Source organism: Mercenaria mercenaria, chromosome 4, assembly GCF_021730395.1.
Source record: "Mercenaria mercenaria strain notata chromosome 4, MADL_Memer_1, whole genome shotgun sequence".
Classification (NCBI taxonomy): domain Eukaryota; kingdom Metazoa; phylum Mollusca; class Bivalvia; order Venerida; family Veneridae; genus Mercenaria; species Mercenaria mercenaria.
Window position 1 is genome coordinate 52,016,632 of NC_069364.1, and position 110,419 is coordinate 52,127,050.

The window sequence follows — 110,419 nt, forward strand, 5'->3', positions numbered from 1 at the left end:
TTTCTTTCAATAAATGAACAATAAATCACGATAAGTGACAATTTTCCTGCATTCTGAGTTTACAGATGAAATTAAAAAAAAAAAAGATAATGAAAATGGTCAAACAGGTGTCTCGAACTCACAGTCCCGAGATTGGTAGCTGAACGTTTTGTCAGCACAGCTATATCTGCATGTACGACCTGGCGGTAAAGAAATGTTTATATTTTATTTGGTTTTCAATATTTGTATTTTTATTTATGTTTGGGCACCGAAAATTTATTTACGGAAGCATACGGAATATTCTTGAGTGGGAGTTCAATAATTTCGGACAATACTAAATAATTCTCAATACTATTATAGACAAAATAATAATAATTAGTTAGGTTATTCAACTGTGGGGAAAACCAAGCCACCAGTCAAGAGTCAATTGAGGTGGAGATCCCCTGATAATAGTCGTAACAATTAATCAGGCATCACCTTTAAATTAGACTTAATAGTTATGTTAGCTACAGGCTTATTCCCAGATGTATAATTTTACAGAGTGGGAATTCAAAATGTATTTATATAATGTCTGAAATATCAAAACTTATTCCTCAATTAATAAGTTCCAAAAGTCAGATTTTAAAGATGCTATAGAAATCACTTTCACCTTTTACAAAATTGAAATCTATGGCCTGGCCTGGCCTGGCCTGGCCTGGCCTGGCCCAGTCGAAAAATGGGCTCATCGGGCCAGGCCAGGCCAGAGATTAGAACATGCCGTAATTTACCCCTTTGGTTGTAGTGTTTCACTGATGTGGCCATGCCCATTTTATGTAACTAGAATCTACTGAAGTATATGAATGATCTGACAGTATGTTTAAAATAATAGCTGTCTGGAATCATGTTTTATGCCACTGGTGTTGAAGTAAAAGGATTTTCAGCTTTGTTATTTTCTCCATGTCTACCATTTCGTGACACTATCTTGTGTCAAGCAAATTTAAGTAAAACTTGGTATATATCATCATCAAGTGAACATGTTTTAGGACCTTCATTTGCGATTATTTTTTCTGACCCATTTGTCAATGCCATTGTGTCGATGTCGGACTGGTAGTTTTACTGTTAACACTGTTGAGGTTATAATTTTTGTCCAGACTTGATTAAGAGTCTATGGAATCTTGAATGAGTTTGAAATTGGGTTATCTGGAGTAAAAAACTTAAGTAATTTGGTCAAATAATAGAAAACTTTGAGGCCTTATTTTCAACCTGATGTTCATAAATGAATGTTTTTATGTATGAAGTCTAGGTCAAGTTTGAAATACTAGAAAAACCTTGTAAATATTCTAGAGATGATCTGCTAGAAAAGCCTTGTTAACTCTAACTCTTACCCTGCTAAATTTCTATAACGAACTTGTCCATCTTTCAATTTGGACAGTACCATTAACTGTTTAAAGGGGTGCTTACCAAAAAGATATTGACTGAGTGACGGATGTGCAGGCTGATCATGATCTACACTGATCGCAAAGGTAGAATCAATTGTGTCCAGCAGGATAAGGGCTAAAGGCCATATTTTCTACCTGATCTTTATGAAACCTGATCAGAATGTTAGTATTTACAAAATCTAGGTCACCTTGTTAACTCTCCAGAAGTCACATTTTCTACCTTACTTTTAAGAAACTTTTATGAGAATGGTTGTCTTTCAGAAAACCTGTTCAAGTTGTCAGCAAGATGTCTGGTCATGACCCTCTTTTTATGTCCCTGGGCTTATATGGATTGAACTGTCTGTCCATCCATATGAACCAGACTACAATATGACCTTCACCTATATGAACTTTAAACCTTAAGAAACAACATTTTTGGTCCTACAGACCACACAAATGACCCAATTTATTAGACCTACAAACTGACCTATATAGATGACCTTGACCTTCATATGATCTTCACCTTTAAACTTGAAACCTCAAAAAACAACATCTTTGGTCATACACCCAGGAGCATGAGTTCGAGTTTTGAAAATGCAGCTACTTGTTAGAGTTTTGCCCCTTTTCTGGACACTTCGTGTGTACCCTATATATTCAACTTCTACTAAAGTTTCCATCAACTTCAAATTAAACAACCACATTAAGTAAACATGTGTATATGTTGAGAGTTTTATTTCCAATTGTTTGGAATTATTGCCCATTTTTATTTAATTTTTAACGGCAGATTGTTACATACACGCGTTTATAATAGAAGGGAGACAACACTAGTCACTCCTTGTTTTATACCTTAAAGAGTTACTCATAATTATGTGTTTCTTTGTCACCAGAGCCAAAAAGAAGCTGGAAAATAAACAAATATTTCATAAAAGTGATGTTACCTTGACCAAATTTTGCTAACAGGTAAATAAGTTAACAGACCTGATCATGTGTGGTGATGTCTGTTTGTTATTGCAAGTTTAAAATGACCTCATATGTTCATGTGTTGGGGCTAGTTTATCCCCTAAATGATTATAGGAGAATAGGTGAAGCAGCTTTTGAAAAATGAAACATTTTATGCTTTAGCTTTATCAAACTTTCTTAATCTGTTTTAGCTTAATTTTGACAATTGATTGGTAAGCCATTCAATAAGTTTTTCATTAATACATGACATCAGTAATAGATAAAGAAGATTTTCTTCGCAAGTTTTAATCTTAGCCCAGAAAACACGATAAACTAAAGACTGGTCAATAGTAGAAACTATTTAATACTGGCAATATATATAAGGTGTCATGTAACAGTTTCTTCTGTATGAACAGTCTATAGTCAACACAGGCTTGCCTGGCTGAGGTGAAAAATGTGTGAAAATTTATTTCTAATGTCATGTAATGAAGCACTTTAATATAGAATTGTTTGCCAATGGAAAGTCAAAACTATTTTTCTTAGGTCCAAATGGTATATAGTTAAGTAACATTACCAAGTTAAACCTATTTCCTAAACCTAAACAGATTACTTAATCAAAGCATTAAACAATAGCAACTTTATATTATATTTTTTATACCTTTTCATAATATCTATTTTGTAACTGACAATGTTTCATAAAAGTCAATCTTCCATCAAGGGCGTAACTACTGTTACGCAAAATACGCATGTGCGCATAATTTTTTGTCAAAGTACCACCCTAAAAAGCAACCAGACTGCATCAAATGAAGTCAATATTTCAAAAAATGTCTGGGGGAGGTCCCCTGTACCCCCGCCGGTGGGAGAGGGTCACCCATGGCACACCCACACCCTTTTCTGTGCGTATAATTTATATCGCCCTTAGGTATGCCCTTGTTCCATCATTTGATTTTTACAATATTTAAGAAATTTCTTTTATTTTTCAAATTTCCCTAGTTTTTACAGCATAGACTACCTAATCTTTCTATAATTTATATTTTCAAATTTAGAATATAAGTACATATAAATTTGAACTGTCAATGGAAAGATTTAGATTTTTAAGGAAATTCTCAAAAAAATATGCTTGGAAACCCTTTAAACATTGGTAATAAGTGATGCAAAAATAATCCAGGCTTTACTCATGCACACATTGGTCAAAAGGGCTAAGTCGCTTTCCTACAGCTAGAGGTGAAGGCCCCGGGTTTGATTCCTGTCTTCTCCCATTGCGGTGTGTCCATGGGCAAGTTCTTAAAATTGGGTGGCTCAAAAGCTCTACAGAGCTTATGTTCATTGTTTCACAAAGTGATAGTAAATAAAATTTACCTTTACTCCAAAGCTTATAAAGGGAATGAAAACTGGCTCCATACATCATAAGATGTTTATTCTTTGATATTTACTTGACAAGGTAAAGGATGTTGTAGATCTATTTATTTGAAATACTTATTTGATTCATACCATAAATGTACATCCTACTTAATTTACATCTGACTCTGGCTCTCAGGCTTTTACTTACGTTCCTACCCACTACACTGCACTAGAATTGGTTGTTGTTAAAAAAATCCACAGCTATATATTTCTCTTTGTTAGTTATTGTACTTTTTGGTAGTTATTTATCTTTATGCTAGTATTTGATGTTTTTGGTATTTTCCAATAAAACCAGTCAAAAAATGAAGTTCCGCGGGACAATTTGACAGCAGAAACAGAATGAATATATTCATATATTCTTACGAACAACCAGAACTATCTAGGTAGATGCCAGTAAAAATGAAATTAGTGCTTTAAACGAACATCATTTCTTTTTCAAACTGTAACGTTTTGTACACATTTTCTTGTAGCGGCCCCAGGCCCAGGGGCATAGCGTTACCAAATTATTTGGAAGTTATTCAGGTGTTTCTTCGGGAGAAAAAGGCCCGCGGAGGCTGACAATGACAGTGAAAGCAAGGAGAGTGACCCCAAAGAACCTAAAGCAACATCGGCCGTTTCAACGACGAGGAGTGCTTTGGTTCGTACCGCTCAAACCACAAAGTCCCGGTCTGACCCCACGGCATCTGTCAAAACTGTAAAAAAAATGGGAATCCGAGCTAAATATAAAACTTTTGTATGAAACAAAAGAAAATGATGACAATATAAGTAAAAGCGTTACACTGGTACCTTGTGGCTTTATTGTTAGAAATTTTCATGTAATAGTCAGACAGTGAATAAGTTTGTATGAATAAATAACAAAAGCATTAAAGGTTTTTATAGTTTACTTTTAAGTCAGTCAGTAAACGCAACAGCAGAGCTGTACATAAAACAACAAAAAATATCAATTTAGGTTATAAAATTTAGTGAGCAAACAGCCTCTAAATATATGCTAGTGGAACCAACCATTTTGCTAGTGGAAAAAAATGGCACTAGTTAGCAACAAATTGCTAGTGGAAAAAAAAGTTAAATTCGATCCCTGTTTTAACTCTTTTATTTGAAGAATAGTTATAATTATTGGTGTCAGCGTTGTCTTAGGCATCCAAAGTTGTATGAAAGCTGGTATCTCGACCACTTGTGTGAATGAATTGAAGCTTTAGACTTATTTGCTATGAGAAAGTGACTAATATTGCACAGGTTCCACAAAGCTGTTTTTTTTTGTTTTTTTTACAAAATAATGCCACTTTTTTAATTAGCAATTTTTTGCTTAAGTGTATGTAATTAAGCTGGTATCTCACTACCCTGAGAATGGATTGAAACTGATTACTTTTGTTTACTGTGATGATTAATCATGCAGTGCACTTGTTCCAAAACTCTTTTTAATATTTGACAAAATTTATGCCCCTTTTTCAATTTTGCAAGTTTTAGCTTGACTGTACGAAGTATATGGAGAGCTGTATATCCTACTCAAGTCGGCATCCGCGTCCACATCTGGGTTAAAGTTTTGATGGACTTTCCCTTTACCTCTGCAGGGCTCGCACAGACCTGGAAATATGGAAAATCACTCTATCATAGAAATATCATGGAATTTCGAAAAGATAGATTTTATCATGGAAATATCAAGGAAATCCCAAACAGATCATGGAAAATCTAAAAATTGCCTTGAAAAATTCTCGCAGGCAGTGTATTTCACGAGAAAGTTTTTTAAAGATTGAGTATCGAAGGTTGTTTTTTGATGACAGACGTCTGAACTTGCGTTTTCAATAAGTACGAATAGTTTTGAGTACGAACTTGTGACTCACGCGGCGTATTTTACCTCGACACCGGCTGTTGCTACAACAACATTTCCAGTAAATGGCAGCGCCCACGATAAGTGTGAAATATGAGTAAATCTAAAGGAAACTGCAAATTTAATTACGAATGGTGTTGGAAGGAACACTATAAAGCGTGGTTGAAACCATTCAAGGCCAATCTCAACAAAAAAGCCAGTATCGCTCTTCTGGATTAAATGAAGTGAAATTTTTTTGCGCGAACACTTAAGAAAGCAAATGTTTCTAAGTACATGGCTATAGTACAGCAGATTCTACCAAACATCCAACTTCAAGACTTTTATGACGGAAAGAAATACAGGTGACCATGTTGTGTACCATAGCTGTTTGGGTAAATTTCATTAATTTCATTACAGGTCATCTTTAAGAAAAATCTATTAGAAAATCTGACTTGTAGATGGTTATCTCGGTTTGACAATAATCGGCTTTCACCTACCATGACCCATTCTCTGATTTATTTTCAATACAGATCACATACACTCTGAATGCAATATTATAATTATTATGAAAATCAATAAAAATATGACTGGTAAAATGTCAATAAGGTTTGGAAAATAATGGGTGTTGCGCCATTAAAATGTATATGTAAACTGCTAGTATGGTTTACAACAGTCATTGCAGTATTGTTTTCCCACACAAAACTTTGTTTACTTTCAACACAAAACATCTAGCTGTTTTCATCAGATAGATCGGTAGGTAGTAATGTGAAGTCATTCAGCTAGACACTATCATTGTTTTGAAACAAAACTCTTGCCGAAGTCTTTAGTTTCAGTCTCTTCTTTTGTGGCGAGACCCTGTAAAGTGATGATCTGTAAGCACGCTTTTGTATGGATTTAATTTTTGGGCTTTTCGGGATTTTCATCGGTGAATGTGGATAGCTTGATAGTGCTGGTATTGTTAACACCTTTGACTTAAATATCACTGTGTGCGTGGAAGCTGTGTCTTTCCTTCTTTGGCCACAAATTTGACTTTTTCTTTCTCATTCTGCAAGTAGACAATATGCCATAATGACTTAATGGTTCGTTTTTGAGCTGTTTAGACAAGAATACATTAAACCTTTTGAATTTCATAACAATAGGAGTTCTTTTATATATCACATTAATTTAAAGAGGACAGATAAATCAGCATTCAAAGAAAATTTTTATTTTTCAACACAATCGACAAAGCGGTCTCGAATATGCCATAGGAATCAAAATATGACGATGGACTGACATAGGAATCAAAATGTTACGATGGACTGACAAACTGACATAAGACACAGGCAGGTAAGATAAACATTTTAGCCGTAAATCAAAGTAGAAAAGTGGAAACTCCACAGGCCGCCAAACACGACAAAAAAAGAAAATGTTGCAGGTTCGGTTTGACAGAGCCTGTTCATGGACGGTAGTGGAAATGCATGCTACGTTCCACACCTTGTAGCCCTGGGTTGAGCAGAACATTTACACATGCGAAAAGTACAAAAATCAATTTAGAAACATCCGCAGATGTATTCATACGGCGGTGCACAGGGAACCTTCAATGATACACTCCCATGCATATGTTTTACCAATATGTCAACCAATGACCCGAATTATTTCTTGATTTTTTTTTCTCATTCAAATATGCGTCCGATTAAGTTTTCAGAACATGTTACATTACCGTGTGCGTTTGAATCTCAGCCGCAGTATGGATTTTAATCCACAAAGTGGTTCTTTAGATATTCTTCAGCAAATAATAATAAGTGGTATTCAAAAAATAGTCTTGCTTACTTGAAGATTCTTTTGAACAACACCGAGGAGAAGGTGAGAAGGGTTTCTACAACGACGCTGTATGCAGAGTCCACAAATGGCCCTGAAAACAAACAACAACATAGCTAAATGCTTAAAGAAACATTTACCTTCAATCTTGTGAATATTTTGTAATATCTGGAAACAGCTTGCAGCTGGACAACAACATGATAGAAATGTTCGTTCAAAGAACTCTTCAGGAAAAAGTTCGTTGTATGCATCCAAAACGTTTCTACAGCAATTCCTTTATATATACCGTATTTTCCTGAATTAAGGCCCCCCCCCCCCCCTCTAATTAACACCCCCCACCCATTTTGGAGGGAAAAAAGTCAACAAGAACGAAAAAAAAATCACCTACCCCATTTTTATAAGTCCACATAATAAGTAATTTACAGCAGCGTGTCAAACCACTGACATTGTGTATTGCTACCCGCATGTACTAAGGAAAATATTATCGGAGTACACAGCTGTTTGGGTATGATGACGTAATGTGTAATGTCGCGAGCGTGTCACGGAATACATGAGGTACCGTATTTAAATGCATAATTTTAAGACACACTGCATTAAATTGGATGCCAAATAATTACGTTTTGGAGGAATTAAACAACACAGAAACACTTTACAGATGGTTTGAACGATGTTTTTAAGTTTTGTAAAAATTTTCATTTTTTATTTTTTTTACCTCAAATGAACCTGTTTGGAAAATGTATCGCCCCTGGGGGCGTTTATTCGGGAAAATACAGTATGTAATTTTTGCCCAGGCTTAGCATGCAGACGTGTTTTGTTTCAATGGAGGAAAGTGTTTTTAAACATTTGGTGTGTCAGCTACGCCACTTTCCAGCAACACAGCTCAAAAATACAAAGAGTTTGTTCAAAGAATCCTCTTGGTTTACAACAGAAAATACACGTTTGCGACTTTCAGGAAAAAACGAGAGGGATTCATGACAAAAGAAAGATATTCTGGAAGCACAAGGAACGGCACATTCTGTAGACATACTCTTTTTTGCAATACGTAAATAAATAAAGAGAAACTTACGAATTTTTAGGTTGAATCAAGAAGAAAATGTTCGTTGGAGGAACTCTCCAGGTCACATGATTATCCTCACTGAGTTTTGCACACAAATCGTAAAACTGAATTTCATTGACCATGAATGTGACCTACTGACTTTCTTAATATTTTATCATCAGTTTGACATTTGAAACATGTAGCTCATATTACTCAGGTGAGTGATCCCGGGTCATCATGACCCTCTTGTTTGTTATACCCCTTTTATTTTTGAATCTTTCAATGATCTGGTATCTATTATCTGGGTCCCTAACATTTTTTAACACTTCCAAGGTTTAATTTTATTGTGTTTGATTTGCTCTCAAGTTGAGTTTGTAGAGAAAATTAATATTGTCATAGCCTCACAGGTACTACCACTTACCTGACTTTATTGTTGCATGTCTTTTGTGTACAACAAATTAATATATTGATTTGTAACTGTTGTCCTTAACCAAAGTACAAATGGTTTTGATTGGAAGGAATGATTATATAATTGTTGGAAATATCCAATTTCTGGAGAAAAATGTCTTTAACAGTTCTTATCCGGAGTGTTTCATCCATCGTGCATTTGAGCAGTCTATTAGGAGTTAAATAAATTTATTTTAATGAATGATAGTTAAAACTTCCACTTGGAAGTACTGGTGAATTTTGTCATAGATTTGAAAAAGAATCTACTAACTAAAGACAGATCCAGAAAGAAAGATTTTCATCTCATACTTCTTTTATCACTGGTATGTATATTTGCTTAAATTGTTTTTTTATCTTGAAAATAATGAGATCTAGTCTAAAATGATAGATACAATTTTTAAATATGTTGGCTAAGTTGGTATTGCTTAGGTTTGCTTCAGTTGTTTCAATCCTATACTATTTATATTTTCATCATTAAGATACAGGGATTTGTCCTTCATAAACTGACTAAGGTAAAGGGTGTCTGTCCATAGCTGAAAAAGTATGTCTTTCTCTTCCTGAGAAGGCAAAACTTCCCCAAATACAGTTGACAAAAAAAACAAAGTTGCATCTGGAATGGTTATATAAACATTGTCTTTTAACAGAATCTTTATTAAAACATATTCCAATGCTGCCAATGTTTCTGTGGCAGACAACACCTGGTATGTGCGCAATATACCTTGTTATGATGCCAATGATATAATTTAGTTTTTAGCTCGACTGTTAGAAGAATTAAGTACAACTATCCTACTCACCATGGTGTCGGCATCACACCTTTGTTAAGTTTTACGTACCAATTCACTTGCAAATCTTGAATAAGTTTTTCATACCAGTTCATATTTTGTGGAAACTGACATAATATTATGGCTTTGAAACTTTTATCACTTGTTCGTTATAGCAACAGTCTCTATCTGTAGGCAAGGGTACATAACTCTCTCAACTGTTTTGGCTAAATTATGACCCTTTTTAGCTCCACTGTTCGGTGTCGGCGTCGGCGTGACCCTTCTTGGTTAAAGTTTTTTGGCAATCTTTGTTTTTCTGTCATATCTTTGTTACTATTGCTTATATCTTACTGTAACTTCACATAAACATTGTCCAGTATACAAACAAATTATGTATAGGGGCTGAGCCCATTATACCCAAGGTCAAGGTCACCAAGGCGCCAAGGTGTTATACTTAGGTTATTTTTAAGGTTAAAGTTTTTCGGCAACCTTTGTTTTTCTGTCATATCTTTGTTACTATTGCTTATGTCTTACTGTAAGTTCACATAAACATTGTTCAGCATACAAACAAAGTATGTGCAGGGGCGGGGTTTATTATACCCAAGGTCAAGGTCACAAAGTTGTTATACTTTTTATTTTCATGTTAAATTGTTTTGAAAGCTTCGTTTATAGACATATCGTACTTTAAAAGATATTGGCTTGAAATTGAAAATATTTCTTTATAATCATCATCTGCTTGTGTGGTTACAAACCCCATAACTCTAATTGTATTTTTGACAGAATTATGCCCCTTTTGTACTTAAAGTTTTTTTGCAATCTTCGCTTTCTGGATATAACTTTAATGCAATATAAGATAAAGACTTGAAACTTAAAATGTATCTTTATCATCTGCTTGTGTGGTAACAATCCCCATAACTCTGATTTGTATTTTTGACCAAATTATGCCCCTTTTATACTTGATTTTTTTGATACTTTGTTCCCTGGACATAACTGGTACTATATAAGATAATGACTTGAAACTCAAAATTGTTACCATCATCATCTGCATGTGTGGTAACAATCCCATTAACTCTAATTTGAGTTCTTGACAGAATTATGCCCCTTGGTGTATCTTCCTTTTAAAGTAGAGGTCTCTTATTGAGACATATATTCATTTTACTGTCAAATCGCCGAATAGTGGAGCGCACTGTCTTATGGACAGCTCTTGTTGGACTTGGAAAATAGTTCAGTTTTCATACAACTCCATGTTTTGTCTAAACTATTTGACATGTGACTTTAAAACTTTGAACACTTGTTTATCATCCTGATCTCCAACTAGTGTAGGGAAGAGTACATAACTCTGTCAAGTATTTTGGCTGAATTATGGCCCTTTTTGGACTTGGAAATCAGTTCAGTTTTCATACAAGTCCAAATTTTGTCAAAACTCTTTGACATGTGGCTATGAAACTTTGAAAACTTGCTATCATCATGATCTCCATCGGTAGGCAAGAGTACATAACTCTCGCAGGGGTGTAAAATTCCACTCGCCCGCTCGCATTGGCGAGTTAAAGTCTGGATAGGACGAGTGGATCTCGCTGTATACTCGACCGATCGGGCGAGTGGTTTTTACGTCGTAGCTTTAATAAAATTCAAAAATTACATCTTGAAAAACGTCAACAAACATTGACTTTGATTGACTGGAATTTACCCGCGAATCGTAAAGATATCAAAACGTCATGCCGGTAATTTTCCATTCCGAGAGCACGTGCGACCTATCCTAATACCAAATTTACATCTCCGTTACTTTTATCGACACGTACACAAAAAACGCGCGTAGTGCATTCATTTTTTAACATTATCGCTTCAGTTTTTTAACACCGCTTGAGAAGTAATACAATTTGAATTCTATTAATATTTCAATAAAATATCGACGGAAATGTAAGCAAATTTATATTAAAACGGTCGAATTTTCATATAATCAGTTGTTAAATTTCAAACAGCGCGATCTTAATTACTGATTTCCTTCTAAGAGAAAATAAGTGATACATGCTATGGGCATATATTCAGACTTTTGACTAGAAAGAACAAAAAACAGAATTAAAAAATCTTAAATAATGAAAAAGCGGCAGTAATTTAAATACATTGAGTAAAACGATTTTTTGGTAAAACGGTTTCTGTTAGTGCGGCGGAATAGGGTACGTGACCTCGTGGACGTAAATAGAAATGTGGTTTTAAAATAAAACAAAATGATGTTGTTGCAGTTTTTAATAAGTTTTAAATGAGTCTTTGTACATGTAGATGTATTTTTTTTATATAAAATATTCTTCTCAAACGATACTGTAAATTCCTTGAGGGCAAATAGGTAACATGGCGCGAAAACTGTAATATGACGTAATGCCATGACAATCTCGTGCAACAATACCGCTTTGATATCCACTTCAGATTTCATGATACCGACATACTTTTAGCTCTTTGAGAGGATGTTAATTGATGATGAAAACAAACCAGTTACTTAGTTTATCAACAGAATAATTACCGATGATCGTCAACTTTTTTTGCGCTTTCAAGACGGGTAGGTGGATGATGATTATTGTGTCCATATTTTTAAGACACTTTTCAAAATAATTATTTTTCGGGAAATAGAAAAATCTAAGTCTTGAGAAAATGAAAATAACTGATATTTAAAACTTTCCAGACACTTTGAGAAACTACGGTAGGGGTTAGACTGTAATTATTTTTATTATCAATGCAGTTATTATGGAGAACAACTTGATGGTGGAGATGACAAAATTAGTGAAAGAAAAATGTCTGGTGTGAAAAGAAAATTTAAGAGTAACAAAAATGAATAATCAAAAAGGAAACGTAGTGTATGAGCTATGTGTTATGTTTGAAATTTGCTTGTTGTACATAATACTCCTTCCATAAAACGTGACAGTATTAAAAGTGTCAATTATTAGGGCGAGTGACTGTCCACTAAGGGCGAGTAGATTTTACTAGCAAGTAGTCCTGCAGGGCGAGTGGTGTGAAAAAGAATTTTACACCCCTGTCTCGCAACTATTTTGGCTGAATTATGGCCCTTTTTGGACTTTGAAATTGGTTCAGTTTTCTTATTCCATGTTTTGTTAAAACTATTTGACATGTGGCTTTGAAATGTTTATACCAGTTCATATTTTGCCTATTATAAGATCCTGTTTGTCATGAATATGGTTTTGAAACTTTGACCACTTGTTTACCATCAAAGCAAGACTACATAACTAGGACAATGACGTTGGCTCAGTTATGGCCCTTTTTTGACATAGAAAGTTATGTTTCACATATCATTCCATATTTTGTCTAAACTGTTTGATATGGACTTTGAACACATTCCCGTATAGTGCAGTACTCATGCAGGTACATTGTTTGTCTTATCTTTTTTTCATCTTTTGCCTGAAATTCTGTGGTAATATTTTGACCCCATACTTACATCAGTTCTTCAAATAGTCAAACTTGCTGTCAACAAACAGCTCTTGTTGAGACAAAGGTGGGATTTTCCGTACTGTTTTTATATTTCTGGAATAAACGCTGTGTTTACTGGACAAAAACTCTTAAGTTGTCACTTACAGGTGGTGCCCTTACTGAGACTGGTAGTAAATTCTGTTAGTGACAGTTGGTTTTGAATAATATGTGTAAGGCCAGCACTTTGTTTTTTATGCCCCCGAAGGGTGGCATATTAAAATCGCACTGTCCGCGCATCAGGTAAATTCTTGTCCGGGCTGTGACTCTTCCATCCATAAAGAGATTTTGTCAGTGACAAGGAGTGTCAAGCGCAAACCGCAGGTTCCTATCTCAAAGGTCAAGGTCACACTTGAAGGTCAAAGGTTAAATTCAATAATGACTTTGTCCGGAGCATTTCATCTTCATGCATGGAGGGATTTTGATATAACCTGGCACAAATGTTCACAACCATGTGACAGAGTGTCATGCGCAAGAACCAGGACCCAAGGTCTAAGGTCAAGGTCACACTTAGGGGTCAAAGATCAGATACAAGAATGACTGTCCGGAGCATTTCTTTTTCAAGCATGGAGGGAATTTGATGTAACTTGGCACAATTGTTCACCATCATGAGACGGAATGTCATGTGCAAGAACCTAGAATTACTTCCCTTTGTTGTTACTATAAATAGCTTATATTGTAACTTTTTTATTACTGGTCTTAGGGAAAAATCAAGACCACTTTTCTGTAGTACAATATGCATGTTACATACAATTTTGAGGTGTATTTTGACCTATCTCTACAGGTATCTACTGGTAAAGATTTTTGTTTGACTTAGATATTTTTAAAGTTTACTTCCCTTTGTTGTTACTATAAATAACTTATATTGTAACTTTTTGCAATCATTTTTTATTTGGCATATTAAATGTTTGCCTCAATGAGACAGGGTGTTATGTGCAACTCCTAGTCCTTTTGACAGCTGGCGGGCTCACATCTTGCCTGTGGGCATCTAGTATAACATTTCTGACAATGTTGTGCAATTTGATGCTATGAGTCAAACTGCTATTAGTAGCTATTCTAACATTCAGTAAGCAGCAATAATCGTGTTCTTTTAAGTTTGAAGATAGGATGACCAGTAAGGCCTAAATTAAAATTAAGTTTGTTTGACCTTTACCGACCCAGTATTTTTACAGTGGGTAGGTAGGTAAGTAAATAATTTTATTATATTTTAGTTTTTTTTAAATGTTTGTTGTCTCAGTAATAAAGCCTATTTATTAATACCTATTGCTTTTAGATAATCTCTGAAGATGCTCTGTTAAATGTATGCTTGTAATAGGCGGACAATCAAAATCCCCTTGATCAAAATCCCCTACGCTGAAAAAAGACAGGGTGTTACAAAATCCCCTTCACACTTTTGAAGGTGGTATCAAAATCCCCTCTGTGAAAGTAGCAGGGGTATCATAATCCCCTTCATGAAAATTACAGGCCTATGAAAATCCCCTCTTTCAAATCAAAACGGAGGTAACATCTTAACTTTAATAAATAGGTACCAGTAAGAAAAAGGCATTATTCAGTATGTTTCATTTGATTTTTCACTTCTACCATATAAATTTCATTTTAACATTTTTTTTTTAACTTGTTGAGTTTTGGATATAAAATAGTTGTGTTGTACTGCTTATCTTTGATATCAGGCTTTTTTTTCATCAATTTGGGAATGCCACCGACACCGATGGAATTGGGAAAACGCTCTTGGAAACTGTCTTAATTGGGACAATTTGCAAATTTCTACATAAATGTGTTTTTGTTTGAAATATTACTGAATTACAGTTCAGTAATTGTTCAACAGTATTATAATTTACCTAAATATAGTACAAATTAGCAAAACTATCTTGAAACAGCAAAAACCATAATCATTTGAGAATTTTAAATTCAACTTTGGGAAAAAAACATACTTTTTGCATTGGGATTACCTCCTTTTACCGGAGGTAAATTTATAGGGGAAAAAAGCCCTGGATATAATACTTAAAGTTAGTCCATTGGTTATTATCACTTTATAAAAATAGAAACCACAATTCTTTAAATATTACCTTGAAAGTTATCCTTGTCAATATTTTCTGCAGTAGAGGGGATTTCAATCAAAGGGATTTTGATAACCCTGTTACTTTCGTGAAGGGGATTATGATAGTCCTAGCATTTTCATGAAGGGGATTATGATACCTCTGCTATTTTCACAGAGGGAATTATGATACCCCCTGCAAAAGCATGAAGGGGATTTTGTAACATCTTGTCTTTTTTCAGTGAAGGGGATTTTGATCAAGGGGATTTCGATATACACTCCTTGTAATATATAAGCCCCTAGCCCTATTCATGCACACACAATATGGGCACAGGCTTAATTTGCACATAAGGCAAAGTTGACCAAGTCTTTGAGTATCTTTCATGTCTATACTTTTTCTTTATATATATATATATATATATATATATATATATATATATATATATATATATATATATATATATCAAAAGTGTTTTCATGATTGTTTTCACTACATCTGCGCTTAAAAGTACAAAACAATATAGTCGCGAAAATACGCGATATTTGGCATCTAAACACACTATTGAATTACAGCTTATTTTCAACAAGTGTCTGATGCTTAATTCTAAAGATAAGAACTTTTATGAGTTTTAGAAGGTTTTTACAATGGTTATGGCAGTATGCAAGCAAAAGTGATGATTTTTTAGCTTCAAGCTACTTGCACGTATTGGTCATGTTACTAAAAACAGAAATAAGATTGGGTTTCCTGACATCAGACATTTATTATGCCATTGTCCTGGCAAAAGAAGTATAAGAATTTTATAGCTCTTTGTCCTGGCATAACAAAATTGAAATATTAAAACTATCTAGCCTGTAATATTTCAACACATTTCCGTTCTTGTCAAATTCTTGAAATTCGAAAACTGAGATTTTCTCACTTCGTACAAATGCATTTCAAAATGATCTCTGATTAAAGACATTTTGAAATCAACAATTAAGTCAGTTTATGATATATTTTCACAGATAATTAAATTAGTGGTAATTATAGACTGCAATCTATGTTTTCGTCAGGAAAACCGCCGTACAAATCAGGGGTGTAAAAAAAAATTTCACACCGCTCGCCTGTCAATTGCCGTAGATACTGTCACTGTTATGAAAGCAGTATTTTGTACAAGCAAATTTCAGATATAACACATAGTAGACAAATAATACTCTCATGTACACTACGTTTCCTTTGTAATCAATCATATTTGTTCTTCTTAAATTTCCTTTTCACAGCAGACATTTTTATTTCACTGTATTTTTGTAATCTCCACCACGTTGTTGCTCTCCATATTCTAGCCCCTACCGTATTTTCCAAAAGTGTTAGGACTAGTTATTTTCACTTTCTCAAGACTTATTTCCCGAAAAATGATTATTTTGTAAAGTGTCCCAAAAATATGGACACAATAATCATAATCCACCCAGTGTTGAAAGCGAAATAAAAAGCGTAAACGATTATTGGTAATTATTGTGTTGATAAACTTAGTCATTGTCCTTGTTTTCATCATCAATTAACACCCTCCTCAAAGAGCTAAAAGAAGTGTATTGGTATCATGGCATCTGAAGTGGAGATCAAAGCGGTATAATTGCCCGAGATTGTCATGGAATTACGTGATGTTTTCGCGCCATGTGACACATCACTGTTTGATCGTACCGCCTCAGTTGTTTAAATTAATCAATAAAAAAGTTTCTTCTTTAATTTGTTAAAGCGAATTCAGTATCCTGTATAAACTGACAGGTAAATGTGTCAAATGATAATTGTGAATATCCTACCTCTGTGAGCTATTTTGCCGCACTAACATAAATCTGTTTGGCAAAAATTGTTTTACGCCATGTATTTAAATTGCTTAAGCTTTTTTTATTATGTAAGTTTTTTTTATTCTGTTTTTTATACTTTCTGGTTTAAAGTCTGAACTTTATTGCCTATAGAATGTAGCATTTATTTACTCTTAGAAAGAAATAAGTAATTAAGATCGCACTGTTTGAAATTTTACAAAGAACTAAATTTAAATTTGACAGTTTTTATAGAATTTTGCCTACATTCCTGTCGATATGTTATTAAAATCGTTATAGAATTCAAACTATATTACTTCTTAAGCAGTGCTAAAAATATTGAAGCGATAATAACAAAAAAAGAATGCACTACATGCGTTTTTTGTGTATGTGTAAACAAAAGTAACGTCAAGGGATGTTAATTAGATATTACGATAGGTCACACGTGCTCGTGGAATGGAAAATTACCAGCATGACGTTTTGGTATCTTTACGTTTCCAGCACACAAGATAAGATGTCATGCACTGCAGATAAGATGTCGAGTGCTCGAGATAAGATCCTTGTGCTTAAAAAAAGATTTTGTGTGCTTGAGATAAGATGTCGTGTGCACGACATAATTTAATCTAAAAAAATAAATGCATGTCCTAAAGATACTACTATACAAAAGGGTACATAATTTATGTTTAATTCTTGTACACAGTAGAAAAGAAAAGCTTTCAAGTTGAAACCTATATTCATCTAATGGCTCATTGTCACCAGGGGCAAAAGAAATTTCAAAATGACTTTTGACATTTTTTCCCAGAGAAAACATTATAACTACATAATATATTTAAGTGTATATGGCTCATGGACACAGACTGTATCCTAGGTACATTACTGCCACCAGTGATAGGTGGAGGACGAATGATTTCAGGCACAACATTTTTTAGCTCATCTGATTTTTTGAAAAAAAATGATGAGTTATTGTCATCACTTGAGCGGTTGTCGGCGTCGGCGTTGCCTGGTTAAGTTTTATGTTTAGGTCAGCTTTTCTCCTAAACTATCAAAGCTATTGCTTTGAAACTTGGAATACTTGTTTACCATCATAAGCTGACCCTGTATAGCAAGAAACATAACTCCATCTTGCTTTTTGCAAGATTTATGGCCCCTTTTGTACTTAGAAAATATCAGATTTCTTGGTTAAGTTTTATGTTTAGGTCAACTTTTCTCCCAAACTATCAAAGCTATTGCTTTGAAACTTGGAATACTTGTTCACCATCATAAGCAGACCCTGTACATCAAGAAACATAACTCCATCTTGCTTTTTGCAAGATTTATTGCCCCTTTTGGACTTAGAAAATCAGTTTTCTTGGTTAAGTTTTATGTTTAGGTCAGCTTTTATCGTAAACTATCAAAGCTATTGCTTTAAAACTTGCAACACTTGTTCACCATCATAAGTTGACCCTGTACAGCAAGAAACATAACTCTGTCCTGCTTTTTGCCAGATTTATGGCCCCTTTTGGACTTAGAAAATATCAGATTTCTTGGTTAAGTTTTATGTTTAGGTCAACTTTTTCTCTTAAACTATCAAAGCTATTGCTTTGAAACTTGCAACACTTGTTCACCATCATAAGCTGACCCTGTACAGCAAGCAGCGTAACTCGATCCTGCTTTTTGCAATAATTACTGCCCCTTTTGGAGTTAGAAAATCATTTTCTTAGTTGAGTATTATGTTTAAGTCAACTTTTCTCATAAACTATCAAAGCTATTGCTTTAAAACTTGTAACAGTTTTTCACCATCATAAGTGGACACTGTACATCAAGAAACAACTCTATCCTGCTTTTTGCAAGAATGACGGCCCTTTTTAGACTTAGAAAATCATGGGTAGGACAATATTTCTATTATACAAAAAAAATCAGATGAGCGTCAGCAACCGCAAGGCGGTGCTCTTGTTTATCAAATCGTTACATAGAGAACATACCCTGAAATCCCGAAAATAAGCCGGCGTATAAAATTGCGTATTTTTGAGTACCAAAATACTGCAGATACGGATGTCTTATTTTTGTTTTTTAGTAAAAACATCGACATCGGTAACATTCCATCCCTGTTTTGTTATAATTTCTTAATGAAAATTTTCCGATGCTAACAGATAATTACTGAAAAGGTTTGTCTGGCCTAACAAACAAATATATATGATTGACTAGGCGTTAACAAACAAGTCATGCGTATTTGCATAATTTAAAAACTTTTGAAAGATGTTTAACAAGATGGCACTTTCATTAAAAACAAGACTGTAGGTTGGTGGTAAAAACATTTGACGCATATAACCATCCTGTCTCATTAGCACATGTATTTCTGATACAAAAAAGGTGGATGGCTTATTTTTGAGTCCTTTTTGTATACATGTATTAAAATGGTGGCTTATTTTCAAGACCGGCTTATTTTCGTGATTTCAGGGTATGCCCCGCCTGGAGATTGAACACACAACCCTGCGATCTGTAGATCTGCACTCTCACTATTGAGCTAAGCGGGCGGGCTAAAAGCTATATTCATACCCACAAATATTTAAAACTGTTTTGAACTGTTTTATATCCAGTTATTTTTTTCTTTCGTGCAGATTATATGTATGCTATTTTTGTTTAATTAAAAAAAGGTAAACATGCCAGTTAGTGCAATACTAGCAGATAGCTAATCATGCTTAATTCTACAAAATGAAAGGGCATGGATCTTTTAATCGGTTTTGCACTAAGAACTTTACACTAGTATTTCAATTAATATTCTTTTTATACATTTTATTGGATTTGAACATGACAGGATTTCACATCAAAAAGAAACGCCTTGATTTTCACCATGTTGCCATTCTGCAGGCCAGGGCTCCAGAAATTTTGAGAACTCAATCGGTCCGAAACGAAAATCCAGACATCGGCACTACCCCACCCACCGCATTACCAATATACCATATTTGTAAAACGTGATAATAAGCATGTCATGCATTAAAACTGAGTTACCGATCAACGCGAGTTACCATACAATGAAGACAGTTATTCAGTGTTATGTGTGATCATTACTTTGTTTAAATTTCGATGTTTTTCCGAGAATACTTGGAAGGATAAAATTACCGAGGCATACACCGTGTACCTAACTAGTCTAAAAGCCAACGCACGTGACTTCGGTACCGTATACACGGCAGATAATTTGTCATGTTTCCTCATTCTTTGACGTAATTTTATAAAATACAGTGCGTCAAATTGAATTACACGACACATATTCTCTGCTATACATCCTCAGTATTTTAAGAATACTCTGCCGCGGACCGAATGTGAACGTTATTTGAACGCTGAGATCGAATGTGTAGTACCATTTTGTCACGCGGGTTTGCCATGGATATTTCATTTCACTGGCGTTGTACTTCAATAACCAACTACATTTGATTAAGTTATATGTTCTCTTATGTAAACAAAATTTCGTTTTGAAACGTTTTTTAAAAGACTGATTTGATAAACAGCGCCACTCCAGTTTTCTTGATGAGTTATCATTCGTGTTTGTCAGTCCATTTTTTTTCTTTCTTTTTTTTTTTTTGTACAGTCGGGTTGCAAAGACGATTTTCTGCACTTGTTTCAACTGCAGCCCCAACAAATGTATCATGTGATTTTTACAAATCAAGTAATTATAAAAATTATTTATATCTGTTTCCCGTGTGATGTCTCATTAAATGCAGTGACCATTTGTTTTTTTACCCGTGATCAAACATAGCCTTTTGAAATAAACCATCCGTCGGATTCTAAATAAAAGAAGTAGATCCCCGTCGAAAGGTTTGGGATCCAGTCAGAAACATTTGGAAACCAGTCAAAAATGTTTAATACATTGCAGTCGGCTGTCTGCAAACATTAAAGGATGTGCCGCACGAGCACTGATTGCGTCATGTGCTAATTACGGACCGATTATCAAGGTGACAATCAGACCGTTTGACACGTTTATTGATTATCTGAGGTGCGACCAACAATTTTCTGCTTGGCAGGTGATCGTGTATTGAGATTTCAGACCGAAATTTATACTTTTCTCCATTTTTACGGGACCAATTTTTTTCGTTTTTGTCAAAAATCGGTCCAAAACTGACAAACCGGCAAATTTCCGAAGCCCTGCTGCAGGCCAATAGCCACACTGAGTCGCACTTCAAGGCAACTGCCTCGGTTAAAATTTCCGAAGCAGAAAAAAATGAAAAAAATCCTAACAGTTATGTATAAAATGTTGACTTCTGATAGGTCAGTACATGATAATTCTAAATTCAATATTAGATTCCTCTTATATCCTACTAACTGAAACCAAAATGAGTTCGTACATGATTTATCAATGCTAGATAAATTGATGTCAACTGCATACACATGTTAACACTCAAATGACCATAGCCAAACAGTTTTAATCCGATCTTCACCAAACTTGCTGATAAAGTTTGTGGGCATAATATCTCGGCCAAATTCCATATAATCAGCCAAATTGCCTGAGGTACTCTTGGATTATTGCCCTTGAATTTAGTCTTGTTCGCTCTCTAAGTCGAACAGTTTTCATCCGATCTTCATCAATTTTTCTGAAAAAGTTTATGGGTATAATATCTCGGCCAAGTTCATAACCAGCCAAATCGCCCCAGGCACTCTTGGATTGTGGCCCTTGAATTACTAAAAATCTTTTTATGATATGTAACTGAATATTTAGACTGGCATATTTTGTGACAGTCTGGCACTCTTATTAGCATTTGGTAAAATTAATTGATATTAACTTTGTTTTTTTGTAAATCTCAGGAGAAAAAGTGAAATATGGAATGACATGGTCAGTGTTCCTGTTTACAATGTAAAAGTATCTTAATACGCAATAAAACTGGATTGTACGCAATTTTGTATGCAAATTTCAGCTCGATTATAAGAAGTATTTTTTTATAAGGAGAGTTATCCTAATCGACCTGGCGTTGGCGTCTTTCCGTGTCCCCACCTTGGTTAAAGTTTTTTTTACACTTTCTCTTTTTTCATCATATCTCTGTAATTACTTGATTGATTTGATTCAAACTTAAAATAGTTATTCCTTATCATCAACCACATCATCTGACATAAGGGCTATAACTCCTGCACCAATATTTCATGATTTATCCCCCCTTTTCACTTAGATTTTCAGGTTAAAGTTTTGATGCACTTTCACTCTATCTCTGTTATTAGTGAATGGATTTGTTTCAAACTTATCATAATTGTTCAGCATCATCACCCACATCATATGACATAAGGTGCATAACTCTGGCACAAATTTTTCATGAATTATTCCCCCTTTTTACTTAGAATTTCAGGTTAAAGGTTTGATGCACTTACACTCTATCTCTGTTATTACTGAATGAATTTGATTCAAACTTAAAATAATTGTTCAACATCACCATCCACATCATATGGCACAAGGTGCATAACTCTGGCACACATTTTTAATGAATTATTCCCCCTTTTTACTTAGAATTTCAGGTTAAAGTTTTGATGCACTTTCACTCTATCTCTGTTATTACTGAATGGATTTAATTCATACTTGAAATAATTGTTCAACATCATCACCCACATCATATGACACAAGGTGCATAACTCTGGCACCATTGTTTCATGAATTATTCCCCCTTTTACTTTGAGTTTAAGGTTCACTTTGATGCGTTTTCACTATACCTCAGTTATTACGAAATGCATTTGATTCAGACTTAAAGTACTTGTTCCATATCATCACCCACATCATATGACACAAGGTGCATAACTCCTGCACCAATATTTTTTTTAATTATGCCCCCTTTTTGTTTAGAATTATAGTTATATAGTGTTTTGATACTCTTTATATCTACCTCTCTTATTACATAATATTTTTGACATAGACTCAAGCTATTGTGCAATATCTTCATCCACCAACGGAGTCATTAAACTCTCCAGTGACAGCTCCAGTTTCACTATCCAGCATCGAAATAGTCGAGCGCGCTGTCTCCTGTGACACCTCTTGTTTCAAGGCTATGCATACATGGGACGCAAAGTATGTCGTAATCCCAATTTCATTTTCAGCAGAATTATTTTCTAATAGTAGCACAGAATGACATAGCCTATTGTCATTCAGACTGCTTTAGCGTATTGATCAAAATCACTACTTAATATCAGTGTAAATTATATGGAAACAGGGCTGTTACTCAGAAATTATTGAAAACAGCTTACTTTCACATTGCAAACCGAAAGTAATATGGAGTCTTCGGCTAAAAAGAAAAATCACATTTTCAAGAGGGTTGGCATTTAAAGGATCCTGAGTTTAAAGAATGGCTTATAAAAGAAACAAAATTTAATGTTAAGAACAATGATAAAGCTTTGTTAAGTTGTTAACTTGAGTTATCCCTATGTTACAGAAGTCAAGTATTGTATAAAATGCTAGTCAAGTATTGTTAGCTGGACTATTCGAAGAATAGTCTAGCTATTCTACTCACGTCGGCGTCGGCGTCACACCTTGGTTAAGTTTTTGCATGCAAGTACATACAGCTATCATTTAAAGGCATATAGCTTTGAAACTTATTTATTCTTTTTCTTGGTCTATTACCAACCTCACTGGGTCAAGTTCCATAACTCTGACATGTATTTTGAGCAAATTATGCCCCCTTTTGGACTTAGAAAATTCTGGTTAAAGTTTTACATGCAAGTTACTATCTCAAAAACTAATGCAGATATTGAATTGAAACTTCACATGTTTCTTTGGGGTTATAAAACTAGTTGATAGCAGCAAGTCCCATAAATCTGGCCTTCATTTTGGCCAAATTATGCCCCCTTTTGGACTTAGAAAATTCTGGTTAAAGTTTTGCGTGCAAGTACATACAGCTATTACTTAAAAGCATATAGATTTGAAACATATTTTTTCTTTTTCTAGGTCAATTACCAACCTCACTGGGTCAAGTCCCATAACTCTGACATGTATTTTGGGTAAATTATGCCCCCTTTTGGACTTAGAAAATTCTGGTTAAGGTTTTACGTGCAAGTTACTATCTCCAAAACTAACGCAGATTTTGAATTGAAACTTCACATGTGTCTTCGGGGTTATAAAACTAGTTGATAGCAGCAAGTCCCATAACTCTGACCTTCATTTTGGCCAAATTATGCCCCCTTTGGACTTAGAAAATTCTGGTTAAAGTTTTGCGTGCAAGTACATACAGCTATTACTAAAAGGCATATAGATTTGAAACTTATTTTTTCTTTTTCAAGGTCAGTTACCAACCTCACTGGCTCAAGTCCCATAACTCTGACATGTATTTTGGGAAAAGTTTGCCCCCTTTTGGACTTAAAAAATTCTGGTTAAGGTTTTACATGCAAGTTACTATCTCTAAAACTAATGCAGATATTGAATTGAAACTTCACATGTGTCTTCGGGGTTATAAAACTAGTTGATAGCAGCAAGTCCCATAACTCTGATATGCATTTTGGTCTCAAACTATGTCCCCTTTTGTACTTGAAACTCTTGATATTTAACATTTTGGGTTATATTTTCCTGCTTCTGGGACAGTATTTCGAATAGTCGAGCTTGGATGTCTTACGGACAGCTCTTGTTTTATCTTTTAAAGTAACTACTAACTAGTCAAACCCATCATATTTGATGAAATTTTATAATTTCTTTATACTTGTGTTGTGTTTATCAGAAGAATACATTTATGAAGTTAAATAAGGTGTTATTTATAGTAAAACCTGAATAACTAAATATTTTAGCCACAAAACCTTGGACTCAATCATATTTGGCTGGGACTCAACATTTATGGAAGATAAATTTTCAGAAAACGGGGAACACTGCATGGTTATATTATGAACAAGGTTTGGTCAATTTTAATATTGACTTAATTGGACTTAGTTTCTTATCCAAAAGATTTTCGTTATAGATGAGTTGACTGGTAACTGACTTCAGTCAGGAATGGATGAGGAGGTGGGCATGTCTATCTCGGAGGAGGAGATGATTGACAGCTTGTTCTATAGATGTGATACACTAGGAGAGGGAAAAGTACATGTCTACAGTGTTATTCAATTCCTGAAAAATTGCCTCGGAAATGGAAATGTAAGTTCTATTATTATTAATACAAACTTAAGGTAGTTCTGCACATTTCGATCGATTTTTTTTTTCTACAATGTAAAATTTGATTAAACTCCAATTTTTCAAAACTTCAGAATATTCCTAGTAAATTCAGCAAGACAGATTTGAAAAATGTGAAACTTGCGCGATTTGAAAAATGTGGAACTCGCGCAATTTTTTACAATGGGAGTCTATGTGAAAATCATAACTTTCATAATATTTTCGCGAATAGAAATTTTTCTACATTAATGAAGATTTTGATGAACCTTCTCACAGTTGTAAATCAACATATGGCCTATAATATTTTGAAATAAAATGTATAGGTCCGTGTGCTTATTTTTGAGATATTTGACCATGATTAAAGTGAACCGTATATTTTACGCTAATTTTGAGACATTATTTTGAATTATTTAACTCGACATGTTTTAATATGATATTTTGACGTTAGAAATATAGTAACAGTGCCATTTTAATAAATTTACTAACAGGTTGTCATTAATTATGTCTCCCACCACACAGTGGTGTGGGAGACATATTGATTTACTCCAGTCTGTGTGTGTGTCTGTGTTTCACAAAGCTTGTCCGCACTCTTTAAGTCGAACATTTCTCATCCGATTTTCACCAAACTTGAACAAAATGTGTTTGACCATAAGAGTTCGGCCAAGTTCGATAACTAGCCAAATCGTTCCAGGCGTCTTGGAGTTATGGCCCTTGAATTACCAAAAATTGGCCTTTTTACTCTTGTCTGCTCTCTAATTCAAACATTTCTCATCCAACAAAATGTGTTTGACTATGAGACCTCGGCCAAGTTCGATAACTAGCCAAATTAGTCCAGGCATTTTGTAGTTACGGCCCTTGAATGATAAAAAAATCGGCCTTTTTACTCTTGTCCGCACTCTAAGTCGAACATTTCTCATCCAATCTTCACCAAACTTGAACAAAATGTGTTTGACCATGAGACCTTGGCCAAGTTCGATAACTAGCTAAATCGGTCTAGGCATTTTGGAGTTACGGCCCTTGAATTACCAAAAAATATGCCTTTTTACTCTTGTCCGCTAAGTCGAACATTTCTCATAGGATCTTCACCAAACTTGAACAAAATGTGTTTGGCCATAAGACCTTAGCCAAGTTCGATAACTAGCCAAATCAGCCCAGGCACTTTTGATTTATGGCCCTTGAATTACTGATTGGATCCACACATCCAGACCATCTAATCGGATCCACTCGTCTAAACCATCTAGAGACACTAGACATTTTTCATAGGGGCAGTTGTGGGAGACATGCGCTTTTCTCAAAAGCATCTCTAGTTCATAAAATAATTTTCATTTCTGTATGCCGAATCCAGGCGTTATTCTACGTTTTCCGGATAAATGACATTATGCCATCACTTACGGTTTATCAAACGTGCAGAACTACCTTTATACCTCAGTCACACATACGGTGCAGATAGCTGCGTCTAGCCACGGATATAACGTAGTAATCCATATCGACCATACCTGAGCCGTACCTAAAAGTAGTAATCCGTATTAGTCTGTACCTATCCGTACAGCTCAAGTACGGCTCTGTACGGATTACTACGTTTCTATCCATAGCTAGACGTAGCTATCCGCGCCATATGTGTGACTGGGGTATAAGCTAAAATCCTGCACATAGGCTGTGGATGAGTCAATGTCCAGTTCCTTGAGCAGTTCAATATAATAAAAAGTTATTGTGGTAATTGCAAATACATACAAAATGGTCTACTGATAAAAAAATAACGATATGGTGTTGTTAAAAAAAAGTAAAATAAAAAAGGTAATCTGTTTCCTGACTTGCCTAGTAAAGCAAAATTTATATATCCCTTGATTTTACCCTTTTATTTCACATAAAGGTAGGATAAAAAGATTTTGGTAGTAAGTTAGAAAGGCACATATGTCCTAAAACAACTCCATCAGTTCTAGTTCATATTCCTTCTTGTACTCAGGGTCGTACTTGCAAATGTGGGCAGATGTAAGATACAGAATCAGATTTTATATCTGTTTTTAGCTTGACTATTTGAAGGATAGGTAGAGCTATTGCACTCAGGGGCCTCCACGGTCACGTGGTTAAGGTTGCTTACATGAATCACTTGCCCTTCACCGATGTCCGAGCCTCACTCAGAGCTTGAATTTTTCGTGTGAGGAAGTCATCCAGCTGACTTATGGAAGGTCAGTGGAGATATTGCACATCCATGTCAACAACTCGTTTCAAGGTGCATTTTCTTGGCATTATTTGTATGATACTAGCATACAAACAATCACAAATGTCAGAAACATTCAGATTTTTCATGTCATGCTGTTTATGTCAATGTAATGTAGTTATTTCCCTGTTTGAAACAGTTGTAATTGACAGGATTTTCAAGTGATTTCTTTTCCTGTTGTATTTTACAAAAATAAGCAGTTTAGTCTTACCTTACAGTGTTTAAATATCGGTCATCAGTGATTTTGTCATACAGCCATTACTGACTGTATTTTACATTTACAGAATTGAAGTTCTGTATTAATACTAAGTAAGTTTTTACATTTTTTACATTATTACCTGAATCCTGTTAGTATTGTCATCACATGATACTGATTTTTTAAGCTGAAAATACTCATTCAAAACAGGAATTACAAGACATGTTGACACATTTAATTAAAAGAATGTATTTCAGAATGAGCCAGACTTGCTGGAGTTGGCAGCCATCTTGGAATCTGACTGTACAGATGGTAAAATAAACCTCACTTCATACAGACAGGCTGTCAGACAGTGGGTCTCAGAAATCAGGAATAGATGGTAAGAGCCAAATATATTTTTTCAAAATAAGTAGGCAAAAGTACTGGTTAGCAAGGACACTGCTACACGTGAGGTATCATTAGAAACTGTAAAAATGTACTAATCACTTCGGCTAACATGTCAGTTGGGCAAATTGATAAAACATGTCTATTATTTGATACTAGTGTACACTGTTATTGGTGTGGCAATGAACTGGCAATAAAGGAAATGTAAATATATTTCTGAAAATAATTGTTTCACTCATATCAAATGATAAACATGCTTTATATATGTGTGTTCAGTTGACATGCTGTCCTGAATGTATTATGATTATAAACCAATGTGGCCAATCTGTTTCTATACGCCCGTTTTGAAAAAACTGACTTATTATGTGATGGTGTGTTCGTCCGTCCATCTGTCCGTCTGTCCAACCGTCATAATTCGTGGCCTTATAAGCATTAAAGGTATTGACTTTAAAGTTGGCATATAGGTAGATGGCGATGAGACGATGTGCAGAGCTCTTGAACTGGCTCTGTAGGTCAAAGGTCAAGGTCACAAAGTTAGCTAAAAGGTCAAAACTGACCATCATATTTCGTGTCCGGAACATAACTAAATAATCATGCAAGGAATTGACTTCAAACTTAGCATGAAGGTAGGTGGCGGTGAGACGATATGCAGAGCACTTGACCTGGCTTTGTAGGTCAAGGTCAAGGTCACAAATTTAGCTCAAATGTCAAATTTGTCTGTTTTAATTCGTGTCCGGAGCATAACTTCTTAACCATTCAAGGTATTAACTTCAAACTTGGAGTGTAGGTAGGTGGTGATGTGCAGAGTGCATGAACCAGAGTGGTATGTCACAGGTCAAGGTCACAGAAAGGTCAAATCTCATCATTTTTCATGTCTAGAGCATAACTTGAAAACTGTTAAAGGTATCAACTTGAAACTTGGAATACAGGCAGGTGTTGATGCAGATTGCAATAATCTACATTGAAACCCCACCCCCCACCCCCCTTTGCATCCCACTCACCAAGAAATTATTATTTTTTTTTTTCATTAATTGTTTGCCCTTTAGTATTCTGTCATCCCCACCCAACCCCCAACACCCCCACAATTTTCAGCTTGACTATACAAAGTATAAGGACAGCTATCCTACTCGACTCAGTGTCAGCATCTTTCCACGTCCCCACCTTGGTTAAAGTTTTTTTACACTTTCTCTTTTTATCCCTCGAAGGGAGGCATATAGTTTTTTGAACCGTCTGTCGGTCTGTCCGCAATTTTTGTGTCCGGTCCATATCTTTGTCATCCATGGATGGATTTTCAAGTAACTACGCATAAATGTGTGGCACAGTAAGACGACGTGTCGCGCGAAAGACCCGGGTCCGTAGCTCAAAGGTCAAGGTCACACTTAGACTTTAAAGGTCATATTTCATGATAGTGCATTGATGGGCGTGTCAGGTCCATATCCTTGTCATTCATGCATAAATTTTAAAATAACTTCGCATGAATGTGTGGCACAGTAAGACGACATGTCGTGCGCAAGACCCAGGTCCGTAGGTCAAAGGTCAAGGAGGCACTTGGACTTTAAAGGTCTATTCATTCAAAGTGCCATCGGGGGCATGTGTCATCCTATGGAGACAGCTCTTGTTTCAACTTATCTCTGTAATTACTTGATGGATTTGATTCAAACTTTAAAATAGTTGTTCAACATCATCACCCACAGCATATGATACAAGGTGCATAACTCTGGCGCAAGTTTTTCATGAATCATTGCCCCATTTTACTTAGATTTTCAGGTTAAAGTTTTTACGCACTGTCTTCTGTGACAGCTCTTGTTTTTTGTCCCACCAAAAAGAAAAAAAATCTTTAAATATGTTTTTTCTTTAAATTTTGCTTCCCTCCTCTTCTGATATAACCTTTCAGGCGTATATTGCCCCACTTGGGGGAGCTCTTGTTCAAATACCTACTTCTACTTTATGAATGTTTACTTTTGCAGTATTAAAGTTTGTTGATATTCTGTGTACATAAGGAAAATAACAGGATAGGTTATGAACAATTAGGTTGCTTCTTCCCTCTCAAAGCTAGATACAGTAGTATGTATCATCTGAAGTTATTTTATTGTCTATATAATAGAAAGTTCAAGTGTGTGAAAAGTGATATTGAAACTTTCAAGGAGTTAAATTACATGCTTTCTTTAAATGCTAATTAAACCTCTGTATATTTTTACTTGTTTAGACTAAAACAATAGCCTTACTACTATTGTAATTGCTTACAAATGCTATAAAGTTACAGAAGTGCAGATTAAGTATAAGTGTAGTTAACAAAAATGTTAAATATTTGTTTTATTTGTGTAATTATTTGTGGAAAAAATAATCAGCCAAAGGTTTGTAATAATTTTTTAAAGTTTAAATGAATGAAACATTTTTAATGAATGAATATTTTTTGTTAAAAGCTAGAATTTTTCTAATTTTCCGTATGTGGCTGTATGGAAAACTTTGAAGATTTTTTCTTCAGTAAGCCCTGAAACCGCCTGCCTAATTTCAGAATAATGTCACAACAATGTTTCTTGGGTGACCCTCTATGATAATCCTTCAGGTTATTATGATTTATCTGAAAGTAAAGCCGACAGGGGCTGGACGAGTTTTCTGTATGGACTAGTTTTGTGTATTATTTCTATACAGAAACTTTGGATAATTTCAGAAACCACAGGTCCAGTTTTATAATTTCATACCAATGCTAATTGAGTGACTCTACCAAAATTATTGTTTCCTGCTGTGAATCTCGGGTGATAAAGCTAGGGCCATCATGGCCCTCTTGTTACAAATTGCCATAGCTTTGTTCAGTGTTGACTGATAATATCAATAAAATGTTTCAGTGAGAGTACAAGTTTCCTTGAACCTGATGGACCTCTGAATTCTTCCTATAACTTGTGTAACAACTCCACAGGTATGGTAGATTGAGCTTTTTGTGTCTATAAGCCTTTAGTAGATTTTGTCAAAATTCATTGCCATCTAGGCATTACCAGTCTGTGATCTATCATTATATTGCCATGAAGTAAACTCACAAAGTAATTTTGCAGAAGTTCCTACTATGTGTATATGCAAGACATTGATATTTTACTTCTTGTCACAGCAAACATGGTCAACTTTTATGGTTAGTTGATCATGGTTTAGCCTTGGATTTGGCCATATATGATTTGTGTTGATGCACTGTAAAATCTTCTGCAAATGTTTCTTTTCTGTTTCAGATAGATCCTTGTGTATAGAGACATCAGGCATTGGTAATGGATCCTTTCATAAAACAGAAGAGTAAGTTAACCCTGTTACATAACAGAAATATGGTTGAAAAGTGGTATGACACCCATATACTACAAGAAGAATTGACTGAGTAGCAACATTTCACAGTTTCATGTATACTTTATATCCCCCATTCCCCTCTATATCCCACCCAAAGTTGGCACTAATTCGCTAAACGGTTCATTTATTACTTCTACAGCAGTGTGCCTTAATAGGTTCCTTGTAGGAATGATCTAGAACTTTTGTTGAACACAAAGTGTTGTCGTCAAGATTTTTGTTGTAGAAATGTTTTATTTCTCTTCAGTGACATTGGAGAATTACTGCAGGAATTGGAGGATTTAAAGTTTCAGAATCGTAAACTCTTTGAAGAACAAACACAGTTACGTAACCAACTAGACACACAGGAAGAAGTTACTACAAACCTTACTACAGAACTACAAAACAGGAATAAAGATGAGGAACAGCTGAGAAAGAAAATAAAAAGGTTAAGAATAGTAAAAGCATTACATTCTTTATTCAGATTAAATTTTTAGCTTGACTATTCGAAGAATAGTCTAGCTATTCTATTCACCCTGGCGTCGGTGCCGACGTCACACCTTGGTTAAAGTTTTGCATGCTAGTACATACAGCTATCATTTAAAGGTATATAGCTTTGAAACTTCTTTTTTATTTTTCTAGATCAATTACCAACCTCACTGGGTCAAGTCCCATAACCCTGACATGCATTTTGGGCAAACGTATTATGCCCCCTTTTAGACTTAGAAAATTCTGGTTAAAGTTTTGCGTTGAAGTTACTATCTGCAGAACAAATGCAGATAATAAATTAAAACTTCACATGAGCCTTCGGGTTATAAAACTAGTAGATTGCATCAAATTCCATAACTCTGACATGCATTTTGGTCAAATTATGTCCCCTTTTGAACTATAAAAATTCTGGTTAAAGTTTTGCATGCAATTTACTGTGTCCAAAACTAATGCAGGTACTGGATTGAAACTATAGATATTTTAACATTTAGGGTAATAATTCGAATAGTCACGCATTGGCTGTCTTACGGACAGCACTTGTTTGATTGCTTTTTACACCCGAAGGGATGGCCAGTGTCCGTCCATCTGTCTGTTAGCAGTTTCGTGTGCGCTCAAGTAACTCTTGAACCCCTTGATGGATTTCAAAGAAACTTGACACGAATGTTCACCACATCGAGACAATGTGCAGAGCATATATTCTGGAGGTCTCGCTTCAATGTCAAGGTCACACTTGGGGGTCAATAGTCATGAGTGTGTTTCATGTCTGCTCTGTAACTCTTGAACTGCTTGAAGGATTGTAAAGAAACTTGGCACAAATGTTCACCACATTGAAACGACATGCAGAGCACATATTGGATGTCTCATTTCATAGTCAAGGTCATACTTAGGGGTCAAAAGTCATCGCTCTGTAACTCTTGAACCCATTGAAGGATTTCGAAGAAACTTGAAACAAATGTTCACCACGTTGAGATAATGTGCAGAGTGCATGGCTAGCTACAAGGTCAAGGGTCACACTTGGGGGTCAAAGGTCATACCTTTGGGTATATATTGCTCCGCATTGCGGTGCTCTTGTTAAAAAGTTATTACTGGAAAACAAAAAGGAAAATTATAAAGAAACTAGAACTTTCTTTAAAAACATGTAATTAATCTGTGTTATTGAAATGGGCAGGTTAAAAGCAAGGACGGTTTGCTGAAGGCAGATCAAATTTCAACTGATTTTCACCAAACTTGGGCTCAAGTTGTTTTAATATAAATGATGGCAGGCTCAAATGTAAATCACATACTGGTACATGAGTCTGAGTAAAAAGACCTAAACAGGTCATTCTTTCATTTGCTTTACTATTTATAAAAGAGAGTTTTGTCGTAAAATACATCAATTAGAGGCCTGTCTGAACATTTACTTTCTTCTTGTCCAAAGTATTTATTTTTGAACTTTGACCCTGACAGTCTTCAGGATCTGGTAGATTTACGTCAGTCTGTAATGGATGAAAATGAAGAACTGAAGACTAAGTTACTAAGTACCCAAGAATTGAAGAGAGATTTGGATACCAAGGTTGTCAACTTGGAAAGAGAAAATGTCAACTTGGAAAGCCAAGTTAGGAACTATGAAAGTAAAGTAGGTATTTTAAGTGCAGGGTTTTATATCTATGCTGACTTACAGGCAGATATGTAAGGATTTTGATATATTAGTTCAGCAAAGCATCTTAAATTGGTAGGACCTTCTAAAAACTGGTTAATTTTGTTGCAATCTTGGACGTTGGGAAACAAAAGAAAATGTCACACCCAGTGCCTTGTTCCATTGCTAGGGTGAATAGTAAACAGACATGAGTGTTTCTTATAGCTTGACTGTTTTGAAGTTTTGCAAATGTTGCTTTTGTTGTCACCCATTTGTTGGTGTCCTTGTCACAAAGTTTTGCATGTAAGCAGGTTCGTTTTTGCTAAGACTACAAGACCAAATGCTTTTAAACATAACATCTCCTCAGCACCATTGGATGACCTCACAGGAGAAGTTACATAACTGTAGCTTTTATTTTTGTCAAAATAATGCTCCTTTTTAGGAATTTTTGGTAAAATGTTTGCAAGTAAGCAGATTTCTCAAATATTACTAGTCCTTCACAAATGTCTTAGGCACCATGACACCGCAGGCCAAGTTACATAACTAAAACTTTAATTTTGTTAAAATTATGGCCCTTTTTAACATAGACATTTTGTGAAAGTTTTGCATGTAGGAGCAAAATCGGGACCAAGAAAATGGTGCAATTTTTAGAAGTTTCCAGTTTTTGGAAGGTCCGGTATTCAGAAGTTCAACTGTTTTAAGGTAGTTGATCACACTGTCATTAGACAGGTCTTGTTGTGTTTAGCTCTTTATCTGTTATACACTCGAAACCCGTTATAACGCTACTCGATATACCGCGGTCCTCGGTAAAACGCTGTATGGCCTTGGCGCCCAAATTTTAGAGGGTAAAAAAAAATAAAAAAAAAAATTCAAAAAAATAAAAATCCGCAGATGTTACTTAATTTCATCATAACCAGCGTTAAAACTACAAGTACCTGTGTACTTCAACACCTTTCCAGGACAACTGTCACAAAAATTAATAATCGTCTGCTAGCTTACCTGTTTGCGTATCGCCTTTGTTAAAGTTTCAATACATGTAGACCTGTGACAATTAGGCAATCAGTACCGTGTCAAAATTAGATTGTTTGCATAACAAGCGTGTAACATTGGTCAGTCAACTATCAAACTGTTTAAGTTTGCACCAATTAAGCAGATGACTTGATCACTTGAGTGAAAAAAAAATCAAATTTTGTAATAAACTGCAGCCGTTTTTCGTAATCTTCACACTCAATTCATCGGAAATAACGAAGAATTCGACGCACTGAAAGCCTTACTGAGAATGTGCTTTCTTTTTAATATCGTATATCAACGACGGTGATTTAAAAAATTTCTATCTTATTTATCGATTTCCTTCATGTAGATCTGTTCAAAATTAATTTTTTTAAGACTCTCCGCGTTTTTTTTATGCCCCCGAAGGGAGGTATATAGTTTTTGAACCGTCTGTCGGTCTGTCAGTCTGTCAGTCTGTCCGCAATTTTCGTGTCCGGTCCATATCTTTGTCATCGATGGATGGATTTTCAGATAACTTGGCATGAATGTGTACCACAGTAAGACGACGTGTCTTGCGCAAGACCCAGGTCCGTAGCTCAAAGGTCAAGGTCACACTTAGACATTAAAGGATAGTGCATTGATGGGCGTGTCCAGTCCATATCTTTGTCATCAATGGATGGATTTTCAAATAACTTGGCATGAATGTGTACCACAGTAAGACGACGTGTCGCGCGCAAGACCCAGGTCCGTAGCTCAAAGGTCAAGGTCACACTTAGACATTAAAGGATAGTGCATTGATGGGCGTGTCCGGTCCATATCTTTGTCATCGATGGATGGATTTTCAAATAACTTAGCATGAATGTGTACCACAATAAGACGACGTGTCACGCGCAAGACCCATGTCCGTAGCTCAAAGGTCAAGGGCACACTTAGACGTTAAAGGTCATTTTTCATGATAGTGCATTGATGGGCGTGTCCGGTCCATATCTTTGTCATTCATGCATGGATTTTAAAATAACTATGCATGAATGTGTGACACAGTAAGACGATGTGTCGCGCGCAAGTCCCAGCTCCGTAGCTCAAAGGTCCTAAACTCTAACATCGGCCATAACTATTCATTCAAAGTGCCATCGGGGGCATGTGTCATCCTACGGAGACAGCTCTTGTTTCTTTTAGTTACATAAACCCCCAGTGCAGTTGCAGTGCATATGTAATTCTCACGACCGCGCACTCCTCCGGAGTGTTATATATGTTTACTTCTGGGATACACAAATCCAATTTTCTTTTATAATCACGACAAAATGAGAAGATGACACAGCGTTATAATTCTTTTAATGTATTTTTCAGTAGCATTTAAGGTAAATAAATGTCCCGTTTATACGATTCTTGTTTCTTATTAACATAAAACAGCGTCCAAAATACGTTACTGGTGGGTTTGGTACTGCATATACCGCTGATACGATCAACCCGCGTTACAAATTTAACCCTGCTAGATCCGCGGGTCTCGAACCTTGGACCCCGACGACAGCGTTATTACGGGGTCCCAGTGTATATATAATCAATAAAGGTTTTGTACACATAATTATTTCACACAACTACTTTTCTTGTTCAAGATCCAAGGAAGTAAAAGAAATGTTTCCAGATCTTTATTAGGGGCCTCTGTGGCTGAGTGGTTAATGCCACTGACTTAGAATCACATGCCCCTCCCCAATGTGAGTTTGAGTTTGTGTTGGCGCGCCGTAAAACCCAAATAAATAAATAAATGAGTTTCACTCAGGGCGTTGAATTCTTCATGTAAGGAAGCCATCCAGCTGGCCTAAGGAAGGTCGGTGGTTCTACCTAGGTGCCTGCTCATGATGAAATATTGCACGGAGTGGCACTTGGGGTCTTCCTCCACCATCGAAGCTGGAAAGTCGCAATATGACCTAAATTACCCAACAAAAAAAGGAAAAAAAGGATCCTTATTAGTGTTTGTCTTTATTAAAACTAGTCATAAGTGTATAAATAGTTGCAGGTATTCCTTGCTTCCAGAAGGTTACACTGTTAGATCAACATTGAGGCAGTAATTTACTGTGCTCTGCCTATAATGTTTTTTAAAATATAAAGCATTTTTTTAAGAAATGACATTTTACAACTGATGCTGTGTTGTATGTGCTAGACTTTGGACAAGTACTCAAACAGGACTAGAATTCAAATAAGAAATGGATCGTTTCCCTTATATTTGTATTTAAAAAAATTTTTTTTTATACAATTCCTGGGGAAATTATATTACAAACTGGTGCTGTTTTTTGTTTTGTGACTGTTTTGCAATTTTGCTCAGCAAATATATTGATATACTATGATTTAGTTATATTCCTATGGGACTAATTAGGGGTTTTCATAGAACATATAAAAGTTACGTCCCAATGTAATACAAGTCGAAAGATTTCCTGCGGCCAGAAGTTATACAGACCAGAATTTCTTGATAGTAACTTAAGGGTGAATAACGTACTTGTTATGTTTTTTATTATACCATTACGCTTTAATGTAAGAAATACAATGTATTACTCCATTCTACATGATTTACAAGTAGATAATTTATATGAAGTATGTATTTGTTAATTCTGAAAGTTATTGTTTTGAGCAAAAATAACTATATTTCCCTTTCATGTATAACATAACTTTTAGCTCAACTGGTCCCATTCCTTGACTATTGAAATACTTCACTAGAGCTTTCACAAATGTGATTCATGCCTTCACATGGACTTGCTTGACAACACAGGACCATAATGATCTAGGAAATTGAAGAGCAATTAACATAAAAACCCTTATGCACAACATGGTATCAATATTGATCATTGCTGAAAGATTGAATAAATTATATGAAATAATGAATGAGGAATTCAGGTCACAAACATTTCTCTATATATCATATAGAGTGCCAGCTATATTGCAAAAACGGCATTCCATAAATGCGATAAACCAATCGCATATCGGTAAAAAGTCACGTGAAATCACCCAGTCCCCATGTGCTATACTACTTGTTGCATTCCAATATACCTGCGGCCTCCAGGCCGCAGGTAACTAATACCAGTTTCTGATTGAAACCATAAAGAAAAAAATATGTGAATTATAGTAAATGACTGTAAATCAGAAACACTCCTTTATGATATTCTGATGATTATGATGATGATGAAATATTAAAAACATTTAAAAGCATTTAACGTAACAATTTATAGAATTCATCAGTTCAGTAATTCAAACAGTTTGCAAGTTATGCATTTTAGGTAAAGTTTGTTTTCCTGAATATTGGGTATTTTTGTACTGCTTTTGTTTAACAATTTCATTGTCAGTAGTCTTATTATATGCCTGAAGGTACATATTATGTTATTCCCCTGGCGTCTGTCTCTCCGTCTGTTAGCAATTTCTTGTCTGTAACTCTTGAACCCCTTGAAGGATTTCAAAGAAACTTGACACAAATGTTCACCACATTGAGACAACATGCAGAGTGCATGTTCTGGATGGCTCAGTTCAAGGTCAAGATCACACTTAGAGGTCAAAGGTCATACCTGAACCCATTGAAGGATTTCGAAGAAACTTTACACAAATTTCACCACATCTAGACAACGTGCAGAGCACATGTTCTGGATGGCTCGCTTCAAGGTCAATGTCACATTTAGGGGTCAAATGTCATATGACTATGTTTCGTGTCCGCTCTGTAGCTCTTGAACTGCATTAAGGATTTTAAAGAAACTTGGCACAAATGTTCACCACATGGAGACGACTTGCAGAGCGCAATATCGGATGGCTGCTTCATGGTCAAGTTCACAATTAGGAGTCAAAGGTCATATCTTTGGACAGATATTGCTCCGCATTGTGGTGCTCTTTTTAGCTCACCTTGTCACGAAGTGACAAGGTGAGCTATTGTGACCGCTTGATGTGCGTCGTGCATAGTGCGTCATCCGTCGTCCATCAACAATTTCTAAAAAAATCTTCTTGAAAACCACTGGGCAGAATTACAACAAACTTCACAGGAATGATCCTTGGGTGGCCCCCTTTAAAAATTATTCAAAGAATTGAATTCCATGCAGAACTCTGGTTGCCATGGCAACCGAAAGGAAAAACTTTAAAAATCTTCTTGTCCAAAACCACAGGGCCTAGGGCTTTGATATCTGGTATGTAGCATCATCTAGTGGTCCCCTACCAAAATTTTACAAATTATCCCCCTAGGGTCAAATATGGTCCCGCCCCGGAGGTCACATGGTTTATATAGACTTATATAGGGAAAACTTTGAAAATCTTCTTGTACAAAACCACATGGCCTAGGGCTTTGGTATTTGGTATGTAGCATCATCTTGTGGTCCTCTACCAAGATTGTTCAAATTATCCCCCTAGGGTCAAATATGGCCCCGCCCTGGGGGTCACATGGTTTATATAGACTTATATAGGGAAAACTTTGAAAATCTTCTTGTACAAAACCACATGGCCTAGGTGTTTGATATTTGGTATGTAGCATCATCTAGTGGTCCTCTACTGACATTCTTTAAGCCTTAATATTTTATCATCAGTTTTACATTTGAAACATGTAGCTCATATTACTCAGGTGAGTGATCCAGGGTCATCATGACCCTCTTGTTCATTCTGGTAAGAATGGACAACCCAAATAAATGCTGGTTTTATTTTTTAACGTAAGGGCGATCAGTATTAATTTTACTCTTTACGAAACTTACCTGATCTATATAGTATAAGATCAATAAAGATATCACTTGCACACCTCTCTTTTTATGTTTAAAAAATGTCAGTAATCCTCAGAATTTGAGGACATTTTGGCTCTAGAAAGATACTACACAAAGTATATGGAGAGCTCTCCTATTCAACTTTTTGTGTTGGCATCCATGTCCAGATTCCTAGTTAAAGTTTGGATGTACTTACATTTTATCTCTAATATCGCTTAATGAATTTCATTCAGACTTAATTTCACTAGTTTACATCCCCTTATTACTTGGATTTTCAGGATCAGGTTTTGATACAATATCACTCTTTCTGTTCTTTTGCTAAATGGATACAATTTTCAAACTTAAGATGTTTTTTTTTTATTTCACACCATTAAACAGATCATATGAGTAAAGGTCCATTACTCTGGCACCAATTTTTCATGGATTATGCCCTTTACTACTTGGATGCTCCTGTTAAAGCTACTTGCCCACAGTTTGGGTGAAATTTTTCAACATGTTCATTTCCACCAAGTTTGGCATAGAATATATATATATGACACTGAAAAATGATAATGGAGGTGAAAATAAAAGTTGGATATTGGTAAAAATGCAAGAAGAATGTAGATTTTCTGCATTATTTCAAAAGCATTGCAATGGTTTACTACCGCCTGCATAACAGTTTTGGTTATTTATAAGAATATCTTGTGAACTTCTTATGTCAGTATGTTTGTACCACTGGTCACTTTCAGAGTACTCACTATTTATGGATTTTTGAGAGAAATTATTTTTCTGCCTAAAATATATGGGTTAATCCCTTTAAAGGTTTGCTGCACTTTATATAACTAGACCATAAATGTTAGACATCAGGTTGAATGTTTGGCACAGACATTGTTTATGAAGATAGAAGCTAACAAGTTTGACACACCTCTGTTTAAATATATCAAACTTATATACACTCTTCACCAGTACAGTGCCATAATACAAGATTTACATTTTTGCTGTTAGGACTGATTTGAACTGACATAAACTGACATTCAAGTAGAAAGTTAGGGCCATAGGTGAGGATTATCCATTGTTGTATATATGGCTGGCGTAAATAAGCCTTTGAATTCAAACATTTTTAAGAGTTGCCTTGTGTGATTGTGATACACTGATCATTTGATTTTAAGTCATTTATTTCTTTAAAAAACAATCATAAGAAATTTGTTTTGTTTTAAGCCTTATCTTAGCTTTAGCAATTTTACATGGGCTTAAAAAACAAAATTTTTTTAGAGTGATAATTAGGTATTAAAAGTTCATCACCTTACTAAAATATGTTTATTATATAATTTATAATATTGAATAAGATACAAATAACTATAACTATATTGGAAAAAAAATACTTAAAGGATAACAGTACACAATAGTTGTTCTTGGCATTTTTGAAATTTTCAAGGACTTTATTATGTCATGTAAAATTTTTGTTTGATATAAGTCACTCTAGTAAATGTTTACTCTAAATAGGTTTTGTTGTATGGAATTAACTTAGCAAAAAGTAGTAAATTTTGTAAAAAATATAAAAGTTGTAAGAAAGAAAGATAACCTCAAAAATTACAGTGTTAGTAGGTGATCATGTAGTTTCAGGTGAAAATAAGAACATTTGGTTTGTATTTTTACAGTGGCAGAAAACTTGTTCAGAACTGGACTTAGCAAGGAAAGAATTACAACAACAACACAATATATGTCTTGAACATAAGGTAATGATTTAATATCTGTATGTCTGAAACCTGCAATTTTCTTTGATTACAAATAACTTATACTTCTATTTGAGCTTTGCAACGAAAGAACTTGTATTATGTTTTTGCTATAGTAAAAAGTGTACTCAAGGAACCTTGTAAGACAAAATGTTTACAGTGAATGTTGTTGAAGCTTGTACAACTTAACTTTAGTTGGTGTGACATATTCTTAGGCAGAAAAAAAATGTAATTTTGACAAGATTTTTCTTTTTTACATGTTGGTACTTGGGAAACTTCAAAGATACATATTCCTTCTGTGTATTAGTGTATTAAATTAACCATTGAGTTTGGATTTTATAAGTATACAAGCAAAATGTCTGATGATGAGGATTTTTTCTACCTACTTACACAGGATCTATTGTTGAATGCACAAGATGCAAAGTCAGCCCAGGAGGAGGCCCTAACGGAGGTAATCATGATGTTCTTGTATTGAAGTTTTGTCATACATATTTTTTGAAAAAAAAAAGGTAATTTACTACAAAAAGGAAAAAAAAAAGATTTTTGAGCTGCAAGTAAGAATGCAAAATTGGAGAAGTAACAGTTTTGCCTTGTGTAGCCTTTACTGCTAAGCAAGAAAAAAATATGAAAGTTTACCTATGAAAGATTACCTTTTTAGCCAAATTTGAAAATTGTTGATTTTAATACAATTACAATTGTTTACCTATGAAAGATTACCTTTGTAGCCAAATTTGAAAATTGTTGATTTTAATAAAATTACAATCACAAACATTGCTGGAATGGAAAACTTAAATTTCATCTTGTAAATGTGATGGAATTATCTTCTGGCCATGTACTTGATAACAGAGTTATTCCTGTATAATCTGATGGGTGAAATTTAAATTAGATATGTATCAGGTCACTGTGCTATTAATGTAACAGTTTATGGATCTATAACATGGATTAATTTACAGGTCAGTCTAAATTCAGTCCAGGTTTATTTATAGACTACTGGACATGGCTGATTATTGGAATATACAGCAGTAATGTATAATGGTTTATATGATTAAAATTTCCATTTTTGTACATTTGAGTATTTATGGTATATTTATATATTTGTTGTCTTTAGAGAAATGAGGAGTTAAGTGCACTAAAAGAAAGATTAAACCGGTTAATGGAACACAATGAGGTATGTTTTCCTGCCTATTGATTATTTGTGTATAAACTGACTTCTGTCGTAATAAAAATGACATCCTAAATGGCAGTTTTTCATCTAAATGTACAATAAGTTATTCCAGCAGAATTTTTCACTGACAAAGAAATTGTTGCAGTGTTAGGAGATGAAGAGGGCCATAATGAAAGTGTTGCATGAAAGTATTTGATTTAATATAGTTTCTTAATTGGGTATACTGCTAGGCTACCTACAGTATTTTAAGGGTGAATTTTCTTTTGTAGGTCTATATATAGAATAATTTACTGCTTAAGCTCTTACCGGATATGTTGTTTGTTAAAACTGCTTCTTGAATTGCACACAGTTCATCTGTGTTAAAGAAATATTTCATTTGGTATCGATTAGAATGCATAATGATTGTTTGAGTATTGGGCAAAATCCTGAAATAAATCCTCTCTAGAAATTTGTCTTTTTCATTTGTAAAAAAAATGAGCAATATGAACTATGCAAAATATGTTTACATTGTAGAAGTTGCAAGAAGAGAAAGAAGATGTTCAAGTAAGACTGGCACAGATCAATGGAAAATTACAAAGGTATACTGTAGGGCTGTTTGTTAGTGACCTGTTGGTTGAAAACCAGTTTCAGGGACTAGGAATGCTCTTTTCTGTCTGTCTGTCTGTCTGTCTGTCAGTCAGTCATTTCATCCATCTGCAGTTTTATGTCAAGTCCATAACACTGTCATCCATCAAGGGATGTTGATATTACTTTGCACAAATAGTCTCCATTAATGAGATGACATGTCATATGCTAAAACTGGACACATAGCCCAACGGTCAAGGTCACACTTGGAGATCAAAGATCAACAGGGCTTTTTCCCTGTCAGGTCTGTAACTCAACCATCCCACAAGAGATTTTAATATTTCTTGGGAAAATATTCCCAATAGCAAGTGAATATGTTATGCACAACTTTCAGGCCCCTAATTTAAATGTCAAGGTCACACTTTGAGGTTAAAGGTTAACATGGTATCAACAGGGTTTGTTTTGTGTCAGGTCTAGAGCTCTGCCATGAAGGGATTACAATATTACTTGGCACAAATGTTCCCAATAATCAGAGGACTTAGTGTGCACAAAACCTTGAGCCCTGCCTCAGTGGTCAAGGTCACTCTTGGAGATCAAATGTTAGTAGGGCTTTTTTCTGTCTGGTACATAATTCTGTTATTTACGAAGGGACTAATATAACTTGGCACAGATTTTCCCCTTAATGAGACAACATGTCAAAGGTCACACCCAGACCCCTAGCTGAAAGGTCAAGGTCACAATCGGAGGTCAAAGGTCAGTAGGTTTTTTTTTCTGCAGAATCACTTCCCTTTAATACAGGTGCAATTGCCACAAATGAAAATGTGATCTGGTGTTTGTTAGTGAAAGAAGTTTGGATCTTACAGTGAAACAACAAATTTTCTTTTTATACACCCCCCCCCCCCAAATCCCCAAATCTTACACTTTCTGAGCTATTCAAATGGAACTTTGTATACATTATCAACATGAAGTGAACATACATATTATCAGGATTTTTGTGTCCAAATATTTTTAGCTCACCTCTCACAAAGTGACAAGGTGAGCTTTTGTGATCGCGCAGCGTTCGTCGTCCGTCCGTCAGTCCGTTCGTGCGTGCGTGCGTAAACTTTTGCTTGTGACCACTCTAGAGGTCACATTTTTCATGGGATCTTTATGAAAATTGGTCAGAATGTTGCCCTTGATGATATCTAGGTCAAGTTCGAAACTGGGTCACGTGCGGTCAAAAACTAGGTCAGTAGGTCTAAAAATAGAAAAACCTTGTGACCTCTCTAGAGGCCATATATTTCACAAGATCTTCATGAAAATTGGTCAGAATGTTCACCTTGATGATATCTAGGTCAAGTTCGAAACTGGGTCACGTGCCATCAAAAACAAGGTCAGTAGGTCAAATAATAGAAAAACCTTGTGACCTCTCTAGAGGCCATATTTTTCATGGGATCTGTATGAAAGTTGGTCTGAATGTTCACCTTGATGATATCTAGGTCAAGTTCGAAACTGGGTCACGTGTGGTCAAAAACTAGGTCAGTATGTCTAAAAATAGGAAAACCTTGTGACCTCTCTAGAGGTCATACTTGTGAATGGATCTTCATAAAAATTAGTCAGAATGTTCACCTTGATGATATCTAGGTCAAGTTTGAAACTGGGTCACGTGCGATCAAAAACTAGGTCAGTAGGTCTAAAAATAGAAAAACCTTGTGACCTCTCTAGAGGCCATATATTTCATGAGATCTGTATGAAAGTTTGTCTGAATGTTCATCTTGATGATATCTAGGTCAGGTTCGAAAGTGGGTCACATGCCATCAAAAACTAGGTCAGTAGGTCAAATAATAGAAAAACCTTGTGACCGCTCTAGAGGCCATATTTTTCATGGGATCTGTATGAAAATTGGTCTGAATGTTCATCTTGATGATATCTAGGTCAAGATCGAAACAGGATCATGTGCGGTCAAAAACTAGGTCAGTAGGTCTAAAAATAGAAAAACCTTGTGACCTCTCTAGAGGCCATACTTGTGAATGGATCTTCATAAAAATTGGTCAGAATGTTCATCTTGATGATATCTAGGTCAAGTTTGAAACTGGGTCACATGGCATGAAAAACTAGGTCAGTAGGTCAAATAATAGAAAAACCTTGTGACCTCTCTAGAGGCCATATTTTTCATGGGATCTGTATGAAAGTTGGTCTGAATGTTCACCTTGATGATATCTAGGTCAAGTTCGAAACTGGGTCACGTGCGGTCAAAAACTAGGTCAGTATGTCTAAAAATAGGAAAACCTTGTGACCTCTCTAGAGGTCATACTTGTGAATGGATCTTCATAAAAATAAGTGAGAATGTTCACCTTGATGATATCTAGGTCAAGTTCGAAACTGGGTCACGTGCGATCAAAAACTAGGTCAGTAGGTCTAAAAATAGAAAAACCTTATGACCTCTCTAGAGGCCATATATTTCATGAGATCTGTATGAAAGTTTGTCTGAATGTTCATCTTGATGATATCTAGGTATAGTTTGAAAGTGGGTCACGTGCCATCAAAAACTAGGTCAGTAGGTCAAATAATAGAAAAACCTTGTGACCTCTCTAGAGGCCATATTTTTCATGGGATCTGTATGAAAATTGGTCTGAATGTTCATCTTGATGATATCTAGGTCAAGTTCAAAACAGGGTCATGTGCGGTCAAAAACTAGGTCAGTAGGTCTAAAAATAGAAAAGCCTTGTGAACTCTCTAGAGGCCATACTTGTGAATGGATCTCCATAAAAATTGGTCAGAATGTTCATCTTGATGATATCTAGGTCAAGTTCGAAAGTGGATCAGGTGACTTCAAAAAGTAGGTCAGTAGGTCAAATAATGAATAAATGTTGTGACCTCTCTAGAGGCCATATTTTTCATGAAAGTTGGTCTGAATGTTCATCTTGATGATATATAGGTCAAGTTTGAAACTGGGTCAACTGTGTTCAAAAACTAGGTCAGTAGGTCTTGAAATAGAAAAACCTTGTGACCTCTCTAGAGGTCATACCCTTGAATGGATCTTCATGAAAATTGGTTAGAATGTTCACCTTGATGATATCTAGGTCAAGTTTGAAACTGGGTCATGTGCCATCAAAAACTAGGTCAGTAGGTCAAATAATAAAAAAAACATGGTGACCTCTCTAGAGGCCATACTTTTCATGGGATCTGTATGAAAGTTGGTCTGAATGTTCATCTTGATGATATCTAGGTCAGATTTGAAACTGGGTCAACTGCGGTCAAAAACTAAGCCAGTAGGTCTAAAATTAGAAAAATCTTTTGACCTCTCTAGAGGCCATATTTTTCAATGGATCTTCATGAAAATTGATCTGAATGTTCACCTTGATGATTTCTAGGTCAGTTTCGAAACTGGGTCACGTGCGGTCAAAAACTAGGCCATTAGGTATTAAAATAGAAAAACCTTGTGACCTCTCTAGAGGCCATATTTTTCATGAGATCTTCATGAAAATTAGTGAGAATGTTCACCTTGATGATATCTAGGTAAAGATTAAAACAGGGTCACGTACCTTTGAAAACTAGGTCAATAGGTCAAATAATAGAAAAACCTTGTGACCTCTCTAGAGACCATATTTTTCAATAGATCTTCATGAAAATTGGTCAGAATTTTTATCTTGATAATATCTAGGTCAAGTTCAAAACTGGGTCACATGAGCTCAAAAACTAGGTCACTATGTCAAATAATAGAAAAAACGACGTCATACTCAAAACTGGGTCATGTGGGAACAGGTGAGCGATTCAGGACCATCATGGTCCTCTTGTTTTTCTCGAGTTATGGCAATTATGTGGACTGTGTAATGTTACAGATATATTTGTATATTCAGTAGTTAACTCATGCTACAATTCTTATCTTGTGTGAATCATATATCATATACCGTATTTTGGTGTGTATAGGTCGCACTTTTTCTACCCATTTTGCTGCCTGAAAAAGTTCCTGCGACCTATACGACAGAACATTGCCAGCAGTTTTTTTTTCGGGCCAATTTTCTGACCGTAGCTCTCGCAAAATTACGTGCATCTGTAACGAACGAACAAAATGGATAAAAAATATCAATATCGGCGGCGTTTCAACCAATAGCGGTTACTTTCAATAAAATATATCGTAAATAACCCATACAGACTATTAAAATTACGAATTACTTTAATTCAAAGATGTTTTTGCAATTTCAATTACGTTTGTTTCTACTTTCGTTTTACTGGACGCCATTTGACATGTACTCCGGGTTGGATAAAATCCGGACAGATCCGTCATCCATTCCAAACATTGTTTATACTAATTCTTAGCGTATTAAAAAACTTAAAAGATATTTTTTTTACTTTTGATTTTTAAATAAAAGAAAAAAATCCAAAAGAGATATTTGTTAATCTCAGAATCAAAAGAACGCGGTTAATTACATGACGCGGAAAGGTGTTATAATTGCTGTGCAAACAATTCACATTTAAACTTGCATAATTACAGAATGTAAACGCAAACCGTCTGCTGCCAATTAGTGTCAAAAAGCGCTTTTCTTTGATGTAGTCTGTTACCGATACTACTGTTGGTACGAAACGGTTGGATCGAAAAAACACTGTCGATTTCCACCAATCAGGTTTCGATAATAATTCAGTCCGCGGCAATCAAATGGCCGCCGCCATAACTTTTTGCGGTAAATATTAAATATTGCTGGGAAAAAATCCGAAATTTAACTGCGACTAATACGCTAGAACTTAAATTTTCCGACCATTTCCAGAGCAAAAATTAGATGCGGACTATACATTACCGCGACCTATACACACCAAAATACGGTACTTAGTTGACATGAAATGGACAGGCACATGTTTTAGTTAGTTTTACGTTCAGTTAATGCTTTTTTGAGTTATGCCCCTTTTGATTTCACCTGAACTTTCAGGGTGAGCTTGGCGCTTGGTCTTGGGAATGTTGTCTCTCGTCAGCTTTTTAACTGAAGCAGTTCCTCCTCCAAAACTGCTGTAAAAATTAGACCAGTCTCATACGTAGTTCTGAAAGAATTTCTGGCTGATATCAGTTCGTTCCCATCAGATTGTTGTAACAGTGAAGATTGTAAAACAAAAAATCCACTGTAAGAAGATGAAAGTTTCAAATATGACATGTCAATAAACCACTGAAAAAAACATGAAATAGAAAATATTTATTGTCCAAGGTCAAGGTCAATATTGATGGTTGTTTTTACATGTTTTTGTTCTAGATATCAAAGTAAAGAAGAACAGCTGGGGTTATCAGATGAGTCTTTAACAGGAAACAACAATGGTGTGGAAAGATCCAAGATTTCACCAAGGCTCAGGTTCAGCACACCACTAGCAAAGCACTCAATATGCATGGAACTTAAGGACAGGGTAACAGGAACCTTACACTAGAATTTTTTCTGTTTTACTCATTGCTTGGTCAGTCGGTTTACCATTTGCTTTCGAATCCATAACAAAATACTTGTAATTACAGAGGTTAAACTTCCTAGGATGGTTGTTTTGGGTGTCAGTAGGGCAAAGGTCAAATTGTCAAAGTGACAATGACCTTGAGACTGACAATGGTTTCTGCTCAATAATTGATTAATTCTTTGGCCTATAGTCATGAAACTTCATTAGGCAGTAGTCTGTGGCCAGTAGATGAACCATAAAGTTTTGGAGATCAAAAGGTCAGATGTCAAGATCACTGTGACCTGGAGACTGAAAATGGTTTCTGTCCAATAACTAAAGAACCATTTGTCCTACAGTCGTCAAACATCTTAAGACAGTAGACGATCCCTAATTCTTTACCGGTTGGTAGATGACATTGACCTCAATACTGAAAACAGGTCCTGCTTTACTAAAGAGCTCTTTGCCTTCTGCATTTTAACTTAAAATCAAATCATTCCATTTTGGTCATCATTTGACCACTAAAGTTTTTAGTTCAGTTAAGGTCACAGTGAGCTTGCAAATGAAAATCTGACCAAAATCTTGAGACTTTCGAGCTAACAGCCGTCAAATTTCATTGAATCTTTGCTGTAATCAGTGATGACTATCGCAATGTTTTTGGTCAGTACCTCAAGGCTCAGGGTCATTATGATCTTGAGATTGGAAGTAGTTTATGGTCAGTAACAGGGGAAGGCTTGGGCCTTTGGCCTTAAGAATTCATAGGAAGATTGCTTGTAGTCAGTAGATAACCCATGTTTTGGCGAGGTCATTAGATCAAAGGTCAAAGTAAACTCAAGGGAGCTCCAGTTGTGCCACCAGTGATAAACTTGTTGCTTGTAAGTTATTTCATTCCCTGTGAAGTAAGAAGTGATGTACAAGATATTTTGATTGAATATTTTGTGTTCCAATTCATTGTATCACCAAAGGACTAAACTGATTCCTGGCTTGGTAGTACAAGATCCCCTTGTCTGCATTTGTTGCATTTGCCTGGCAGTTACAGATTTTCAGCTATAAATGAAAGTGATAATAGCCAATAATAATTCTGTCAGAAATGTGATGATCTACAATGTGGTGATGAATATTCCAATATATTTAAAGAAAGAAATCATACAAGGATAGGATGAAGTTTGAATGAAATGTGAGGAAATAATATTACTTAATGTAACAGTCAGTAATATTCTGATGAATTCCACAATATCCTTTGTGAAAATTACTAAATTGATGATGAAGAAATGGGTCCCCTGAGACATCATTGAGGGCTTCTGTATAGATGCCAAGATGGGGAGTCTTTAAGTTACTTATCATTATATGTAATAAATTCAAACTGACATCTACTTTATCTTGGGAGGGTTTGTTGTGATTTATTATGGAATAATAAAAGGCATATTAACATCTTGGTCTGTACCAAAGTATATAATATATAGGTCAAAGATATTGTAGTGTGCTTTTACTGAGGACAATAAAGACTGGGTTTTGTTTAAACATTAAAGCTATTAGAATAGGTAAACTTACGGTGGCACAAAGGTGACATAGATGTTTTTTATATTAATACGTGCGCACCTAATAACTAATACGTGCGCACGTACTAGTACAAAAAATATCATCGCACATACTATAAAAAAACATCTTCGTACGTATAAAGTAATACGTGCGCACGTAATAGCTAATACATGCGCACATACTAGTAGTATTAGTTTATGCGTGCGTAGATATTTTTATAAACTAATACGTGCGCACTTATTACTTCATACGTACGAAGATGTTTTTTTTAACTAGTACTTGCGCACGTACTAGTATGTGCGATGATGTTTTTTGTACTAGTACATGCGCACGTATTAGTTATTACATGCGCACGTATTACTTAATACGTACGAAGATGGTTTTTTTATAGTATGTGCAATGATGTTTTTTGTACTAGTACGTGCGCACGTATTAGTAATTACATGCGCATGTATTAATATGAAAAACATCTATGTCACCTCTGTGTCACCGTATAAACTAGAACATGTAAAAAGCAGAGATAGTAGGTTTTAGCATTGTAAGATATTGATGGTTTGTTAGTGAGTTATTCAAACTGAGTGACAGTTTTTACACAATGCAGATGATCTTGAATCTTTCTTAGTGTATGCAATCTATAATTTTGTTGCTTCCCCCACCCTTGTCCACTACTAGAATATAGGGATAATTCACATTTTTGTGTATTAACTTTGCAGAATCCTGCAGGATTGTTAGTGACCGAGACAGAAGGTACATAAACTATGTAGCTTTCAGTGTATGTTTTTTCAGTTAAATGAAGACAAGAATTTGCCATCACCATTCTGTGAGAAGCTGGAATTATCTACCGATGTTAACTACCTGAACCGGCGATCTGTTCTGTTACCAACATACATGTCAGCCTGGGACTTCGAAGTATCCAATGGATCCCTGCAGGATTACTCTCTAGAGCTGGTAAGCTTTTGCTGGAACCAATATCAGTGATAGGATTTATCACAGTTGGGCAAAATTTTATTTTTCTAGCTTGTGAAAAAATATTAAAGATTATGAAATGTAAAAGCAAACAAATTGTTATCATGACATTTAATGAAGAATGAAATTGTTCAAACACAGTATACAAATGGTCCTTGTTAGATGCTCTGCTAAGATTGTTCAAATTATTTTGATTCGTTAAAAAACATAGCCACTAGTGGGTGTGGCTATTTTTTCCCTATATCAATATTTCGAAACTTACAAAATATTACTTGCATTCCTATATTTATATTGTGTCTATTTCAGTTGAAGAACAGGAAAAGTCTCAGTCCTGGACTTGCACTCTTATATTTGATATTGTGTCTATTTCCGTTGAAGAACAGGAAAAGTCTCAGTCCTGGACTTGCACTCTTATATTTGATATTGTGTCTATTTCAGTTGAAGAACAGGAAAAGTCTCAGTCCTGGACTTGCACTCTATATTTGATATTGTGCATTTCAGTTGAAGAACAGGAAAAGTCTTAATCCTGGACTTGCACTCTTATGTTTGATATTGTGTCTATTTCAGTTGAAGAACAGGAGAAGTCTCAGCCCTGGACTTGCACTCTTATATTTCATATTGTGTCTATTTCAGTTGAAGAACAGGAAAAGTCTCAGTCCTGGACTTGCACTCTTTTATTTCATATTGTGTCTATTTCAGTTGAAGAACAGGAAAAGTCTTAATCCTGGACTTGCACTCTTATATTTGATATTGTGTCTATTTCAGTTGAAGAACAGGAAAATTCTTAGTCCCGGACTTGCACTCTTACATTTGATATTGTGTCTATTTCAGTTGAACAGGAAAGGTCTTAGTCCCGGACTTGCACTCTTATATTTGATATTGTGTTTTTCAGTTGAAGAACAGGAAAAGTCTCAGTCCTTGACTTGCATTCTTATTAGCTCATCTGATTTTTTGAAAAAAAATGATGAGTTATTGTCATCACTTGAGCGGTTGTCGGCGTCGGCGTCTGCGTCGGCGTTGCCTGGTTAAGTTTTATGTTTAGGTCAGCTTTTCTCCTAAACTATCAAAGCTATTGCTTTGAAACTTGGAATACTTGTTCACCATCATAAGCTGACCCTGTATAGCAAGAAACATAACTCCATCTTGCTTTTTGCAAGATTTATGGCCCCTTTTGTACTTAGAAAATATCAGATTTCTTGGTTAAGTTTTATGTTTAGGTCAACTTTTCTCCTAAACTATCAAAGCTATTGCTTTGAAACTTGGAATACTTGTTCACCATCATAAGCAGACCCTGTACATCAAGAAACATAACTCCATCTTGCTTTTTGCAAGAATTTTTGCCCCTTTTGGACTTAGAAAATCAGTTTTCTTGGTTAAGTTTTATGTTTAGGTCAGCTTTTATCCTAAACTATCAAAGCTATTGCTTTAAAACTTGCAACACTTGTTCACCATCATAAGCTGACCCTGTACAGCAAGAAACATAACTCCATCCTGCTTTTTGCAAGATTTATGGCTCCTTTTGGACTTAGAAAATATCAGATTTCTTGGTTAAGTTTTATGTTTAGGTAAACTTTTTCTCTTAAACTATCAAAGCTATTGCTTTGAAACTTGCAACACTTGTTCACCATCATAAGCTGACCCTGTACAGCAAGCAACATAACTCCATCCTGCTTTTTGCAATAATAATTGCCCCTTTTGGACTTAGAAAAATCATTTTCTTGGTTGAATATTATGTTTAAGTCAACTTTTCTCATAAACTATCAAAGCTATTGCTTTAAAACTTGCAACAGTTCTTCACCATCATAAGTGGACACTGTACATCAAGAAACATAACTCTATCCTGCTTTTTGCAAGAATGATGGCCCTTTTTAGACTTAGAAAATCATGGGTAGGACAATATTTCTATTATACAAAAAAAATCAGATGAGCGTCAGCACCCGCAAGGCGGTGCTCTTGTATTTGATATTGTGTCTATTTCAGTTGAAGAAAAGGAAAATTCTCAGTCCCGGACTTGCACTCTTATATTTGATATGATGTCTATTTCAGTTGAAGAACAGGAAAAGTCTTAGTCCTTGACTTGCACTCTTATATTTGATATTGTGTCTATTTCAGTTGAAGAACAGAAAAAGTCTTAGTCCTGGATGGCATTCTTATATTTGATATTGTGTCTATTTCAGTTGAAGAACAGGAAAAATCTTAGTCTGGACTTGCACTCTTATATTTGATTGATGTCTATTTCAGTTGAAGAACAGGAAAAGTCTTAGTCCTTGACTTGTACTTTTATATTTGATATTGTGTCTATTTCAGTTGAAGAACAGAAAAAGTCTTAGTCCTGGACTGGCATTCTTATATTTGATATTGTGTCTATTTCAGTTGAAGAATAGGAAAAGTCTTAGTCCTTGACTTGTACTCTTATATTTGATATTGTGTCTATTTCAGTTGAAGAACAGAAAAAGTCTTAGTCCTGGACTGGCATTCTTATATTTGATATTGTGTCTATTTCAGTTGAAGAATAGGAAAAGTCTTAGTCCTTGACTTGCACTCTTATATTTGATATTGTGTCTATTTCAGTTGAAGAACAGAAAAAGTCTTAGTCCTGGACTGGCATTCTTATATTTGATATTGTGTCTATTTCAGTTGAAGAACAGGAAAAGTCTTAGTCCTGGACTTGCACTCTTATATTTGATATGATGTCTATTTCAGTTGAAGAACAGGAAAAGTCTTAGTCCTTGACTTGCACTCTTATATTTGATATTGTGTCTATTTCAGTTGAAGAACAGAAAAAGTCTTAGTCCTGGACTGGCATTCTTATATTTGATATTGTGTCTATTTCAGTTGAAGAATAGGAAAAGTCTTAGTCCTTGACTTGCACTCTTATATTTGATATTGTGTCTATTTCAGTTGAAGAACAGGAAAAGTCTTAGTCCTGGACTTGCACTCTTATATTTGATATGATGTCTATTTCAGTTGAAGAACAGGAAAAGTCTTAGTCCTTGACTTGCACTCTTATATTTGATATGATGTCTATTTCAGTTGAAGAACAGGAAAAGTCTTAGTCCTTGACTTGCACTCTTGTATTTGATATTGTGTCTATTTCAGTTGAAGAACAGAAAAAGTCTTAGTCCTGGACTGGCATTCTTATATTTGATATTGTGTCTATTTCAGTTGAAGAACAGGAAAAGTCTTAGTCCTGGACTTGCACTCTTATATTTGATATGATGTCTATTTCAGTTGAAGAATAGGAAAAGTCTTAGTCCTTGACTTGCACTCTTACATTTGATATTGTGTCTATTTCATTTGAAGAACAGAAAAAGTCTTAGTCCTGGACTGGCATTCTTATATTTGATACTGTGTCTATTTCAGTTGAAGAACAGGAAAAGTCTTAGTCCTGGTTTCTATGATGCTGACCTTGAGAAGAAACTTGAGAGTTTGAAAGATCTGGAAAAAGATGGTCTTCAAAAAGAGATTGTGAAACTGTACAGGTATGCAATCATTTAAGGTGGATAAATTCAGATATTATCTATTTTGTTAACTGTTGATGACTTACCAACATAGTTTATATGTTTCAGGAGTTGTTGTGATAAAAAATATAAAGAAAGTAAGAAAAATTTCGGAAAAAAAGTACCTCCATTTTTCCATATGATTTTTGGAAGTCAGTATTATTTGGTTAGATATGCCTGAAAGCAATTACAGTGCATTCGCTATGCTACGAATCGCAATTTAACGAAATACCGGTATACTATGAAAAGGTTTAGTGGTCCCAGTTGCTTTCCTTCTTATTTCTATGTTACAAAGTCGCGGTTTTACGAAAATGCAATTTTACAAAAGATGCGCTCCTACGAATGTATTGTTATGTCCTTAAAGCATGTTTTCAACTTGTTTAAGTTGCGATTTTACGAATACCTGTATCGTCCAAATTTTCACACCTTCCATAACGGCGTGAAAACGCTTTAGAGTGTAAAGTGTCACTACCATTTAGCTGGGAGTAAACGGTAATTAAAGTGTGAAAACTTAGTAATTAAATTCTAAACACATATGATGTACACTATGGCACAAGTTAGTGGTTAATTTTTTCTCCTTTAACTATCAGATCGGATGGCATACCAGTCACTCTTGCTTCGACATCTATATGTCTCAAACAATCACTGCATAAAGAAATTTAAAAAAAAAATATTTAAGTCCTCGTCGTCTGTTTGTTGTCCTTTTATTATTCCAAACAATTCAGTAAAGGATAGCTGAGGGTATCGGAATATGCAATTGTGATTTTTGTTCTCGTCAACAATGTACCCTATATATGTTTAATGTACAGTGAATAAAAGGTGAAGAAAAAAATAAACGTTTCACATTCCAGATACCATCTGAGTTCAGATTCGTATAAGATTTGTAGTAAACCTAGATGTACATATAAAATTGGTATACATGTACTCCTACACAAAAATCCAATGTTTAAATATCACGGGTTACGACGTGTAGATATTTAGGTGCTGTATAGCGGAATTTCCTATGCTACGCTCGAACGAAAATGCGATATTACGAAAAAAACGACCGGTCCCTTGGCTTTTCGTAGGATCGCGATTGTACTGTAACTATTTTCAGATGCATAACATAAAGTAACATAATTATTAAAAAAAAAAACGAATGATTTTTGAAAAGTCAGTGCCCAATATTGCTAAAAAAAATCTTGTATGATGACTCTTACATCCATGATTTAAATCTCTATGGATTTAGATAATCTAATAAATTCTGTAATAGCCTAATAATTTCTGTGATGTTTTACTTGATACTATTAACATATAAGACAAGAATCAGCTGAATTAAATTGTATGGCATGAATCAATCTGGAATCTCATTTCAAGTATGCTATTCATTTGGCTTTGCTCTAGAAAGCATTTAAATGGACAAAATCATACCAAGTTCTCAGAGGCAGAAAAACACTAGAACATTTTTGGTCTTACACTTGAAGAAAATGAAGTTGGTTTATAACATTCTTACAGAAATGTAAACATAGCTTAATCCTTCACTTTAGTGACATTTAATTAAAGTAGAGGAGATTTCATTATATACAATGGCTTGAGATTGATTGACAAGACTATTGATCACTGGTTTGGTCTTGACAAGTTTTCCTGTCTATTTAGGAGAAAAGTTGGATTTTTTTTTTTTTTGCGAAAGGTTTTGCCCTTACATACTTTTTAGTTTATTTATTGTTTTAACCGTGCTGAGTAGTTACTGTTGAAGGGATCTTATGATCTCTGGACAATTTCCTATGTGTAGTGAATGCATGTGCAATGGTAATAGTGATAAGCGCCTGCTGATATTGTAAGGCAGTTTTAATTGAAGCCCTACAAGTAAATCTAAACGTTCAAAATAGAAAACTTTCCAGTAAGGTTTGGAGAATAAGTGAACTAAAGTACAACCAGAAAGAGCTGTCAAATGCAGTAAAACGCTATGCCAGGTCAAAAATAGTCTTATTACAACGTTCAGAACAACTGATGTTATAACTGAGTTTCAGATTGGAACAGCAGATATTATAAAAGAAAGTTTCAGGTTTAGAACAGCTGTTTGAAATATATATGTCTCTCTCTACTGGAGGAGACATATTGTTTTTGCCCTGTCCATCTGTCCGTCAGTCCATCACACTTCATTTCTGATCAATAACTGGAGAACTAATAGGGCTTATGGAGTAGATGAAATGACCCTTGACTGTTTTTTGGGGTTATTCCATCAAAGGTCGAGGTCACAGGAGCCAGAGTCAATTACATTTCATTTCTGATCAACAACTGGAGAACCATTTGACCTAGAACCATCAAACTTCATAGGGTGAGAGGCCTTGCACAGTACATGACTGTTATTGTTTTTTGGGTCATTCCATTAAAGGTCAGGGTCACAGTTGCCTAAATATGGGAAACATTCCGCTCAAGAGTCGAGACCACAGGAGCCAGAAAGTGAACTGTTAAATATGGTCTTTTTCTTGATCAGGACTGAACATGGAAACCATTTCCGATTAGTAACTTTGGAACATTCATGCCAGGATGTTGAAATTCAATAGCATGATTGTGACATCAGTAGTTTTTTGGGGTCCTTCCATAAAGGTCAAAGTCACAGTTGCCTAAACATAGAAAACTATTTCCGCTCAATGACTTGAGAACCACTTGACCCAGAATGTTGATTCTTTTTTTGTTAAATAACTAGGGAATCTTTGTCTAAGATCACCAGGACCTGACATGAAAACCGTTTCGTTATTAACTTGGAAACATTGACAACTAGATGATGTGAAATTTATAGGAAATGATTGGACATCACAGTAATTTGTTGGCGTCACCTTATAAAAAGGTCAAGGGTAACAGTTGCCTAAACATAGAAGAAGTTTCCGCTCAATGACTTGAGAATGACCCCTTACAGAATGTCAATCTTTTTTGTAAAATAACTAGGAATATCTTTGTCTAAGATCACATCAGTATATCAGTTTGCCTTAAGAGGTCATGTACTTAAAACCAGTATAAATTGTTTATTTGAATGGACATAAACAGACAAACATGAGATTTTTGCAGCTGAAACATTTGATTACACCACATATTATGAATTACAATTCATTTCAATAAATTTGCATCTACCAGGTATCCTTCATCCTTAAAATAGAAAAAGAGGCCATTTCATTGGTGCTTGTTGGATTATGTCAAAGCGCATAACTAGTAGGAGAGTAAGGACTCATGCCATCTAAGAATGACATGAATAATCCCAAAGCATCACATGCTAGAAAATTCGTGGTTATCTAAGTCTGTTGAACAAGAAATCTTGAGACATAGAATCATGAAAATCTATCTGTCAGAATTGAGAACTTATGTAGAAAGGTTCACTGATTTCTTAAATATTGTGAAGATTAGTTTTTTTAGCTACAGTGACAAGTGACATGTAACGCTTGATGTCATCGTGCTATGGTCAACATTAAAAATCTTCTTGAACCATGAGAATTAACGACTTCACAGGATGATCCTTGGTGGCCCCCTTCAAATTGTTCATAGATTGATTCATGCAGAAAAACCGAAGGAAAACTTTAAAATCTTCTAGTCCAAAACCACAGGCTAGGCTTGATATCTGGTGTGTAGCATCATCTAGTAGTCCTCTACCAAAATTATTCAAATTATTCCCTAGGATCAAATATGCCCCACCCGGGGCACATGGTTTATAGACTTATATAGGGAAAACTTGAAATCTCTTGTACAAAACCACATGGCCTAGGGCTTTGATATTTGGTGTGTAGCATCATCTAGTGGTCCTCTACCAAGATTTGTTCAAATTATCCCCCAGGGTCAAATATGCCTCACCCTGGGGGTCACATGGTTTATATAGACTTGTATTGGGAAAACTTTGAAAATCTTCTTGTACAAAACCACATGGCCTAGGGCTTTGATATTTGGTATGTAGCATCATCTTGTGGTCCTCTACCAAGATTGTTCAAATTATCCCCCTAGGGTCTAATATTGCCCCGCCCTGTGGGTCCCAAGTTTTACATAGACTTACATAGGAAAAAAAGTTTTAAAATCTTCTTGTCTGAAACCACAACACTTAAACCTTTGATATTTGGTTTGTAGCATTGTTTTATGGTCCTCAACCAAAATTGTTCAAATTGTACCCCTTGGATGAAAAGAGGCCCTGCCCTTGGGGTCCCAAGTTTTATATAGACTTATACAGGAAAAAGCTTTAAAAATCTTCTTGTCTGAAACCATATGACCTAGGCTTTTGATATTTGGTATGCTGCATTGTCTAGTAGTCCTCTCCCAAACTTGTTCAAATTATGCCCCTGGGGTTAAAAGAGACCCCGCCCTGGGGTCACTTAGTTATTATGTGAGTTATGTTATATATAGGAAAAATGCTTAAAAAATCATCTGATCCTATTTCCAAGAGTGTTTAATTATAATTACCTGATGACCCCAGGTAATATGATGTCACTTGACTGTGACCTTGACCTACTGATCTACTTTCTTGTTTTTTAAGATACAGCCTTGAAATTTTGATGACATACACAGTTTTGCACACAAATCGTATAACTGAATTTCATTGACCATGAATGTGACCTACTGACTTTCTTAATATTTTATCATCAGTTTGACATTTGAAACATGTAGCTCATATTACTCAGGTGAGCGATCCAGGGTCATCATGACCCTCTTGTTTCAATTTGTAGTAATGTGTTTTAAAGGCTATAGAAGAATAAAGATTTGCAGTCGGAGACTGGAAAGAGATGACTTTATGTTCAATAAATATTAAATTCTGTATGAATATATTGGCATATTGCAGTTTTATCTGTTTGAGGTTTTTGTCTGGCTTCTATTATTCACTAGCCTTGACTTTTCGTCATAACTCCTCCAGAGTTCTCAAAGGATCTGATCCATACTAAATGAGCCGTGCCATGAAAAAACCAACATAGTGGGTTTGCGACCAGCATGGATCCAGACCAGCCTACGCATCCCCGCAGTCTGGTCAGGCTCCATGCTGTTCGCTTTTAAAGCCTATTGGAATTGGAGAAACTGTTAGTGAACAGCATGGATCCTGACCAGACTGCGCGGATGCGCAGGCTGGTCTGGATCCATGCTGGTCGCAAAGCCACTATGTTGGTTTTCTCATGGCACGGCTCAAATATATCACTAGAAAGAACTTACACATATAATGTCAGAACATACTTGTACTATGCATGGAAAAAGAGGTTTGGCCCTTTTGAAATTTTTACAAAATGTGAACTATTTGAATGGAAGGCTTGTGCAAAGAGCTCTGCTGAAAGTTTTTCAGTATATCACTGTGAAGTGAACTTGCAAACATGTTACTGTCACATGCTATGTCCGGTTTGATGTTGAACACCACTTTGTATATGGAAAATGTCTCCAGTAGTTTTCAAGGGAAGCGCAAACTTAAAGAAATGTATAACTTCAAAATAACATTTTGCACATTATGAGGATATACTTATACTATTGAAGGAGTAATGGCCCTTCAAAGTTTTACAAAATACTGAATAGTATGGTTAGGATGAGGTGCCTATCCCACATAGGAGTTTTCATTCTTTTACTTCTGCTTTACTGGCATTCACTGCTGTGAACATCTAACCTAGACATTGTGTATTATCCACCCATAGTATGCAGAGAAAATTGCTAATTTTATACTACATTTTCATAATTCTTTTCTTTGCTGTATTTTGCCAGGTTATGACTTGTCTGTTCTTGTATTTGTGTAACAGACAGACATTAAAACTTATTTTAATCTTGCATCTAAACAGTAAAATAATATGAGCTAAAATCTCATGTTACTTTGGGTTTTTTTCCCATGTTTTTTTTTTTGCTTGAGGTCATCCTCCTTTTGAGTTCTAACAGTCTTGATATTTTCCTGTTATTGCACAGTGCAGACAATATTGACAAAGATGAAAGGGAGATGAGAATTGACAACTTTGTTAAAGAGATTTCTTGCAATGCATGAGAATTTTGTCCTGGCATAATGGTTTTTGTCGTATATGTCTTTTATATTTTCATTTCCCTTCAGCAAAAACATGAGACAGTACAATCACTTTTTTGGCAGCACAATCACTCTCTTGATTTAACTTCAGCAGTAGAACAACATTGTCTGTAATTTAGAAATTACTCTGACGCTATAGTTCAGAAAGTTGGAGATGTTGTGCTAAAATGATTGTTTTTAATCTCATTTAAAGTAAGTCCAGAATTGCTGATTCTTTCTCCCTCTGGTAGCGGAAGATGAATATTTGAAGAAATGCAAAAATTCTTATAAATTTGCCCATTTCAGAAGAACAGGTCATATTGTGTAAATTTGCATATGTCTGTACATCCATCTGTCATTTTGTGTCCATAGCATAACTTAATAATCATTAACCTTTACCTTGCTAAATTACTAAAATGGACAATTCCATCATTCAATTTGTTTAGTATCACTTATTATTTGAAGGGGTTCACTAAAAATTTACTGACTGAATAGCGAACAGTGTTGTTCTGCACTGGCCGCAAAGGCAGAATCAATTGCCAGCTGCAGACTAAAGGTCAAAAGTATTGACTTTAAACTTTGCTTATAGGTAGGTGGCAATGAGACATGTACAGAGCATATAAACCAGGTTAGTATGTCAAAGGTCAAGGTCACAAACTGAGCTCATATGTGAAATCTGTCCTTCATATTTTGTGTCTTTAGCATAAACTAAAAAGTATTCCAGGTATTTATAGATTGCAATGGGGAGTGTGCAGATTGGCAAGAGTGCATCAATTCTTTAAATTTTATTTCCTCCTCTGATCTAACCAACTCAGTAGCCAAGAGGTAGTGCATCCACTTTAAGCATAGGAGGTTTGGCACTAGTAGCTTCCTCGCTTGATGCTCAGCATTGAGAGGATAGTGTTAGGACTGGTCAGCCCAGTGTCATTACAATGTAACAGGGTGGGGCATCATATCATGTGTCTACGGAGTGATATTCCAGTGATGCAATACTATTAAGTTGAGCACTGCCCTTACTGCTTGTTTTTATATGACTGAAAAATTGTTGAAAAAGGTGCTAAACCTGATTCCTCCACTGATCTAATATTTTGGGCATATATTGCTATGCTTTAGGGAGCTCTTGTTGAAATATGAATGTTCCCTTTTTGAGGCAGCATCATCCTAAAAGTTGTTCAAGAACTGAATTTCATAAGTGTATACAAAACTTTATTAAATAGGGATAAAAATTATGTTCTGTATCATTTCTGAAATATTGTAATTTTACAGTTCTGTAGACTGTCAGCTCAATACGATTCCATTTATGTCAGAAAATAATGCTTTATAGTTGCTATAGTGTCGTTTTTCATAAGAGTAGATGATCTGTTTCTTGTAACAAGGAATTTTTTGAAATAATGGGATTAGATTGTAGATGTATCATGTAGTAAAGGGGGAACAAAAGACTTCCATTAATGAAGAATGTCTGATAGAACTTGTCAAGATTAGTGACACATTGCTCATCTGAATATATTGATAAATGACACATCATTGTTCACTTGATGAGGATTATAACAAATATATAAGTCAGAGCTAAATGCATTTCCTTTCCTTGCTGTTAATCGGAACTGTCATGAAACTGAATGGAATTGTTAAGCATTATGAATTAAGGCTGTTCTTCACCTTTGATAAACCTCAAGTTTCTATCTGCAAAACTAATGCAGATACTGGATTGAAACTCTATAGATAATTTAACATTTAGGGTAATATTCCTGTCTCTTGGACAACAATTTGAATAGTTGGGCACTGGCTGTCTTAAGGACAGCTGTTGTTAAATTTTGGGAAAGTGTGTATGCTTTCTAGCTCTATATTTACAAGTTAGACCTTTTGATTAGATTTTATTCATAAAACAGTTTGAGCAATTGTCATTTAATTTTGATTCCATGCCTTTAGTGTTTAAAATTGAATCCGTGAGATTGATTTGGGAGCTGAATACGGAAACATTGAAAAGAAAATTCCAATAAAAACAAACATTTATAATAAAAAACAAAGAGATGTAATAATTATGTAATATATAGATATAGAATGTGTTCTCAAGATATTCTTAAATTATAACATTTTAAAGTAATTCATTTCATTTGCATAAATGTTTGTGGTATTAAACAAAAAATTATGTCTAAGCATAAAATAATTGGTAATTTTATTATTTGTTAAGATTTGGTTTAATGAATTTTGAACACCATAGTGCCCTATAAATTGATAATGATTTCACAGTACTCCGTGTTTGTGCTGTGAAAAGATATTCTGTTTTGTATTGGCTTTAGGAAATATTTTTAACAGAGCAACTGGTAAGTGGAGGCGTCCCATTACTTTGTATGGAAACATCTTATCATACTTCGAAGACTAGAGTGATAGTAGAAAATTTGTCAAGAAAAATGGATTTCTTCTTAATTTCTTTCTTTAGATTAAGTTTTCTATTGAGTAGGTTTTGAAGTAAACGACTCAAGAGATGGAATGTAAATGTATTAGTACAGTTCGTAGAGATTATACAACAGTTTCTGTATTTTCTTTAATTTAACTCTTCATTTTGTCACTGTCTTGAAAATGGACTCAGTGGACTAAATTTCACTGAAAAGAATTGAGTTGCATTGTTCTGAATTTTTTTGTCAACATTGAGGAAATAAGTTGGTCAACAGTAGAAAACCAGCATAATTCTGCTTTATTTTTGAGGAGTATTATGAGGATGTTTGGATAAAATCTTGCTGATTAAAAGTATACAAATTAACTTATATAAAAGGTGTTAGTAGTAAATTTTAAAAAACTGTAGACAATATGTGAATGATAGTATCATTACTGATATCTGTGATTGTTTGCTGTCGGAGAACTGTTTTTAGTGAGCAGAAAATGAGTTTTGAAATAGGTAGAAGTTGTGAAGAAAATGCATTTCAAGTAAATGGAGTTAAGTGAGGATTTAGTTTTAACTACAGTGAGGAATATGGGTGCATGTACTTCAGCAAAACGAAGATATTATAACAATGGAATGATATATCAGTAAGTTTGAAATATCCTATTTTACTGCTGTTTTTTCAGTCATTATAAATTGAAACTTTTCCCAGGTGAAATGATTACCATGGTCATCACGGTTTTTGATGGTTGACCACGTTTTAACGTGGTTACGTGGTCAACCCTCCAATACCACGGTGAAAACTTGGTCAGGAGCACGGTCGACCATGGTGAGAGAAGATTGGTCGACCATGGTCAGAAAGACGATCAACAGTTTGACCATCATCTACCATGGTCCACTTTTTAGCTCACCTGAGCAAAGCTCAGGTGAGTTTTTGTGATCGCTCGATGTCCGGCGTCTGTCTGTCGTCTGTCAACATTTAGCTTGTGTATGCGATAGAGGCTGTATTTTTCAGTTGATCTTCATGAATTTTGATCAGAATGATTGCCTTGATAAAATCTAGGCCAAGTTCAAAAATGGGTCATCTGGGGTCAAAAACTAGGTCACTAGGTCAAATAAAAGAAAAACCTTGTGTATGCGATAGAGGCTGTATTTTTCAGTTGATCTTCATGAATTTTGGTCAGAATGATAACCTTGATGAAATCTAGGCCAAGTTCGAAAATGGATCATCTGGGGTCAAAAACTGTCATTAGGTCAAATCAAAGAAAAACCTTGTGTATGCGATAGAGGCTGTATTTTTCAATTGATCTTCATGAATATTGGTCAAAATGATAACCTTGATGAAATCTAGGCCAAGTTCGAAAATGGGTCATCTGGGGTCAAAAAGTAGGTCACTAGGTCAAATCAAAGAAAAATCTTGTGTATGCGATAGAGACTGTATTATTCAATTGATCTTCATGAAATTCAGTCAGAATGAATGCCTCAATAAAATCTAGGTCAAGTCAGAATATGGGTCATCTGGGGTCAAAAACTGGGTCACTAGGTCATATCTAAGAAAATACTTGTTTAAACTCGAGAAACCATATTTTTGGTCCAATCTTAATTAAAATTGGCCAAAATATTTGTTTCCATGAAATCACTAGGTCAAACATGTTTACACTATTATGGTGTGTTTCTCAGGTGAGCGACCTAGGGCCATCTTGGCCCTCTTGTTTTTCAACCACGCTCGACTATTGACTACCATGGTCATGTTAGTAATTTTCACACTTCACAAGTTGTAAAATGCATCAAAGATGTTGGACTGCATTTTGACTCCCAAAAGTTTTCCTAGTTATGTCTCCTCCCACACAGTGGTGTGGGAGACTTATTGATTTACTCCTGTCTGTGTGAATGTGTGTGTCTGTCACAAATCTTGTCTGCACTCTAAGTGGAACATTTCTCATCCGATCTTCACCACATTTCAACAAAATGTGTTTGCCAATAAGTCCTCAGCCAAGTTTGATAACTAGCCAAATCGACCTAGGCACTTCGGAATGATGGCCCTTGAATTACCGAAAATTGGCCTTTTTACTCTTGTCCGTGCTCCAAGTTGAACCTTGACTAAACTTGAACAAAATGTGTTTGGCCATAAATCCTCGGCCAAGATCGATAATTAGCCAAATTGACTTAGGCACTTCGGAATTATGTCCCTTGAATTACAGAAAATCGGCCTTTTTACTCTTGACCAAGCTTTTAAGTCTAACATTTCTCATCCGATCTTCACTAAACTTGAACAAAATGTGTTTGACCATAAGTCCTCGGCCAAGTTCAATAACTAGCGAAATTGGCCCAGGCACTTCGGAATGATGGCCCTTGAATTACCACAAATCGGCTTTTTTTCTCATATCTGCGCTCTAGGTTGAAGAGTTCTCATGCAATCTTCACCAAACTTGAACAAAATGTGTTTGCCAATAAGTCCTTGGCCAAGTTCGATAACTAGCCAAATCGGCTCAGGCACTTCGGAATTATGGCGCTTGAATTACCGAAAATTGGCCGTTTTACTCTTGTCAGTGCTCTAAGTTGAACATTTCTCATCTGATCTTCACTAAACTTGAACAAAATCTGTTTGACCATAAGTCATCGGCCGAGTTCGATAACTAGCCAAATCAGCCAGGCATTTGGGAATTATGGCCCTTGAATTACCGAAAATTGGCCTTTTTACTCTTGTCCGCACTTTTAAGTCGAACAGTTCTCATCCGATCTTCACCAAACTTGAACCAAATGTTTTTGACCATCACTTCTCGGCCAAGTTCATTAACTAGTCAAATCGCCGAGGCACTTGAGAATTATGGCCCTTGAATTACCCAAAATCAGCCTTTTTGCTCTTTAAAAGTATATTTGTACTGAGTAAACAGTGTATAAAAACTGACTTACTATTTAGATGATTAGGCAGTTGTGGGAGACATGCGCTTTTCTCAAAAGCTGCTCTAGTTATAGAATAGCTTTCCTGCATTTATAGACAGATTCAAAGGTAAACTTTCATAGTCTGACTATAATTTTTTGTCATCTTAGCAATTTTGTGACAAATAAATGACTGACTTGCAAAAATAGATATAGACTGCAATTGTCATGTATTTTTAGGACCCTTTCAAATTTATATTTATACATTTAATTACTTATCTGTCTTGGTGAAATATTTTGATATATTTTAAACAAACCTTCAACATGAATGTTGAATAATTTGTAAAGTGCAAAACATTGTTTCAAATATACTGATTTTAAAATATATCAAAATAGTGTATTTTGATTTCTTGTTACAAAGTAATTTTTTTTCACATAATGTATCCAAATTTTCAGTATATTGACCACAGTCAATCATGGTTGACCTTGGTCAAAACTGTGGTGCCTCTTAACAAAACATGGTCGACCATTGTAGTTCATGGTCATATGACCTTCATTTTCACCTGGGTTGCACTGGCAAGGCTGGCTTGAGTATTATTTTCAGCCCTAACTGAACCCGGACTGATGCAATTGCTCTTGCATGTCCTACACAATTCGGGAGCCTAATACATGAATGTGTAACATGGGCTTTAAGGAATCTGTGTATTATAAAACCTTGTGTTTTATTGATTGGTAAAATTTTCAATGCATTTTGATGTTTATTTAATATGGATGAATTGTTGTTGGTTTCTGTCAGAGAAAGTTTAAGAGCAAAATAATGAGGTTACTGGAAGCTGTAATGTCTCGCTCAAAATAAAATGTGTCTCGTCAGGTCTTACATGTTCCTCTCTATACAGTTGCAAAAAATATGGAGGATTGATCCGCCCATGTATTAATGGGAGAAAAATCATATGCAAACAAGGCACGTGCTGTTAATACATGATTTTTATGCCTCCCTTCGGGGGCATATTAGTTTTCAACTGTCCGTCCATTCGTTCGTCACAACGTTAACTTTTTGCATGAAGGCACTTTACTCGTGAACCACTGCACCCAGGACCTTCAAACTTCACATGCTGATAGTACTTTTGAGTACACGACCCCTACTGACTTTGGGGTCAAAGGTCAAGGTCACCAGGTCAAAGGTCATGGCGCTGCGGGGGCATTTGTCACCATTAGTGACAACCTGTTATTTTTGAAATGCTTTGCCAGGGTCGTATATATGTATTTCTGAGCAGACTGATATTTAGCATCTGCATCTTGTTTGTTCCATAATAACCTCTTCTTGTAGCATTAAAGATACTATGTAATCCGTAGTATGTTTTGCTGTATCAGTTTTCAACCCCAAACGTACTGCCCCCAACAATGTACGCACTCCCTTCTCTTAGAGTTTACTCCCTTTGCAAAGCATCGGTTCAGCTGTTGTAAATAAAAGTGAATGAATAAGTATTGCGTGTAACTTGTGCGATTGTTCGTTTTTAGGAATCATAATAATGATTTTGGTAAGTGTCAGTCGGTATGTTTTTACCTGACTTTTCACAGAATTCATATAATAAACCTTGAAAGCTTGTCATTACCATCGTACTCATCTGTACCCTAAATGTGTTCGTACTCCGAATAATTTGAATGTAAAGTTATTATGTCCCCCTTTGAAGAAGGAGGGGTATATTGTTTTGCAGTTGTCTGTTGGTCGGTAGGTCTATATGTAGACCAAACCATTTTCGGATGAATGCTTTGGCCTAGGATCATGAAAATTAATAAGGGAGATTGGTCATGAGGAGCAGATGACCCCTACTGATTTTGAGATCAGTAGGTCAAAGGTCAAGGTTACAGTGACCTGGAACAGTTAAATAATCTCCAGATGATAACTCAAGAGTGCTTGGGCCTAGGATCATGAAAGTTTATAGGGAGGTTGATCATGAACAGCAGATGACCCCTATTGATTTTGAGGTCAGCAGGTCAAAGGTCAAGGTCACAGAGACCTGGAACAGCTAAACCTTTCCGGACGATAACTTGAGAACGCTTGGGCCTAGGATCACAAAACTAGGGAGATTGGTCATGACCAGCAGATGACAAAATTGATTTTGAGGCCAGCAGGCCAAAGTTCAAGGTCAAGGTCACCGTGACCAAGAACAGTAGAACTTTTATGAGCACTGACCAAATAATTTCTGTTCCTTGTGCACTTACTGAATGCCTCAAGGGGGGCATTTCATGTTCTAAGAGCTCTTTTTATCCCCCGACGAAAGTCGGAGGGATATAGTTTTGGAGGACTGTTTAGGAGTTTGTAAAACATGGTGTAAAAGGGTTGTTTAGGAGTTTGTAAAACATGGTGTAAAAGGGTTGTTTAGGAGTTTGTAAAACATGGTGTAAAAGGACTGTTTAGGAATTTGTAAAACATGGTGTAAAAGGACTGTTTAGGAATTTGTAAAACATGGTGTAAAAGGGTTGTTTAGGAGTTTGTAAAACATGGTGTAAAAGGACTGTTTAGGAATTTGTAAAACATGTTGTAAAAGGACTGTTTAGGAATTTGTAAAACATGGTGTAAAAGGACTGTTTAGGAGTTTGTAAAACATGTTGTAAAAGGACTGTTTAGGAATTTGTAAAACATGTTGTAAAAGGACTGTTTAGGAATTTGTAAAACATGGTGTAAAAGGACTGTTTAGGAATTTGTAAAACATGTTGTAAAAGGACTGTTTAGGAATTTGTAAAACATGGTGTAAAAGGGTTGTTTAGGAATTTGTATGTAAAACATGGTGTAAAAGGACTGTTTAGGAATTTGTAAAACATGTTGTAAAAGGACTGTTTAGGAATTTGTAAAACATGGTGTAAAAAGGACTGTTTAGGAATTTGTAAAACATGGTGTAAAAGGGTTGTTTAGGAGTTTGTAAAACATGGTGTAAAAGGACTGTTTAGGAATTTGTAAAACATGTTGCAAAAGGACTGTTTAGGAATTTGTAAAACATGGTGTAAAAGGACTGTTTAGGAATTTGTAAAACATGTTGTAAAAGGACTGTTTAGGAATTTGTAAAACATGGTGTAAAAGGACTGTTTAGGAATTTGTATGTAAAACATGGTGTAAAAGGACTGTTTAAGAATTTGTAAAACATGGTGTAAAAGGACTGTTTAGGAGTTTGTAAAACATGGTGTAAAAGGGTTGTTTAGGAATTTGTAAAACATGGTGTAAAAGGACTGTTTAGGAATTTGTAAAACATGGTGTAAAAAGGACTGTTTAGGAATTTGTAAAACATGGTGTAAAAAGGACTGTTTAGGAGTTTGTAAAACATGGTGTACAAAGGACTGTTTAGGAGTTTGTAAAACATGGTGTAAAAGGACTGTTTAGGAGTTTGTAAAACATGGTGTACAAAGGACTGTTTAGGAGTTTGTAAAACATAGTGTACAAAGGACTGTTTAGGAGTTTGTAAAACATGGTGTAAAAGGACTGTTTAGAAATTTGTAAAACATGGTGTAAAAGGACTGTTTAGGAATTTGTAAAACATGGTGTAAAAGGGTTGTTTAGGAGTTTGTAAAACATGGTGTAAAAGGACTGTTTAGGAGTTTGTAAAACATGGTGTAAAAGGACTGTTTAGGAGTTTGTAAAACATGGTGTAAAAGGACTGTTTAGGAATTTGTAAAACATGGTGTAAAAGGACTGTTTAGGAATTTGTAAAACATGGTGTAAAAGGACTGTTTAGGAATTTTATGTAAAACATGGTGTAAAAGGACTGTTTAGGAATTAGTAAAACATGGTGTAAAAGGGTTGTTTAGGAGTTTGTAAAACATGGTGTAAAAGGACTGTTTAGGAGTTTGTAAAACATGGTGTAAAAAGGACTGTTTAGGAGTTTGTAAAACATGGTGTAAAAGGACTGTTTAGGAATTTGTAAAACATGGTGTAAAAAGGACTGTTTAGGAGTTTGTAAAACATGGTGTAAAAGGACTGTTTAGGAGTTTGTAAAACATGGTGTGAAAAGGACTGTTTAGGAGTTTGTAAAACATGGTGTAAAAGGACTGTTTAGGAGTTTGTAAAACATGGTGTAAAAGGACTGTTTAGGAGTTTGTAAAACATGGTGTAAAAGGACTGTTTAGGAGTTTGTAAAACATGGTGTAAAAGGACTGTTTAGGAATTTGTAAAACATGTTGTAAAAGGACTGTTTAGGAATTTGTAAAACATGGTGTAAAAGGACTGTTTAGGAGTTTGTAAAACATGGTGTAAAAAGGTTGTTTAGGAATTTGTAAAACATGTTGTAAAAGGACTGTTTAGGAATTTGTAAAACATGGTGTAAAAGGACTGTTTAGGAGTTTGTAAAACATGGTGTAAAAGGACTGTTTAGGAATTTGTAAAACATGGTGTAAAAGGACTGTTTAGGAATTTGTAAAACATGATGTAAAAAGGACTGTTTAGGAGTTTGTAAAACATGGTGTAAAAGGACTGTTTAGGAGTTTGTAAAACCTGGTGTAAAAGGGTTGTTTAGGAGTTTGTAAAACATGGTGTAAAAGGACTGTTTAGGAGTTTGTAAAACATGGTGTAAAAGGACTGTTTAGGAGTTTGTAAAACCTGGTGTAAAAGGGTTGTTTAGGAGTTTGTAAAACATGGTGTAAAAATGACTGTTTAGGAGTTTGTAAAACATGGTGTAAAAGGACTGTTTAGGAGTTTTGAGAACATGGTGTAAAAGGGCTGTTTAGGAGTTTTGAGAACATGGTGTAAAAGGGTTGTTTAGGAGTTTTGAGAACATGTTGTAAAAGGGTTGTTTAGGAGTTTGAAAAACATGGTTTAAAAGCTTGTTTAGGAGTTTGGACAATAGGGTGTAAAAAGGTTGTTTAGGTGTTTGTAAAATATGGTGTAAAAGGACTGTTTAGGAGTTTTGCAAAAATGGTGTAAAAGTGTTGTTTAGGAGTTTGTAAAATATAGTGTAAAAGGGCTGTTTAGAAGTTAGGAGAATATGGTGTAAAAGGGTTGTTTAGGAGTTTGTAGAACTTGGTGTAAAAGGACTGTTTAGGAGTTTGGAGAATATGGTGTAAAAGGGCAGTATAGGCATTTGTAAAACATGGTGTAAAAGGGTTGTTTGGGAGTTCGTAAAATATGGTGTAAAAGGACTGTTTAAGAGTTTTGAGAACATGGTATTAAAGGGTTGTTTAGGAGTTTCGAGAACATGGTGTAAAAGGGCTGTTTAGGAGTTAGGAGAATATGGTGTAAAAGGGCAGTATAGGAGTTTGTAGAACTTGGTGTAAAAGGACTGTATAGGAATTTGTAGAACATAAGGACTTGGCATCTACAATAGACATAAGAAAGCTTTGTTCTCTTTTTGTGTTATCCTTGGTATTGATTATATATCAAGATCAATTGCACTTTAATGTTCACATTTATTATGTTGACATTGAATTTGTATTTGTTTTATGATATATTGTCTATTTTACCACAATAAATTCTTTCTATCTAACTCTAATTCTTATAATAGAGGAGACATTATGATAAGATGATCATTTTCTATTTCATTTAAAATAAAGATATATCAGTGTATTCACTGTTTTAATATCAAAGTGATTTATCAATATACAATTTTGATTTTGAAATGATGTATCAATGTATAAACTGTTATAATATTGAAGTGGTATTTCACTATTTAAACTGTTATAATATCAAATTAATATATCAGTGTATAAACTGTTATATCAAAGTGATATATCAATGTATAAACTTTCGTGATATCGGAGTGATATATACCAATATATAAACTAGTGTAAAATTGAAGTGATATATCAATGTATAAATTTTTATGATATCAAACTGATATATCTCTGTATAAAGGCAAGAATTGTTGATTTTATAAAGTAATTTCTGTCTGTCTCTCTCTGTCTCTCTCTCTCTGTCTCTCTCTCTCTCTCTCTCTCTCTCTCTGGATTAGTGGTTTGATGAATATTTCAAGAAACACAATAAGCATTTTAAATGACGTATTTGTAACATGAATCTTCCTTTTTACTAGCATCTTTACTATAGAGTGAGATTAAATATCAGACATAGATTTCAGTGTGTGTTCTAAGCTATATTAAATAGAAATTCGCAAATATTGTAATTTAACAATAAATTGGAATTTATATCAGCCCTATGACGCCATTTGTGTCAAGCATAGTGTTTTATAGTCGTAACAGTGTTATTTTTTGAGAATTATGGATGAACTCTTTCTTGTAATATTGGATAATGTTGGAATGACAGAATTTGATTGTAGAATTCTCTAGCTATATTATAAGCTTGTAGGAAAGCGGGGAACAATAGATGTCCATTTAATACAGAAGGATTTCATAGTGACAGATCTCTTTAAGATATCTTCACTAGATGAGGATTGTAACAAATATAATATTATTATAGTGGTCAGTGAAGAAATAGTTTTGCTCCATTTAGTATAATTATCATAGAATTGTTGTAAAACTCAATAGAATATTTAAGCGTTATGACTAAGTTAGATATATAGAGAGCTATTCATTGAACATATTTCAACGGCTTATTGATGGGCAACTATAGATAATAGATTGAGATATCACTTCAATATTATGACAGTTTATACATTGATATATCACTCTAGTATTATAACAGTTTATGCACTGATATATCACTAGTATTACGACAGTTTATGCACTGATATATCACTCTAGTTTTACGACAGTTTATGCACTGATATATCACTCTAGTATTACGACAGTTTATGAACTGATATATCACTCTAGTATTACGACAGTTTATGAACTGATATATCACTCCAGTATTACGACAGTTTATGCCCTGATATATCACTCCAGTATTACGACAGTTTATGCCCTGATATATCACTCCAGTATTACGACAGTTTATGCACTGATATATCACTCTAGTATTACGACAGTTTATGCACTGATATATCACTCCAGTATTACGACAGTTTATGCACTGATATATCACTCCAGTATTACGACAGTTTATGCACTGATATATCACTCCAGTTTTACGACAGTTTATGCACTGATATATCACTCCAGTATTACGACAGTTTATGCACTGATATATCACTCCAGTTTTACGACAGTTTATGCACTGATATATCACTCTAGTATTACGACAGTTTATGCACTGATATATCACTCTAGTATTACGACAGTTTATGCACTGATATATCACTCCAGTATTACGACAGTTTATGCACTGATATATCACTCCAGTATTACGACAGTTTATGCACTGATATATCACTCTAGTATTATAACAGTTTATGCCCTGATATATCACTTTGATTGTGAAATGGTTTGTAGTTCATTAATGTATCAGTTTGATACTAACAATAACTTTTACATTGGTATATTAATTTGATTGTTATAACAGTTTATACATTGATATATCACTTTGATTATTATACATTGATATGCCACTTCAATATCATAAAAGTTTATACGTTGATATATCACTATGATATAATAACAGTTCATATATTGATACATCACTTCGATCAAAATTTGCAAAATGCACTCAAAAAGGGTTAAAAACTTTTTAAGTTTTAAAAAATTTGATCCTTTCTTAGTAACCATATTTGTTCTTTCTTTAAATGGTTTTGACAGATATTAAGACAGTGTGATAAATTTTGGAAACATTTTGATAGCTTGAACCATTTAACGAGAAATTGCACTAGTAATAATGGGGCACATTGACATTTGTGATTAAAAGAACATTAATTTTCTTCTCTAAATAGTTTCCAGTTCCAATAAAATTGTAAACTTATTGTAATTCTTTGACAAGAATTGTTCATATTTTCAAACAGAACTCATCTTAGAATAAATAGAAAACATAAATTGAACTTGTATTAATTGGTTTGATACAATAGATTGAATCAACAATAAAATTCTTTAATGACAGTACCCCATAAATAGTAATGTATATAGAGTGTTTGTGCTCATGATTGTGAAGATAGGCTCAGAATATTGTGTTGGCTCTAGTAAATATGATTAACATATGAGACATCCCATTACTTTGTATGGAAATATTTTATCATATTATGAAGACTGGAGTGATAGTAAAATGTCTGAAGGAAAGTGATTTCTTATTGGTTTAGGTATAGGTTATAGTTGAATACAGCAGTTTTAAGATATTAATTTCGAGCAAGTGTTAGCGAAGCAGAAATTAATATCTTACAACTGCTGTATTCAACTTATAACCGTCTTGCAGTTTGCCGTTATATTTAATACAAATTTGAACAAAATGGGGCAATTCCATTGGCAGAGCAACTTGGGAGAACTGTAAACTAAGTTACAAGTAATAGTGTTTAATTTTTGGTGTTGATTATAGGTATTTAAGTAAAAGGTTACAGAGATGGAATCAAAAATTCTAGTACAGTTTGTAGAAAATTTAGTTTCGAAATGAAATAGTTTCTGTATTTGTAGAATCTACTGCTTAATTTTTGTCTTTTAAACTGGACTTAACTGGACAAAATTTCACTTGTTGATTTATTGAAATGCATTGTCTTGAATTTTTTTTAATTAAAGTGATGAAATAAGGTTCAATAGAAAATAAACGAGGACTAAGTTTTATCTATAGTGACGAATATGGGTGCATGTACTTCAGCAAAACGAAGATATTATAACAATGGAATAATATCTCAGTAAGTGTGAAATATCTTCTGTTATTCTATATCTGTTTTATTTATCCAGTTGTGAACGTTTAATTGCAACACGTGACCGTTCAGTATTGGATGCACGTGCATACAAAAAAACCCCAAAAAACTGTATTTTCCGTATTTGGACTGTTCAGTAGTCTCATGTTAAACATACGATAAAACCCAGAACGCGTGAAAATGCTCCGAATGTAAATCTGGTAAAGTAGGCGCTGTATGTACAGAATTAATTATGCGTCTTAAAACCAGGATTATTTGTTTGTAAATACAAAAACGAAAGTGCAAGTCATGGCAATGCTGTCCGATTTGGATATAAACACATTATAAATAAACAAAAGCTAAAAAGTACAATTAAAAAAACATAATCTGATGTAGGGATTTTCGAAAAGGTGGTTGAAACAGGCTGTCCAGGCTAAAACAGAAAATTGGAGGACATCAGTCCAGACCAGAGTTATCTGAGAAGTTTTAACATTGTTTTGTATAATATAATTATATTTGCACTCATGCCAAGCTGGGAAATACAGAAAAGGTAGAATAATTAAATACAATATTCAGTGAATCATTTTTAATTTAAAGTAAAAATAAAATAGATACAGAATAAAAAGGTTATTTAACATTGTACTGTACAATACGAGATATATTTGGACGAGTACCCAGCTGAGAAAACCATACTGGACAAGCCGTAGCAAGGTTACCGGAATACTTGCCAACTAAAGAAATTCTTTTAATATGTACTTTGTAATCAAATCTGTTGTCTTCTTCTTTTTCTTGGCGTTCACTGCCTACACCGTCACCCCTGATTCAGGTCTTCCATCTTGCCAAAATCTGTTGTTACTGATTGCATGTTTATACTCGTTAAACTGCGATGCCCCATTTTGTATGTAGGTATATTTAGTCCCATACCATAGTCTACCTTGAGGAGCCCTGGGATTCTGTGATAACTTTAAAAGTACTAGATATTTTTCAATGAAACTTTGTACAAAGATAGATGACAAAATTGACAGTATGCACATCTTCGTTTTTATTGCAGTGGCAGAAAGTGTTTTGACTCTGGCAACAAATAAACCAAAGTAATTCCTAGAGTATAACATATCCACGATAAGTTTCAAAACTTTTTAAATAATTATGTCTCCCCACAGGAGACATATTGTTTTTGCCCTGTCCGTCCGTCCATCTGTCCGTCCGTACGTACGTCACACTTCATTTCCGAGCAATTACTGGAGAACCATTTGACCTAGAACCTTCAAACTTTATAGGGTTGTAGGGCTGCTGGAGTAGACGACCCCTATTGTTTTTGGGGTCACTCTGTCAAAAGTCAAGGTCACAGGGGCCTGAACATTGAAAACCATTTCCGATCAATAACTAGAGAACCACTTGACCCAGAATGTTGAAACTTCATACGATGATTGGTCATGAAGGGTAGATGACCGCTATTGATTTTGGGGTCACTCAGTCAAAGATCAAGGTCACAGGGGCCTGAACATTGAAAACCATTTCCGATCAATAACTAGAGAACCACTTGACCCAGAACGTTGAAACTTCATAGGATGATTGGTCATGAAGAGTAGATGACCCCTATTGATTTTGGGGTCACTCCGTCAAAGGTCAAGGTCACAGGGGCCTGAACATTGAAAACCATTTCCGATCAATAACTAGAGAACCACTTGACCCGGAACGTTGAAACTTCATAGGATGATTGATCATGAAGAGTAGATGACCCTTATTGATTTAGGGGTCACTCCGTCAAAAGTCAAGGTCACAGGAGCCTGAACATGCAAAACCATTTCCGGTCAATAACTAGAGAACCACTTGACCCAGAATGTTGAATGTTGAAACTTCATAGGATGATTGAACATGCAGAGTAGATGACCCCTATTGATTTTGGGGTTAGTCAATTAAAGGTCAAGGTCACAGTGGCCTGTTCATTTTTGGAAATAACTTGAGAACCACTTGACCTACAATGTTGAAACTTAATAGGATGATTGGACATGCAGAGTAGATGACCCCTATTTATTTTGAGGTCACTTGATCAAAGGTCAAGGTCACAGGAGCCTGAACAGTGACTTGAGAACCACTAGGCCAAGAGTGTTGAAATTTAGCGGACTGACTGGACATGCCAAGTAGATGATCCCTATTGCAGCCAACCATCAGTGTCTCTTTGACTTCCGCTTCTGACCCCTATTGACTTCTTGCCTATAGGACTTTGCATTTTGGGAGACATGCGCTTTTTTTACAAAAGCATTTTCTAGTTTTATTAGAACTTTTCTCTTTTTGTATTTATACATATTTTTCTTTAAAATTCAGTTATGTTAGTAACTGCAAAATATAACAGAATGAAACTTCACACTTCCCTTTGCTGTCATAATTCCACAGTAAGAACAAAGAGTCACAATTCTTGCCATCATTTTGATTTAATTATCCCCCCTTTTTGTAATAGAACACTTTGTTCTACATGATTGGAATGTGACTTTGTTCTACATGATGGGAATGTGACCTTGTTCTACATGATGGGAATGTGACCTTGTTCTACATGATGGGAATGTGACCTTGTTCTACATGATGGGAATGTGACTTTGTTCTACATGATGGGAATGTGACCTTCTATTCCTGTTTTCTGTCTTGGACACGTTTTTTATCCCCTGCTTTAAAGTTCATAACAGAAATGCAGTTTCTTGAAACTTGTTCTTGAATTGTCTGAATGAGCTTGTTTAGGATCAAGTAATGAAATTACTTGCAGCTTTAAAGTCTCACTTACAATAAAAGTGTCAATTCAGGAACAGCTGTCAGTTCTTATAATTCCAGAATGATATCATTTTACACGCTAAGAGGTGACTATTTGAAGAATAGGTAGAGCTATTGGACGCGCCCATTTGGTAGTGTCTGTGTTGGCATCCCATTGTGGTTAAGGTTTTGTATGTAAGCTTAAATGTATCTCAATAACCACTTGTGGGAATGGAATGAAACTTTACACACTTGCTCACTGTTATGAACTGACTTACATTGGCTAGGTTCCATAAATCTTGTTTTGCTTCTTCTCTTGTTTTTTGATGTAGTAATGTTTGGTTAAGGTTTTGTATTTAAGCTGGTATCTCATTAGCTACTGAGAGGAATGGATTGAAATGTTACACATTTGTTCTCTTTGATGGTCTGACACGCAGAGCACAAGTTCACAACTTTAAATTGCATTATAAGCTCACCAAAGCAAGAAGTGCTCAAGGTGAGCTATTGTGACCGGTCATTGTCCAGGGTCAGTCGTGCGTCATCCGTCGTCCGTCAACATTTTGCCTTGTGAACACTCTAGAGGCCACATTTGTGACCCAGTCTTTATGAAACTTGGTCAGAATGTTAGTCTTGATGATCTCTAGGTCAAGTTCGAAACTGGGTCATGTGGCTCAAAAACTAGGTCAGTAGGCCAGATCAAAGGAAAAGCTTGTGAACACTCTAGAGGCCACAGTTGTGACCCAATATTTATGCAACTTGGTCAGAATGTTTGTCTTGATGATTTCTAGGCCAAGTTTGAAACTGGGTCAAGTTGGGTCAAAAATAGGTCAGTAGGCAAGATCAAGGGAAAATCTTGTCAACACTCTAGAGACCACAATTTAAGTTTGAAACTCATGAGAATTAGTCAGAATGTTTGTCTTGATAATCTATAGGTCAGGTTTGAATCTGGGTCATGTGGGGTCAAACTCTTGGTCACACAGTCAGATCAAAGGAAAAGGTTGTGAACACTCTAGAGGCCACATTTGTGACCCAATCTTTATGAAACTTGGCCAGAATGTTCACCTTGATGATTTCTAGCTGAGGTTCAAAACTGGGTTATGTGGGGTCAAAAACTAGGTCATTTGGCCAGATCAAAGGGAAAGCTTGTGAACACTCAAGAGGCCACAGTTGAGACTCAGTCTTTATGAAACCTGTTCAGAATGTTATCTTGATGATCTCTAGGTCAGGTTTTAATCTGGGTTGTGACCCATTATTTATGAAACTTGGTCAGAATGTTAGTCTTGATGATCTCTAGGTCAAGTTCGAAACTGGGTCATATGGGGTCAAAAACTAGGTCAGTAGGCCAGATCAAAGGAAAAGCTTGTGAACACTCTAGAGGCCACAGTTGTGATTCAGTCTTTATGAAACTTGGTCAGAATGTTTGTCTTGATGATCTCTATGTCAAATTTGAATCTTGGTCATGTGGGATCAAAAACTAGGTCACATGGTCAAATCAAGGGAAAGGTTTTTAAACACTCTAAAGGCAACTTTATGAAACTTAATCAGAATGTTTGTCGTGATGATTTCTAAGTCAGATTTGAAACTCGGTCATGTAGGGTAAAATACTAGGTCACCTGGTCAAATCAAAGGAAAAGCTTGTGAAAATTCTAGAGGTTGTGATTCAGCCTTTATGAAACTTGGTCAGAATGTTTGTCTTGATGATCTCGATGTCAAATTTGAATCTTGGTCATGTGGGGTCAAAAACTAGGTCACATGGTCAAATCAAGGGAAAGGTTTTTAAACACTCTAAAGGCAACTTTATGAAACTTGATCAGAATGTTTGTCTTGATGATCTCTAGGTCAAATTTGAAACTGGGTCATGTTGGGTTGAAAACTAGGTCAGCAGGCCAGATCAACTCTGGTGAGCGATATAGGACCATCATGACCCTCATGTTAGCTAGACTTAGCACACCTTTGTTAGTTTTGCATGAAAGTATGTATAGCTATCATTTAAAGGTATATAGCTTTGAAACTTAATTTTTCTTTTTCTAGGTCAATAACCAACTGCATAGGATCAAGTCCCGTAACTCTGACATGTATTTTGGGCAAATTATGCCCCCTTTAGGACTTGGAAAATCATGGTTGAAGTTTTGCATGCAAGTTACTATCTCAAAAACTATTGCAAATATTGAATCAAAACTTTTGTCATTGGAAAAAAATAAAGACACCTGTTCTGGAGGACCAAAAGGTTATATACCCAAGAGAATGCTTAAGCCTTGCATAAAATTCCTACTTTTAACCACATATATTTTCTTAGGATTCCTTTGAGAAAATCTTTGGTATTGATTCCTTTTAATTGAATTTTAGGGTCATCATTGACAACTTAAGTCATTTATATTGTGTAATGTCAAGAAGAAATCTCTAAATTCTTCCTGTGGGAACTAATATGCCTGGTGGAAGTGTGTATATCTCTAGTATTTTTTGGCCGGACAGGCAAAAGCTGAAGAGAAATAAGTAGAATGCTATGTTTTAGTGGCTGCTATGATTTTTACCAGTCACCACAAAATTGGTATTTTGTTGAAAACAGAAACCACTGGCGCCAGATCAGAAAGAAAATGCCTCTGTACATGTTATACCCTACCCCTAGGTATTCTGTAAGAACCATGGTCGTGAACGGGAAAATATACTAACCCGTTTCAATCGCGCATTTCATACCTAAAACACGCAGTGGGGTAAATGTGTACTATGGATATCAAACAAGTGGTAATTTATCTTCCATTGTGTACCGGTCACTTTTTTGAATACCTTTTATCTTAGAAAAACAACGCGTAGTTTATAGTAATTTCAACATTACACAAAAAACTTGCTTGAACTTCCCTGGTGAAGTTCCGTTCTAGATTACAAAACCATTCTGATTGGCTGTTGTAAAAATGTATGTCAATCGTCATTTTACTACACGTGTTCGCTAAAATGTGAAAATGCAGCAAAATGTGCAAAATGAATAAAATATACAGAACAGATGTAGACCAATGTACGATTTCAAATTAAAGATCATATACAAGATGAATTTCATTCATCATTTCGAGTTTTAGTGTAAAATTGTGATTTTTTTAAAATCTGTTTTTGTTTGTTTACGTTTCGCCAAACATGTGCGCACTGCCGTGACCTCTAGACCGGATGTTCATTAGGGAAGTTCAAGCAAGTTTTTTCTGTAACGTTGACGAAAGCATACAATATGTGGATAATCTCAGTAATATGGAATATTGAGACAATGTGACTGGTGCACGATGGAAGATAAATTATCGCTTGTTCAATATACTAGGTATCCATTCACCGAACTGCGCGTTTAAGTTGAGAAATGTACGATTGAAACGGGTTAGTGCACTTTCCCGTTCATGACCATGGTTCTTATAGAATACCTAGGGGTAGGGTATACATGTACAGAGGCATTTTCTTTCTGATCTGGCGCCAGTGACAGAAACCAGAATAGTTTAAGCCTATTAGGAATATGTTTGTGTAACTGTTAGATGTTAAAGATCATTGAGCATAAAATACTCATCTCAAGGACCAGTCTCTCAAGTTTGTTTAAATGGTTCCACTTGACCTTTTCAAGTTACTGTCACAGCTTATAATAAATTAAAAAATAAAACTTTAAACAAATTTTCATGGGATGCGTGATGTTACATTTTCTTATACAGACGTGTATTGTGACATACTGCAAGTTTATTATATCTCATTTCCACCCTTGTTATCCGAATAATACGAAATGATGTGATAATTCCAAAATGCTACAAACTGGAGGAAACTTGGTATGGACATTGTTTTTGTCAATATTTTCTTATTACTCATTCTGATCGTTTAAAGTATTATAACTGATTTAACATGGTTTAGAAGCTGTACCATTTGCATTAAACAATTTGAATATGGGCATATTGTTCAGTATGGAGAGCCCAAAACAATGTGTACATTTTGCTTCTGAGAATGAGTTTGGCGATTCAAAGCGTTGTCAGCCTCATTTAATGGACTTTAGGTAATGAATATTATTTTGTATTATTCAGTTATTATATAAACAATGATATGAACATGTTCAAAAGTTTTTATTTTAGATCAAATAACCCAAATTGACAAATATATAAGCTTATGTAGTAGTTGATGGATACTGACCCAAGTGTTCACAGAAATTTCAAAGATAAAGCCCAAAATGCTATGAGGATAATAGCCAATGTTGTAGTTTGAAATTTTGCATATGCTGTTCTAAAGGTACTGGTTATTGTATATTGAAGAAGTATACTCATAAAATGTGGTAACTAATGGCTGTAGCTTGCCCAAGGTAATGTTTTATACACATGGTCAATACCAGATGTTCCTTAAACATTTTATCAAAAGGGTAAATGTCTATATCTTTGTAAAATTCTGTTACTCATAAAATGTGGTAACTAATGGCTGTAGCTTGCCCAAGGTAATGTTTTATACACATGGTCAATACCAGATGTTCCTTAAACATTTTATCAAAAGGGTAAATGTCTATGTCTTTGTAAAATTCTGTTTTAAAACTCAAGTCCGCTGTCAGAAGGTTCTAAAGCTTACATGCCTGTAACTTTTCTGCTAGATTTTGGTAAAAAATTAAACAAGCCAGAACAGGTAAATTTAACACCTGAATCTACATGTGCTGAGATTTCACAGGGGGAGGGGGTATACCCATATTTAGAAATTAAGTATGCTAGCGGTCTGTTAGCATTTTAAGAGTGTGGAAATAATGGCACTTTAACAGGTCAGTTTTGCTGGAATATGTTGAATACTGCTGTGAATTCATAGAAGTACATTCCCGTAATCCCTTAACTGATAATAGTTTGATGTTGTACATTAATAATTTAGTACATTTGTTAACTTTTCCATACAAAGTTGTCTCCTACCAAAATTTCATCTGCAATACAAGACTCACATGCATTTCTATACTGAAATATGAAGAGTTGGTCCCAGTGTATAGGATAAGATCTACGTTCATTGACTTAATATTTGTTCAATATCCCCTTCCCTCTTCTTCTGTAAGTTCAATACATTAAGTTGGTGTTACAAATTGTAACTGAGATCAATTATTTTTGCTTTGTTCCTTGGGCTATAATAACCATGGTATTTTGACTGCTGTTCAAAATCTGTGGAATATTTTGTGGTGTTGAAAATCCTGGGCATTTTTGAAGACAGTAATATACGTCTCGTAGATCTTGGTAGGATGAAGATAACCTCCAGCCAAACTCCAAAAGCCATTTCTAAACAAGCTAAAGATCTGTATGGGTTGACCGCCGGGTACCCCTACCAGCACTGAAACAAGCGCTTATATATGGCCATACCTTTTCGGCATTCTTTATCAGGTCTTTATCCAAAGTCATCATTCGGCCTATTTCTATAATTGTAAGAATTACATTCATGGAGAGAGAATGTTAATTTTTTTTTCCGATAACACATGAGGCAAAAACTCTTAATCTGCGATGGGTTTCATATGCTGTACTTATTAGGTTGCTGTGCCTGTAACCAGTACAACAAGAGCTGTCGAAGGACAGCAATGCTCGACTATTCAACAGCCTTGTCAACTGAATTAATACAAAAGTCGAAAAAGGGGAATAATTTTGTTCAAATGGGAAAAAGGATTTTGGAACCTTCACAGTGTTATCAGCTCATGACTGAGTGTGTGAAGTTTCAATCCTTTCCCATTAGTGGATACTGAAAAACTAGCTTACATGCAAAAACTTTCAAAAACCTAAAACTGCTAAGTTGAAAAAGGGGCATAATTTTGAAAAGATGTAAAATAGAGTTATGGGACCTGCACAGTGAATGTCAAATCACGACAGTGAACAAGACAGTGTGTGAAGTTTCAGTCCATTCCCATTAATGAGATACTAGCTTACATACAAAACCGTAACCAAGAATTTCTAAGTCGAAAAAGAGACATAATTTTATAAAAAAGCAAAATAGAGATGAAACCTGTGCAATGTAGGTCAGTTTATCACAGTGAATAAGTGTGTGAAGTTTCAATCCATTCCCAGAAGTGGTTACTGAGATACCAGCTTACATACAAAACCTTAACCAAATCGGGACGCTGACGTCGACGCATGGGTGAGTCTAGTAGTCTGGGTGAGTCTAAAAATCGTTAACAGGTTCATATCATCATGTTGTTACAAACTCATTCACAAAAACATGTCCACACACACAAAACTGGTCAATGCGTAATGGTATGTAGATAAAAGAAGTCAATGATGGATATTATCCACTTTCAAAGACAACACATGTAGGGCATTATCCATGGTCATTTTCAGCTATTATCCAATTTTCACACACGGATCAATATAAATGGTTTTGACATAAAAACGGCAAATGTAAACAACTTACTCTAAACTATGTCAGATAATGAAATGGTAGAGCTGTACATACAGTGAATTACAAGCATAAAAAACAATTCTAAATATTTTTTATGAATTTTCAAACTAAACTTACATGGATTTTGTAAACTATTTAACATACTGTGTATTGTATTAACAAAAATAAAGTGAAATAATTTAAGTTCCATGGAAACAAATCAGCATTCGTTCTTTTTACAACATCTGGTGGTTAAAATCTCTTATCAAGCCACAGCAACTTACCGAAAAACCTGAAATTTTCAGAAGCGTTCATCTGTCATTTTGTAGCATTTTGGAATTATCACATTATTTTGTATTATCCGGGTAACAAGGGTGATTTCATTACATGTGCGGATCCAGAGAGGGGGGGAAGGGGGTCCTCGTGTCCGGACCGCCCCTAGAAAATCCTAAAAAAGGGAAGAAGAGAAGAAAATGATTTTTCCAAAAGGCAACATTAGAACCGCATTCAAGGTGTATGTGGCTGCTACTACACATAATGACATAATTCATAGTTATGTTAATTATCTCAAAGAAACAAAGAATTTTACCTTTAAGAAAATGTAATCTTATGTAAAATTGCAGTGAAAAAGATGTTCTGAAATGCTTCTAAAATGCCCCAGAATGGGGTGGGTGGGAGGGCATGCCTGGACCCCCACTAGGTGGTCGGCTACTTATAGTTTTTCTATTTCAGCCAGTTCAACAAAAACTTATTGACAGCCCTGTACTTGTAAACTGCTAACATCTACAAAAATCACATCAAATTATTTAGCGTATAAAGACACATGTTAGACATAGTAAGGTTTTGGTCGACCACCACCCCTGAGAAAATTGGCTGGATATGCCAATATGCTAGGTAGCCCAGGAGGACAAACATTGCATAATAATTATATGATGAACTAAATAGAGAAGATTACATGATTGTAAGTTTGCTAGGTTAAAGTTTTGCATGCAAGTTACTATCTCAAATACTAGTGCAAATATTGAACTGAAACTTCACTCGTTTCTTCGGGTTTATAAAACTAGGTGATAGCATCAAGTCCCACACTCTGACATGTATTTTGCAAAATAATGTCTCCTTTTGAACTTAAAAACTTGTGGTTAAAGTTTAGTTAATCTCCAAAACTAATGCAGATACTGGATTGAAACTGAGACAAGAGATTTTAAGCTCATCTGATTTTTTGAAAAAAAAATGATGAGTTATTGTCATCACTTGAGCGGTTGTTGGCGTCGGCGTCGGCGTTGCCTGGTTAAGTTTTATGTTTAGGTCAGCTTTTCTCCTAAACTATCAAAGCTATTGCTTTGAAACTTGGAATACTTGTTCACCATCATAAGCTGACCCTGTATAGCAAGAAACATAACTCCATCTTGCTTTTTGCAAGATTTATGGCCCCTTTTGTACTTAGAAAATATCAGATTTCTTGGTTAAGTTGTATGTTTAGGTCAACTTTTCTCCTAAACTATCAAAGCTATTGCTTTGAAACTTGGAATACTTGTTCACCATCATAAGCAGACCCTGTACATCAAGAAACATAACTCCATCTTGCTTTTTGCAAGAATTATTGCCCCTTTTGGACTTAGAAAATCAGTTTTCTTGGTTAAGTTTTATGTTTAGGTCAGCTTTTATCCTAAACCATCAAAGCTATTGCTTTAAAACTTGCAACAGTTGTTCACCATCATAAGCTGACCCTGTACAGCAAGAAACATAACTCCATCCTGCTTTTTGCAAGATTTATGGCCCCTTTTGGACTTAGAAAATATCAGATTTCTTGGTTAAGTTTTATGTTTAGGTCAACTTTTTCTCTTAAACTATCAAAGCTATTGCTTTGAAACTTGCAACACTTGTTCACCATCATAAGCTGACCCTGTATAGCAAGCAACATAACTCCATCCTGCTTTTTGCAATAATTATTGCCCCTTTTGGACTTAGAAAATCATTTTCTTGGTTGAGTATTATGTTTAAGTTGACTTTTCTCATAAACTATCAAAGCTATTGCTTTAAAACTTGCAACAGTTTTTCACCATCATAAGTGGACACTGTACATCAAGAAACATAACTCTATCCTGCTTTTTGCAAGAATGATGGCCCATTTTATACTTAGAAAATCGTGGGTAGGACAATATTTCTATTACACAAAAAAAATCAGATGAGCGTCAGCACCCGCAAGGCGGTGCTCTTGTTTAACATTTAGGATAATATTCCTACTTAGGTTGTTTATCGTATTTATTAGAATGATTCAAAGAGGGAAAATTGATCTTTTAGAATTTTTCTTGATTTCCTTGGGATTGTTGTAAAGAACATAATAGTATTATGTGTATAAGAATGTATTTAATTCTTTTGGGATGTTACTGTTGTTTGTTGAGAAAAAAGACAAAATCCTCTTATATTCTAAGTATTCTCTTAGGTAAACATAAATAAAAGAAACTATCTATATGAAATTGAGAATAAGTTAAAAAAAAAAAAAATGAAAGCATGATTTTCTCTGTTTATGTAAAAGGCAGGGGGACTGTAGATGTTTTTGCCAACCAAGAGCCTATATAGTGGATGTATAGGGGATGTATAGTAAAATATGGTAAAATTCTACTTTTCAGTGTTGGCTCTAGGGCAAGCTGGGAAAGATGGACACCTCAGATTTATCATATATTTCATTTAGAACATTATGTCGTTTTAGCTTAATTGCAATGAGTATTCGTTCTTAAACAGCTTTTAGCAGACATGATCACAATATAAATTTTCTACACACGTATGCAATGCTTTTTGAAATTACAACTTCTTTATTTTGTTGCAAGTCTTCCCGAAGGTTTAGGCAATTTTAGGCAAATACTATAAAGACAATCTTGACAATCATCCATTTATCATCAATTTCCCAAGAAGCAAGCTAAAAATGCTTTGCCCAGACAAACAGTTGCCAGTTAATTTCCTTTCATTTGTCAGAAATATTTTTTATTGTTTTAGTTCAGTATGTGTTTAGTGGAACTGATCATCTTAAAAGCGTACTAACTTAGCATGAGTAACTTTGCTTTTTCATGTAATATGCACATAGACCACATGATGATGTAGATGGTTCATTAAATAATACTGACCATAATTACCTCAAAATAGCAGTAATCTATTCATTATGTCTCCCACCACACAGTGGTGTGGGAGACATATTGATTTACTCCAGTCTGAGTGTGTGTGTGTATGTGTGTGTGTGTGTGTGTGTGTGTGTCACAAAGCTTGTCCGCACTATAAGTCGAACATTACTCATCCGATTTTCACCAAACTTAAACAAAATGTGTTTGACCATAAGACCTCGGCCAAGTTTGATAACTAGCCAAATCGGTCCAGGTGTCTTAGAGTTATAGCCCTTGAATTACCAAAAATCGGCCTTTTTACTCTTGTCCGCACTCTAAGTCGAACATTTCTCATCCAATCTTCACCAAACTTGAACAAAATGTGTTTGACTATAAGACCTCGGCCAAGTTCGATAACTAGCCAAATCGGTCCAGGCATTTTGGAGTTACGGCCCTTGAATTATCGAAAAATCGGCCTTTTTACTCTTGTCCGCACTCTAAGTCGAACGTTTCTCATCCGATCTTCACCATACTTGAACAAAATGTGTTTGACCATGATACCTCGGCCAAGTTCGATAACTAGCCAAATCGGTCCAGGCGTTTTGGAGTTACGGCCCTTGAATTACCGAGAAATCTGACATTTTACTTTTATCCGTTCGATAACTAGCCAAATTCGTCAAGGCACTTTTGATTTATGGCCCTTGAATTACCGATTGGATCCACTCATCCAGACCATCTAATTGGATCCACTTGTCTAAACCATCTAGAGAAACTAGACATTTTTCATCGGGGCAGTTGTGGGAGACATGCGCTTTTCTCCAAAGCATCTCTAGTTCCATATACTTTTCATGAAAACAGCCTGTTAACGGCCCCTATTATAGAAGAAAAAAAAAAACCTACACTATGTTATACCAGGTCATGTAGCTAGTTTCAGGAACCATATGTAAAGACAATGAATACATGAGAACATCTGAGACTTTCATCAATATCAAACCCAGCAGTCATCTCTTTATGTATGCTTTTGCACAGAATGATGTCCATTTTTTCCTTTCGTTTCAGAGCAAACCTTGATCTGGCAGAGAAATGTCACAGAGCAGAATGTAAGTTAATGTTATTGTTGATAACTGTTTATTTTGATGGAAAGGATAGTACAGAACTGCTTAAAGAACTTCCAGTCTTTCTACTGTTGATATTTTGTTGATAATTTGAATTGAATTATGCTTGAATAAAGTATAACCTTCCTAGACAAGTTTTGATAGACCCATTTTGGAAAAAGGGAGGTATGATGTGAAGGCTCCTGCATCATTCTGTCTGTCATATTTTTGCCCCCCTTCAAAGGAGGGGTATGTTGTTTTGCAGATGTCTGTCGTTCAGTATGTAGACCAATCCGTTTCTGAATGATAACTCAAGAACGCTTGGGTCTAGGGTCATGTATGGATAAGGTTTGTCATAAGCAACAGATGACCCCTATTGATATTGAGGTCAGTAGGTCAAAGGCAAAGGTCACAGTGACCCTGAACAGTCAAACGGTTTCAGGATGATAACTCAAGAACACTTGGGCCTAGGATCATGAAAGTTGATAGGGAGGTTGATCATGACCAACATATGTCTCCTATTGATTTTGAGGTCAGTAGGTCAAAGGTCAAGGTCACAGTGACCAGGAACAGTTAAACAGTTTCCGGATGATAACTCAAGAATGCTTGGGTCTAGGATCATGAAAGTTGATAGGGGTATTAAGCATGATCAGCAGATGACCCCTATTTATTTTAAGGTCAGTTGGTCAAAGGTCAGGGTCACAGTGACCCGGAATAGTTAAACCGTTTCCGGATGATAACTTGAGAATGCTTGGGCCTAGGATCATGAAACTTGATAGGGAGGTTGATCATGATTAGCGGATGACCCCTAATGGTTTTGAGGTCAGTAGATCAAAGGTCAAGGTCACACTGACCAGAGACAGTTAAACAGTTTCCGTATGATAACTCGGCCTGGGCCTAGAATAACAAAACTGAAAAGGGAGGTTGCTCATGACCAGCAGATGACCCATATTGATTTTGAGGTCAATAGATCAAAGGTCAAAGTCACATTGACCCAGAACAGTAGAACTTTTGTATACAGTGACCAGGGTGGCATTTCGTGTTCTACGAGCTCTTTTTCTTGTTTGAAGCATAACTCAATAACTATTAGAGATATTGACTTTAAACTTGGCATTTAGATAGATGGTAATGAGGCGATGTTCAGAGCATATGAACCAAATTGGAAGGTCAAAGGTCAAGGTCACAGATTGAGCTCAGTGGTCACATGACCCTCATATTTCTTGTCCCAAGCATAACTTAATTACTGTTCAAGGTATTGACTTGAAATTTGGCATATAGATTGATAGGGTGAGAAGATGTGCAGAGCACAATCATGAACCAGGTCAGTAGGTCAAAGGTCAAGGCCACAAATTGAACTTAAAGGTAAAATTTCCTTCTTATTTTGCGTGTAGAGCATAGCTTAATAACTATTCAAGGTATTGGCTCCAATATAGGTATGTGGCAGTGAGACAATGTGCATGAAACAGGTCTGTAGCTCAAAGATTATGGTCACATTTGGAGCCGAAAGGTCAAATTTGACCCTTCTATTTCTTGTCTTGAGCATAACCTACCAGTAATCACTTTTCAAGATGTCAACTTTAAACTTGGCATACAAGTAGGTGGCAATGAGGTGATGTGCAAAGGGCCTGAATCAATTAGGTAATTTGAGGAGTGGAACAAAAATGAACTTTATATTTTTGTGCCTTAGTATCCACCAACTAGGTGGATGAGTCAGAGGTCAAGATTACATCAAGGTCAGATCTATCCGACGTATTTTGTATCCTTAGCATAATTTAATAACCATTCAAAATATTGACTTTGAACTGAGTATGTTTGTAGGTGGCAATGAGACAGTGTGCACAGTGCATAAACTTGGTAGGTCAAGGTCACAAATTGAGTTCAAATCTGTTCTTTGTATAGTCCAAATTGTTGACTTTATACTTGGAATAAAGGTGGGTGGTGATGAAGAGATTTCAGGAGTGCAATAATCCACATTACTCACTCACTCCTTTCCCACACACATCGGGCCTTTTCCATTATTTAATGAATGCGACCAACACTGATTGAATTGGGATAAATGCTCTCCGAAATTGTCTTAAATGAGAAAAAGTTGAAAATTACCATAACTTACATAAAGGTGCTTTTTGTGTAATATTTTTAAATGTAGGGGTGCATAATAATAATTGTTTAACAAAAGTTATTATAAGTGTTACATAGAACCAAAATAAACAAAGTAGCAAAAATATTGTATAGCAGCAAGAACACTGAAAGGTAACAATGATTTGGGAATTTTTAGTTTAGAATTTGGAAAAAAGATACTTATTTTGCTTTGGGACTGCCTCCTTTTTACTGGAGGGAGATTTATAGGGAAAAAAAGCCCTGCACTTGCACCAAAACAAATTAAATTTTACTTCCTTGACCTCTGATTAGAATTTATAGGGGGAAAAAGCCCTGCACTTGCACCAAAACAAATTAAATTTTACTTCCTTTTCCTCTGATTAGAACTTCGGACCTATATTGTACGTCACACTGTTCAAAACTTAGGACATAAATTTGTCTTTATTTTACAAGAAAATAAGATTCAGCTTGTTTGGTATTAAAATATTTTTATGTGAAACTTAATGGACAGGACAAATGTTGCAATGGTATGCAGCATGATATTGGACACATGCAGATAAGATCTGATTTCATCCATTTTGCAACAGTTTTACATGTGTAATGATGTGCAAGTCAATGTCAATTATTTTACAGTGGTTCGTCCTTGTATCATGTGTAAAATTGGTGTCATTTTTTAGCTCACCTGTCACATAGTGACAAGGTGAGCTTTTGTGATCACCCTTCGTCCGTCGTCCGTGCGTGCGTCAACAATTTCGTGTCTGCATGATAGTGGTTTCATTTATGATTTTATTTTAACCAAACTTGCACACAACTTGTATCTCCATAAGATCACGGTTCCTTTCTTGAACTGGCCAGATCCCATTATGGGTTCCAGAGTTATGGCCCCTGAAAGTGCCAGAATCAGCTATTCTAACCTTGTCTGCACAATAGCAGCTTTATTTTTGATTTGATTTTTACCAAACTTGCACACAACTTGTATCACCATAAGATCTTGGTTCCTTTCTTGAACTGGCCAGATTCCATTATGGGTTCCAGAGTTATGGCCCCTGAAAGGGCCAGAATTAGCTATTTTGACCTTGTCTGCACAATAGCAGCTTCATTTATGATTTTATTTTAACCAAACTTGCACACAACTTGTATCACAATAAGATCTTGGTTCCTTTCTTGAACTGGCCAGATCCCATTATGGGTTCCAGAGTTATGGCCCCTGAAAGGGCCAGAATTAGCTATTTTGACCTTGTCTGCACAATAGCAGCTTCATTTATGATTGAAATTTAATCAATCTTGCACAAAACTTGTGTCACCGTAAGATCTCGGTTCCTTTCTTGAACCGGCCAGATCCCATAATGGGTTTCAGAGTTAGGGCCCCTGAAAGGGCCAAAATTAGCTATTTTGACCTAGTCTGCACAAGAGCAGCTTCATTTATGATTTGATTTTTACCAAACTTGCACACAACTTGTATCACCACAAGATCTTGCTTCCTTTTTTCAACTGGCCAGATTCCATCATGGGTTCCAGAGTTATGGCCCCTTAAAGTTCCAAAATTGGCTATTTTGGCTTTTGCAGTCATATAGAGACTTCATTTATGGTTTTATTTGATACAAACTTCCAAAATATCTTCAACAACAAAAAATCTTGGATTCCATGACAAATCAGATCCAATCATAGGTTCCAGAGTTACTTTATATCTGATTACCTCCCCTGATTGTAATCAAAATGGATTTATATCAGTAAGTACTTACAGGACTTATTTAAAATTTCATTATTGTTATTAGTTGGACTGAGACAATCAGGGTAGATACACTCGAAACCCGTTATAACGCTTCTCGATATACCGCGGTATTCGTTATAACGCTGTATCGTCTTGGCTCCCAAATTTTAGAGGGTAAAAAAAAATCAAAAATCAAAAAAAAAAAAAAAAAAAAAAAAAAAAAATCCGCGGATGTTATTTAATTTGATCATAACCAGCGTTAAAACTACATGTACGTGTACATTAACACCTTTCCATGACAACTGTGACGATTATTGATTTTTATCAATAATCGTCTGCTAGCTTACTTGTTTGCGTATCGCCTTTGTTAAAGTTTCAATACATGTAGACCTGTGACAATTAGGCAATCAGTACCGTGTCAAAATTAGATTGTTTGCATTAACAAGCGTGGAAGATCGGTCTGTCAACTATCAAACCGTTTAAGTTTGCACCAATTAAGTGGATGACATTAACACTCGAGTGAATAAAAACCGAACAACAGGCCCAGTTTTGTAATAAAATGCAGCCGTTCTTCATAATGATCATTCTCGGTTCGTCGGAATTTGCGAAGATTCGACGTACTGAAAGCCATATTGAGAATGTTCTCCCTTTTTAATATCGTATATTAACGACGGCGATTTAACAATTTTCTATCTTATTTATCGATTTTCTTCATGTATTCAAAATTATTTTTTTTTAAGACTGTCCGCGTTTTTTCTCTTTTAGTTACATAAACCCCCAGTGCAATTGCAGTGCGTATGTAATTCTCATGACAGCGCATTCCTCACACAGCGTTATACATGTTTACTTCCGGGATAAACAATTTCAACTTTCTTTTAGAATCACGACAAAATGAGAAGATGACACAGCGTTATAATTCTTTTAATGTATTTTTCAGTAGCATTTAAGGTAAATAAATGTCCCGTTTATACGATTCTTATTTCTTATTAACATAAAACAGCGTCCAAAATACGTCTAATACATTACCGATGGGTGGGGTATTGCATTTACCGCTGATACGATCAACCCGCGTTATAAATTTAACCCCGCTAGATCCGCGGGTCTCGAACCTTGGACCCCGATGACAGCATTATAACGGGGTCCCAGTGTACTTATGGACTGATTTTATGTCAAATTACATCCCTTTATTTCAAATTAAAATTGTTATATCTCCATAACTTATGAAGATACTGATCTGAGATTTCATTTATGTCAACAGATTTATTTGGTAGATCCTTCTTTTGTCCACTTACAATATTTTTTGTTTTAATTACTTCCCTTTTACGTTACTATAAATAGCTTATTTTTAGTAACTTTTTTATTATTGGCCATAGGGAAAACACGAGACCAGTTTTCTGTGGTACAACATGGATGGTACCTCCAATGTTTAGGTGTATTTTAACATATCTATACCTTGTAAGATTTTTTTTTTCTTTTTGGTTAAATTTCTTCCCTTTGTTGTTCCTTGTCCTATTTTTTCTGAGGACCTTCTTGTCCTCAAGTGCAATGATAACAGGTGAGCGATATAGGGCCATCATGGCCCTCTTGTTTTTTTTTGCAGTGAAAGAAGCAGAACTTCGTGAAGCTGTAAACGATACAAATCTGAAGCATGACCTTGACAAACAGAAATATCATCAACTGGAGGTGAAAACTATTTACTTTTACTAAAGTAATGTACCAAAAGGTTATGAATTGTCAGAAAAGATTAACAGGACTGAGTTATGATAACTGATGGTGCTCTTGTTTTTCGATGCTGTCCATTTTACTAGCTTACAGTCATATAAAGATTCTAGGTATTGTGGCTGTAGCATCTTAGCCTATCTTGATATCAAAAACTTATTTCCGCCCTATGCTTCATACTGCCTGACTGTTGATTTATCCTTAAAATGGAACCACTGTCCTGTTTTCTCATGTTTATGATTAACTTGTCATACACTTAAGGAAATGACTCGTGAGGTTCGGTTAATTACTTAGGAGAAATTGAAAAAATACAAGAAAATAGTTTCTGTCATTTCTTGGGGTAAAGATAATTATATATATATTTGATATGTTCAGTATGATACAGAACACCACAAAAAGATTTTGTTTTTTAATTATTTTTTGTGCAGTGGCATTGCAGTAGTTTTCAAAATATCGCACACACACACACTGGGAGGCATTGTTTTTGCCTTGTCCATCTGTCCGTACGTCACACTTCATTTCCGGTCAATAACTGGAGAACCATTTGACCTAGAACCTTCAAACTTCATAGGATGGTAGAGCTTATGGAGTACATGGCTGCTATCGTTTTTGGGGTCACTCCATCAAAGGTCAAAGTCACAGGGGCCTGAACATGAAAAACCATTTCCGATCAATTACTTGAGAACCACTTGACCCAGAATGTTGAAACTTCATAGGATGATTGGCCATGCAAAGTAGATGACCCCTATTGTTTTTGGGGTCACTTTGTTAAAGGTCAAGATCACAGGGGATGGAACATGGAAAACCATTTCTGATCAATAACATGAGAACCACTTAATCCAGAATGTTGAAACTTTATATGATGATTGGACATGCAGAGTAGATGACCCCTATTGATTTTGTGGTCTCTCTATTAAAGGTCAAGGTCACAGCGGACAGAACATGGAAGTCCATTTTCGGTCAATAATTTGAGAACTATTTGACCCAGAACCTTCAAACTTCATAGTGTGATAGGAGTTACAGAGTAGATGACCCCTAATGTTTTTGGGGTCACTCCATCAAAGGTCAAGGTCACAGGGGGCTGTACATAGAAAACTCTTTTCAGTCAATAAGATGAGAACCACTAGACCCAGAATGTTGAAACTTAATAAGGATGACTGGACATGCAGAGTAGATGACCCCTATTGATTTTTGGGTCACTCTGTTAAAGGTCAAGGTCACAGGGACTTGAACATTGAAAGTCATTTCTGATGAATAACTTGAGAACCACTTGATCCATAATGTTGAAACTTCATAGGATGATTGGTCCTGTAGAGTAGGTGACCCTTATTGTTTTTGGGCTCACTCTATCGAAGGTCAAGGCCACAGAGGGCTGAACGTAGAAAACTCTTTCCAATCAATAACTTGAGAACCACTTGACCCAGAATGTTGAAACTAAGGATGATTGGACATGCAGGGTAGATGACCACTACTGATTTTGGGGTCACTCGATCAAAGGTCAAGGTCACAGGGGCCTGAACATGGAAAACTGTTTCCAATCCTTAACTTGAGAACCACCAGGCCCAAAATGTTGAAACTTAGTGGTATGATTGGACGTGCCAAGTAGATGATCCCTATTGCAGCCAACCATCAGTGTCTTTGACTTTCTTTCCTGTCCCGTATCGATCTCTTGCCTATACGACTATGCGCTGGGGGAGACATGTGCTTTTTTACAAAAGCTGCGCCAGACCAATTTAATTTGATAAATGCTGACTAATAAACACTAACCTATACGAAATTAGCAAGATAAACATCATTGCAGTTAGTAGGTTTCATAAAAGTTTTAGTTAGTGTATTTACTAAAATTGCTGTCAGTATATGTTATAAAATTGCAATTTGCATATTTCATAAAAATTGTAGTAAGTACATTTTATACACTTGCATTTAGCATATTTTGTAGAATTGCAGTTAGTATACATTTCATAAACGTCACAGATATAGAGACACATCAACTTTCAAACAGTATTTCCTGTGTTTCCAGCACGTCAGTGACAATCTGCACAAAGTAGAGATGTATATAGAATGGCAAGAGATGGCTATAGAAATATTTTGTCATTATATAGTAAAAAAAATCTGAGAACCTTTGCTTGGCATTGGTATCCATCTGATAGCCTGTTGACTGAAAGACTAGTGTTCTACCTAATAAATTAACAAGATGGTCTTTGCTAAAACACAAAACATAATATGATTGGAGAATAACATCAATCTAGGATACAAAACACTAGCTGATTACTGAACATTAGAAAGAAATAGAACAACTGTTTATATTGTTATTTCACAGATTTTTTATCAGCACTTTTTGGGCAAAAAATCATATAGAATCGTAGATACTTTTATCAGTTCCAACACACTATGGATAATACTTTTCAGCACAGTTGTCACAATATTATGTTAAGATTCCTGTATCAGACATTCAGCACAAGAAATTCAGTAGTACATCTATTGTTGATATTAGTGATTTTTATCTTTTACCTGTAGTCATTGAAAAAAAAAATCTTTTGCTAAAACATCAAGTTAGGTGTTCACACATGTCTTTGGGACATACGCATGTGCGCTTGGCGACTGTCCATATACAAATGCTGTGGCTATCACATACAGTTCACAGTCATTATAATGGCTCTAGTGACCTGCCATATGCAATTGTAGTCAGTTCAAGACAAAATTGAGAAAGTTTACATACTAACAAATACTAATGACTGTGGACTGTATGTGATAGCCACAGCATTTGTATGGACAGTGCACATGCGTATGTCCCAAAGACATGATTGTGTGAACACCTATTTTTTAGCAAAGAATTTTACTTCAATGTACAGGTAGTTTATATATATATATTACTGATGATGACCCATTGTGACCTGAGATTGAGTCTTTCAAGTCTACAGATTGATAGAATAATCGTGGTACTGTCTATCAAAATGTTCTTGAAATCCCAGAATTCCATCGATATTTTTTTCGAAAAATAATGCAATAGCATTTGTATTGTTCCAATGTTTCCTTAGTTGTTACACACAGTTTGTTCAATAATCATACTGAATGGAATATATTAATTAACTTTCTCCATATTTTATACTGTTCTGTGCTCAAAATGATTCTGTCCTGTTTTAATGCTTTTTATATTTTTCATTTGCGAATAATTAAGTGTTCTATTCCATTCTGTTCCATGTTCTAGCAATGAGCATAGGCATGTCCTAGCTTTTAAACTAAGCTGTATAAACCCATATAAATTTAAGACAGTGAGAAACAAAGAGACATTGTTTAATGTTGTAATTTAAGCTTCACATCAAAAATTGGGAATAAATTTGAATATTTTCATGTCCATTTCCACAGAATAAATATGCCATGGACAATGACAAAAAATAATACAGAATAGTGATTTTATGTAGGAGACATTGCTACAAATCATGTCCATCAAACATGTCAAAGGTCACTTTTTACAAAATGTATGAATTTTAGCAAATGTTCAAAGGACTTTGAAAACGTGTAAATAAGTCTTATAAAGACTAGTAAACAACTTTAAAACACACTTATCTAGTCAATAAAATTTCATATCTCCCAGATGAAAGTGAAATTTACTGAGGTTTTATCTTATAGGCCTTTTTATTGGATTTAGAAAATTGATGAATTTATATCTTGTCAGGGTAATTTATTTATTGTTAATATACAGTCATATACTCCTGAATATATGTACGCCTCTGGGTGTGTTAGATTTTGCAGAAAGAGGATGTTTATTTAGGATCCAAATTTCTAATAAAAAATATTTGTTAAGAAGGTTTAAATTGAAGTTCTGAAAATATTCACTCTCGAATGTTTAAAAATAAAAAAATGAAAAAAGTAGATCTGAGGATTATTATGGATGTTGTAAAAAATATGGTTAGTAATCTTTAGCCTGCTGGCAGCAAGTGATTCTGCCTTAGCGACAAGTGCAGACCACGATCAGCCTGCACGGATGGTCTGCACTGTTCGCTATTTGGTCAGTAAATTTTCAGTAAACACCCCTTTGAATAATAAATGGTATTGCCCAAATTGAATGATGGACCAGTCCATTTTAGAAATTTAGCATGCTACAAGGTAATAATGAGGGAATATATCTATTGTTTGATGCAGATCTAATATCTTTAGGGCATAGTGAAATTGCTTCCGAATTACCAGCAGTAGGAAGTTTAAATTAGAGTACGCCATTTTCTTAGTCATAATTATTGGTTTTAAATAAGTAATACATTGTAATACTATATTTACATACAGGATATACTTCAATAGTTGGTTATTTTTGTTGATTTATTGTGTACAGTAGGGTTCAGAATTACATGCAGTTTATCTGGTATTGTACGTATTAAATGGAAATACAAGATCATTAACCTAGCGGGGATTAGGTAATTAGGAGCAGCAATTGTACAGGTGGTTCAATTGTTTTTCTGATTAAAATTAGGAAATGCGTTCAACTTTGACCAGTATAAAATGAGTGTTTGATGCAGTTTAACAGCTTGGTGTATAAATTAGAACTTTAAGGTAGGGTAACCACTGATTTGTAACTTTTATGGTTTCGTTTAGCTGGTTAGATTAACAGTGTCACAAGTGAAAGTTTTTTTTTATTCGTAAGAAAACACCGATTCAGCAGTTGAGGTGAGTTTTTTCCAAGCAATTTAGTCCTGGATTGATTATCTCAATTTTCTAAGGATTGGAAGTGTTATCTGGGACTGAGTTTTTGTTATAGCAACATTGGAATCTATTAAAATTTCCTGCAAATTGCTGCATTAAGTGAATATTCTTGTGACAGCAGTTTAATGGAAATTACTTTAGCCTCTGTGAATATAAAAGTTTGCTACTGGGCACAATATGGCTGGATTATTGATAATAAAATGCGCATTATTTTAAGTGATAATAAATAACCAGTAGGTAAGTTTACACTCTGAATTATTATTATGTACTTCAGAAATACCAGATGAAGTAATTAAGATATTAGCAAAATCAAAATTACATGTAAAATCATTTTGACAAAAAAAAAATATATATATATATATATTTGTTTTATTGGTATCATTTTTTTTGCAGAAGTTGATTCAGTAGCCTTTAGCTGGACTATACGAAGTATGGAGAGCTATCCTACTCGACCCGGCGTCAGCGTCCTTCTGCGTCCGCACTTTGGTTAAAGTTTTGATGCTCTTTCTCTTTATCTCTGTAATTACTTGATGGATTTGTTTCAAACTTAAAATAAAAATGTACTGGTGTCAGTATAATGTGACTGGGTTGAGGATTTGATGCACTTTCACTCTTTCTCAGTTATTACTGAATGGATTTGATTCAAACTGAAAGTAATTGTTCCTCATCATCTCCCACACCATATGACACAAGGTCCATAACTCTGGTACCAATATTTAATGAATTATCCCCCCTTTTACTTAGAATTTCAGGTTAAAAGTTTGATGCACTTTCACCTTATCTCAGTTATTACTAAATGGATTTGATTCATACTTACAATAGTTGTTCACCATCATCACTCACACCATATGACACAAAGGCCATAACTCTTGCACCAATATTTCATGAATTATCCCCCTTTTTACTTAGAATTTCAGGTTGAAGTTATGATGCACTTTCACTATATCTCATTTATTATGTCTCCCCCAGGAGACATATTGTTTTTGCCCTGTCCGTCCGTCCTTCCGTCCGTCCGTCCGTCACACTTCATTTCCGAGCAATAACTGGAGAACCATTTGACCTAGAACCTTCAAACTTCATAGGGTTGTAGGGCTGCTGGAGTAGACGACCCATATTGTTTTTGGGGTCACTCCGTCAAAGGTCAAGGTCACAGGGGCCCGAACATTGAAAACCATTTCCGATCAATAACTAGAGAACCACTTGACCCAGAATGTTGAAACTTCATAGGATGATTGTACATGCAAAGTAGATGACCCCTATTGATTTTGGGGTCACTCCATTAAAGGTCAAGGTCACAGGGGCCCGAACATTGAAAACCATTTCCGGTCAGTAACTTGAGAACCACTTGACCCAGAATGTTGAAACTTCATAGGATGATTGGTCATGAAGAGTAGATGACCCCTATTGATTTTGGGGTCACTCTGTCAAAGGTCAAGGTCACAGGGGCCTGAACATTGAAAACCATTTCCGATCAATAACTAGAGAACCACTTGACCCAGAATGTTGAAACTTCATAGGATGATTGGTCATGAAGAGTAGATGACCCCTATTGATTTTGGGGTCACTCTGTCAAAGGTCAAGGTCACAGGGGCCTGAACATGGAAAACCATTTCCGATCAATAACTAGAGAACCACTTGACCCAGAATGTTGAAACTTCATAGGATGATTGTACATGCAGAGTAGATGACCCCTATTGATTTTGGGGTCACTCCATTAAAGGTCAAGGTCACAGGGGCCTGAACATTGAAAACCATTTCCGGTCAGTAACTTGAGAACCACTTGACCCAGAATGTTGAAACTTCATAGGATGATTGGTCATGCAGAGTAGATGACCCCTAATGATTTTGGGGTCACTCTGTGAAAGGTCAAGGTCACAGGGGCCTGAACATTGAAAACCATTTCCGGTCAGTAACTTGAGAACCACTTGACCCAGAATGATGAAATTTCATAGGATGATTGGTCAAACAGAGTATATGACCCTTAATGATTTTAGGGTCACTCTGTTAAAGGTCAAGGCCACAGGGGCCTGAACATGGAAAACCATTTCCGATCAATAACTTGAGAACCTTTTGACCCAGAATGTTGAAACTTCATACGATGATTGTTCATGCAGAGTAAATGACCCCTAATGATTTTGGGGTCACTCTGTTAAAGGTCAAGGTCACAGGGGCCTGAACATTGATAACCAGTTCCGATCAATAACTTGAGAACCTCTCGACCCAGAATGTTGAAACTTCATAGGATGATTGAACATGCAGAGTAGATGACCCCTATTGTTTTTGGGGTCACTCCGTTAAAGGTCAAGGTCACAGGGGCCTGAACATTGATAACCAGTTCCAATCAATAACTTGAGAACCACTTGACCCAGAATGTTGAAACTTCATAGGATGATTGAACATGCAGAGTAGATGACCCCTATTCATTTTGGGGTCAGTCTATTAAAGGTCAAGGCCACAGTGGCCTGTTCATGTAAAATCATTTTTTGGAAATAACTTGAGAACCACTTGACCTACAATGTTGAAACTTAATAGGATGATTGGACTTGCAGAGTAGATGACCCCTATTTATTTTGAGGTCACTTGATCAAAGGTCAAGGTCACAGAAGCCTGAACAGTGACTTGAGAACCACTAGGCCAAGAGTGTTGAAATTTAGCGGGATGATTGGACATGCCAAGTAGATGATCCCTATTGCAGCCAACCATCAGTGTCTCTTTGACTTTCGCTCCTGACCCCTATTGACTTCTTGCCTATAGGACTTTGCATTGGGGGAGACATGCGCTTTTGTACAAAAGCATTTTCTAGTTACTAAATGGATTTGATTCAGACTTAAAACAGTTGTTTGTTCCACCTTGTCAACCACATCATATGACACAAGGTGCATAACTCTTGCACCAATATTTCATGGATTATCCCCTTCTTACTTAGAATTTCAGGTAAAAGTTTTGATGGACTTTCACTCTATCTCAGTTTTTATCAAATGGATTTGATTCAAACTAAAAATAGTTGTTCCACCTTATCAATCACATCATATATCACAAGGTGCATAACTCTGGCACCAAGTTTTCATGAATTATGCCCCTTTTTACTTAATTTAAGGTAATTTTGATGCATTTTCACTATATCTCAGTTATTACTTAATGGATTTGATTCAAACTTTGAAGTAATTGTTCCATATCCTCACCCACATCATATGACACAAGGTCCATCACTCTTGCACCAGTATTGATTGAATTATGCCCCCTTCTTGCTTAGAATTATACTTACTTAGTGTTTTGATACACTTTATCTCTCTTATAACTTAATATTTTCGACACAGACTCAAACTACATGTATTATGCAATATCTTCATTCCCAGTTGGAGTCATTAAACACTCCAGTGACAGCTCCAGCTTCCTCAGATGTGCCCAGTTTCACTATCCAGCATTGTATAGTCCAGTGCGCTGTCTCCTGTGACAGCTCTCGTTGTATTTTGAAATCTCGCATATGTCAGGAAACGTACAAAGTCTGGGTACAATTAAGTATCTGCGATAAAATAAATAAAAAACTTTATAACCTTATTTAGTATGCATTACTATAAAATTCATTTTTCAGCTTATTGGTAAATCTGGTAAATGAATCGGCAAACTCTGTTTTAATAACATTTATTTAAGAAATAATAAACTTGATCCTATATTTTATCAGTAAATAAGGGCAGGAGTCTAGATGCATAATAGTTAAATCACAAGTGCATAACATCCGAATAGTCAACGGAACTTTTAGATATTTGTTTCTTTTTAATCAGAATTTTGAGAACTATTTATAAACTAGTAATCAAACAGTTCGCAAACTAATTATGAACAGAATCGGCAGATTTTGTTATTTGGCCCAGTGTTACGAGTTTACCTTTTGTATGACGTCACTGCTGAATCATAACTGAGCTAATTCGCTCGTAGAGATCAAAACGTGTTTTATGGATCTGTACATTAGTCATTGTAAGATTTTTTATCATAATTATGTTTTTAAAACGTTGTTTACAGCCGTTTGCCCTGGAATAATTCGTATGTAATGGAACATCAGTACAATCCCTTACGTTATAATCATAGCAGTTAAAATCAGCTAATCATAATTTATCAAAGATTCATATATAATAGGCTGTTTGTTATATGAGCCGCGCCATGGGAAAACCAACATAGTGGCTTTGCGACCAGCATGGATCCAGACCAGCCTGCGCAGTCTGCTCAGGATCCATGCTGTTCGCTAACGGTTTCTCTAATTGCTATAGGCTTTGAAAGTGAACAGCATGGATCCTGACCAGACTGCGCAGATGTGCAGGCTGGTCTGGATCCATGCTGGTCGCAAAACCACTGTGTTGGTTTTCCCATGGCGCAGCTCATATCTTTATGTAGCAAGTAATACGAGTTGTGTAAGAATAAAGATTTAGGATATTTGGTATTGAAATAATATACTCCTACCCATTATGTGACAATACTTTCAAGGCCAAGCTCAGAATTAAAATAAGACATAGATGGTGCATTTCATAAGTGCACTGTCACACCATAACTATCCATGAATATAATATTTTAAGAATCTTTCACTTGCTGAAAGTGCAGCTTGATAGTAATGGTTTAGGCAATAGCAAGGCTTTGCCAAAACAGTTGCCCGGAAGACAGATGTTTCCATTACCACCTTCAACTAGTGATACATTCTTTTTTTTGCATACTCTATTCTTTAATTAATAGAACAAATAAAGTGTAACAAATGCTTTTTCTTTTGGGCACTGTTTTATTAGCTAGAGCAGAATTTGAATTGACACATTCATTCGTAAATTGCAGCACAAGAGTCATCTTACACTTCAGGGTGTAAGACAAGTTTTTCTAGCACCGGCAAAAACATGGGAAAAGCCTGTACGGCATGCAAGAATCAGTGATATTTTACTATTTTGCAATGATATAATATTTGTTTATTGAACAATAGGATAGTCTGGAGACAAGCAAGGTTGCACGAGAAGTTGACCTGAAAGATTTATGGAAGCTTGTACACAATGCTGATGAGGAGGACTCTACTGAGGTAGATTACTTTCATAAATACTTCATAGATCACTGAAGAACAAGGACATGTAGGAAATAGACAAGATTTCAGTCCTCGGCTTCCTGTTTGCTCTTTGTCTCCTGGATAGATCTGGGAGTTTGCTTGATACAAGGTGCAGGATGGCATGTCCTCCTACTTTCTCTGCAGGAGCCTCTGTAGCACAGTAGTTTAGATCACTGGCTTTGGATTGCCACTCAGTGATGTAGTTTAAAATCTTGCTTGGGGTCTAGAGTTCTTCATGTGAAGAAGCCATCCAACTGGCTTTCGGAAGGTTGGTGGTTCTACCGAGGTACCTGCCCATGCATAAAATATTGCTCAGTGATCTTCCACCAGCTGGAAAAGTCAGCACATGACTTCATTGTGTTGGTGCGACTCTTAACCCAACAGCAACAACTGACTCTTTGTAACTCCTAATGTCTTTACTATATATGTAACTCGACAAAAAATTAAGAGTTAATAACAGTTCAAGATTTTAGTTTGTATATAGTATAAGTAGCTGTAAAAAATTCTTGAAAGTGGTAGTTTGCTAAGCAATTTTCACAAACTCGGTGTTCCCAAAATCCCCCAAATGGGTTTTTTTCACCCCCAGTTTTGGAGACAGCTGTTATATATCTCTTAATGAGGAGGTGCAAAAGTGCAAGAAAAACTCAGTTTTCACCCCCAACCTTTTAAATGCCAGTGGGAACACTGAAACTGTGAACAGAAGACATTTTAGATCAGTTTTAAACAAGAAACTGTATATTTTAGTACAAGTCTAAAAATAAATGTGAAGTGTAAAATACCACCAACCTGGTTGAGTTTAAATTTAAAAAGTCAGGTATTTATGGGTATTTTTATTTTATTATAATTATAGGTTAAATCAAGTCAAGTATATCAAGTCAATTGCCAATAACACTTGCTTATTTGAACAATAAATGCTGAAAGGCATTTAATGCAGGATGTGATTATTTGATGCTTGGGTTATTAAAGTCACTAATGCATGTAATCTAAATCATTATAAAGGGCAAATATTAACATTGCAGAGTGAGAGTTCATTGTCCACCTCTACAGAACAACTAAAGGAGCAGATCCGACGTGACATTGAAGCGCTCAGAAACAAACTCTACAGCAAGGAGAAAGCTCTAACTGCTTTGGTATATAATGATACTAAGTCTTGTCTTACACACCAACAGGCTGCTAGACCATCCTAGCTGAGTTATTACAAAATGATACTTTTTATGCCCCCAAAGGGAGGCATTAGTTTTCAGCTGTCCGTCCGTTAGTTTGTTCGTTGTTTGTCACAACGTTAACTTTTTGCATGAAGGCACTTTACTTGCGAACCACTGCACCCAGGACCTTCAAACTTCACATGCTAATAGTACTTATTGAGTACATGACCCCTATTGACTTTGGGGTCACCAGGTCAAAAGTCATGGTCACCAGGTCAAAGGTCAAGGCACTGCGGGGCTATTTGTCACCATTAGTGACCGCTCTTGTTCTTTAGATTTTCCTATATTAGTGTGCTTGACATAAATTTAGATTCTTGTTGACTATAGAAGTGGATGAATGAGATTTCTGTTAATTTTGTCCAAAAGAAAATAAAAACTTGTATATTTATGAACTAATGGCAGGCCTTAAATATATTACATCTTTAATAACTTGCACTATAACTCACTCTAGAGTCGTATTACTACGACACTTTTTAATGTGATTTACTTTTTCAGAGATTTGAGAAGTCAGAGGTTCAGGGTCGCTGCAATAAAAGGGCATCAAATTCTCCCCTTGTTGGTATGTGACTTTTCTTAGTTATCTCCCTTGACTTTCATATAGCGTATACTTTCTTGAGCCGTTTCTTATGGGCTTTGTTTGTCTGTGTTTGTTCACAGGAGATAACTCCTGAGGCTATTCAAATTTTATATAATTATGTCTCTTTTCTTCTCAAAACGCTGGATAATAGATAATCAGAGCCAAGGAGGATCAGTAAGAATATATAAGAGGAATGATTAAACAAATTCAAAAAGATTATCTAGTAGGGCTCTGTGTGAACTAGCTATATGTGAAAATCAGCAGGACATTTCCATAGATTTAAACCTAGCAGTATGTGTTGAGAAAAGATTATACTTTTCAAAATGTGGAGTAAATGATCAGCTACATGTGGAGATACGTCAGAGTAATGTCAATGTTGTCTTTCCATCACAGATACAAAAAGTACCTAATGTGGTGATAGGTGTCTGAAGATAACTTCTTGATGCCATGATTAACTCTAAGCCTGCTAAGTTTCTATAATGGACTGGTCCATCTTTCAATTTTGACAGTACCATTTACTGTTAAAAGGGATGCTTACCAAAAACAGTACTGACTGAATGGTGAACAGTACAGACCATGATCAGCAGGCACAGATGTGCAGTCTGATCTTGGTCTGCACTGGTCGAAAAGGCAGAATCACTTGCCGCCAGCAGGCTAAGGGTGTTAGTATGCAAATGAAATTGAATTTTGAGTTCACATACCTGTAGAACTGCTTGTTAATGCCACTTCACTAATCTTTTATTTCAGAAGCCCTAGATATACCCTTGGTGAAAATAATTAAGAGACAATACTCTGGTAGAGGTGAGAAATGTACTTGTCAGTGTGACAGCAAGGTTCACACATGTAATAGATCGGTGCCTTTGGTGAGAAAACACAGCAGGGAGGATAGTACTGAGGAAAAACAGTGTTGCCATGGTGACAGTAAAGTAGGTGATGCTGAAAATTTGAATTGTGACCCTTCAGATATTAAAGTAGATATCTTAAACAACTCTGAAGACGTTGATAGTATGCATAGACAAGATATTCCGGAACGATTTAAGTCTGAAAGCTCTGCAGGGTCTGAATGTATGATACCACGTAACTCTGATATAGACGGAGTGTTTAAATACAGCAAGTCTCCAAAATGTCAGAAATTAGTAGATTCAGGATCAGGAGAAAAAGTTCATTCAAAAGAAAATCAAGAACGGCAGTTTGTTAAAGATCTGGACTGGAGTAATGATGATGAGGGTATTGAATTCAGGAAACCTCATGCAGGACATGCCACTGTTCACAGAGATGAAGGGCATGCTATGTTGAGGAGACAGAGTTACAGAAAAGCTATTGAAAATCCTGAAAGTTCAGTTGATGAAATACCAGCTGGGAGATCTAGGAGTAATAGTTTTCAGAATGCTATAGAACAGGGTCAGGTCAGCCCCTCGAACTTGTCTGCAGCCCCAGTGTTCACAGCTGGTGACACAGTCATTGATACAACACCTGAATATGAGGGCTCAGATTCACTGTCCTTGAGCACCGCCCCCAGATTCTTTAGCACTCCTTTATCTATAGATACTGTCAAAGCAGTCCAGATAGATAAAAAGACATGTAGAAATAATAATGACGTTCATTGGAAAGATGTTGAGAATAGAGAACTACACAATTCAGAAGCTAAGCAGCAGTCCACTGGTCTTCAAGCTCAATTGTTTAAAGCTGGTGGATTAAATCCAAAAAGTAAGTCTTAATGCAGTTCATAATTTTTATGCTGAGGCATGTTGATAACGCGTTGCTTGTAATCAAGTGACTTTAGGTAGAGGTGATATGTCTTGTCCAGTTGTATAGCAAGGTTCACACATGAATAGATCGTTTGTTTGGTGAGAAAACAGCTAGGGGGATAGTAACTGAGAAAAACTTCAGTATATGCAGGTGACAGTAAAAACAGATGCTGTGAAGTTTGCATGGACCTCAGCATATTAAAGCTATCTATACACTCGCATGCGAGTGAGTATGCTAGCACAAAGATATTCCGAGATTTAAGTCTGAAAGCTTGCAAGCGCATGATTGAACCAGAACTCTGATTGAGGGTGTTTAATACTGGAAATACTCCAAATTCGATTGGTCATTCATCGGGCATAAGTTTTCAAAATAAGAATTAAACGAATTTTTAAACCCCACTGGGTATCGATGATGCGGTATGACTTCGGAACTTCAGGACATCTGTTCCAGGATGGGCATGCTTAGAGACAGAGTTAGAAGATTGAACTGAAGTTTGTTATGAATGTGGGTTAGAGTATATTTCAGATGCATAGACGGCCTCGGTAGTCTCGAATTTCGCAGACCAGTGTCACAGTGGTGACACTCTTATAAAAACCGATTCTACAATACTTGATTACTGTCTTGGCACGCCAGATTTTTAGATCTTACTATTTACATCCATAGGTGAGATAGTAAAATAGTGAACTAATATGACGTTATTAGGAAAAGATTTTTAGAATAGTATACTATTACTGAAATCACAAAAGTACAATGTCTTCAAAGCAATTGTATAAATGCGTGGATTAAATCATGAAGGAAGTATTAAATTTGTTTATAGTTCAGCGTCAGGGATGTTTGGCTAGGCGTATGCTTGTAGTCTTTAAAGGATATAGCTTCTTTTAGTTTTTGACGCGACATGTTCAAATTTTGTCACCGGTGTTAGCAACCTTGGGAATACGCAACCTTAAGAATGCCTTTAATTCCACAAAATGAGAATTTCAAAAAATGTATGATAGCTTAATTCTGCAAGGATGTTTGAAACTTGTGAGCATTGTAAAACTCCTTGCATTTTGGTGGAATCCTGTGGGCAAACACTTTCAGCTGGCCTTTTAGTTGATCCTTGAAGGAAGCATGGTTTGAAGATGGAGGACCAGGTGTCTTCATTCTGTCGCAAACCTAAATTGTGGTTTTGAGATGGAATGCTACAGGTTGCTTAAGTAACCAGGTTAAAAGATTGTATTTGAAATAAATTAATCCATGGTATTTCGCGTCCCCCTCAAGTGCACAGCACCTTTTATTGCTCTTTTAAGAAATTGGAGATAGATTACTTTTTGAAAATGATTTAGAGTCGCACAGTTTTCTCAAAACGTTCCCATACAACACTTGAAACGTAGGACCAAAAAACCTCAGTTTGAATTCTTTAGGGAGATTGGACCTGGTGAAGTTCTGACGAAACAGATACATCCCTTTCTCTGATTTTTGGGCCTTATTCCTCAGCAACTTTGAGAGAGCAACATTTCTCAAAAGCAATACATATTCGGAAACCTGGTATTACTGTTTTTTTTGATTGAAAGACATAAAATAAATACTGGATTAATTGTAGTAGAACTTGCTTGTTGAATACATTTACTCACCTGTCACAAAGTGACAAGGGTCTTTTGTGTTTGCATATTGGATGCATGATGATTTGCTTGATTCATCACAAATATTCGACTACCATCTGGTCTACCCCCAGCCGTTCAGCTTTGTTTGACTTATAAAGTTCCCAATTTCATGGGATCTTTATGAAGTTGGTCGTGTTCACGAGACTATTGCAATCATGTTCGTTTATGGACAGTCCAAACGTCTTCCAGTTTGGTTTAGTAGGACAAACTTGTGACTTTAGCAATTTTATATTTCATGAATTTACCATGAATGGATGCAAATGTACACCTGTGAATTTCATCAAGTTTGAAATGGGTCTAGCGTTGAAAAAATCAGTAGTCTAAATATAGATCCCTGTGCACCTCTTTGAGCATATATTTAACGTCTTATTAATTGGTCAGAATCGTTTAACCATTGATAATTGTCAGTCAAACCAGGTCAAGATCCAGTAGGTCAAAGGAGGTCGTGAGCATTATGTTGGATATACCTGTGTGACCTTTAGGGTATATTTACATGGGATCGTATGAAAGTTGGTTGAATTTATATTTATATTAGGTCAAGTTCGATTATGTGGCAGTGCGAAAATATTAGTCATAGTTAAATTTAAAAATTTCTTTTCACTAATATTTGAGATATCCATGGAATTGCCTGCATTAAACTTTAAATGATTACTTTAGAGCAACTAGTCTACTGAAGGTAACTGTGGTCATTCCAGACTCACATAACTAGGTCATGATTTCTTAAAGTCATTTCATTACTTATAGATAACATCTGAATACGGCAAATTTTTTACGATTTTTATTCATCTGGTTTCATTCTAAAATTCACCAATTCAGATTTAGAAATGCATTACTCCTCAAACACTTCCGAATCTCAGTAATATAAAAACCCTTTATACGCTTCCGAAAGCCAATTTTATGGGATCTGTATGAAAATTGTTTACTGAAAGATTATAGGCTTCAATCAAGGGCTAATTTGCGTCCAAAAACTTACTGTATGTTAAATTTAAACTATGTGACCATTGTGGGACTTGTTTCAAGGACATACATGCTAAACAAATGGTACAGAATATTGATGTCATTAGAAGTACTAAAATAAAAGTAATTTTGCTTAAAAATGGTCATAGGTCAAAATTATAAACTAAATGTGCATTCTGGCCAAATCTTTATAAATGGGAATGTGTGGATAATGTTCTGTCTTAAATGTATTTAGATTATTCTAGCCCAAAAATGGTTCATGCATCAAAAAGCGTCGATTTAGTCCTAATAACGATTATTAAAAGTTTTAGCCTCAAAACACAATTCTCCAGAGACATCCAAAATTCAAACCATTTTATTTAAAACAGGTCAGCAGACCAAAAGTCAGAATAAGTGACTCAAAGACAAGGCACTTAGAACAAAAAGGTAAACTAATGTGTTCCCCATTAAATCAAAATGGATGTTGAAGAGCGACAGGACATCAGCCTATTGTTACATTTTTTCGCAATGGTTTAACTAAGTTACACACTTCTGACACACTGTTACTTACTTAAAGAGTTGTCAGCTTTGAAAATTAATAACTGACAATTTTACATGTTCTATTAGCTTTTAATCTCTTAATGATGTGTGCAAACTTTTGATATTGTCAGCTGGTCTGGATATATATTTCAGTTGAGTTTGATCTTATTGTCATTGCATGACGTTTTGCAGCTTGCTTTTTATTGTTGATACTTTATCAGGATGCAAGTTGTGAGATGATACACTTCTGTCATAATAAAAGTTGTGAGATATTGAGATGACTGCTACAGGTTATTGTGGTAACACCCAGGTTAAAATTTTTTGATAATATTTATGGTATGTATTTTCAGTTGTCCCCTGCAATTCACACTTCTATCCATTGCTAGAACAATGGAGAATCAACAAATCTAAAATTTGTTACATTCCAAGTTCTATGGTCAATAGAGACATTGGTTGCAATTTACTGGGCTATTAGGACTTAGTGTCAAGTATAAATGTCTTCGCCACTTAGTCTTTGGGAGATTTCGACCTTGAGTGGAGTTTGTACAAAGATTAGCCTTTCTGTGATCTTGGTCCATCGTTGCTCACTTGCTTTGCATATTTTAGTTTACACCATTTATGGATTACATACGGATTAATTTGCAAATAATCAGTTATTTTAGTTTGTGTGATAAGCTTTCATTTTAATGAATTTTGTGGATTGCATTACATTGCTTCATTCAACTATTCGCCTACTTACTTGTACATTGGGTATTTCCCAGGATTTTCATGAGTTTTGGAATGTTATGGTTGATATTTTACTAGTATGGCCTTTTTGCATTTACAATGTCTGTATTAGTGGAAACTATAATTTTTGAAAAAAAAATCATAGTTCGTTATACCCACAAGCCAGTTTCCATTAAATGGAGGATGACCATTGATTTAATGAAGTTAGATTTTACGATTTGTCACATAGATATTATAGCATTAATGTTGTAGACAACATTGACCAGGACGGGACTTGGAGAAGTCCCACATACAGTGTAACATGATATCGGTTGTTTGTTATTGTCATACTGGATGTGACATCATTTCACTACGATTTTCAATTTGACTAGAGATGTGTTTTATCAAGCCTATTTTTGTAATTAATGAATTGCATAACCTTAACATGCATGAGAAAATGTGTATATTTTAGATAATGGTTTAAGCAGTGATGATGTAGGTGCAGATTAAATCCAATTGAATTTTTTTCAATTTAAGGTACAGTTGGAGAGTATTTTAATCATTCAGATTAGTTGGATATAATTTTGCTGCATTGAGAATTTGTTAGATATTTGGTCTAATTTTAATCATGTGCACGGAGTTTTTTGTCACCTTCCAAGTGACAAGGACTTTGAGGGGTCAAGGGCAGTCGGCTGTTGCCGTGGGCAGTAGGTGTCTATGTCTAAAATTTCTACATCTGTTCTAAATTAGTGGTATCATTTTGATTAGTTTTAACCAATTGCGGACGACAATTGTTATTCAACTCGTTCCTTTTAAGTGTTCATTTATGGTCCAGAGTTTTGAGCCTAAGGGAAATTTAGCTTATTTTCTGTTATAATACACATGTCATTTTAGATGAGATGTCTGTTTAGAACTGAATTGTATTCAGTTCTTCAGCTGGTCCTCTTGACTTCAGATT

The 110,419-nt window shown here is 35.4% G+C and overlaps 1 protein-coding gene across 1 annotated transcript; it reads left to right on the top strand.

Moving 5' to 3' along the window:
* Positions 1 to 4,015: 4,015 nt before the first annotated feature.
* On the top strand, positions 4,016 to 109,231 carry LOC123552874 (inositol 1,4,5-triphosphate receptor associated 2-like). Its single transcript, XM_053542197.1, has 21 exons — positions 4,016 to 4,099; positions 24,751 to 24,923; positions 27,610 to 27,731; positions 30,583 to 30,653; positions 30,955 to 31,015; positions 31,308 to 31,487; positions 32,975 to 33,143; positions 40,486 to 40,563; positions 40,955 to 41,011; positions 41,669 to 41,728; positions 42,239 to 42,303; positions 47,509 to 47,656; positions 49,997 to 50,158; positions 53,540 to 53,658; positions 86,779 to 86,819; positions 92,222 to 92,304; positions 101,990 to 102,082; positions 103,126 to 103,236; positions 103,807 to 103,870; positions 104,636 to 105,595; positions 109,107 to 109,231. Exons 2-21 carry the CDS (start codon positions 24,783 to 24,785, stop codon positions 109,229 to 109,231), a joined length of 2,910 nt encoding a protein of 969 aa, XP_053398172.1. The 5' UTR covers positions 4,016 to 4,099; positions 24,751 to 24,782.
* Positions 109,232 to 110,419: the final 1,188 nt, after the last annotated feature.

Coding starts and splice junctions, on each gene's coding strand:
- LOC123552874 (XM_053542197.1), top strand. CDS start 24,783: ATGGATGAGGAGGTGGGCATGTCTATCTCGGAGGAGGAGATGATTGAC. Junction 86,820..92,221: donor GAAATGTCACAGAGCAGAAT/GTAAGTTAATGT, acceptor TTTTTTTTGCAG/TGAAAGAAGCAGAACTTCGT. Junction 105,596..109,106: donor TGGTGGATTAAATCCAAAAA/GTAAGTCTTAAT, acceptor ATGTATTTTCAG/TTGTCCCCTGCAATTCACAC.